Genomic DNA, 112812 nt, shown 5'->3' with positions numbered 1-112812 from the left:
GCTCCTCCCCCTTAGAAGTTGCACATGATGGAATCAGAGCGCACAACTTCTAGAATAGCAACTAAGGGCAATTGCACAAATGCTAATTGGTGCCAATTTGTGCCAATTAACACCAATTCATGCCACTAATTGGCTAATTCCAATTAATTATTTAATCAAGTTACATGCGCAACGGCCCTTATCCTATAACTTGTGCATGCAAATTTGTGCACTAGACATAAATTTGGGTGTGGAAATTTCTAGAATCTAGGGGCTTGTACACTTTTGGAAGTGTTATGCACACATGCTGTTTTTTGCACGCTGATCCAGCCTCCTCACAGTGTGCATGCTTCCATCCGGCTGTTTTCAGAAAAAACAGTCTGCACTGGTTAATACTTTAACATGGCTGGATCGCTTTCCAGACTGCCCTCTCCAGTGTATTCCCCCTGCTCCTATGAAAGTATTAAACAGCCACAGAGTAAACCACATGGGCTCCCTGCATCCATAGGAGCCAACTCTGTAGGTGCTGTAGGTGCTCGAGGACCCCCAATATTGAGAAAATTCCTTGTATGTGTCCAGGGAGCAGTTATTTCCATTGGGCTTAGCACCCCTAATAATTTTGAAAAGTTGGCTCCTATGCCTGTATCCAGGCTCGATAGTTTTGTGCTAGCACCAGCCTTCTCTCTGTTGGAGCTTACTGGGAGATCCTACACAGAAACAGCGGATTGTCCAATGCCTGCATTTCAGTGAGCCCTAAATTCCTCTCTTTGTCTATCTTGGGGGGGGGGGGGGGGGGGAGGCAGGCCTTAACAAAATTTGCTCCATTTCTGGCTGGATTGCCTCTGGCTGCTTCATTGCTACTGGTCCTCTGTTTGAATTTACTGGCCATCGAATCAAACTATCAACCTGACAGCTATTAGAAATGAATAGTCTTAGAGACGCAGGACTTCCACAATGTGATACTAGCCTTTGTGTATATACACAGATACAGTGCATGTATGCTTACAGATAGGTACAGATGATTATATATACAGACATTCTCACATACATCAGTACTAGAATAACCAGATTTTATAAGAACACACATACACTGCATCTCAGTCTTTGTTAGGCAAGGAGCCAGTTCAGTCCCAAGATCCCTTGGAGAGGCACCTACAGTGGGTCAGTTCTTTTTTTAACTTTTTTGTTATATAAGGCAAGCTCTTCTGTGATGCTTTAAAAGGGAATTGATACAAAGGGGGCCCCTGTTGACTATCACTCTATTAAATTACACTAGATTAAAAGAAAAAAAAAAGATTTAAATCATTTTTAATCTCTGGCATGCCTGTGAAACCAGGGATAGCTGGAGAAGGGGGATGAAATCAGGGCAATTGCTCTGGCCCCCATGAAGCTGAAGGAGGTATACAACCTGCTGCTAGGCTTTGGGGTCCTCGCACACATTTCTGCCCTGAGCCCCAGCATGTTTCTGTGTAACGTGCCCTCCCCCCCCCCCCCCCCAATTGCTCATATGTTAAAGGGAGAAATAGAGCTACCTGGAAGTGTATCTGTGTGAGCAGCCATCATCGTCCACAAAGCTCTGGTTCGTGTAACACTCAGTGCACATGGCAGTGGCCGTCGCTCCCGCCAGTGTGTCTTGCCCAGCCGTGGATTTATAGATCCCCTGGAGGCTCCTGTCGTCGGCTGAAAATGGCATCTGAAAAACGTTGAGAACCCCCTTGGTGAAAGAAAAGGCGCTAATCCTGGCGAAAGCATGAAGCCTTCCCCCGTTGCCCTGTAGTCCCAGCTTTTTAATTTCTATTTCCAAAAAATTGGCTTCTGTAAAGTCAGCTCCATGACAGACATTCAGGCTTCCCTGGGGGAAGGAGGTGGAGAAAGATTTGACCTCAAGCAAAAGGATCTGTTCTGTTGAAGCTGCACTGACAGACCACCTGAAACAAAGTTGCAGATGCTCTAGGATTAGTCAATTAAAAAAAAAATAATGCTAAAATCCACTGATCATTTTTTTAGTGGCAATTTGGATCTTGGTTTGGCCTTCTCATGCTGAACAGAGGTTGGAAAAGTTGGACAGAATGAAATAAAGAGGCAATTCCCTTCTGCAGGCAGCCAGGGAAATATTTTAAGTAAAAACCGATGTCCCTGTGTCAGCTTCAGAAGTCAGGCATCATATAGACAGGGAGCAAGTTTGTAGAGCGGTTCTTTTATTCAACCTAGGCTTCATCCAGTCTAAGGCGAAAACAGCAAGCTTACTGGTCTTTTCACGAAACGCACGCATTTTTTGGTCCAAAATTGATTTTTTTTTTTCCGTGGTTCCCAATTGCTTTCCTGATTTTCGGAACATATCTGTGTAGTGGCGCCATCTTCTGGGCACGAGTGAGACATGCAGCTTTAAAAGGTGCAGCCAAGTTTTGGCATCCCTCAGGTCTCCTGGGACCAGCTCTGGTCAGGTTTTTCAGGAGATCCACAGTGAACATGAATGTGACTTGTTAATGTCGGGGGAGATTCACTGTATTGCAAATGCAAACATACTTCATGCACTGTGACGGGCTGCAGGATTTTCAGAATTTGTTTGTAATCAATAGAAATAAAATAAATCATAGAATAAAAATAAGATAATAAGATATAGAAATAAATAAAAAGAAGGTATCATCTTATTTTCTTTTCTTTTATTTCTATTGATTACCTTTAAAAGGTGACTAACATGGCTACCACATCTCTCTATTCAGAATGTTTGGAAATCACCGTTCTATCTATAATTTCACGCCAAATAAATATATATGATATTCCTAGGAAGGGCTTTCAGGCTTATAAAGCTACTGGTATGACCGAACGTAACCCAGTTTCAAAGTGAGAACCCCCCTCTGTTTGAGGGGTCTGGGCCCTTTAAGGCAGCCATTGGTATTCAAAGGCACAGGGAGCAGCATGGAGGGGCAGGCTAGCTCTGTATCTACTCTAAGGTAAAGGATCTGGAGGTTACAGAAATTATAACGGTAGAAGCCCACGGTTTTCCCTTCCCTCTTCTGTTGTAAGTAGAGGCTTTGACTCTAAACCAACAATTTCCACCGCACTCAGTCAGAGAAAAAAAAAAAAACCTGCAGATAAGGACAGGAAACAGTTCAGAGCCGCTGCTGGCAAAACTCAGCAAGGTGCAGGGGGTTGGCACACTTCCTACCAACACTAATTTTTCTTGGGGCTTTCAAACCTAAGCGTGTTTGCAAGTTGCTGCAGTTACAAGGAGCCCTAATAAAGTTCCCCAACAGATGGAGACAGGCAGAACATGTGAAGAAGTGCCGCCGTAAGCAATACGCCGTTGAACAAGAGCAGGTGTCAGCACTCCTACAGAGCTTCCAAATTAACCAGTTCCAGGAAGGAAGGAAATTTGAGGCCCGTCCTGGATTTCGGTCAACCTTAACCCGATGCCTTATTGGACCGGCAGTGCTGATTTTGATGTATAAAATCGGGGACAACAAATACCACACTGCTCTGGGAAATAAGGTCTGGCTGATTCTCCCTCCTGGAACTGGGTAACTTGGTAGCTCTGCTCCTGTCTTTCGGAAATGTTTGGCTTCTCATCCAGTTTAGCCAGGCCCAGGAGGGGGAAAGGAGAGCAGAGAAACAACCAGTTCGCCTCTCTTTCATTTGTGTCAACCACTGCCTGGTGGGGGGAGGGGGGAATGCTTACCCATGGCTAGGCCTCTGATCCAGCATTTTGCCAAAGTCCACAGATAACACTGCAGATATCATCCTTTGTTTTGACTTTCCATTGATCGGCTTTCTCCCCCAGTTTATGCTAAATATAAAAAGTCTTTTGAACTGGAAAGAAATGACTCACCCAGTTGTTCACTTGTACATGTCTCTGCATTTCCTTGGGTGTTTGCATGGCGTTGGGCATACTTGGTATACCAGATGTAAAGTGTGATTCTATACATTTCAAAGTAGTGCTCTTGTTCTTTTCTGCTCAGCTCCAGGTGCAGCACAGTGCCAGACCTCCATGGGCAGTGTGTTGACGAAGATCAGAGGTGCCAATTAAAGGAGCAGCACCAGGCTCTGACCAAACCTTGGACTCGTTTCCGTAAGCAGAACATGGTGAAAGAGAGGGACAGGAGGTGAGCCATGAGTGCCACAGTTCTGTATCTGTAGGTTATAGGGGTGGCATTTTACCCCCCTTTTTTTTTTTTTGCTTCCCCTGTGCCAGCTGGAAACAGCGCCAGGAAGAAATTAAAAATGCACATTTGGAGAAAGTGAATGTGCTGGAGCTAGCTGGGAATTATTTGTAATATTTATGCCTACAGGGGAGAGAATAGTCCATTTTGACAGTCTACCAACAGGAGGGTGAGTGGATGCTGCCGGACTGTGGGAAGATTTTTTTTTTTTTTTTTTGTGGGCATAAAGGTAACTAGGGTTAGAGAAAATTATGGAGCTAATGTGAAATAACGTAGTGCATGATGGAAAATTAGAAACACATGGTATTCAGCACTGCCTTCAGCATTCCTCTTCCCTACTAAGGACTGAGCTGTAACCTGTGCTATAAAAGGGGGCCCACACTCCCAGACAAAGCAGATAGTATTTTAAAAGAAAGCTGTACCCGCAGTCCATGGTCCCCTATGGCAAAAGAATCCCTTGTAAGTAGCAGTTAGAAATCTTACTGTATCGCTATTGTAGAGTTTTAAGTGGCTAGTCCAGCCCCTTGAGAGCAGCATCACCTGTAGTCTTGCTTGAGAAAACTGATTGGTCTGGAGTCTGTGATGTCACAAATGACATCACTTGCACAGTCACCACAGCTTATGAAAACAGGTTTGTATGAAGTTTGTGATTATCACAAATGACATCACGTGCACAGTAAAACACAGACAACATTTTTGCATTATCAGTCATTTACTCCTAAGTGTTCAGAGAGGTTCAGCATGTATTAATCCTGGATGGGTGTTACTGCTTGACAAATGAGCTTATAAATGAATGTCCAGTACAGAGGACCAGTTTTTCTGAGATTCAGGGTTAACGTGCTCCAGTCTGATGTAACCGTTGGACCTTTCAGACGACGGATCACAGTCAGCTGTGAGCAGCTGCGGGAGCTACTGCCAGCCTTTGATGGGCGCCGGAGTGACATGGCTTCTATACTGGAGATGACAGTGAAGTACCTGGAACTTGTCAGAAAGCTGTTGCCAGCACAGCAAGAATCTGCCGTGAGTCAGGCAGCAGGTTTTCAGTTTGTTTTCTGTTTGTCTTCTGTAATTCACAAAATCCTGTTCATAAGCACTTTAGAATTGTTAGGGATTAAAGGGCACAAGTCTGTGTCTACTTATCAATAATAAAAAAATAAAAAAAAAACACCTGAACTAGGTAATAATTTTCATTTCTGGGCAATCACTAAAATCCCAGTGTCATCTGAAAGAGGGACTATCCTCCCCATCCCCTTTCCTTACTTCCTTTTCCTTGACTACCCTTCATGCCACACCTCAGGGTGCAGTGACCCATGTTCCCTCTAATTTTTGACAGGCTGTGTGTGCAAAATTTTCTTTGTGCAACTTTTTATTCACTGAGTTTAGATTTGTGCACTATGAGCCAAGTGAATACCTCAGCAAGTATAATGCAGATCATATTGGGATTTCAAAAGTAAGTCATTTTTTAAATGAAAGTTGTTCTACATTAAGTTATATGAGCATATCATTTAATTTAAATAATTCGAAAACATTAGCTGCTAAGATCAGGCGGGTGAGAATAGTTTGGTTCCCCAGTGCTGTTTTATAACAATTAAAATTTGTCACAGTATTACATTTTATTGTTTGCGCTGTGTTTTACCATAGTGCACTGGGTTCACGATCTGTATGTGAACGCACACACACGTACCTTAGAGCAGTGGTTCTCAACCCAGTCCTTGAGACACACTGAGCCAATCAGGTTTTCAGGGTACTTCCAAAGAATATGCATGAGATAAGATCGGCATAAAATGGAGGCAGAGCATGCAAATTTATCTCATACATATTCATTGAAGATATCCTGAAAACCAGACTAGCTGTGTTTGTTGAAAACTCCTGGCTTAGAGGAAACATTGGCACTGACCCAGGTCTGGCATACCCAGTTTCTGAGTGTGCCTGCCCGTGCTGGTATATAATGGGAGCATAGGGCACAACATGTTAAAAATGTGGCTTTTGTCATCATGGTGATGTCACCAGCAGGGAGGTGCCATGATGTCCCATGTATCAGTCCATGGGACTTTCATGTCTAGCAGTTTTCTGCTGACCTGCCTTTTAGCGTATGTAACTGCCAGATTAATGGTTCAATTTATTAAAAGACATTACTGTGATAATGCCCATTAATGTGTGTTACTGTTTGCCAAAGGTCCTATATTATGCAGGGAGACTAATTATTAATAACATGTTTGTTTATTTACAAAATGTAGACCCCACCCTACCAGTTTCACAAGTCAGCAGGCTGGCTTAGAGCCTTAAAACCAATATCACAATTACGCAAACATAATATAAAACTCATAAAAATCAAAATAAACCCCCCACCCCTTAACAGTCCCAGGCAACCTACAGCTGCTCACAGCCAGTAAGCTTAAACTGCACCCCCACTGTAAACAGCTAGTATTGGCTGACTGAAATGAGTACTAATCTGGGTGTATTTTTATTGCCCCAGGTACTGGCTCCATCCAAGGAGATGACCCAAGTTACAGAAGGTACCAAAATGGATAGGAACCAAATTTCAAGGGAAGATTCAAGAGAGACCACTCTAGATCAGCATGGGTGAGTGTTCTTTAGCACCGGTAAACATGTTTAATATCCAGAGCTCTGTGACAGTGGGATATGACTCCCCTGGGAGAGAATCCAGTATATCAGAGGAGGTTGCTTGAATTGGTGTGGTACTCATGGGATGAAAACTGTTGCACTGACCATACGGGTCTTGTCTTGCAGTACAAATCCATATTTGGATATGCACCACTCAGATTCCTCCTTGTGAATAATGCCATCCATGTTTCCATTTGTTTATAGCAGTATTTTCCAAATCCGGTCCTGGAATACCCCTTGCCAGTCAGGTTTTCAGGATATCCACAATGAATAAGCATGAAGAGATTTGCATATAATGGAGGCAGTGTACACAAATCAAGCTCGTGCATATTCATTGTGGATATCCTGAAAACCCGACTGGCAAGGGGTACTCCAGGATAGACTTGGGAAACACTGGTTTACAGCATCACATTTCATAATATAGAGTTACAGGTTTGCCAAAAAGCTTTTCAACTTGTACTAGTCAGAGCAGTTCTTTTGTAAATGGTAGAAGTCTTCTTCAACAATGGATATTTTTATTGCTCCTAATTCATTTCCTCCCTATCCTCTCAGCCCTGGGGAAAAATCATAGGGGTTGATATTCAGTGTTATCCCCAGGACATTTTGAATGAGCATGCCACTGATCACCCAGCTAACTTTACAAAAAAAAATTATAACACCACACAATATTTCCCTGCCCCCCATAGCTACTCCTTCATGCCACCCAGCTGGTAAAAAGTTGTGGGGAGAGCACTGATTCAGCAGTATAATGATTTCATCTGGGCCTGTCTGCACAGTGTCACTGAATATCCATACAGACAAACATGGCATTATCCAGATAGTGCCGGGTGGTCACAGGGTAGAGCTGGAGCAGTGATATTCAGTCCATTAATTGGTTAACTTTCTGGAAGAAGTTAGGACACCAATAAAGCTGTCCTAAGTTTATCCAAGTGATTATCCGGATGGCATTCTGAATATCTGGATTTAATTCAGCTGCGGCAGCCAGCTGAATATTGATCCAATAGTGTTGAGTTTTAATGTAAAGGACCAGGAACCTTGAGAGCACAAGCATGCTGATCTGTCAACAACGGACGCTTTAGAGAGCACCATTGATCTTCTGCTGGAACTGTTTTACTGATCTTCTTGTATTCAGGGCAAAGAAAGCAAAAATGATGAATGCTTCTGGCACCGGAGCATGCAGCCCATCCTGGAAATGTCAGGCCTCCATGTCCAGGGCATCTGCAGGAACAAAGGGTGAGGTTCCATCCAGGGTACACGCCCGGCTCATGGTATGAAACTAGATGATAGTACACTTGGGAATAAAGCAATGTTAAAGAGGTGGGCTTTCAGTCTAGATTTAAAGGTGGCCAAGGATGGGGCAAGACGTAGGGGCTCAGGAAGTTTATTCCAGGCGTAGGGTGCAGCGAGACAGAAGGCGTGAAGTCTGGAGTTGGCAGTAGTGGAGAAGGGAACAGATAAAAAGGATTTATCCATGGAGCGGAGTGCACGGGAAAGGGTGTAGGGAAGGATGAGTGTGGAGAGATACTGGGGAGCAGCAGTGTGAGTACATTTATAGGTTAGTAGAAGAAGTTTGAACAGGATGCGAAAACAGATAGGGAGCCAGTGAAGGGTCTTGAGGAGAGGGGTAGTATGAGTAAAGCGACCCTGGCGGAAGACGAGACGGGCAGCAGAGTTTTGAACCGACTGGAGGGGGGAGAGGTGACTAAGTGGGAGGCCAGCAAGAAGCAGATTGCAGTAGTCTAAACGAGAGGTGACAAGGGTGTGGATGAGGGTTTTGGTAGAGTGCTCGGAAAGAAAGGGGCGGATTTTACGGATGTTGTAAAGAAAGAAACGACAGGTCTTGGCAATCTGCTGGATATGAGCAGAGAAGAGTCAAAGATGACCCCAAGGTTTCGAGCTGAGGAGACAGGGAGAATGAGAGAGCCATCAACAGAAATAGAAAACGGGGGGAGCGGGGAGGTGGGTTTGGGGGGGAAAATGAGAAGCTCGGTTTTGGTCATATTTAATTTCAGGTGGCGTTGAGACATCCAGACAGCAATGTCAGACAAGCACGCTGAAACTTTGGTTTGGATGCAAGGTGAGATATCAGGGGTAGAAAGGTAGATTTGGGAGTCATCAGCATAGAGATGGTAGGAAAAGCCATGGGATGAGATTAATGAACCAAGGGAAGAAGTGTAGATAAAAAAAAAGAAGAGGGGACCAAGAACAGAACCCTGAGGTACGCCAACAGGCAGAGGGATAGAAGTAGAAGAGGATCCACCAGAGTGAACACTAAAGGTGCGGAGGGAGAGGTAGGAAGAGAACCAGGAAAGGACAGAGCCCTGGAATCCAAGTGAGGACAGGGTATCGAGAAGTATGCTCTGATCGACAGTGTCAAAAGCAGCGGAAAGATCAAGAAGAATGAGGATGGAATATTGACCTCTGGATTTAGCCAGTAATAGGTCATTGGAGACTTTAGTAAGCGCAGTTTCGGTTGAGTGGAGAGGGCGAAAACCAGATTGTAGTGGGTCAAGAATAGCATGTGAGGAGAGAAAATCAAGGCAGCGGCGGTGAACAGCACGCTCAAGTAATTTGGAGAGAAAAGGAAGGAGGGAGATGGGTCGGTAATTAGAGGGACAAGTAGGGTCAAGTGAAGGCTTCTTAAGGAAAGGTGTGACCACAGCATGTTTAAAGGCAGCAGGGACAGTCGCAGTGGAAAGTGAGAGGTTGAGAATGTGACAGATAAAAGGAATAAGAGCAGGAGAGGTGGCTTTAAGAAGATGGGTGGGAATGGGATCAGAGGAACAGGTGGTACATTTTGAGGAAGAAAAGAGAAGTGTAGTTTCCTCAATAGTAACTTCAGGAAAGGAGGAAAGGGAATGAGGGGAAGGAGAGAGAGGGGAACGGACTAGTGGAGGGAGAGGTGGTGAGGTAGAGAAAGCAAGGTTTATCTTTTGAACCTTGTTGAGAAAGAATTCAGCAAGGGTCTAAGGAGATAATGAAGGGGGGGAGGGGGCACCTTGAGGAGAGCATTCAATGTGGTGAAGAGAAGTCGAGGATTAGAGCCAAGAGAGTTGGTCAGTTGGATATAATAATCCTGTTTGGCACGTAAAAGAGCAGATTGGAAGGAGGTCAGCATGAACTTAAAGTGTAAGAAATCAGCAAGGGCCCGAGATTTCCGCCAGAGGCGTTCGGCGGAGCGGGTACAGGAACGTAGGTAGCGGATATTAGAAGTCAGCCAAGGTTGGGGTTTTGTATGCCTTACAGGGCGGGTCATCAAAGGTGCAAGAGTGTCTAAGGCAGAGGATAGAGTATTGTTGTAAGAAGAAACAGCCTCGTTGACAGTCGTGGATGGTGCCACAGTAGAGAGGAGGTTTGAAACATGGGAGGATAGAGATGAAGGGTCAATATCGTGAAGATTCCTAGATAAATTAGATAAGATAGGATGGGACTGGGAGGGAGGAGATTTAAGTGTGAAAGTTATAAGATGGTGATCAGAGGAGGGAAGATCAGAGGCAAGGAAACTAGAGGGTGAACAGTTGGAGGAGAAGATGAGATCAAGACAGTGACCATTTTGATGAGTGGGGGAGGTGGAGCATAGTTGGAGATTAAAGGAGGACGTTAAAGTGAGTAACTTGGAAATATAAGAGTTGGAAGGATCATTAGCAGGAATATTAAAGTTACCAAGGATGAGAGAGGGGGAGGAAGGATCATGGAAGAAGGCAAGCCAGGCGTCAAAGTCACTGAGAAAGGATGAAAGGGACTTATCAGGGGGCGATAAATGACCGTTATTCGAAGAGGCAGAGGAGAGAAAAGGCAGATAGAGTGGACTTCAAAGGAGGAAAAACAGTGAGATTGAGGTGGAAGAAGGGGTTGAAATCTGGAGGAGGGAGAGAGAAGTAGTCCAACACCGCCCCCACGGCCAGCAGGGCGAGGAGTATGTGAAAATAGATAACCGCCATGGCACAGGGCTGCGACTTAAGCAGAGTCATCAGGGCAGAGCCAGGTTTCTGTTATGGTGAGCAGATGGAGGTGACGCGAGATAAAGAGGTCCTGGATATAGGCGAGTTTGTTACAGATAGAGCGGGCATTCCATAGGGCGCAAGAGAAGGGCAGAGAAGAGGAGGGGAGTAGAGAAATAGAGATGAGGTTAGAGAGGTCGCGGTGAGATCTGTGGAGTTGGGATAATAGTTGGTGAGGGGGGCCAGGATTGGGATTGATGTCACCGGCTGAGAGTAAGAGAAGGAGTAAGAGAGTGGAGGAGAGTAGGAGAGGTGTGGCCACGAAGGCGTCAAAGGCGAGAGGTATTTAGGTGGAATGGGGAAGGCAAAATGGACGGAAGAAAGAGGCGGAGATTAAAAGCCAAGAGGGAGGAAGAGGGTAGGAGAGAAGGTGAGGTGATGAAGTCGATGGATGGGCAGTGAGTTCCTGTAGCGGAGAGAGGTAGGGGGTGAGGGAAAAGATTAGGAAGGGACAGGGCTAGGAAGAGAATGTGAATAGGGGCCATAAATGACTGAGGTACTTTAGCAACTGGGAAGAAGATTAGATGTAAAGAGAAAAATGCCCCGGCGCGCGGCACCTAGAGCGGAGGCCCTGAGTGGATCGGAGTGGACCTGGGTGTCACCCCGGAGAAGGCTGTAAGGATATGCAGATGAGCTGCAAGTCCTCCACAGCACCTGAAAGGCAGCCGGTGGTAGAGCTGGGCACCTCTCAGCTGAGGAAAGGCTTACCAGGGGTTAGGCCGAAGCTAGCATTCCTCCCCCTGAGGGTCGCCTGATCCTAGCCAAAAAGCACCTAGAAACTCTGTGCACTTGGAGCGAGGGCCCTGGGAAGATCAGGGTGGAACTGGAGTCACCCCGGATACAGCTGTGAGGAAATGCAGAAGGGCTGCAAGTCCTCCACAGCACCTGGTGGGAGCGCTGGGCACCTAGAGCGGAGGCCCTGAGTGGATCAGAGTGGACCTGGGTGTCACCCCAGAGAAGGCTGTAAGGATATGCAGATGAGCTGCAAGTCCTCCACAGCACCTGAAAGGCAGCCGGTGGTAGAGCTGGGCACCTCTCAGCTGAGGAAAGGCTTACCAGGGGTTAGGCCGAAGCCAGCATTCCTCCCCCTGAGGGTCGCCTGATGCATTTTAATAGAATATGTGCATACTTTGACTACCCATGCTCTACCCAAACTCCTCCCCAAACACACCTACACTTGGGTCATGTAAATGTAGGTAAGAACATTCTTTGAACACACAACCCCAAAGCAATTTCATGCAAGCCCTTTTCTGTGCGTAAAACAGGGTTTACCAGTGAAACAAAGTTTATCAGATGACCCCCATACCATTCAGAGTATCTGCATGTTAAGCATTTCCTGGTGGCATGTAAGTCCCATCTAATGTGGAAATCAACCAGTGTATTTTACATGCTGTGTTGCAGGACTCTCTTTGTGTATGGGGCCATATTTGTATTTTAGATAGGAGAGGTAACAAAATGAGGCAGTTAGCAAAGGTTAGAACCTCCCGTGCAGGACACGTTTTTTGCATGTCCTATATACAAAGATATATTTCACACTGGAGAGGTGAATAGGTGACAGGCCTTTTTTGTATCCTTGGTGCTGCAGCATCTTACCCAGGGAGATTTGGATTGAGTATCTAAATCCTGGGAACTCCATCATTTTAGCTTTTCCTTCCTCACCCTTGTATATATCTTATTTTTGTTTTCAGTATGAAGCCTAACACTGAAATGATAGGTGCGATTCCCCTTCCTCCTCTACCGTGTGCCACCGCCGAGCAGTGGATGGATGAACAAGGTAGAGTTTTCTGAGTCTAAAGTTGAGAGATAAGTGAGGCACATTTCTACAGCTGGTTATTGGTTGATGTTGACTTAATAAAGCCTTGGTCTACACTCTAGTCCTCAAGGGTTACCAACAATCAGCTTTTTAGAATATTCCTATTGAATGTGCATGAGAGAGATATGAATGCCTACCACCTCTGTTGTTTACAAACCTCTCATGCATATTCATTAGCAGTATCCTGAAAACCTAGCTTTTCTTGTAGGTTGATTGGCTTGATGTAAAAATTAAGGTCTTTGTAGTCTAACTCCTTTATCAACTTCTCCTTCTGTCAAATCTTTTTTGACTCTATTAAGGTTTTCAGCATTGTAGGTCCAACCTTTGAAATAACCTTCCCCTTCACCTTTGGTTAGAACCATCTCACTCAACCTCTCATTTTGCTCTCAACAGTTTCCTTTTTCAAGATGCCTTTGGATCCTAGATCATGTATTACTTTATGCCGTTGGGATTACTGAGCGCTATCTGGAAAATTACCTGCATCGTTCCTTTATTTCTACTATTTTTAACTATTGTACTATTGATAATGGAGTTCCTCTTTCATTTTTCTTTCTCCCTTTGCTTAATATATGATATGATAGTGCTTATATACCACTAAATCTCAAACCAAATGGTGGTTCAAAGCGGGTTACAGAGTAATCCCATATTAAGCCAGAAGAAGAAGAAACGTAATTAATTCTATAGAATTCAGGTGTAATATTTCCTAAATTATTATGATTTTAAATCCTTACGAAAAGCAGTGTAAGAGGTAACAGAATGCAGGTCCTCAGGTAATGAGAGCCAGATTTGAACAGCTCGATAACCAAAAGATTTGTTTCTAGAATTTTCTTATACTTAATGCCAATAAACGAAGCAAAGAGTAAAAGAAAAGGACATCTTGTTCTTGAAGATCTCTTAAAAGGAAAGACCACCAAGTTTAACGGATATTATAGACTGATTCCATTAAACATTTTAAATACTGAACAATCTAGTTTAAATGAGATGTGGGCTTGTACAGGTAACCAGTGTGGGGAAATCAGGGCTGAAGTGATAGTATCATGTGTCTTAAAACAATATAATTCTGGCAGTCTAGTTTATAATTTAACAATAATAGACAGATACAGTAATGTAAGTGGGATAGAGCGAGAGCCTGAACTAATACAGTAAAATGTTTTCTGTCAAAATAATGACAAACATTACTAACTTTAATCAAACACTTTTTTTTAAATCTTTTTTTTTTTTAATGACTATAAACCGCCCTGAAAGTTCTGTCTCTAGGGCAGTATATCAAAGTTTTAATAAACCTGAAACCTGAATTACCTTGTACGGGAGCTTTGGAAGGCCTGTTGATACCTTTTCCAGCTGAGATCACAGTACTCAAAAAGTCTGAGGGGAAAGTATCAGAACAATTTCTTTTTTATTATTATCATTTTTTGAAATATTACATTTTAAAAAGGAAACGTGTTATTTGACAGTTAATTAACAATATTTCATAAATCAGGAATCAATCAAAAATACAATAAAATAATCTAGCCCACATACAGAATAAGAGAGTAAGAAAAGAAATCTCAAATACATAGTTTATGCATCATAAACCTAAAATTTATGGTGGTAAATCTTGACAAAACCCTATATATTTCTCCAGATACCATCTCTATGATGACAAACTTTCCAACTGAGAAGGCTCAAAAAAGCATATTGATTACCATTCAAAGAAATTAAACATTTTCATGGAAATCTTAACTAAAAAGTTCCACTTTTTGCGAGAACTTTATCTCCTAAGCTCAAGAACAATTTTCCCCTTGCTTGGCTGGCCCGTGCCACATCAGGAAAAATGTGTATTTTTTTTACCCACAAAACAAGACATCCTTAAACTTAAAGAACAATTTTAATCCCATCATTTTGTCACCCTCTTTGGAAAATGTAATGAATAGGGTCTGTCTTGAGGAAATCTCATCAGTGGAGGACTCCAAAAAATTAGTTAAATCTAAGGAGCCCCAAGTTAAAGTATCAATTCCACCCTCAGCAGGATTCTCCAAATGAGTTCTACAAGGTATATAATAGAAATTGTTTAATGAAAAAGCTTCAGGCTTAGAAATCTTTAGCACCTCCTTAAAATATTTATGCAGCAGTGTCTCTAGTGATATCAGTCTAGTTATAGGAAAAGTCAGAACACAGTTTTTCACTCCACATTTGAAACGTTTCCATGCCCCTAGCCATGGGGAAGGTGAATTGGTATGTAATGTTCTCTCATTGCCTTTTGGGGAGTTTACTTTGTACCCTTACCTTCTTCGTGTGGAGATTCTCAAAGATACCTTTGCTGTGGTCCTTGCTGATTAATTATCTTGCGAAAGAAACGAGTGGTTACAGTGTCATCTTGTCCCAGATTTCCTTGAACTAATGAAAGCAACTCTGTAAACCGTTGTGTTTCTTTTATGATTGCAGAGTTGCTAGGTACCTTGGAGAGGCGGAAGGGACACCTAACTTCTTTAAGGCCCAGATGCACTAACCCTTAACGACCCTTTAACGAAGAAATTTTCAACCGTAGCATGCATTAAAGGCCATTTTCCGACGATGCTAGCAGCTAACGAAAACGGAATGCAAACGAGTAACTACCATTGAAATGTGGACAATTCGGGATGCACTAACCATACCGACGATTGCACCGAATCATTTAACGTGATAAATTTAACGTGAAGTCAGAGCTGTCGTTAAGGCCTGAGCTGTCATCGCCCCGCTTCCCCGTGCAGTATAAAAATCCAAGCTGGCATGTTTAAAAACAAAAGTGAGATAAACAACACAAACACGTGGCTCCCCGCTTCCCTCTGCATAAAATAGAAAATGAAAACAAAATCAAAAAAGGATCGGGAGGGAGCAAAGGCACTCGTCAGGAGCATCCTGTATGGACGGCCTTGCCCCCCCCCCCCCCCCCCCCCGGCTGCTCCACGCTTCCCCCTGCACGAAAACTCCAAATTTTAGCAGCCCCGGCCCCCCTCGCTTCCTGTTCCTTTCTCTCTATTCTCCCACAGCTCCGCCTCCCGCCATCCTCCGCCCCCCCTCCGCATTACCGGGCCCGCACAGCGCCTCTCACCTCTGTATGAAGGCGCTGCACGGGCAAGTAGACCATCTGATTGCTGCAGTCTTCAGGACGTCTCTCTCCTTCCCTGAACTGGGCCCGCCCCCGTCTGACGTACAAAACCTACGTCAGACGGGGGCGGGCCCAGGTCAGGAAAGGAGAGAGACGTCCTGAAGATTGCAGCGATCAGATGGTCTTGCCCGTGCAGCGCCTTCATACAGAGGTGAGAGGCACTGCGCGGGCCCAGTAATGTGGAGGGGGGGCCGGTGGAGGGGGGAGCTGGGGCGACGACCTCAGGGGGCGGGGCACGGGGCGGAGGATGGCGGGAGGCGGAGCTGTGGGAGAGTAGAGAGAAAGGAACAGGAAGAGAGGGGGGCCGGGGCTGCTAAAATTTGGAGTTTTCGTGCAAAGGGAAGCGGGGAGCAGCGGGGGGGGGGGGGGGGACGAGCGCCTTTGCCCCCTCCCGATCCTTTTTTGATTTATGTTTTTAGTTTTCTGTTTAATGCAGGGGGAAGCGGGGAGCCATGTGTTTGTGTTTTTTTTGTTGTTGTTGTTTTGATGTTTGTGGCATGCGCAGAGCAGCCAGCAAAACGCTTGGCTGCTCTGCACATGCTTTAGTGGCCGATTACCGACGGGGATTACACCACTTTAATGAATGTTTAATACATTGTACTTTTCAAAACCGCACCAAACATGTGCAACTTGTTTTTTCGGTGCAATCTTCGTTTTTTCAAATTCGTTAAGGACTTTTACGTTTTAGATTTTTTTACGTTTGGTTGATGCATCTGGGCCTAAGTCAGCATGCATACAGTGTTCTTTTGTCTTCCAGAGCAAACACACTTCAAGCCCTCGGCCCATGAGCTCAGCATTTGTGGTGATCCTTGTTCCCTTCCCTCTGCAGATTGGAAAGAATCTGCTCCAGGGACAAAGGACCAGATGTTGATCCTTGGAGAGCTGGACCCCACCCTCCTGCCAACTCTGGAGAAGCCTGGCAATATGTTGGAAGTTTGGGAGCCATCAGCCTCCAATCCTGACCTGGGTTACCATGAAGAGATAGAGACAACTTTTACTGACATTTTCTCGTTTGAACTCTAACTCTGTAGGTTCTAAACTGCCCTATGTTGAAGTTACTGTTGAATTTTTCTCTAGAAGAGGTCTAGATTTTCCTTTCCTAATTCCAGTGCATTTAGAGGTGTTTTACTAAGGAGCACTAGCATTTTTAGCTCATGCTAAAAATCAGCTGGCGCTAAATGCTAAGACACCCATTGTATTCCTATGGGCGTCTCAGTGTTTAGCGCAAGCTAAAAATGCTAGCACACCTTAGTTTTAAAAAAAAAAACCTAAGTTCAGAAAGAGAAGGATGGGCAACACTGGTCTTTGAAAGCTGGTGATCAGTATGTGCCCAATGAGAATGCAGTTAATGTGCTTTGCTTTAGGTTTGGGGGCCAACTGAGTTGAAGACCAGCTCTGCCTGTCCACAACCCAGTGGATAGGGCAGCCATTCCCAAACCAGTCCTCAGGGCACTCAGGAGGTTTTCAGGATATCTACAGTGAATATGTATGAGAGAGATTTGCAAGCATGGGACTAGGTGTGCTCTGAGGACTGGGATGGAAATAGCTGGGATAGAAGGTTACAAGATGACTCCATGTCACTTAGGACAAGCTGAACCAGGCCTGGTTTTTACCCCCGTTTGAATGGAGACTGGCAAAGCTTGTCTTAGGTGGTTAGAGCTTTGGTCTGCCCATCTGACAGTTTGAAAAGTTCTCTCTCTGCATGGACTCTGGGTTTGGCTTTGGGGAACAAGCATGAGCTCTTTGGCCTCGTGTGCGTCCTGTTGCAGTCAGAGATGTAACATAGATGCCAGAAGTGTGCTACCCAGTCAGTCATCTACCCAGAAGTGGCTATGTTCATGGGATAGTGCTATAAAAATCTATTATCTTATTGCTTTAAGTATGTGAAGAAAAAAAAACATAAACCCAAGGTGAAGAAAACTGAGCCTGTCTCTTTTTAAACTAGTTGGGTCTTGGTTACGGACCGTTCTTTATTTGCACGGTGTTGGGGGAGGAGATTCCTACATTTAGTTTATGTTGTCACTGTTATAAATTTCAGCAGTTTTGTGTGTTTCAAGGTAGTTAGCACTTTATTGAATGCTTTTTGAAGGAAGAGGGAATGAAGGCCCCCATGGTTTTCCGTTTTTCTGGCTACATTTGGTAATGCATTACAGCAGCTCCCTCAAACACAGCTTTACCTTGGCATGAGTGGTGTCACCTGCTGGCTTGGTACTCTGAGCAGAGAGAGCAGGGTTCTAATCACACCTCATTGGTTGACCTGTAACCTCCAACAAGGTGAAGTTTCTGTGTGTGACCTTAGGGGATCTTTTACAAAGCCACTGTAATTTACCGCTCACTAATCCGAAACTACCACCGACAATAGTTCCTGCGCCATTTCAGCCGCTTCATAAATTTTTTTTCTGTAGCGTGGCGCTAAACCGGCTGTAATCAGGTATCGCTGCATGCTGATCGGTTACTGGCTGGTTACCCCACCTCGGTGGGTGCCGGTAAGTTCTCCCCGCCGCATGGACACGCAGTAATGGTTATCTTACCATGTGGCCATTTCATTTTTGGGGGGCATTTTACTTGCTGCGGTAAAAAGGGACCTGGCGCACAGATTAAATCCCCCCCCCCCCCACTACTACTGCAGGACCCTTTTTTCCGCAGCTTAGTAAAAGACCCCCATAATTTGTGAGCCCCTTCATTTGAACGTCATAAATAGGTCAACAGCACGCCTCTCTGCTGCTCAGACAGCTCTGATCCAAAATCCGAAAGGCCCTAGGAGCTTGGTATTAAATTACACAGTACATGATTTTGTCTTTGTGAAGATGTGTTGAGGGAATGTTCATTATGTCCTTTCTACCTCTGTCACTCAAGGGACAGAAGTCAGCAGAGCAGAGTAACAGCCATGGCTGCTCATTGTTTACTTCAGGTAGTCTCTCTGCATGTGTGATGGCGATAGGAGCTAGCTGCTGCCCAGTGTAGCTTTCAAAACATAGCGAGGGTGGGGTTGTGTTTTCTCTAAATTAGTCCTGCAGGGTGGAGGGCAGCCTTGTTCTGTTAGGCAGATTATTATTAGTATTCCTCATTAAATTTGGGAGGGAGGGTGGGTGATAGGCATGCATAGGAAGAGATTTACTAGTGAGAAAGCTTGCACATCAGTTGTTTTCTGTTATACTAGCCCAAGCCTTGTGTGACATTACTGTATTAGGGCTGAAAATATATTGTGATACTTATCTGACAGGCCACTCACCGCATCTGGGGAAAGATAACAGAGCTGCCGCAGCATAGCCAGTGAGAGATGTTCTTTTTTGTGCTTCATCAGTAGACCTTCCACATCTAGCCCAGAGAGGTTACTGATTTTAGTCCCACTTAAGTGTCTAATTCTTTTTAGTCCCTCTTAAGTGTCTAATTCTATCAGTCAGGACATCCTCTGCTCTACAGATCTGGAAAGTTGGGGGGGGGGGGAGGGGAGTGTCTAAAAGGGCAGCTATTAAAAAAAAAACAACCAATAGTCCAGGGGGAAAGTATTTTTTTCTTCCATTTTTACAAAAATCCTGTAGTGACTCCTGAATTAGAAGAGTAAGGAACATGCTGAAAGCAGTTCCCAGTTTGTTGGCAAGGATGCATCCCAGTGGCTGAGCAGGGGAGGTACTTTCTCTATATCTCACATACACACATCCTAGAATCATATCTGTATGTGTAATACTGCTGACTGGACATAATAAAAGTGAAGTACATTTTGTTTTAAATAAATACACCTTTATATAATATATTTTTGTCTAGAAAGTCTGTTCTAGCTGCTACTGCCTGTGTCAGTGGTATAGCCAGATGGGTAGGCCTAGGGGCAAAATGAATGGGCATGAAATTTTTACCCCCCCCCCCCTCCCCCCCAACTCAGCTTACAATATAAATACCTTAACTAGCAGAGATCCCAAGCCCTGCTGTTGAAGATCTCTTCCAAAGGTGTCCAGAATTGGCAGCAGTGTTCCTGAGCCATAAACACTGGCACTTCATGTATGCTTAGTTCTCTCATATGAACTGAGCGTGTGTGAAAACTGAGCAGGCATGGGGTGCTAGCGTTGATAGGTCAAGAAAGCTGCTGCAGTCTGCTGAGCTTGGCAGAAGGGAGTTCTGGGTGCCTTCAGAGAAGGTCTTCAGCTGGCAGGGCTTGAGGATCACCACCAGCTATGGATGTACCTCTGGTGAGAAGGCCTGAGCTCAAAGTGGATGGGCCCCTGCCCACCTATGGCTACACAACTGTAAGCAGGCTCCTCCCTTACAGTTTCTACCATATTCCTCGTGTGTCACACACTCATCCTGCTCACTTACTGTTCATATTGGGCAAGACTAGTCTGTGGCTGTGAAATGTAGCTAAAGTCAAAAACCTCATACTGGGTAGTCCCATTGCTCAGTTGGAGGCTTCAGATTTGTAGAGCTCCTTCCCCTGCAGAAATACACCTGAGCTTGGTTCACCACACACAATATTTATTTTACTCGGTTGCATTTCATGCCCTTAAACTAATATACCATTTTTTAGTTGCAAAGTGGTCTACAGCCACTAGGGCTTCTGTTCTTCATTGTATGTAAACTGTAAATGTAAGTGTTTATTCTGAAAGTACTAAAACCAGTGCTATTGATGGGTTCCTTTGCCAGTGGAATCAAAGATGTATGTTGCACTTAGGAATCACCAGTGCAGAAAGGCGCAGAAACTGTGGTGCACTTAAAGCGAGTTTGGGGACAGATGAGAGAATACTGGGGGAGATGGTACTTTTCCAGGGTTTATCCAATAAACCTTGATTTAAATTTGTCTTTTATCAGGGGATATTTATTGGTTAAAACCTAAAATCAGAAGCCCCCTACATTGTAAACAGCAGAAAAATAGAAGTGACCCATTGAGGCGGTCCGGTTTTTCCTGCTCAGACTGCGGAGGCTAGGTCCCAGCTTCTAGTTGTAGAATTTGATCTCTTGTAAGACATCACTCATGGATCCAGGAAGTTTTCTCATCTTCCTGTGCTCACTTCACCCTCTTGGATAATCTTAGGATTTGTCAAAGTTTAGATATGTTAAGTAGATGGTTCTCAAGCATTGATTCTTGATTACCTTTTTTGTGAAATATACCCAGATAGTATGAAAGATGCCATTACAGAAATCTTGCCACAAGCTTGGCAACAGTGGACATACAGATGTGCATCAGGGTTAGAAAAATCTTTCCAAAAGCTGGAGTTTCTGCAGGTGGAGGGCCAGGAAAGAGTGGCATGGCATTGGGAGCATCAAGAACTTTAAACTGAATAACCACACTGCTGAGGCTTTTTCATTTATTTTATTTTATTTTTTTAGTTCGTGCTGTTGTAATTTTGAGGAGGAGGAGAGGGAACGGGAGGTGTACGCATGTGTGTGTTTACAAACAGGTTACATCATCACAATACAGATGTATTCCATCCACCCAGACAAAAGGATAGAAAGTGGTGCATCCTCTCCAGGACGAGCCACAGAAAATCTTTGGAATTGTGCGGGGCAGATGTTGAGAAAAAATTGCCTAGTGTAATGTGCCTTTCTGAGTTGTCTGCATTCACCAGATGGTGTGTGAATTCCCTCCAGCAAGGGGCGAGAGAGCTCCTGTAGCCTTTCAGGCCCTGATGCTCAAAAGTAAACACCGGCGCTAGAGGTCATTTGGCGCTGTACTAGCACCTGCATTTACCAGCACAGAATGTTCAGAGGAGTCTAACAAGGGAAACAACGAATGCACCAGGCACTAGCGCGGATAGCATGCAAATGTAGTCAAGCTCATGTTAATAAGGTTATTTTCTATTCCTCCTTAATGCCTGAAACAAAACTGACTTACTGCTGCAAAAAATAATGTCAGGTCGGAGCAGGCGTTAGGCTGCTGGAAGAGAGGATTCTCTCATGAATCTTTCTGCAAAATCTTCCGGATTTGATTGCTTTTGGCAGCAGAAAGAAGCCCATGCAAGCCCTTAAATGCTGGTCATGAAAAACAGACCCAAGCGAAAACACACTTTGGCATTTGTTTCCTGCATCTAAATATAAGCATCCAAGCTAAAAAAAAAAAAAGAAGCAGCTTATAGTTAGGCCACAGAAATTAGACACCAGTGTGTGCTTCACATTTGAGTTTTGCTAGGAGTATGCACACAGGAGCCAAGCTTACCGTGGAACTCTTCCGCACATGCGCAAAAGCACAATCCTTTAGCCAAACTTCCTATTGCTTAATGCTATGAGTGTGTCTATATTTGCGTTAAGCATTAGGATGTTCTTCTGCATTGTTCCTGCTGTATTTTTAAGGCGCTATTCGGAATAGCGCCGGAGTTTTGAGCATTGGGGCCTCAGGATCATCACTCATAGACTTCCATTCTCACAACACCAACTCCACCTCCTGGATGCCGCTGCTGCATGGTGGTGAAGAGTCTAAGAAAGAAAATAGAAAGAGAACAAGTTTTCCTTCAGGCCAGAGCTGTTCTTGAGAATTTTACCTCCTTTTATCTTACTTATCAGTCAGTAATACTTCCAGCTTAGAACCCAGACTGGGATCCTAGCAGCATAAATGTTTAATTGTAAACCGAGGGGGCGGGGAGGAGAGGAGTTCCCAAATATTATACTGTGGAACCATGCAGGGGCGTACCTGAGGTTCGGCGGTAGGGGGGGCAGGGGCTAGAGTGAGGGGGCACATTATAGCCCCCCCCTACCGCCGTCAGCAGCCCCCCCCCCCCCCCCCCCCTGCCAGCTGAAGCAATATTTTAAAAAGCCGGAGGAAGTGGACCTCGGGGTAGGTGACGGCGGTAGGCGGGGGAGGGAGGGTTAACGGCGGTAGGGGGGTCCGGGGCAAAATCTGCGGGGGGCCCAGGCCCCTGTGGCCCCACGCAGATACGCCCCTGGAACCATGGGACTCTGTGTTTGGACTAAACTCCACAGAACATAAACTGTCTCCATTTCTCTCTTCAGCACTCCATGCAGGCTTGGAGTGCTATGCAAAGGAATAATTACAGTAACAGTAATTTCTGAAATGCTTTAAGAAATGAATATGCTGCTCCCAGAATAACTACCCCCAATCACTTTTTAGAAAAGGTTTTCAATAGAAATCAAACAAAATAAAACATGGAAAAGAAAATAAGATTATACCTTTTTTATTGGACATAACTTAATACATTTCTTGATTAGCTTTCAAAGGTTGCCCTTCTTCGTCAGATCGGAAATAAGCAAATGTGGTAGCAGATAGTTTATATAAGAGAAACATCAAAGCATTACTTTGACAGTCTGACAGAGTGGGAGGGTGGGGGTATGCATGGGGACATCAAAGCATTTCAATGATATTCTAACAGGATGGGTGTTGGTAGGTGAGAGGAGGGTGATAAACAGAGAAATACAACTTCATGGTTTATAATGGGCTAGAAAACCCAGATCCTTATTAAGTCCTGTCTGTCGGGTGTCAAAATATTCAATCATTCTTACTTCAAAGGTCTTACGTTCCTGTATTGTTTAAAATTACCTTTCAGTATTCTTACTGTGAAATCACTGGTGCAGTGTTCTGATCTTGTAAAGTGTTGGCCCACAGGGGTGGGGGCTTGACTAGCACCAGCTATTTTCATGTGATGTCTGTGCAGATTGAATCTTGTCTTAAGCATCTGGCCTGTTTCTCCAGTATAGCATCCTTCGTTACATTTTTTACACTGAATGATATATACCACATTGGAAGCAGTGGCGTAGCTACGTGGGGCCTGAGGGGGCCTGGGCCCCCCTCCTGGCGAACCCGCCCCCACCGCCGCCTACCTTCACTTTTGCTGGCGGGGTACCCCACTCCCCGCCAGCCGACGTCCTCTCCATCCTGCTCCTGCTGTTGCATGCATTGCTGACGTCCTGCAGGACGTCAGCAATGAATGCAACAAGAGCAGGAGCAGGACGGAGAGGACGTTGGCTGGCGGGGAGTGGGGTCCCCCGCCTGGAAAAGTGAAGGTAGGCGGCGGCGGCGGGAGGGGGTCGGAAAAGACGTGGGGGGGGGCGGCAATGGCAGCAGGGGGGCGGCGCCGGGGGGAGGGCTAAAATGTGCCCCCTCCCCTCGGGCTTTGGACCCCCCCCCTCCCACGGAAGTCTGGCTACGCCCCTGATTGGAAGATGAGCATGTAAAAGATTCCTTTATGTTGAATATTTTTCCCTTGTGAATGACTGTGGGGTCCTGTGAAATGTTTTGGCATAGCTTGCAGCTGGATACATTACAGGGAAACATGCCCTTTTCTTTTTCAGTCTATGTTGGGAGTTTACTTCTGATCAGCTTGTGTTTTAAGTTTGGTGGCTGTCGGAAGGCCAGTACTGGTGGGGATGGGAATATCTCTTTCAGTAATTCATCTTTCTGGAGTAGGGGCTGTAGGTCTCTTATGATTTTCCTCAGTTTCTCCAGCTCTGGGTTGTATGTCACTACAAGGGGAATTCTGTCTGTGGTTTTTTTTTTTCTTTGTACTGTAGCAGATTTTCCCTGGGTGTTTTGAGGGAGGAGGCAATATTCTTGGAGATTATTTTGGGGTTGTAGCCTTTCTGTTTGAAGGATGCAGTCAGGGTTTCAAGGTGTCTGTCTCTATCCTCTGGGTCCGAGCAGATACGGTGGTATCTTGTGGCTTGGCTGTAAATAATGGATCTTTTTGTATGTGAAGGGTGGAAGCTGGAGTTGTGGAGGTAGCTGCATCTGTCTGTGGGTTTCTTGTATATAGATGTTTGTATACAGCCATCAGTTATTTCACCCCACAGGAGGGACAAAACTACAAGCTGGATAATTACATAGAAAGTTTCAGACATAGGGTTAAATCACAACTTTCCAACAAACAAAAGAGAATTCTGTACAATCTTACCCCACCAGAAAGAGCGGCCATAAGAACTCTACAAACTAACGAATGCATTATCATCAAACCCGCGGACAAAGGAGGCGCAGTGGTAATTATGGACACACAAAAATACATTGAAGAGGGGCACAGACAGCTCTCAGACAATAAATACTACAGGAAACTAAGTGAAGACCCCACAAAGGATTATACAAAACAGCTAAAATACCTTATCAAAACATTCCCTACACAAACGCAGTCTCATCTGAAGAAACTCATACCAAACCAGCCTTCTGCGGGCACATTCTACATGCTACCCAAAATCCATAAACTTGGAAACCCTGGCAGACCAATCATATCAGGTATTGGCACACTCACGGAGGAAATATCTGGATTCATAGAGGGAATTCTGAAACCTCTCGTACACAAAACTAACAGCTTCATACAAGACACCACAGACTTTCTGAATAAATTGAAAAATATCAAGCAATTCCCACCAAACACCCTTCTGGTCACGATAGATGTAGAATCACTATGTTCGCTGTTTTTGGCAATTGTTTTTCTGCGAAGACTGGTTTCTTCTGTGTTGTGGACAGAATCACTATACAGCAACATTCCACATGCGGATGGCATAGCTGCATGTGGGAGACTCCTAAAAAGATCCACACTGGACCATCAATACTCACCAGAAACTGTTACAAAATTAATCAAATTTATTTTAACTCACAACTACTTCCGCTTTAACAATGATATCTATCTACAAATAATGGGCATTGCAATGGGTACAAGGACAGCACCCCAATATGCCAACCTTTTTATGGCTGAGCTGGAAGAGACATTTCTGAATACATACCAGACCAAACCTCTAAAATACTACCGGTACATCAATGACATTTTTATGATTTGGACGGAGGGGGAAGAAACTCTGAAACAATTTTACTATTCCTTCAATACATACCATCCTACAATCAGATTCAAAATTGACTACTCCCCAGAAAAAGTCAATTTTTTGGACACCACAGTCTCAATCAGTGATGGCTGTATACAAACATCTATATACAAGAAACCCACAGACAGATGCAGCTACCTCCACAACTCCAGCTTCCACCCTTCACATACAAAAAGATCCATTATTTACAGCCAAGCCACAAGATACCACCGTATCTGCTCGGACCCAGAGGATAGAGACAGACACCTTGAAACCCTGACTGCATCCTTCAAACAGAAAGGCTACAACCCCAAAATAATCTCCAAGAATATTGCCTCCTCCCTCAAAACACCCAGGGGAAAATCTGCTACAGTACAAAGAAAAAAAAAAGCCACAGACAGAATTCCCCTTGTAGTAACATACAACCCAGAGCTGGAGAAACTGAGGAAAATCATAAGAGACCTACAGCCCCTACTCCAGGAAGATGAATTACTGAAAGAGATATTCCCATCCCCACCAGTGCTGGCCTTCCGACAGCCACCAAACTTAAAACACAAGCTGATCAGAAGTAAACTCCCAACATAGACTGAAAAAGAAAAGGGCATGTTTCCCTGTAACATATCCAGCTGCAAGCTATGCCAAAACATTTCAGAGGACCCCACTGTCATTCACAAGGGAAAAATATTCAACATAAAGGAATCTTTTACATGCTCATCTTCCAATGTGGTATATATCATTCAGTGTAAAAAATTTAACGAAGGATGCTATATTGGAGAAACAGGCCAGATGCTTAAGACAAGATTCAATCTGCACAGACAACACATGAAAATAGCCAGCGCCAGTCAAGCCCCCACCCCTGTGGGCCAACACTTTACAAGACCAGAACACTGCACCAGTGATTTCACAGTAAGAATACTGAAAGGTAATTTTAAAACAATACAGGAACGTAAGACCTTTGAAGTAAGAATGATTGAATATTTTGACACCCAACAGACAGGACTTAATAAGGATCTGGGTTTTCTAGCCCATTATAAACCATGAAGTTGTATTTCTCTGTTTATTTCTCTGTTTATCACCCTCCTCTCACCTACCAACACCCATCCTGTTAGAATATCATTGAAATGCTTTGATGTCCCCATGCATACCCCCACCCTCCCACTCTGTCAGACTGTCAAAGTAATGCTTTGATGTTTCTCTTATATATACTATCTGCTACCACATTTGCTTATTTCCAAACTGACAAAGAAGGGCAACCTTCGAAAGCTAATCAAGAAATGTATTAAGTTATGTCCAATAAAAAAAGGTATCATCTTATTTTCTTTTCCATGTTTTATTTTGTTTGATTTCTATTGATAACCTTTAAGAGTGGACTAACACAAAGAAAAGGTTTGAACTCAGGGGGATATGATTGACCCTATTGATTTGAAAAAAAAAATGTGTCATGAATGATAACACAAGAGGGTGTACAATGGCATCTTTAAATATGGAAGCATTAGTACTGGGCTAGGTCTCCGTTCTGATTCAGAGCAAGACTTTCTTTTTAACACCCATCACAGGGCATTCTGGAACCTGTGGTCTTGCATTTCCCATTTAAAAAGCAAGACAATATATTCTAATATCAAGTAAGGCAGGGGTTCTCAGCCCAGTCTTCAGGACATGCCCAGCCAGTGAGGTTTTCAGGATGGCCATAATGAATATGCATGAAAGAGATTTGCCTACAATGGAGACTCTGCATGCTAATTTGTCTCATACATATTCACTGTAGATACCTTGAAAACCAGGCTGGATTGGTGTGTCTCGAGGACTCGGTTGAGAACACCTGAATTAAGATAAATATTATAAAAAATCTTACAAATGACCTAGGTCAGGCGTCTTCAAATCCAGTCCTTGAACTCCACAATCCAGCCTGGTTTTCAGGGTTTCCATAATAAATATGTGTGAGATCTATTTGCATGCAATGGAAGCAGTGAATGCAAATACATCTCATACATATTCATTGTGGAAATCCTGAACAACAGACTGTGGACCTTGAGGAATGGATTTGAGGACCCCGACACAGGAATTTATTATTGGTGTTTAATATCCAATTGTCCAAAATGGGATGCGTGGAGGGGCATAATCGAACGTGAACGCCCATCTCCATGGGCGTCTATCTCCGAGAACGGGTATGTGAAGGGGCGGGAAAAACCGTATTTTCGAAAAAAAATGGGCATCCATCTTTTTTCTGATAATACGGTTTGTGCTAGCCAAATGCATCGGATTTGTGCGGATTTGAGCTGGGCGGTATTGTTTTTCAACGATAATGGAAACCAAAGGCGCCCAGCTCAAAAACGACCAGATCCAAGGCATTGGGTTATGGGAGGGGCCAGGATTCGTAGTGCACTGGTCCCCCTTACATGCCAGGACACCAACCGGGCACCCTAGGGGGCACTTGTAACAATTAAAAAAACAAAGCAAACTACCTCTGAAGTCCATAGCTCCCTTCCCTTGGGTGCTGAGCCCCCCAAAACCCACTCCCCACAACTCTACACCATTACCATAGCACTTATGGCTGAAGGGGGGCACCTAGATGTGGGTACAGTGGGTTTTGATTTACCACCACAAGTGTAACAGGTAGGGGGTGATGGGCCTGGGTCCACCTGCCTGAAGTCCACTGCACCCACTAACAACTGCTCCAGGGACCTGCATACTGCTGTGATGGAGCTGGGTATGGCATTTAAGGCTGGCATACAGGCTGGAAAAAAAAGTATTAAAAGTTTTTTTTTTGGGTGGGAGGGGGTTAGTGACCACTGGGGGAGTCAGGGGTGGTCATCCCCGATTCCCTCCAGTGGTCATCTGGCCATTTAGGGCACTTTTTTGGGACTTGTTTGTGAAAAAAAGGGTCCAAAAAAAGTGACCCAAATTCACGCTAAAAATGCTTTTCTTTTTTCGATTATCGGCCGAGGACGCCCATCTCTCCTCGGCCGATGAACACGCCCCAGTCCCGCCTTCACCACGCCTCCGACACGCCTCCAACTTTGGCCGCTTCCGCGACAGATTGCAGTTGAAGACGCCCAAAATCGGCTTTCAATTATACCGATTTGGGCGCCCACGGGAGAAAGACGCCCATCTCCCAATTTGGGTCGAAATATGGGTGTCTTTCTCTTTCGAAAATAAGCTGGATAGTGCCCTGACTGCATAAAACACAAGAAACCAAAAGTGGGTTTATTGATAGCAACTTTTAAAAAAAGGTGTTAGTTAAAAGGATAACGTCTTATTGAATAGCACCTGGAAGCTGAGCAGGAGAAAATATATTCACCTCCATGTGTTGGTTTCTGGATCAAACTTTTCCACTGTATTCAAATGGATCGTACCATCAAAGCCGCCCACTGCCAGTAAATAGCCATTGGCAACAGCCAGACATACCTATACAAAAAAGAAAGGTAATGCTAGGGCTCAATACGATAGCCTCTATCTACCCTTATAATGCTACTTTTCCATTTTCTCTCACTGCTCTGGCATCTGTGTCCCTTACTACTACTTACTACTACTTATCATTTCTAAAGGGCTACTAGACGTACACAGCGCTGCACACCTGAACATGAAGAGACAGTCCCTGCTCGACAGAGATTACAATCTAATTAGGACAGACAAACAGGACAAACAAGAGATAAGGGAATATTCAAGTGAGGATGATAAAATAAGGGTTCTGAACAAGTGAATAAGGGTTAAGAGTTAAAAGCTGCATCAAAAAGGTGGGCTTTTAGCTTAGATTTGAAGACGGCCAGAGATGGAGCTCGTAGAGCACTAAAAGAGATTTAGGATTTCATTACTCAGCTTTCAAAATTCAAGCTCAAGCTGAGTTACATTCAGGTTCAATAGGTATTTCCCTGCCCATGAGGACATTAGCTCATGCCTTTATTTTCAGTTTGTTACATGCATGTTTCAGGCATGTTACATGCAGGTACTGCAGGATTTACAGTCAAAATTTGTACCTTCCCTGTTTCTCGGCCTATTGCTTAAGCCGTTCAGTGGCTACTCCTGCAATTTAAGGGCTAAATCTACTAATGTGCTTATGAGCGATCACTATACAACTTTGTATTTGTTATCCACCGACTGGGCAAACACCTTTGACAGTACTATAAAAGCCACATTGAGCCTGCAAATAGGTGGGAAAATGTGGGGTACAAATGCAACAAATCAATAAATAAATGAGATCTTTTTACAAAGGCACACATTGTTTAGCTCACGCTAATGATTAGCATGCACTAAATGCTAGAGGCGCCCATAGAAATAAATGGGCATCTCTAGCATTTAGCACATGCATATTTAACGCATGCGCTAAAAGCGTGCCTTTTTAAAAGGGCCCCTTAGTTCGCAAAGAGGCCCTGCTGTCAATAATGAGGCTTGCCTTAACACAAGATAGTAAATGTAGCTTTAAGTTTGTAGTTGAGACAATGGCGGATTAAGAGGCTTCTCTAAGGTCACAAGGAGCAGTAGTGGGAGAAGCAGGATTTTGACCTTGGCTTCACTGGTTCTCAGCCCTCTGCTCTAGCCACTAGGACAAGGGAAGTTTCTGAGACTTCGAACACTCTTTGTGACAGCCAGGGGAGACCTCTTAAGAAAAAAATAACTTAGCACAGTTGCCCTTATTGCAAATTTTGACTTGCATTAGGAAGTTAGAAATGTTATGTTCTTCACGTGGTTTTAAACTCAATAAGGATAAAACCAAGTTGCTCTGGTTAGATCAAGTGGGCAAGAATATACCTTCAGATTTAACATTCCCTGATAGCTCCATATTAAAAGTTGGCAGGATGTCAAAGATATTAGGTGTATATTTAGATACATCATTATCTTTAAAGCCTCATGTTGATGCAGTTGTAAAATCTACTTTTTATCATTTGTAATATTTAAGAAAAATCCATTCTTGCTTTGTGATGAAACAGTTTGATTCTGGTTCAAGCAGTAATCCTCTCTAAATTAAATTATTGTAATGGCCCATATTGTGTTCTTTCAACCAACTTGACTGCTAGACTCCAAGTATTGCAAAACACTGTAGCTAAGATGATCATGGGGCAAAAGAGATTGGATCATGTTACACCTCCATTGATTAGTTTCTATTGGCTACCTATTAAAGCTCAAATTATTTAAGATTGCATGTAGGGTATATAAGATTTCTATGGTATATGCTCAGAATACTTATTTTCTTTATTTTCATTTCCATTATCTCCTATTTCATCATGTGCTATAGATTCAAGCCTTCTTTATTTTCCTTCATTTGTAAAAGTAAGATTTAAGAAATATCTATCAACATCATTTCCATATGATGCAGTTGCTAAGTGGTGTTCACTCCCAGTTGATATTAGAAAGATTAATTCTTTCCTACTATGTTGAAAACAATTGAAAGCTTTAAAAAAAATTCTGCTTTAGTGATAACAATCTTTTCTGGTATTTTCTTTCTTTTCATTATTGTATAATAGTTAAATCTTGTGTTATCTGCTTTGAATCTTTGACTGGGAGTTGGCGCACTACAAGCACTGTTACCATTACCATTACAAATGGACAGAAACTGCTTGAAGAAGAGTTAACAGAAGACAGGAAAGCAGAAAAGAGAAACTGGAACCAACATGCTGCAAAAATAAAATGTCCAGACAACAAAGGTAGAAAAGAATCATTTTATTTTGAATGTATTAAATGGAATATGTTAGCATTGGGAAATGTGCATAGTAAATGTCTTTGTATTATGTTCAGTAGTAAAGGAAATGCATTTCTGTTTTTATTTCCCTAGTGTTGCAGTACATGCCAAGTTTAACTTCTTGAGGTTCCCAGTTCAATTTTTGTGATCTCTTGTTCTGTATTTGGTGAGGTCTGTCGGTATGATAGTAATGGCAACTGGGAGATTGGAGGGGAGGCAGGGAAAAGAGGGGATCAGGAGGGCCCTCTCTTTTTATTTTCTGACCCTGGGTCCCAGCATGTTTAACACCAGCCCTGACCCTTGCTGTAACTGGTGGGGATCTCCAAGCATTGACATTCCCTTCTGCCAAGTTCTGCAGTGTGCAGTACCATCCTTGAGTCACCGACAACTACACATGCATGGGGTGTAGATATCGGTGACTCAGGGACATTGTTGCTGCCTGCTAAACTTGGTAAAAAGGAGTTCTGGCCACCTTTAGAGGAAGTTTTCAGTTGACAGAGCTTGGGGATCCTTATTAGCTAAAGTATTTGTATTTTGAGATGTGAGGTGCCAGGTGTCAGACTTGTGAGTTCTTGTACCAAGTAGAGCGCTGCTGAGCCCGGTACTCGGACCAGGTTCTGCTTGGTGGCCGGACAACCCTGGGTTGCACCTGCGCTGACCGCCGTTCCCCAAAAGTTGAGCCCCTAGGTGCAGGCAGCCTGCAGGGCAGGAGCAGGAAGCAGGGTGGTGAATGTAACGGCCAGACAGGCAGCAGGTAAGGAAGTAATCCAGAAACAGGCAATGTTAACAGGCAGGCAGCAGGCAGGGGAGTAATCCAGGTATAGGCAATGTCAATAGGCAAACAACAGGCAAGAGAGTAATCCAGGCACAGGTAAAGTCAATAGACAGGCAGCAGGTCAAGAGATTAATCCAGGTACGGGCAAAGTCAGTAGGCAGGCAGCAGGTCAAGAGATTAATCCAGGTACGGGCAAAGTCAGTAGGCAGGCAGCAGGTCAAGAGATTAATCCAGGTACGGGCAAAGTCAGTAGGTAGGCAGCAGGTCAAGAGAGTAATCCAGGCACAGGCAAAGTCAGCAATGAGGGACAAAGTAGAGAAGCAGCACACTACTGAGCAAGTAACACCTACCAAAGTAGAAGCCGAAGCATGGAGTCCAGGAAGAGCTCAGCTGATAAAGTGCTGGCATCTGACATCAGCAGGGACCAGCAGGGAGAAGGAGCACAGCCAAAGGACAAGAGCAGGGGAAGGAGGAACCAGAAGACCAATAGGAAAGAAGCAAGGGAAGCCAGGCAGAGAGAGAGCAGACTCAGGTGCGTGGAAGCAAAGCAATCAAGGAGCCTGGAAGCCAGGCAGAGAGAGAGCAGAACCAGGTGCATGGAAGCAAAGCAATCAAGAAGCCTGCAGCCAGAGAAGAACTGCACACACGTGGCTCAGGGCTGTGCCAGCCAAGTGTGCGTGTCGACAGGACCCCGCGCAGCCCGAGGACGCCGCTTGCATTGAGGTAGGGGACATGACACCAGGCGAGAGGTGAAGAGTGGGAGTAGGGCAGGGAAAATATTGTGCCCATGCAATTTGGGCTCAGGCCCACCCAAATTGGCTGTCTGGCTACACCACTGATTGAGAGAGGAAGGTATATTGGTATGAAGGAAAAGACAAGGGAATAGATACTTAGGTAAGAAGAGAAAGGATATGAGGTTGTGGGTGAACAGAGACAGACTCAGGTGGAGACTCTAGAATTGTGTGGAAGTTTACAGACTAAGAGTGGCCAGTTATTGGGAGTATAAGTGGGTACTCAGAGCTTGGGTGGGATTTATTCAAAACAGGTATAGCCCATTCAGTCTACCATTCTCAGTGGGGATTGTGAATGAGGACTCAGGGACTAGGAAGGATTGAAGAATGGGGATTTAGGGATTATATGTAGGAATGATGGGGACTAAGAAACTGAGCCGAAATAGGAAGGGCAATGAGGACCAGATAATTGAGGGCTGCGTGACTGAGTGCAGATAAATGGGGAAGGGAGACAATTTGAAGGATCTTGAGGGGTTGGAAAGCAGTTGAAAGGGACAAAGAGCTATGAAGAAGGTGAGACACAAAGAGGGGCATTTTCGAAAGGGACATCCAAGTTTTGATGAGGACGTCCTCGCAAAACGTCCCGATCCAGGGGCGGGAAAACCCGTATTTTCGAAACAAGATGGACGTCCATCTTTCATTTCGATAATACAGTCAGGGACGTCCAAATCCTGAAATTTGGTCGTCGCTAGACTTGGTCGTCTCTGATTTTCGGCAATAATGGAAACCAAGGACGTCCATCTCAGAAAAGACCAAATGCAAGACATTTGGTCATGGGAGGAGCCAGCATTTGTAGTGCACTGGTCCCCCTGACATGCCAGGACACCAACCGGGCACCCTAGGGGGCACTGCAGTGGACTTCATAAATTGCTCCCAGGTACATAGCTCCCTTACCTTGTGTGCTGAGCCCCCCAAACTCCCCCCAAATCTCACTACCCACAACTGTACATCACTACCATAGCCCGTGCGGGTGAAGGGGGCAACTAGATGTGGGTACAGTGGGTTTGTGGTGGGTTTTGGAGGGCTTGCTGTTTCCTCCACAAATGTAACAGGTAGGGGGGTGGGCCTGGGTCCGCCTGCCTGAAGTGCACTGCACCCACTAAAACTGCTCCAGGGACCTGCATACTGCTGTGTTGGAGCTGAGTATGACATCTGAGGCTGGCACAAAATATTTTGAAAGATATTTTTTGAGGGTGGGAGGGGGTTAGTGAACACTGGGGGAGTAAGGGAAGGTCATCCTTGATTCTCTCCTGTGGTCATCTGGTCATTTCGGGCACCTTTTTGTACCTTGGTCGTAAGAAAAACATGACCAGGTAAAGTCGTCCAAGTGTTCGTCAGGGACATCCTTGTTTCTTTTGATTATGGGTCGAGGACGTCCAAGTGTTAGGCATGCTGAAGTCCCGCGTTCGCTATGCCTCCGATATGCCCCCTTGAACTTTGGCTGTCCCTGCGACAGAAAGTAGTTGGGGATGTCCAAAATCGGCTTTCGATTATACCGATTTGGATGACCCTGTGAGAAGGACGTCCATCTTCTGATTTATGTCGAAAGATGGGCGTCCTTCTCTTTCGAAAATGAGCCCAAAAGGGGACAGATGTTTGAAGAAGGTGAGAGAGAGAGAGAAATGGGAAGAGATTAAAGGTGGAATGGGAGCCATAGTGGAGAGGGCATGAGAGTCAGGGAAGGAGCTGTGGCTGGTACATGGAGGAGATGCAGACAAAAGGTAGATGAAGCTGAGGCAGGAATGCACACAGTGGATGGAAAAGTGGGACTAGAAACTGGGAGAAAGATGGGGGAATAGGAGGCTAATCGAGGAATGAGATAGAGGTGGGGAATAGGAGAACTAGGGAAGTAGGTAAAAGGTGAAAAGTGTGACTGCACACTGGAGGTGGGAGAAGATGGGAAGAAATCTATCTCTTTTTTTTTTTTAAGCAGACCAGAAAAATAGAGAAAAAAAGATGAAGCAGAAAGATCAACAGCAGAGAAAGAGATATAGGGGAGAAAGGGAAGAAGAGAGAAAGTGAGGAAATAAAAAATGGAAATGAGAATCTGGACGTGGACTTAGGAGAAAACCAACAAGAAAAAGTGGAAAAGAGTGACCAGGACCAACCCAAATGAAAAAATAAAATGACCGTACGTTGGGCCATTCACACAGTATGAACCCTGACATACCTCAAGACTGGCTCCAAGATGGGGCACAAAAATTAAAACTTGGATCGGTGTGCCACACCTTCTTGAGGAAAGGCTAAAGTGACTAGGGCTCTTCAGCTTGGAGAAGAGATGGCTGAAGGGAGATATGATAGAGGTCTATAAGGGGCACACAGTAAAGCTACTAAGTAGTAAATGTAAGACAAACCAGAGAAAATATTTCTTCACTAAACATGTAATTAAACTTTGGAATTCATTGCCAGAGAATTTGGTAAAAGCAGTTTTGTGGATAATTTCCTAAAAGAAAAGTCCATAAGCCATTATTAAGATGGACTTGGGAAAATCCACTGCTTATTTCTAGGATAAGGCAGCATAAAATCAGTTTTACTGTTCTGGGATCTTGCCAGGTACTTGTGACCTGAATTGGCCACTGATGGAAACAGGATACTAGGTTTGATGGATCTTCAGTCTGCCCCAGTATGGCAGCGCTTATGTTCTTGTCAGCTGGCCCTGGTTACCACAGCACCTACACTCTGCAGGAAAAGGATTTGCATTACTTAAAACAAATAGAAGTTTTATGTCTTTCTAATCTGACTGTCATATTGGTGTTTTTAACATTTTGAGCCAGATTTTGGGAATCTTCAATGCCAGCTATGTGCTGGAAGATGGAGAGAGATTGCCATCTGTGCATCCCTAGGACGTGTAGTGGTGACAGAGTTCATTCCGTGCCTGGTGTAGATCCGATGGCAATTTTCCAAAAATCCTGCCTGTGGATACAGTTAATTATAAAGTTGATCAAATTCTCCCATGGATACGAATTAACTTATGGCAATGATTGAACCGAGCAGGAAGGGCAGCGGCACAAACACAAAGCTTTCGCTTCCAGGAAGCTGTGTTTTGCTAAAGCAACATTTAAGCTGGATGATGGGGTTTGACAAAGAGCCTCCCCCTCAAACCTGATTTCCAAAGGAACTTATAGACCTTATATGGTCGGTGCTATTCACTTTCCTAAGGTTTTGCCCCAGGAGATGGCACATGGGAGAACATGTAACTATGAAAAAAAGCTAATAATGTTTTAATAATAGCCTATATATTTTTAGTAAGGCAAAGCTATTAAGTCTCTGTGCTTAACAATTACAAGATGGATGGGGGAGTTTTCCTCGTGTTATGTGCAAGCTGCTATCAGCAGGAGGAGAAGCAGTGCACACAGGGAGTTGTTAATGAAAGGGCTAAAGCAAAAGAAATAATGTTTTCAAGGCGATTAATTTTTGTCCCCAGATACTTTAGCAATGCTCTTCATGCTCAAGAAATCACTTTTAAAACTTTGCTATTTGAACTATGACTATTTATTTGTTTTGTTTGAGTTAGCAATTCACATCTACAACTATAAACGAAAGGAAACATTCAACCACCATAAAAGCAATGTTACCATCGGGGCGTAGCCAGACAGCAGATTTTGGGTGGGCCTAGGCAAGAAGTGGGTGGGCACCAGTAGCTACGCCACTGGTTAACAGCAAAATCTTAAAAGTCAAGAAGGCCTTACAAAGTTATTCATTCAAATACTTACTAAAAAGATACATTTTCAATCCTTTATGAAATTGTAAGTTATTAGAAAGCATACGAACTTGTGATGTGGATGTGGTGACATCTTCATCTTCTTTGAACATGTGAACAGTGAAGCCTCCTTTACCACAGAACCTTTGTGCGCATGTCCGGCAGGCTTTCCCTGATTAGCGCACAAGTTCTGCGCACTTTCAATTTGCATCTCAATAGGTTACCACGTAACCCTGGAATACTTTCTCATTAATCTCATTGTAGAAGCTACACACGCCATCAAGCACAGCTCGACCTCGTGATTTTCAGCACTGGCCCCTCAAACCCCTGAAAGCTGGAATAAATCTTGCTACAGTTCAGTCTCGATGATCCGACCTTTGCTGATCTGACCATCTGGCATATCTGACAGACCCCCGGTGACGGCACGCGGGTTTCTCTTTCTATTTCCGAACCCGGGACCCTACTTTTACCACCATTGTGAGCGGGGACCCTGCTTTTACTGCCTTTGTTCCTGCATTGTTTGAGGTGGTTCCATTGTTCTATGTATTATCCGACAACAGGTCCGGCCCGTGTAGGTCGGATAAATTGAGACTTTACTGTAGAATTTTCACATTGATTGTAAGTTCCTCTAGATCTGTTCAGGACTCCAGTATTATTTACTTGAAGGGCATTGGGTGGGGCACTTGGAATTAACATCTCTGCCCTGCCCTTGGTTTTTGTTGTTTTGAATTAAACATCCAGGTTAAAATGTTGGTATTAACATCAATCTCTCGGATTGGTCTTAACATCCCATGCACTAGTGAACCACAAGGAATAATCAAAAATATCAGCTGCGGAAGTACTTTGAATGTATCTCTGGGTATCTGAGGCAGGTAAGATAAGAAAGAGAGGTGGCACCTCAGTTAGGGTTACCATATTTGCCCTAAGAAAAAAGAGGACACATACCCCGCCCCCTGCCACACCCCTTCCCCGCCCCAACCCCGCCCCACCCCGCCCCGCCCCCCTATGCAAGACTTCAATGGAAGCCTCGCAGCAATTTTGAAGCGGCACAGGGAGCAAGACAGTCTGTAGGTGTGCCAGGCAGGAAAGAGGGGCCTCTTTTCTGCCCTGAAGTGGTCACTTGACCACCAGGGCACCACAGTAAGGTAAAGGAGAGGAGGGGAGGATAGGACACCGCCCAGCTGTCTGCCCTCCAGCCTGCCCGTTCATCCGCAAATCTGGCAAACGGGCAGGCTGGCAAAACCCAGCCGGATGCCTGGCTGTGTTCTCAAAAAGTGGACATGTCCAGGTAAAACTGGACATATGGCTGCTCATTTTCAAAGCACATAGACTTACAAAGTTCCATAATAACATACGTAACCTTGTAAGTCTATGTGCTTTGAAAATGAGCCTCATGGTAACCCTACCAGGGAGAGCCACGATTTTATGTCAGTTTTCAAGTTTTTGAACAACTGTTTGCCCCCATTTGCATGGACAAAAAAAACCCACAAGAAAATGGAGGTAGACCAATAACGTTGAAACACAAGGGTTCGGCTTTAATTGACATCTAAAAGCACAACAAACAGTAATGTTTAACGCAGGATTGAATGAGTCCAAACAAAAATAACAATTGTGGCACCATTTAACCAACCATGGAATGGTGACTTTAAAAGAATGCAGCAGTATATCAACTGCACAGGAACAAATGAAGTGTAAAACAGAGACCTGCATGGGAACGGGATTCCAGCGGGGATGGAAGCAGTTCTGCGGGGATCCCGTGAGGACAGAAGCAGTTCCTGTGGGGTTCCCGTGGATAAAGAGGCTAGGGCTCTTCACCTTGGAAAAGAGACAGCTGAGGGGAGGTATGATAGAGGTCTATGAAATAATGAGTGGAGAGGAATGAGTAGATATGAATTGCTTGTTTACTATTTCCAAAAATACAAGGCCTAGGGGATCATATGCAATGAGTAGTAAATTTAAAACAAACTGGAGAAAATATTTCTTCACTCAACGTGTAATTAAATTCTGGAATTTGTTGCCAGAGAGTGTGTGGTAAAACAGTTAGCTTGCAGGGTTTTAAAAGGTTTCAATAATTTCCTAAAAGAAAAGCCCAACTGTGCCCAGAGTTAATGGAATACCCGTCCCACGGGTGTTCCGTGTCCAGAATATGAATCATGTGTGTAAGATCTAGAAAACAATGAAAAAAATGGGTTTAAAAAACTCCTGTCATCACTGCTTTAGAAATATACAGAGCTCAAGGTGGGGCACACGACAGAAAGAGCAGACTACAGCACACAACTGTCAGCCCACCCTGACACACATACCTTTTTCCTCTTCAGCCAGAAGCAAACACACACCAAAGGGATAGAAGGACAGTGATTGCTTCTTGCTGGTGTATTCTATTTATCCCACTCACAGACATAAGCTACATCCACTGTGCAGCTAAGAGACAGAAGAACTAGGGTGAGGAAAGCATGAGTGCTGAGTTGGTACTGCCTGGCAGGTGAAAGCCATTCTTAACATGGATTGGACTTACTTGGGAAAATCCACTTCTTATTTCTAGGCTAATGCAGCATTGGGGGTGCTGAATTTTTTTTTTTTTACAGGTGATGCAGCATTCCCCTCCCTCCCCTCCCAGTTCCAGTCCCCGTCCTTCCCAGTTCTAGGCCCACCCTCCCTCCCTCTGAGTTCCACAGCCCCCCCTCTCCCCCTCTCCAAGTTCCAGGCCCCTCCTGCCCCCTCTCTCCCTCCCTTCTTCAAGTTCCAGGGTCTCTCCCGCCCCCTGCCCCTCCCCCCTCCAAATTATACTACCGGTACTACTACAACAAATCATTTCTACAGGGTCTCTCCCTCCCCCTCCCTCCAAATTAGTACTACTACTACTACAACAAATCATTTCTATAGCGCTAAAGCCAGGTCATCATTGTCGATCTAGTTATTATCTTACCTCCTTGGCTCACTAGCTCAGGTTGCGGCAGCTAAAGAACAGCAAGGCAGGGCCAGGGCACACACAGACAGACCTCACCAGACCGTCCAGACGCTGCAGCCTGCTGCCTGCCTGGCTCGTCCGTCGTCGACTCAGTCAGTTATGGCGGCAGCTGCAGGCGGAGAAGGCGGCAAACTGCAGTAGCAGCGGCGTGCGTGCAGGATCATCACGTCATCAGCTGATGCTGATCAGCAGGCAGGCGCTGGCTGGCCAGCATGCACACGGTGCCGCCGCGCATGCATCAGAGAAGTCAGGTCACGGTGGGTGACGGGGGGTCGGACTCGGAGATGATGGGGAGATTAGACGACAGGTCATGTGATGACCCCGGCGACGGGAAACCTGGACAAATCTAGGAACTACTGAAATCCGCCCGGACTCCCGACGGCACCCTCAAAAGAGGACATGTCCGGGGAAATCCAGACGAATGGTAACCCTGACCTCAGTTGTTAGGGCCTGTATGTTATCAGGCTTGGGTTTTGGGGAGGGGGAGGGGAGGTGTTAGACCTTTTGAGCCGAGGCTTTTGGTGGGTGGTGACAATGGGATCGGTGCTATATGGTGGGAGTTGCATCTCTTCACGCTGCAGTTGGGATTGTAGAAAGGGGTGGGGGTGAGAGAAGTGTCTGTGACAGGAAAGGCCAAATGAAGGGTGACTTTCGCCTTTATTAAACTAGAAGGAAGGGAGGGAGGAAACCCAGCGGGGTCAGCAGTCTGCAGAACAGTTACTCTGTGACTTTTTTGTTGTTGTTGGCGTGCAACCCTCTTTCGCACGCTGCAGTTGGGATTGTAGAAAGGGGTGGGGGTGAGAGAAGTGTCTGTGACAGGAAAGGCCAAATGAAGGGTGACTTTCGCCTTTATTAAACTAGAAGGAAGGGAGGGAGGAAACCCAGCGGGGTCAGCAGTCTGCAGAACAGTTACTCTGTGACTTTTTTGTTGTTGTTGGCGTGCAACCCTCTTTCGGTACCACGAGCAGGATTCAGGCCCTGCTGATCAGGAATGTAAAGCAGAGGTGTGCACACCCGTGAAGCTCCTTTGCTCCGGAGTGCACAAAGAATCGCTCTGGGTTCCTGTCACATGGTAAATCCCATCTCACAATCTGCCTTTGTGCCGCTTGCGTTCCACAAGTTGCAATTTGTTTCCTCCAATGAGGGATTTAAAAATACAGAAAGTAAGCCCTCAGTTGAAGAAGCCTTAGGTGATGCATTGGGGAGGTTTCAGCCAAACGCTTGGAATCTATTGAAGATTGAAGCCGTCACGTTTGGTGCTGTGTCAGTATTTCCAAAGTGTCAGGCTTGTGCTAAACATCTCCTTTGTGCAGAGGCTGCCACGTGCCCAATATTTATTTATTTACGTATAGTATCTGATATCAGCGGATGCAATTTTTTTTCACTCTGGATTTCCATTATCCCTTCTCTTTTGTATTGATTGTTCTGTTCCTTTTTACTTAATCTTGCGTTTCTGTAAAATGCAGTGCCGGGAGCTGTAGTGTTGCAACGGCGAGCGTAAAAGCAACAAGCAGCAAGGCTCGACTCCGTCCTTCGCTTCCTGCCCTCTCTCTGCGTCCCGCCTTCCTCTGATGTCATTTCCTTTCGGGCAGGCGGGATGCTGAGAGGGCAGGAAGCGAAGGACGGAGTCGAGCCTTGCTGCTTGTTGCTTTTACGCGCGCCCGCTCGCCGCTGCGGGCAAGAAGACTAAGTCGTCATCGTCATGGAACGTCGCAAAAGACTGGGTGGGCCTAGGCCCACCCAGGCCCACCCGTAGCTAAGCCCCTGGTTACCATATTAATTAACCCAGCTCTTCACTGCCCCATTAGCTCTCTACCAATAAACCTGGCTCCAAAGTCATGCCTTTTGCCAGCTTGAAACCACTGGAGGTCATCTTTCTTCCTGATGCGCCCCATGATGGAAAAGGCTCTTTATCTTAAAAATTGTGACCAGCCTTCTTTAACTCTAGGTACAATCAGGAGATTGTCCTGAGCAGAGCATAAATTGAGACCCGGAGTATATATATAACACAACAAATACTGAGGGGTCCAATCCCATTCTAAAATTTAAACAAGGAGGTCAAAAACTTAAAGCCACCTCTCTGTTCAACTGGAAACCACTGTGGTTTTTCCCAGCACTGCAGTCCCAAACTCCTAATAGAATGTATTTCTCCTATCCGGAACTGGTAAACACCACTTACGGAACTATGTAAGCCACATTGAGCCTGCAAATAGGTGGGAAAATGTGGGATACAAATGTGATAATAAATAAATAGAAGAGCAGCAGTATTTTGGAGTAACTGTAGTGTATTCTCATAATCCACTACCATCAAGATAATGCTTGCACTGCACTACTTAACCTCTCTGGTGTAAGGAATGTCTTCAGTTGCTTATTCAAATGCAGTTGGTAGAATACTCCCTGAACTAACCTGGAGATCGGACTGTCAGCATGGCATTGTTCTGTTCTGGGCCTAACCTGGACGTTAAGACTCAGTATAGCTATTCTTATGTTCTTAACTTCCAAGAACATAAGAATAGCCATACTGAGTCAGACTAATGGTCCATCTAGCCCAGTATCCTGCTACCAACAGTGGACAATCCAAGTCACAAGTACCTGGCAAAAACCCAATTAGGAGCAACATTCTATGCTACCAATCCTGGGGCAAGCAGCAGCTTCCCCATGTCCTTTCCCATCTCAATAACAAACTATAGACTTTTCCTCCAGGAATTTATCCAAACCTTTTTTAAACTTAGATATGTTAACCACTGTTACTACATCCTCTGGCAGTGAGTTCCACTCGTTCCAATAGTTTAACTATTCTTTGAGAGAAAAAAATATTTCCTCTTACTTGTTTTAAAAGTATTTCAATGTAATTTCATTGAGTTTTCCCTGGTCTTTGTACTTTGTACCCAGAGAGTTCGCTTCACTAGTCATCAAATGTTACCCCAAGATCGAACTATACCCCTAAATTTCTGACAGAAACCTTGATTGGCATTTGGTCGCCAGTGCAACAAACCCTTCAGTTTACAGACATTCAACTTCAACTTATTTTTCTGCAACCAAAAAGTGTCAGCTTCCAATTGCTTGTTAATCTTCTTAGGATCCCTACCCTTACTAATAAATAGGTATATGTTGTCTCACTTTTGTATTACATCCTATATAATAATTTGCACCTTCAATGGCAATAGTTTGCAAATATGGCAAGCCAGATCTGTTCATTACTATGACCTGCAACCCAAGATGGGAAGAAATTACTCAAAATCTAAAAAAAAAGGTCAGGCACCAGAGTTTCGACCTGACTTATTGGCAAGGGTGTTTCATTTAAAACTAAAAGAGTTACTACACGATATATGCAAAAAACACATACTTGGTATGGCTCTTGCAAAAATTAATGTCATTGAATTTCAAAAGCGTGGTTTACCTCATGCTCATATATTAATTATCATGAAAGAGGAACACAAGCCGACAAGAAAGGAAATAATTGACAAAATCGTATGTGCTGAAATTCCTGAAATAAACAACTTTCCACGTCTCCGTGCAACAGTTGCTAAACATATGATACATGGTCCATGCAGTGACCATAACTTCAATTTTCCCTGCATGCTTAATGGGAAGTGCTCTAAACAGTTTCCAAAACCATTCCAAAATGGAACTATTGAGAACTGTGACAGATATCCTAAATACCGCAGAAGGGATAATGGCATCGGTACACTCTTAAATAGAAAATTCATTAATAACAATTGGGTAGTCCCTTATAACCCTTACTTACTTTTAAAGTACAATTCCCATATAAACGTAGAAGTATGCGCTTCTATTAAATGTGTCAAGTACATCTATTAAAAGTGTCAAGTACCTCTTTAAATATGTCTATAAAGGACACGATTGTGCCAATGTGGTTACTACAGAGCACCAAACTTTAGAACATGATGAAATTAAAACGTTTACTGACTCTAGATATGTTAGTGCTCCCGAAGCTGCATGGCGATTAAATGGTTTTGAAATGCATCACCAATCACATACTATCCAGAGATTGGAAGTACACTTACCAGATCAACAAAGCATTGTTTTTCACCCTAACAAAGTTGAGGCTGCAGTACAAAGAGCCAGAACCAGGGACACCACTTTAACAGTGTGGTTTAAACTTAATGCAGAAAACAATCCTCCAAGACCATTTTGTATGTAGATATTCCTATGTACTAGACTTTCGACAAAAGAGAACGAAAGTGGAAATGTAGAAAAGCAGGATGTGACAAAACAATTGGGAGCATGTATGCAGTTCATTTTTCAGCAGACCCTGAGCATTACTGTTTAAGGCTAATTTTACTACACAAACCAGGGGCTAAGTCCTTTGAAGACTTAAAAACAGTTGCATATGTTCTTTATAATACATTTCAAGATGCAGCCAAGAAAATGGGGCTAATTGACGATGAAGCTCTGTGGGAGAACACCTTAGACGATGCACTCACATGCAGCATGCTACGGCAAATCAGACACCTTTTTGCATACATTTGTGTTTTTACCGTTCCATCAAATGCTTTCCAAATTTTCCAAAAATACAAACTTAATATGACACAAGATTTTCAACACATCCATGGTTGCAAAGGTGATTGCTCGATTTGTGAACAATTGTGCCTTCAGAAAATCCAAGATGTTCTGACTACACATGGCAAAAAACTCTTTGGTTTACCAACAGTCATCCACAGAATAGAAGATCCTAAACTTCCCTTCAATGTTGGAGATGAAAAGCAGAAAGCTGAACAAATGGTAGAAAAACTAAATAATGAGCAAAGGGAAGCATTTCATACTATACTTTCTGCCGGCAATACAAAAAACATAACCCACACATGCTTCTTCCTAGATGGTCCTGCTGGAAGTGGAAGAACGTATACGTATAATACTATATCCTGAGCTCCATCCGAGGAGATGGAGGAATTGTACTACCTGTTGCTTCTACAGGAATTGCTGCAAATCTCATTCCAGGAGAACAAACTTATCATTCACAGTTTAAGTTACCTGTTCCTCTACTGGAAACGTCAACATCAAGTATCAGATTAACATCAAATGATGCTTCCATCATTAGAGATGCTAAAATCCTTATTTGGGATGAATCAACTATGGCACCCAGTATGGCACTTACTGCTGTAGATAGAATCCTCAAAGACATCATGAACAATCAGAAACCATTTGGCGCCCCCTCCAAAGGGACACCACCTTGTAAGTGGTGGAGGGACTTCCGTGTTTCAGTGACTCAGAGGGCTATGCTGAAGGGTTACCCATATCAGACAGGCCTCTGAGGAGAAACCAGACAAAGAGTGTCCCAAACTGGAGGATCCAAGATGGCATCGAGGGAGGATGTACGTTAGTTGAGTTCCCGTTTTACACCAGAATACCTGAAGAAGTAGGCGCACTCCCCAGAGAATGGGGAAGAAGAAAGGCAAAGCCGTGGTGTTGCCCTCCTCAAACACGGCTGGGGTTCCCACCACTTCTCAGTCTACTTTGGAGAGATTCGGGGTCATAACGTCGGGGATATTGGTTCCTGCTTCGGGGAACAGCAAGGCTTTATTGCCGAATCTCAGTGGAGAGGGAGTGACTTTGAGTCCCCCTGTTGGCATGACCTCTCCAAGACCTGGAAACAGTAATGCTTCGCTATGGATGTCGACAGTGGAAACGCCCGAAGTGGGTTAGGATTTTCACGCGATCCGAGGAGGTCCTGGAGCAGCATTGAGTCTGGATAATAAACCAACTGGAGGATTGGAGAGTGAGCTCTTCCCCTCGAAGATATCTGGAGCAGTTTCTATGGAGAAATTGGACCTGGTGAAGCCACACAATGGACGCACTATGGGAAGTGCTGCAGAGTGTGAATAACTCTCTTCTTCAGATGTCAAAAATTTTTTAGGAATAAATATGTGATTATATCAATACTTATCTAACAAAGTGGAAGTCCAAGATAAAAAATAAAGACTTTGATTTCAGAAATGGTTTCTCTATGAAAATCAGTTAATCTGGTAATGAAGGACCATTTATGTTTCTTGTAAAAAATTGGAACTTCTGGAGAACCAATTAAGGAAAAATAACTTGAGAAAGATAAATTTTCCTAAAATACCCTGTATATAGAGTTATATTATTAGTGACTTTTGCCTTTGATTTAGATAGGAACAATGTTTTGAAATTGTATTTCCGACATATGGCTGATAGTTTTTTTGGGTTCAAAAATAAATATATTTCCTGACATATCAAGGGAATCGCAGACTAGGAGATGTGAACTCTTGGCTTTTAAGCCAAGAATCATTGCCCCAGGTGGGACCTTCCTAGAGCGATTCCCTAGTAAGTGTTTTATTTCCTGATTACTTATTTGTTGAACCCAGGAAATTACAAGAGTTTGTGGAGTTAAAAGAACAGATGAAGAACCCTCTGCAGCAACTTCCTTTAAGTTACCACTGTACCGGCTGCAATTACCGATTAACCTTCCTCCCTCAGAAAATATGAATTGTAAGATTAACCATTCCGTGTTTTTCTTATTTTCTTTGAGATTGTTTTCCTGATCTTGGATCTCCCAATTGTGGACAATAATGTGGACTAACAAAGATGATATTTTTCCTTAATGTTTGTTTTAATTGATATTTTCTCTTTTCTTTTCCATTTATGTATTGGACATAAATGTAATATAAAATGAATAAAAAAAAAAAGAAACCATTTGGCGGGAAAGTTCTTCTCCTTGATGGAGATTTTTGACAAACTCTACCAGTGGTACCACATGGTGATTGAGCTCACATTATTGAAGCCAGTATTAAGTTAAATAAACTATGGAAAAAATTTGAAATACTAAAATTAAACAACAATGTCCACTCTGTAGACCCAGATTACAACAACTGGCTTATTGCTTTAGCAGATGGAAATCTTCCATGTCCAGACGGTTTCAAAGATATTATCGAAATCCCACAGAAGCACATTTGCGATGGCGATATAGTTAATGCCATTTTTGGAGAAAAAATTACCGCAGATACTGTTTACAACTTTGCTAAAAAGGCTATTCTTTGCCCAAAAAATGCACATGTTGACAAGATAAATGAGGCTGTTCTAAATATTTTAGAAGGTGAGACAATTACTTATTTAAGTTCAGACTCCATTCATGACTCCAATGATGAGGAACATCAGTTATATCCAGGGGCGTATCTGGACTCTGGCAGTAGGGGGGCCAGGGCCAGAGGGAGGGGGCACATTTAGCCCCCCCCCCCCGGCCCCACGACCCCCCCCCCCGCCATTGCCAGAGCCCCCCCCCGCCACCAACGACTCTCTCCACCTCCTCTCCCGCCGCCAACCCTCTCCCGCTGACGTTGTTTACCTTTGCTGGCGGGGACCCCAACCCCCGCTAGCCGAGGTCCGCTTCCGCCTGCTTTTAAAAATAATTCTTCAGCTGGCGGGGGACCCCAACCCCCGCCAGCCGCCGAGGTCTTCAAAGTTCTTGTTCGTCGTCCTCCTCCGTGGCCATGCTGTATGCTGCTGATTCGGAGTCTGTCTGACGTCGCACCACGTTGTAACGGAACTCGCTTAATAGTGAAAGACTTGAAAACTAACCTCATTATTTGTCAAGTAATCACTGGGTCAACTGCAGGGAGTACTGTTTTTATCCCATGTATTGAAGTAACACCATCTAACACTGACCTCCCATTTACATTACGTAGAAAACAATTTCCTGTGAAATTGGCTTTTGCAATGACAATTAACAAGTCACAAGGACAAACATTTGAAAAAGTTGGTATTTTCCTCCCAGAACCAGTGTTTACACATGGGCAATTGTATGTAGCATTTTCAAGAGTTCGAAACTCTTCTGATTCAATTATAAAAGTCATAGATGGTCCTGAACAAGGAAAGCATTTCCCTCAATGTAACAAAGTTTTCTCTAAAAATATTGTTTATAAAGAAATCTTGCAAATGTAAACAAGCATTTTATTTTTAATAAAATTTTTTAAATTTCTGCATACTCTTTAGCTTTTTGGAAATATACTATAAATAAAAATTAAAACAAAACACAAAGATTAAAAAAAGAAAACAATCCACATGTCATACCCCTGGACCATATTACTTCCCAATTATTCTTTATCATCACTGCACATTCTTCCTAACAGTTCCCTTAAAAACATAATCGCCATTAGATGATAATCTTGCTAGCACCCGTTTCATTAGTTTGAGAAACGAGCCTTTTTTACTAGTTTCCTAATAATAGCTACATGAAGCTTATAATTATGAATGGGGAGAAGGAGGAATACTTTATCTCATGACACAATAGTGCTGATCAGCTCTTAGTAAGAGGAAGGGCATCTGTGCATAATCTGGGTTGCCCCTGTGGCCAAAGGGTGGCACTGCAGCCTAAGAGGAGATTTCTGTTCTAGCTCTTTGCCAAAAGGAGTTCTGAATTCCCGGGCAGATGCCAGAAGGAGAAAATGAAAATGAAAAACACGTGAAGCTGTGCTTATTTTCTTGTATTTACCTTGTTCCGTTTTGATTTCATTGGCACCACAGGTGACCATTGATTTCTTAGAGGATCAAAGCACTCAGCACTGCAGTGTTCCACGATGCTGTCTCGTCCTCCAACAACGTAAATTTTCCCTTGGAACACAGCACAGCCAAAGTTCTCCCTGCAGGTTCCAAGAGCAGGACACAGGGACCAGGAATTCTCCTCAGGGCTGTAGCGTTCCACTGGAAAGACAACATGGCTTAGCTTATGTTGCTTCCAGACATCAAATTTCTAGTGCATTAAAAGCTTGATATACCACTTATAAGTAAAACTTTCTAAGCAGTTTACAATACACTAAAATTAAAAAACAAAGTGAAGAGAACTTTATCTATATAAATAATTCCCACCTCTGAAGCCCACTCCGTGCCAGACTGAAGCACCCCTGAAGCCCCCCCCCATAGTATTCGTAAGGTGCCCCGCCCTTAGCCCCGCCCACCCCCGACATAATTAGCAACTCCAACATTCTGAAGCTCACTCCATGGCTTCAGTGCAGGGACCAGGGTTCGTGGGTTCGTCATGGTGTAGACTTCCGTCTCTGGCCATCTGTCTCTGCCCCGCCCTCGCGCCAAAGCGTTATGATGTCGAGGGCGGGTTATCACACGACACAACACCTCCTCCAATGTTCGGAAGCTGACTGTGGCTTCACTGAACTTCACACGGCATCTTTCAACACTCAGACATTAAAAAAAAAAACCTTTCAAAAAAGAACTCCGTTTCAAAGGTAACTTTTGCTGCTACACCACGCTGGCTCTCAGCGCCCGACAGAGGGAGGGAAGGATGCCCTAGAACTGGCAGGGAGAGGAGAAGGGGGAGGGGGACCCTGGAACTGGGTGGGTGGGAGGAAGGGAGGGGGGCCGACCCTGGAACTGGGAGGGGGGCCGGAACTGGGAGGGGGGATGGGGAGGGCCACCCTGGAACTGGGAGGGAGGGGGGAGGGGCTCCCTGGAACTTGGAGGGAGTGAGGTACGGAGGGCCACCCTGGAACTGGGAGGTATGGAGGGAGGGGGGCCGACTCTAGAACTGGGAGGCAGGGAGGGAGGAAGGGGGGCCACCCTGGAACTGGGAGACAGGGAGGGAGGGAGGGGGAAGCAGGGGGGCCACCCTGGAACTGGAAGGGGGGCTACCCTGGAACTGGGGGACAGGGAGGGGGGGACAGCCACCCTAGAACTGGGAGGGGGGACGGCCAACCTGGAACTGACAGGGACGGGGGGGAGAAAAACCCTGGGACTGGGAGGGGGGCCCCCTGGAACTGGAAGGGAGGGGGGAGGGAAGGGGCCCCTGGCACACACTCTCATTCCTACACACACACACTCTCTCTCACACAGACACACTCGCACCCAGTCTCACTGTTTGTCACACACACACACTCACACATTCACTCTCTCTCTATCACACATTCACTCTCGCACACACTCTGTAAAACATACACACTCCGAGGAAAACCTTGCTAGCGCCCGTTTCATTTGTGTCTGAAACGGGCCTTTTTTCCTAGTTATAAATAAGAAAAAGATAGTAAAAACAATGCAAAGATTAAAGACATGTCAAAAACCAGTATCTTCATCATCAAAGTCTCCTTTCTGAGTTCCTAATCAACCTGTCCTGTATTTCATAAGGGATAGACTTATCTTTCTGGTTACAATGTGGTGGTTAACCATTATCTTTTCTGCAAAACAAACTCTTCTAGTGTAATGAGTTTCAAGGGCATTCTAAGATAAGTCCCTTGTTTCCACCACAGAAAACACACCTGTTGCACACCAGCTGCAGGAAACTCTTTAATCTTTCACAGCATCAAAGAAATAATTGCGCTGAAGCTTTTTTTTACCAAACACAGGCCCCTGGTCTCACATTTAGATGCACTCTCCATTCTTGGGCAAGGACCACTGGGAAATTATAATCAAGAAAATTGCACTTCTCATGATTTTTATGCTGCTACTGTAATGTTGAGGCATCTGTGTATTTCTAAGTAATTTTCTCCATGTTCATATTTCATTTTCATTTCATGTAATATTTATATTGTGTTTCTTGTAAGACAACTAGGTGAATTACAAAATAACATTCATAAAATTGAAGTCACTATTAAATTCCTAACGTGAGCTTTGCTGAGCAAGATATTCTAGGGAACTTTGATGGACTTTTTAATAGATATAGATATAGTAAAATAAAACAGAAGGGAAAATAAGGGGTCCTTTTACAAAGGCGAGCTAGCGTTTTTAGCGCGTACTAAAAATAAGTGTGTGCTAAATGCTAGAGATGCCCATATATTCCTATGTCTATGTTGGCAAACGGCATATATAATTTCATCTAAGAAGTGAGCTAATCCATCATATTGTCAAAGTTAACTTCACATCAAAATAACACTCAATATTCAATACAGGTCTACATAGGTCTTTTTCTTATATATATATGGGGTCATCAGATAGCGTGTGTGCTTCCGTATTGGCTAACTGAGCCATGCAGATTTCAAGGGGCACCTTCAATCCTCATAGATCCTCATAGTATTCTTTTTTTATTTTTTATATATATCATTTCTTTTCAGACTCTCAAGATTTAAATAAGTTTTACTAAAGTACTTAGCTTTCAAAGTAACAGCTAGTCAAACTGGAGACGCTATTCCACGACATAGATCTACGTTTTGCTATCAGCTGTGTCAAGGTGGTCTCCTGTGTCCTCATTGCGGCGTTTTAAAATGGCCGCTATCATCTTCAATGAATCCTATTTAACAGAATACACTGCCAAAGCGTCAATCACCCTTCCGGAAGGGTGATTGATGCTTCAGCAGTGTATTCTGTTAAATAGGATTCATTGAAGATGATAGCGGCCATTTTAAAACGCCGCAATGAGGACACAGGAGACCACCTTGACACAGCTGATAGCAAAACGTAGATCTATGTCGGTGGAATAGCGTCTCCAGTTTGACTAGCTGTTACTTTGAAAGCTAAGTACTTTAGTAAAACTTATTTAAATCTTGAGAGTCTGAAAAGAAATGATATATATAAAAAATAAAAAAAGAATACTATGAGGATCTATGAGGATTGAAGGTGCCCCTTGAAATCTGCATGGCTCAGTTAGCCAATACGGAAGCACACACGCTATCTGATGACCCCATATATATATAAGAAAAAGACCTATGTAGACCTGTATTGAATATTGAGTGTTATTTTGATGTGAAGTTGAGCAATAGCTTTGACGATTTGATCATATATTCCTATGGGCATTTCTAGCATTTACATAGAAACATAGAAACATGACAGCAGATAGGGACCAAATGGCCCATCCAATCTGCCCTTCCTCAGTACCCACTAACTCCTCCTTTTCCTAAGGCATCCCACGTGCCTGTCCCACGCTCTCTGAAATTCCAACACAGTCTTAAATCTCCACGACCTCCACTGGGAGGCCATTCCACACATCCACCACCCTTTCTGTGAAAGAGTATTTTCTTAGATTCCTCCTAAGCCTATTTCCTCTTAACTTCATCCTATGCCCTCTCATTCCAGAGTTTTCCTTCATTTGAAAAAGGCTCGCCTCCTGTACATTAATGCCACTGAGGTATTTAAACATCTCTATCATATCTCCTCTCTCCTGCTTCTCTTCCAGCGTATAGTGCATGCTAATCATTAATGTGCACTGAAACGCTACTGTGCCTTAGTAAAAGACCCCCTAAATGAGGAAAATATGCAAATATATCTTACAAAAATTTTCTTTAATCAAAGCTAGTCTACTTTTCTTGGACTAAGCATCTGATGAACTTACCCAACATTGCTTTCCCTTATTTCCAGAGCCAGCCCTACCATTGAGCAACCTTGTTTTTCACACATTGCTTTGTTTTTCTGTAGTGCTTTTTAGCCCCTCCTGATTTATTCAAATGAGGCTCCCCAATGAGTCTCTGAATATAGCCCCACAAGCTTCTTTCCCTTATAGACTTAGCTTAAGAACAGTCTGTCACGGCATAACAGTCCTGACGTGTTACTGTCATCCCTACACTTTCATCAGTTTTCACCCCCCTTAGGTTCCGTCCACTTCTCACAATGTCCGAGTGGTTAAAGGGAAGTAATAAGAAAAGAACAAGTCACTTGGGTTCCAAGTGAATATGTCTTTCATAAACTGAATACCTATTGTTGGTATCGGTGCCCCAGATTAATGCTCTTCACAGATTTGTCTTGGAGTAGTTGTGACATCTGATTATGTCTTTTCCACTACTAGGGATGTGCACCCAGAAAGTTTTCATGTTTTCAATTGTAATTTTTTTTATGTCCAATGAAAATCATTAATAAGGTGTTCTCTTCTTAAAGCACTGTCCCCCTGATATTCAGCGCTATTTAACTGGCCAGAACAGCTGCTGACCAGTTAAGTAGCATTTAACCGTTTATCCACCGATATTCAGCAGGGGATAACCGGCTATGCCCCGCTGAATATCTCCGGGTAGCGGTTAGCAAATAGCCGGTTATATCGCCTGATATAACCAGCTATCTGCTGATTTTTAAAGCCAGTTTAGCGGCCATATTTGGCTGTGTGAAAATGTGGGATATCTTTGGCTGGTTGAAAGGTACTTATCCGGTGATCTTTGAACCAGCCAAAAATAAAATGCATATTCAGTGCTGGTCACTGGAAACATCCCAGCACTGAATATCCGGGCTCAGTGCCGATCACAGGAGTTAGCTGGTCTAACTCTCACAGTCTGAATATCATCCCCTGTGTGCACATAGTGCATCTTTTTGTACATAGGGGGGAGTTTATTAATGATTCTCAAAATACAGGACCTGAAAAAAATTGGCACTAAGTACGATTCTGTAAAGAGTGTGCACCCTTTATAGAATCATGCTTAGAGGGGCATTTTCAATCGGGGACGCCCATTTCTAAGGGCGCCCATCTTCGAGGACGGCGCCACGAAGGGGCGGGGCCAACCGTATTTCGAAACGAGATGGGCGTCCATCTTTCCTTTCGATAATACGGTTGGGGGCGCCCAAATCTCAACCTAAATGCTGAGATCACCGGATTTAGACTACTACTACTACTTGACATTTCTAAAGCGCTACTAGGGTTACGCAGCGCTGTACAATTTAACATAGAAGGACAGTCCCTGCTCAAGGAGCTTACAATCTAAAGGACAAATGTACAGTCAGTCAAATAGGGGCAGTCAAATTGGGGCAGTCTAGAATCCTGAAAGGTATAAAGGTTAGGTGCCGAAAGCAACATTGAAGAGGTGGGCTTTGAGCAAAGATTTGAAGATGGGTAGGGAGGGGGCTTGGCGTAGGGGCTCAGGAAGTTTATTCCAAGCATAGTGTGAGGTGAGGCAGAATGAGCGGAGCCTGGAGTTGGCGGTGGTGGAGAAGGGTACTGAGAGGAGGGATTTGTCCTGTGAGCGGAGGTTTACGTGCGGGAACGTAAGGGGAAATGAGGGTAGAGAGGTAATGAGGGGCTGCAGACTGAGTGCATTTGTAGTTAAGAAGGAGAAGCTTGAACTGTATGCGGTATCTGATTGGAAGCCAGTGAAGTGACCTGAGGAGAGGGGTGATATGAGTATATCGGTTCAGGCGGAATATAAGACGTGCAGCAGAGTTCTGAACGGATTGAAGGGGGGATAGATGGCTAAGTGGGAGGCCAGTGAGGAGTAGGTTGCAGTAGTCAAGGCGAGAGGTAATGAGAGTGTGGGCGAGAGTACGGGTGGTGTGCTCATAGAGGAAAGGGCGAATTTTGTTGATGTTAAAGAGAAAGAAGCGACAGGTCTTGGCTATCTGCTGGATATGCGCAGAGAAGGAGAGGGAGGAGTCGATGGGCGCACTCGGTTTTCTTCCATAATGGAAACCGATGGCGCCCATCTCAAAAACGAATAAATCCAAGGCATTTGGTCATGGGATTCGTAGTGCACTGGTCCCCCTCACATGCCAGGACACCAACCGGGCACCCTAGGGGGCACTACAGTGGACTTTGCAAATTGCTCCCAGGTACATAGCTCCCTTACCTTGGGTGCAAGCCCCCTGAACCCCCCCCCCAAAAAAACTCACTCCCCAGAACTACACACCACTACCATAGCCCAAAGGGGTGAAGGGGAGCACCTATATGTGGGTACAGTGGGTTTCGGGTGGGTTTTGGAAGGCTCCCATTTTCCACCACAAGTGGAACAGGTAGGGGGATGGGCCTGGGTCCGCCTGCCTGAAGTCCACTGCACCCACTAAAACTGCTCCAGGGACCTGTATACTGCTGTCATGGACCGAGTATGACATTTGAGGCTGGCATAGAGGCTGGCAAAAAAAGTTTTGAAAGTTGTTTTTTGAGGGTGGGAGGGGGTTAGTGACCACTGGGGGAGTCAGGGGAGGTGATCCACGATTCCCTCCGGTGGTCATCTGGTCAGTTCGGGCACTTTTTTGGGACTTGGACCTGAAAAAAGGGACCAAATAAAGTGGACCAAATTCTCGCCACGGACACCCTTCTTTTGTCCATTATCGGCCGAGGGCGCCTATCTCTTAAGCACACCCCTGTCCCACTTTCGTTACCCTTCCGACACGCCTCCGGGAACTTCAGCCATCTCGGCGACAGAAAGCAGTTGAGAACGCCCAAAATCGGCTTTCAATTATGCCGATTCTGGCGCCCCTGAGAGAAGGGTGCCCATCTCCTGATTTGTGTCGAAAGATGGGCGCCCTTCTCTTTCGAAAATGAGCTAGTTAGTGGCCATTTTATTACAGTGCCTAACGTACTCCTGCTGAAATCTGGTGTAAATGCCATCACACAAGTTAGGCGCACCAAGGCAGTATTCTGTAATAGCGTGTGTAACTTTATGGAATGCCCCCTGCCATGCCCATGCCCCTCCCATGGCCACACCCCTTTTGAATGACACACTATCAGAGTTAAGTGCTATGCCTGATAGAATAGTGCATAACCAGATGCATGCGCAAATCCAAATTGGTGCCAATTAGCATCAATAATTGATTGTAGATGCCCAATTATTGCTGTTAATTGGCTCATTAACCAATTAAGTTGTGCACGCATCTCGGAATCATGCCCAGATTTTGGAGTGCAAATTTGGGCAATCTTTATAGAATCCAGGAGACAGTGAGCATGCTTCTCCAATGTGCAGTGCAGTGGCTTGCACGTGTGTGATAGCTTGTGTATGTGCCCTTGGGGGAAAAGAGTGCACATGCAGAGAGGACGCACCATGCACATATAATGTAACTTTTAAAGAAGAGGATGCACTATTACCAGTGGATGATATTCGATTCAAAAGACAGCCCATCCCTAGCCATTACCTGAATTCAATTGTGATTTTCCATCTGAACCTCCAATGGCATAAAGATATCCATTTACTACTGCCACTCCCAATGTTGTGCGTCGAATGTTCATAGGAGCCACTTTAGACCACTCGTTCTTGCTAGGGTCATACCTGAAAATAGCAAAAACATCAGCAGATACAAGCAGGGATCAGTTCTCCCTAGACAAGGAAATTCAGGGTGAAAAAGGTTCAGCTGAAATATGAAAATGCTTCTTAATTTAGAGGGTAGCAGACACCAAGAATAGCCATCAGCAGAGGTAGTAGCAACCAGAATTCTGGAAGAATTTAAACATGCTTGGGAGAGACACAGAGTGCAGTGGTAAGGACAGCTGAGAGGTAACAGGTGAAGAAATGAGGGAGGGGCCTTAAGTGTTGTCTAGTCATGAGGACCAAAGACTAGAGAAACCAGTGAGCAAAAAGTGGCAGTACAGCTGCATCAGCCTTCCATGAAGGTCGGGATGACTGATGAAGCATGGACATAAGCAAATTTCTATCAATAATGAGCATAGGGTAAGGGGCTGAATGTTTTAAACAATGACTACATTTGGATTATTGCAAAGCTTGGGGATAAGATCTGGAAGGGGGCCTAGGTTTTGGATTAAGTGTGAGTCTTATAAGAACCAAAAAGGATGAGGAGGAGGACCAGAATAGAGGTGCAGAGGTGGTGGTGGAAGACAGCAGCATAACAGGATTTATACATGCCTTGGAATGGATACAGAGGGTAGTGAAAGGAGCAGGAACTGATAGGGAACCAATGAGAAAGACAACTGGGAAGACTGAATGGGTCGATTGGTCTATTTGCCATAACCTACTATGCTATGATAAAGTCTGGATGACTATGTAATAGGGAACTTCCTGTTGGCCTACACACATGTGAGATTACTTCTTCTTCTTTTTTTTTTTTTTTTTTAATAAAGGCACGCTTTAAAAGGAAAAAAAAGTTCTGAGAGTGCCTGATGAAAAGCAGTAAGCCTATGGTACCTCTGGATTCCTCTCTCACATGGTCAGCACAGGGCTAAGTATACACTCCCTGGGTCCCTGGAGAAGAGAGAATTAACATGGGCTGGGGAACCCCTTACCTGAGCCCCAGAAGGTGAAAGAGAGGAGGAAGAAACCAGGAATGTAATTTCCTACATCCTTAGAGCAGAGAGAAACAGAGAGAAGGTCTGTAAGAGAGATCCTCCCCCCAGCCCCCAAGTGTGACTGCAGGGCCAGGGAGACCATCAGCAAACTCCAGGAGAAGTGACAGAGTGAGTGTGAGTCACTGGTGATTTGGGATTTTAACCAAGGAAAACTTTGTTCCAGTGGGTAGACAATAGCCTTATCGCTAAGATGTCATTTCTAAAGAGGCTCCTGTGCCTGTCAGAAGTGATTTTATACAAGGATGACTTACTATACCTTTCCACGGTATTGAGGCACGTGATCCCATCATGGCCGCCTACACAGTACAGGAAACCTCCCAGCTCTGCTACACCCATGTCTCGTTTTCCTTCATTCAGCGGTGCCGTGTCCCTTTTCCACTCATTTGTCCTGGCATCGTACCTTTGACAGGAAGAAACAAGTGTAAGTGAGTATTTAACAGCCAGAAGTGATGGCTGATGAATTATAGCCAGCCAGCACACAATGCTTTCCAAAGCTGTAATCCATCAATTCTCTGCAAACGTTGTTCTCTGTAAAGCAAAGAGGAACATGATGGATTTTCTGCCATAAGCAGAGCCAGTGAGATGAGTAAACACATTTCTCACACCCTCACACTCCATTAGTTATGTTTATATTTAGCACTAAATTTCAGCCAAGACCTACAAGATGACCCAGCCCCAGGCAACTGACTTCATTAGATGCTTGACCAGGAGATAGCAGCAGTGGCAAATAGCTGCTGTCTAACTGTAATAGAATACAACAAAAATTCTTTGTAGCTTTATTCCAAAAGAAATAGTGTGTTATGATTGTGTGAATGATCTGTTAGTCCCTTTGATCTATCTGTACTTTTTTCTGTTCTGAAATTCTGGGACAAAGTATTTGAAAATAAGACCTCTAAAGTTCACAAACATGTGCCCTCAAGACTTTGTCAGGTGTGGAGCATTAACCTTTGAGGACAGTCAGCCATCTTGTGACTTCACATGGTGAAATGAATTACTTTAATTAGTATACAAATTACCACTTCAGCATAACATACTGTAAGAAAAACCATGATAAGTCAGATCAAGGTCCACTGAGTCCAGCATCTTGTTTTTGATAGTGGTTGGTCCAGGTCACAAGTACCTGCCAAATTCCAAAATTAGGTCTGTTTCCCATAGTTCACCAGTAGCTCTCCCTAATCTACCCTGGAAATAATTGTTTACTTTATGTTCTTTTCTTCCAGGAACTTATCAAACCCTCTCTTGCCTGGGAGAGCCTGTGCTTGTTATATTCCAAAAGCTAAGCAGACTTGTAGCTGGATGATAGACCACTCAACAGTCAAGTGAAAGCCTCTCACCCCCACCCTGAGCTTCTTCTGTGAGATTTTGCTAGCATTATTTATTTATTTAGAGTTTGCTCGCACCTTTTTCAGTAGTAGCTCAAGGTGAGTTACATTCAGGTACACTGGATATTTCTCTGTCCCAGGAGGGCTCACAATCTAAGTTTGTACCTGAGGCAATGGAGGGTTAAGTGACTTGCCCAATATCACAAGGAGCAGCAACGGGATTTGAACTAGCCACCTCTGGATTGCAAGACCGGTGCTCTAACCACTAGGCCACTCCTCCACTCCTTGATGCCTGAAATTAGGTGCTGATTGTGCACCTAAGATACAGAATACTAGCATGCACAAACATGCATATAGGAGTAAATTCAAGACAGGTCACCTAAAGTTAGACACCAAACATTTGAGTGTAAAGCGTCAATTCTATAATGACAGTTTCACACAGAACTGCCACTACAGAATACTAGAAAAAGTCTGCGTTTATGTGCCTGAATTTAGGCGTAACCATTTAAGCCAACTCAAAGCTGCTGTACGTACTCAATGTAGGCAGTTAGTTATTTCTGTGGAAGATTTATTTTTCTCTTCTAAAGAAGTTAGGCTGTGCAGGCTGAGTTCACATTGGGCTCCCGCAATTTAGAATGAATAATATACTTTATGTACATTTACAACTCAAATTCACAAACTTCTGTTCAGTCTGTGATGAGGCAATAGTCCTCAGTTTCACTTCTAGTATCTTTCATTTGTTTTGCTTCCCTGTGTATTACAGGCAGCTGTACTCATGTCCTGTGATCTGAGCTGGGTTTATATTGTAAGCAGGTACCTCTAGGTGCAGCCAAGGATAGAACAATCTCCTCCAGCCACAGGCTCCTGGTACAGTCAAGAAATAAATGTCCACCCGCAATTTCAATCTTAAGGCTTTTATTCCATGCAGGTTTCTAGTAGACCTGATACACAGTTCCAACAGCAGCGTTCACCTTCAATCTTAAGCACATGTAAGCCACCTGAAAGTGTGTGGCAAATAGTCCCCTTTAAGCAGTAGGCTATCAGCACATATCAGGATTCAATACAGGCTCACAGTCAGCTCCAGTCTGGGCTCTTTATCCAGTGCACAATAAACAGTAGTTCAATTCCAAATAGAAGTAGTTCTTTCAATTCATCATCACAGTTAAATCACAAAGCAGCAGTTTCTACCTTCTACTCTCTTTACCTTCCGGAGAGTTCAATACTTTAGGGACTCCTCATACCCAAGGGATTTCACCCTGCATCAGCTTCACTGGTAAATTCAATACTTTAGGGACCTCCCTTACCCAAGGATTTTCAGCCTGCAAATCCTTTTGGGACTTCTTCACCCCCAAGGGATTTCAGCCTGCTTCAGTACTTTAGGGACCTCTCTTACCCAAGGGTTTTCAGCCTGCAACTGCTTCTCTTCTCCTTCTCTGGGACTCTTTCCCACCTGCCTAATCCATCCCTGGCTTCTGCTGTCACAACCAATCATTCTCCTTCCATTAGCTTCCCCCACATCCATACTAGCTGAGTTGAGCATTAGACTAATGATGAGCTCCTGCACACAGGGTTTCCTAACTCTCTTTCCCCCTAGTGGCAGCCAATCTACACGTCCTGCCAGCTTACACCCATGTCTTCCCCTATTGCAGCTAGGAGTCCAGTCCGGGTTCCTCATCTCACCCCCTGGCTCCTTGCCTGCAATGCCTTCTGGGACTTGTATTTCAAACTGACACTGCCTTAACCCAACTATCCTGGATGTGACTTTATCACAATATCTGTATTTAACCATCCTCCTGGACAACAACAACAACAACAAAAAGGCCTATGGCGACCTGCATCAACTGGACTATCCAAGGATATCAGAACCAGAAACTGAAAAATGAATAACTACAATCTGGGGAGTTGAAATTTTATTTTGAACTACAGAGCTATTTTTAAGAATCAGATTTTTTTTTTACTAAAATTCCTGAACCCCCACTGCATTAAAGCTCCAAAAAAATTCACACAGAAGTGTGAATTACAGTCATTTGATTTCTATTACTGGAAGTCTTTGATCTCCCAGGCCTAGTCTGAATTTACTACTTTAAAAGGTCTTTTTTCTGTCAGACCCACAGTGCAAAGCAAAGCAGCAAATGGAGGAAAAGATAGCTAATATGTGTCCCCCGTCTTCCCTCCCCCATGCGACATCTTTACCCCATCATCCCCCCCCCCCCCCCCCGTGCAGCTGCAGCATCTCACCCTCCTTGCAGGCCCGCCCAGCAGCAGTGTTCCTGACAGCGATTCTACTTGCAGGCTCTGCTCGCAGTTGCAGCGATTCCCACACGCTGCCTGCCGGCTGCCGCTCAACAATCTCCTTGCACTACTAAGCGCTAACCCGGAATGTTAGCGCTTAGTAGCGCAAGGAGATTGAGTGGCAGCCGGCACTGGCAGGCAGCATGTGGGAATTGCTGCGACTGCGAGCGGAGCCTGCGACTGGAATCGCCGTCAGGAACTTTGCTGCTGGGCGGGCCTGACGCAAAATTGGGTGGCCCCTGGTGTCTGATGACCTTAAAGCTTCCAAACAGATAGAAAAAGTGACAGTCAAAGCCAGAAGGATGCTTGGGTCCATAAAGAGAGGCATGACCAGCAGGAAAAAGGAGGTGATAGTGCCATTGTATAAGTCTCTGGTGAGGCCCCATTTGGAGTACTGCATGCAGTTCTGGAGACCGCACCTACGGAAAGATATAAACAGGATGGAGTCGGTCCAGAGGGCGACTACAAAATTAGTAAGCGGTCTTGAACGCAAAAATTATAGGGACAGGCTTATGAACCTCAACATGTATACTCTAATGAAGCGGTTAAAGGTATTTGTTACATAATTTTGAAATTACAATATGTTGTAACATGTATGTATTGAAGTGTAATTTTTGATGTTGTTTGACTAAGGTCTCCTGAAGAAGTAAAATGAAACACGGCCTGTGTAGAGACCCGATTGATGATTGAATGTGACTGAGACGTGTGATAAAGACCCGGACAAGTCTCCTTGTGAACATAAGTTTTGTGAAGATTTCACATCTATTGGCGTTTGAAGATCAAGATTACAGCAAAGACTGTTTGTGGCTCAAATACTGAGTTATCGCCATGTGGATTAAGGAGAGCTGTCATTGGATTATCTACTTTGGAAACATTGAGGTGTTGTCAGTGTTTGAATATAAGAAGGAGATGCGACCTATTGGGTTGTACCATGTAAGACTATTGTGGACGGCACAATATGTGGGACATCTTTATATTATCCAGATTATTGTTATTTGAGGAGACATGTTTGGGGGAATGTGAGGTTTATGTGTTGAAAAAATGTATGGATATGTTCAGAATAAATAACAATGAAGGATTGTATATTGTTATCTGTTGAAAAATAGTTAAAAAATAACAAAATTAGTCAAATTATTGGGGATATAACATATATGACTATTTGAAAGTGAGCATAACCCTTGTAGTGATAGAAAGAGTGCATATTCATTAAGGATATCCTGAAAACCCAACTGACCTGTGGACCACTAGGATAAGTTCGAGTACCCCTGTACTAGGGGAATCTTTCAACATTACAGAGATTTCACTGACGTACTGCTAGAACACAAGATATTAGGAAACGGCCGTGATATCAAGAAATTCAGGGCAGATCACTGTAAGAGTCCAATTTGTATTGCCTCTCATTCTTTATATGTGTGTTTGTTAATTCAGAAGTCTGGTTTACTGGTAAATAGAGGCTTACAGAGCTCAGGCCAGGATCGACAGGTGTCCGAGGATGCCATGAGCAGGGCAGGCCCTCCCATTGAGTTATCCTGCTTATTTTTTAACGAGAAGGCCGGCCATCTTCCAACACAAATCGGGAGATGGCCGGCAATCTCCTGAAGCTGGCCAAATCGGTATAATCGAAAGGCGATTTTGGCCGGCTTCAACTGCTTTCCTTTGCAGGGTCGGCCAAAGTTCAAGGGGGCGTTTCGGCAGGGTATGGAAGGCGGGACGGGGGCGTGGTTACGAGATGGCCGGCTTCAGTCGATAATAGAAAAAAGAAGGCCAGCTCTGACGCGCACTTGGCCGGCTTCACTTGGTTCATTTATTTTTAGGACCAAGCCTCCAAAAAGTGCCCCAACTGACCAGATGACCACCGGAGGGAATCGGGGATGACCTCCCCTTACTCCCCCAGTGGTCACTGAAGAGTTATGCTAGCCCTTGCTCTCAGTAAAATACAGGCCAATGGCTCATAATAAGAGCTAGGCTTCTTAAAATCAGAATCATCTCTGATACAAAAGAGAGCTAGCTTGTAAAAATCAGAGATCACCTTTGACACAGTTACATTTCACTGTGGCAAGTGCTGAACTGGCAAGGGTGGGGGCAATCTACTCTATAAACAATCCTGAGATTGGCACCTGCAAGACGTCATGAGCAAGAGTTGCTATGGTTACGTAGAGATAGTGCTGGGTCAGCTGCACCCCAGATGGGACCATCCAAAGGGGGGGCTACAGGAAGGTTTGGGAATATGTGAAGTCATTCTGATCAACTGATAAGGACTAGGAGCCCAGTTGAGACAGCTGGGGTCCATTGAAATGAATAGGGCCAAAATTGTATATAAGCAGCAGTTTGAGGAGTATTAGTTAAGACAAGATGAGACGAGACGAGACGAGACGAGAAGAAGAAGGGGATGAGAGGAGAAGACGAACAGAGAAGGGAGACTCCAGAAGGCTAGAGAGAGATGAGACGGGCCACTGCTTCTGCTGCTTGATTAGCAAAGGCAGATTCGGAGAAAATAAACATCACCAACCCCCTCCCACCCAAAAAACAAAAAACATTAAAATTCATTTTTTTGCCAGCCTCTATGCCAGCCTGAAATGTCATACCCAGCTCCATGACAGCAGTATGCAGGTCCCTGGAGCAGTTTTTAGTGGGTGCAGTGCACTTCAGGCAGGTGGACCCAGGCCCATCCCCCCCTACCTGTTACACTTGTGGTGGTAAATAGGAGCCCTCCAACCCCCCCCCAAACCCACAGTACCACATGTAGGTGCCCCCCTTCACCCCTAAGGGCTATGGTAGTGGTGAACAGTTGTGGGGAGTGGGATTTGGGGGGGATTTGGGGGGCTCAGCACACAAGGTAAGGGAGGTATGCACCTGGAAGCTATTTTTGAAGTCCACTGCAGTGCCCCCTAGGGTGTCCAGTTGGTGTCCTGGCATGTGAGGGGGACCAGTGCACTACAAATGCTGGCTCCTCCCATGACCAAATGCCTTGGATTTGGACGGGTTTGAGATGGCCGCCATTAGTTTCCATTATCGCTGAAAACCAATGCCGGCCATCTCTAAAGCCGGCCCAAATGTTGAGATTTGGCCAGCTCCGACAGTATTATCGAAACGAAAGATGGCCGGCCACCTTGTTTCGATAATACGGTCGGGACGCCGCTTTACAGGGCCGGCCTTGAAGATGGCCGGCCCCGTTCAATTATTCCTCTCCAGGTTGTTTTCCCATGGTCCTACTTTTCTGTCCTACTTTTCAGCCCCTCCTGACTTGTGCAAATGAGACTCCACAGTGAGTCTCTACACATGGCCTCACATCCCTCCATATCCTCCATGGGCTATACCTCATTGCTAGGTTTCAATTTGCTATTTCCAAATTTACCTCATTGATTGTATTTATGGTTATATTTGGTCATTTTGCTAATGTTAGACTGTTAACAAAATTGTAAGTTTTATGTCAATCTATGCCTGCTGTACACCCTCGTAGATGAATCTGTTCATAAAGGTGACTAATAAATCCCAACAGAAATAAAGAAAGATGAGAGAACAAAGACAGCCTGTCCATTCACTGTCCCAAAACATCAGAGACAAGGCAACTGGAATTACTAAAGGGTACAAGCAAGTCCTGGATGTCACAGCTGAACTCCAAAAAATTAATTAAAATATCCCCAAATTACCTCTGGTAAAATGTTCCAAAACACCAATCATACAAACCAGGGTATGATATACTGGAAATACTATCAGTGAAGGAATTGATCCAGAAGTACACCAGATCAGCGAAATGCCTTTATAATTAAATTAAATTTAATATAAGGAGAGACCTCAGAGTAAAAACTCACCCAAATGAGACTACACAAAGTGTTTTATGTCTCTAAGGGTGGACAAACATCTCAATCACTGATCTACTCCTTGATATATTTTTTTTATATAATTTTCATGCTTGCTAATGCACCCATGTGCTATAATTCAAATCAAACCTTCCTACAGCATACTTCTTCTACCAATATAGGCTACTAATAGGCAGGGCTTTTTTGAGGGGGTACTTGGGGTACTGAGTACCGGCACCTTTTCTATTGTCTGCTAAAATTGACCCAAGTTTTAATGAAAGAGCTCAGGCTCTACAAACCAATTCTGCCTTGTCATAGATTATGTGACTGGTTACAGGGGACCTGGCTATTGTGGGGAGGGTCCCTCAGTGATCACCTCACTCCTGAAGGGTGGTCTAGCATTTGAGTACCGGCACCTTTTTGCTAGTAAAAACGTACTACTAACAGGTCAATTCCGTCACTGGTTTCCAATGACCTCATTTGCACAAAACGTCTTCAAGTGCATAAATACTATATCATTTACTTTTAACTATTTCCTAAATAAATAGAATAAAGGCACTTAGCGTTATGTAGTCAGAAGGACCTTCAATCAGACTGGCGAACTCCGAATTGATGGAAAAAATTTTTTGTGCTTATATCAATGCTGTAAATCTGCTAGACCAGCTATTTCACCACATTAGTTCAATTCTATTCATCTCCACAAAACATAAGGCATAATCCTCTTTGATGGTATAGTTCCAACCAAATTTGTGAAGTATCCAATGCTCATAACAAACAGCCATCTTCAAAGCCGGATAAGCTCGCCTTAGGTCCTGCTCTGCTCAAACTCAATTTCCAAAAAGTAGAAACAACGAGAGTCCGACTCTGCAGAGTTTCGAAAACTTCTTCAGGAACTCATCGCATAATAAATTACTACTTATAAAATGTTCACTGCCTGGAGAAACGGTAAGTGCTCCACCTCTCTCAATGCCAGGCCATGTACGGGCTCTGGCATTGAATATACGGGGATAGGGATCCAGCAAAAAAAATAGCCAGTTAAGCGCAATATACAGAACTTAACCGGCTTTGCAGATTATCACTTATAGACAGGAATGTGTTTTTTTTTTAAATTTTTATAAACACAGTACAACAGTGTTCGCACACAAGTATCCAAAACTTCCAGTTGTATAAGTACACTGAATCAAAGAAACCACAATTTGAGCCTTTATGGCTATCTGATCAAGAACCACCTATATAGCTCACACTACATACTACATTTTCCATTTTTATCCCCCTCCCCAACCCATCCCCCTCACCCATACTCCAATCTCACCACTTTGACCCATGCCATAACTCAGCATCCACACCCCATTCACCACCCTCCTACCCTTCCTTACCCCTCCCCCCCTCATCCCCCTATAAAGGCAACACTTTAAACAACCTGTCCACAGGCTATGATATTGCTTGCTAGCAAGCTTTGCTGAAGTAGAATAGATACGACATTCATTCTCACCAAGTGCTCTCATCTTGGTATACCACACCTCAACCGGGATACTCTCCGGGGATATCCAGAATTGTAGAATGGACTTCTTTATCAGTAAGAGGGAAGTATATATGAATCTCCTATATGGCTTAGTAAGGCCCTGGGCTATTAGAAGTGTTTGATCCCCCAAAAGTAAAGTTGCATAATCCCACTCTATCTGCCTATTTGTGACTTCATTGATCACCTGGAATGCCCGGTTCCACAGAGAGAGAGAGAGACGAGCAGTCCTATTTATGCAGTTAGTTATCTTAACCGGTTAACTGTCAAATATTGGCACATAACCGGCTAAGTGCCGATTGTGCCCCGGGAACACCCCTAAAATAACTGGTTTTGGCTGAGCACTAACAGGGCATTTTCACGACACTCTACTACTACTACTACTACTTAACATTTCTAGAGCGCTACTAGGGTTACGCAGCGCTGTACAAAATACACAAAGAAGGACGGTCCCTGCTCAAATGAGCTTACAATCTAAAGAACGAAATGTCAAGTTGGGCAGTCTAGATTTCCTGGGTAGAGGTGTAGAGGTTAGGTGCCGAAGGCGACATTGAAGAGGTGGGCTTTAAGCAGAGATTTGAAGATGGGGAGGGAGGGGGCCTGACGTATGGGCTCGGGGAGTTTGTTCCATGAGTGGGGTGAGGCGAGGCATAAAGGGCGGAGCCTGGAGTTGGCGGTGGTGGAGAAGGGTACTGAAAGGAGGGATTTGTCTTGAGAGCGGAGGTTACGGGTAGGAACGTAAGGGGGGAGATGAGGGTTGAGAGGTAAGGAGGGGCTGCAGATCGAGTACATTTGTAGGTTAGTAGCAGAAGCTTGAATTGAATGCGGTACCTGATCGGAAGCCAATGAAGTGACTTGAGGAGAGGGGTGATGTGAGTGTATCAGTTCAGGCGGAAGATAAGACGTGCAGCAGAGTTCTGAACGGACTGAAGGGGGGATAGGTGGCTAAGTGGGAGACCAGTGAGGAGTAGGTTGCAGTAGTCAAGGCGAGAGGTAACGAGAGAGTGGATGAGAGTTCGGGTGGTGTGCTCAGAGAGGAAAGGGCGGATTTTGCTAATGTTATAGAGGAAGAAGCGACAGGTCTTGGCTATCTGCTGGATGTACGCAGAGAAGGAGAGGGAGGAGTCGAAGATGACACCGAGGTTGCGGGCAGATGAGACGGGGACGATGAGGGTGTTATCAACTGAGATAGAGAGTGGAGGTAGAGGAGAAGTGGGTTTGGGTGGGAAGACAAGAAGTTCGGTCTTGGCCATGTTCAGTTTCAGGTGGCGGTTGGACATCCAGGCAGCAATTTCGGATAAGCAGGCCGATACTTTAGCTTGGGTTTCCACAGTGATGTCAGGTGTGGAGAGATAAAGCTGGGTTTCGTCAGCATAAAGATGATACTGGAAGCCATGAGACGAGATCAGGGAGCCCAGGGAAGAGGTGTAGATAGAGAAAAGAAGGGGTCCAAGGACAGAACCCTGAGGGACTCCAACAGAGAGCGGGATAGGGGTGGAGGAAGAGCCATGAGAGTGTACTCTGAAGGTACGATGGGAGAGAGAAGAGGAGAACCAGGAGAGGACAGAGCCCTGGAACCCAAAAGAGGACAGTGTGTCAAGAAGTACGTTGTGATTGACAGTGTCAAAAGCGGCGGATAGGTCGAGGAGAATGAGGATGGAGTAATGACCTTTGGATTTGGCGAGGAACAGGTCATTACAGACTTTGGATAATGCCGTTTCTGTCGAGTGAAGTGGGCGAAAGCCAGATTGAAGCGGATCGAGGATGGTATGAGAGGCGAGAAAATCAATGCAACGGCTGTGAACGGCGCGTTCAAGTATTTTGGAGAGGAAGGGTAGGAGGGAGATGGGGCGATAGTTGGAGGGACAGGTAGGGTCAAGTGAAGGTTTTTTGAGGAGGGGTGTGACAACAGCATGCTTGAAGGTGTCAGGGACAGTCGCGGTGGAGAGAGAGAGGTTGAGGAGGCCGGGGCGGAGCTAAGATGGCGGCACGCACTTCACTTGCCTGAGAGCCTCTCTTCTCAACCTGGAAGTATAGCCTTTGCTTCTTTGACCATGCCGCATACTAAACGAAAAGGCTTGGTTAAAACCAGAGCCTCAATGGTTAGAACCTCGTCGCCTTCTCAGATGAGTATTGAAAGGTTCGCGGTGAAGACGCCCAGCGCTAAAACCGGGAGTGACCCCGCTGACTTAGGAGGAGGAGAATCCTTCGTCCAGGGGCTAGATGTTACTCTTTCTCCCCCGGAAATCAATCCGCCGCCTCCACCCGCAGCTTCCCCGTCGCAGTTGAGGTTTTCGAATCCCGAAGCTGGAGTAGAATGGCCTCAGGTAAGAGGCGCTGTTGGGGGAATTGCATGCGGAGGCCTGGGTCAACAGGCCATTATTAGAACTAATCCATCTAAGGAGCCGGTTACTTTGGAGCGAATATGGCAAGTTCTCCAAAGTTTAGATACTAAACTATCCAATTCAATGCAAGAAATATCTGTTCTAGTTGCAACGGTTGATTCACTAACAAAATCGCTAGAATCATTTAAAACTGAATCTTCAACTCAGATGTCGATAATAAAAGATGATGTTAAGAAACTCCAAGAGTTCTCTGTAGCGACTATAAAAGATAAAACTATTCTTCATAGAAAACTGGAGCAAATAGAAAATTACAATCGCAGATTGAACTTGCGAATTTTAAATTTTCCTAAATGCCTGGGATATGCTCCTTTTGATATCTTCAAAAAATATTTAGTGGAAACTTTGCACTATTCTTCAGAACACATTCCTCCTATAAACCGGATATATTATGTGCCTCCTAAAAAGAATCAGGATGGAGAAACTGTGGAAAGGTCTTCTACACAAAAAGATTTAAATGAAAATGCTTTGAATATAACAGAGATCTTGGAATCCACAATAACAGAAGACACTGAACGGCAAACTTTGGTTATTTCATTTGTCTTTGAACAAGATATGGATGCTGTTAAGAGATTGTTCTTTAAAAATTCACAATCCCTATTTTATGGTAAAAAAGTATAGTTATATCCCGATGTAACTAGACAAACACAAGAAAGAAGGAAAGCTTTCTTAGCACTGAGAAAAGACACTTTAGAGTTGGGTGCTTTTTTTTACCTGAACTATCCGTGCAAATGTGTGGTAAAATATTTAGATTTGAAATATGTCTTTTTTCAACCAGAACAACTGAAAGCTTTCATTAATCATAAAAAAGTGTTAAAGTAGTTGGTAGTTTACTGTCTATTGATAAAAGGATTGTATAATAATATTATGCTGAGCGTTGTGCTATGCTAAATTGATCTCTTTTTTTTCCTTTTCTTATTTTAATTGATTTCCTCTCCTGGAATATGGTCTCTTCCCCCTGCTAACGAATCCAATTTTGTGGTCTAAAGAGGGAAATATGTACTTAAATTTAATAATTTGCCTTATTATTTTTTTTCTTATTCCTGTATTGCAAATTTCAAGTGTATGCTTGGTAAAAAGGTAAACTAATAAATATAATAATAAAAAAAAAAGAGAGAGAGAGGTTGAGGATATGACAGATGGGAGGGGTGATAGTAGGAGAGATGGTGATAAGTTGGTGGGGATGGGGGTCTGAGGAACAGGTGGTGCATTTCGAGGAGGAGAGAAGATGGGCGGTTTCCTCTTCGGTGATATCAGGAAAAGTGGAGAAGGAGGCCTGGGTTGATCGGTTGAGGGAGTGGGTGATAGGATGAAGAGGAGGAGAAGGTTTAGTGGTGAATTCGAGGTTGATCTTCTGGACCTTGTTGCGGAAGTAGTCAGCCAGTGATTGAGGAGAGAGTGAGGAGGGGGTTGGGAGCGGAGGGCACTTTGAGGAGGGAGTTGAGGGTGGCGAAGAGACAATGAGGGTTAGAGCTGAGGGCGTTAGTCAAGTGAGAGTAGTAGTCCTGTTTGGCGAGGAATAGGGAGGACTGGAAGGAGGATAGCATGAATTTGTAGTGAATGAAGTCATTATGAGTGCGAGATTTCCTCCTTAAGCGTTCAGCCGATCGGGAGCAGGAGCGAAGGTAACGGGTGCAAGGGTTAAGCCAGGGCTGGGGATTAGTGCGCCTTGTGGGACGGGAAACAGACGGTGCAAGGGTGTCTAGGGCGGAGGAGAGAGTGGCATTGTATTTGGAAACAGCCTTGTCGACGGACTCGGAGGACGTGATGGACGGGAGGAGATCGGAGATACTAGTGGATAAGGTGGGGGGGGGGGGGTCAACAGCCTGGAGATTCCTGGAGGTAGTGGTTAGTGTTGGGCGGGACTGAGGGGGAGGGTGATGAAGTGTGATTGTGATCAGGTGATGGTCAGAAATGGGAAGAGCAGAGACGCAGAGATTAGAGGGCGAGCAGGTAGAAGAGAGGACGAGATCAAGACAGTGACCAGATTTGTGAGTAGGGGTGGTGGAGCTCAGTTGGAGGTTGAAGGAGGAAGTTAGGGTGAGGAATTGAGAAGCGTATGAGTCGGATGGGTTATCAGTGTGTATGTTGAAGTCACCAAGAATGAGGGATGGGGATGAGGGCTCAAGAAAAATGGAGAGCCAGGCATCGAAATCAGTAAGGAAGGAAGGGAGGGACTTATCAGGGGGGCGGTAGATGACTGCAACTCGGAGTGGCAGCGGGTAGAATAGACGGATGGAATGGACTTCAAAGGATGAGAAGCAGTGGTAGGAGGAGGGGTTGAAAACTGCAGGAGGGCGAAAGTAGTAGGCCAACGCCGCCACCGCGGCTAGCTGTGTGGGGCGAATGGGAGAAAAGGTAGCCTCCATGGCAAAGGGCTGCGACTGAGGCAGAGTCGTTGGGGGTGAGCCAGGTTTCGGTTAGGGCGAGGAGATGGAGGGAATGGGAGATGAAGAGATCATGGGTGAAGGTAAGTTTGTTGCAGATTGAGTGGGCATTCCACAGGGCACACGAGAAGGGGAGGGAGGAAGGGGGGAGGAGGGGAATGGAGATGAGATTGGAGATATCGCAGGAACGTTTGCATAGATGAGACGAGGACGAGGACGAGGACATGTGTGGTGGACCTGGGTTGGGATTGATGTCTCCCGCGGATAGCAGGAGAAGGAGCAAGAGAGAGTGGAGAAGGGTGGGGGGAGGTAGGGCGACGAAGGCCGCCGAAGGCGGGATGCGCAGAGGAGGAATGGGGAAGGGTTCATGGCAGGATGGAGGTATTGGAGGTTGAGAGCTAGGAAGGAGGAGGAGGACAGTAGGGATGGTGAGGTGGAGGGGGATAGGGGCAGGTAGGGTATTGCAGTAGTGGGCAGGATGGGGGGGATGGGTAGTGAGTTCGTTTGGTAGACAGCGGAGGGAGGGGGAAGAGATTGGGGAGGGATAGGGCGAGGAATAAAATGTGAAAGGGGGCCATAGGTAGTGAGAGAGGTAGGGAGTGAGTGAGCAGGCAAGTTGGACAAGCTGGTGGGGTGGAGCAAGCTGATGCAGATGGACTGGACGCTGGATCAGGCGGGCTGGAGCAAGCTAGTGCAGATGGACTGGATCGAGCAGGGGAAGCTGGATCAGGCTGACTGGAGCAAGCAGGATTAGGCGGAACAGCAGGAGCAGAAGGCTGGAGAGCTGGATCAGGCTGACTGGAGCAAGCAGGATTAGGCGGAACAGCAGGAGCAGAAGGCTGAAGAGCTGGATCCAGGCTGACTGGAGCAAGCTGGATTAGGTGGGCTGGAACGGCAGGAGCAGGTGGCTGGAACGGCAGGAGCAGGTGGCTGGAATAAGCAGGAAGAGCTGGTTCCGGCGGAGGTTGGAGCAGATGGACTGGGACGAGCAGGAAGAGCTGGATCAGGCGGGCTGGAGCAAGCTGGATTAGGTGGGCTGGAACAGCTGGAGAGGCTGGGACGAGCAGGGAGAAGCTGGATCAGGCGGACTGGAGCAAGCTGGATTAAGTGGGCTGGAACAGCAGGAGCAGGTGGCTGGAACAAGCAGGAAGAGCTGGATCCGACGGAGGCTGGAGCAGATGGACTGGGACGAGCAGGAAGAGCTGGATCCGACGGAGGCTGGAGCAGGTGGACTGGGACGAGCAGGTGGAGCTGGATCAGGCGGACTGAAGCAAGCTGGATTAGGCGGGCTGGAACAGCTGGAGCAGGTGGCTGGAACAAGCAGGAAGAAGCTGGATCCAACGGACTGGAACAGGGTGCCGATGGACTGGAACGAGCAGGGAGAAGTTGGATCAGATGGAGTGGATCAAGCTGGACGAGCTGGATCAGGCGGGCTGGACCAAGCTGGAGCAAGCAGGAAGAAGCTGGATCCGACGGACTGGAACAGGGTGGTGGAGATGGACTTTTAAGAGTGGCTGGAAAGTTGAAATCTCCTGTAGATTGATGACCTCGGGGTCTGTGCTCACATTTCGAAGGGTCTGGGTTCCCTGGGCCACAACAACTATGTCATCCATTTGGGCTCGCTGTTTGCTGGAGAAGGGGAAGCTCCTAGGGCTTCTCTGGGAATCCGGAGCAGAGGAGTGGCCTAGTGGTTAGAGTGGTGGACTTTGGTCCTGGGGACTTTGGTCCTGGGGAGCTGAGGAACTGAGTTCGATTCCCACCTCAGGCACAGGCAGCTCCTTGTGACTCTGGGCAAGTCACTTAACCTTCCATTGCCCGATGTAAGCCACATTGAGCCTGCCATGAGTGGGAAAGCGTGGGGTACAAATGTAACAAAAATAAAATAAATAAATAAAATCCAAGAAGAGGACAGGGAAAAAGTACAGACGAGAGAGAAGGAAGAAAGGAAGAAGGGAGAATTTGTCTGGTTCTACTGGAAGAAGGGTAGCTGGCAAGCAGACCAGCGAGACCTGAAGTGGTCCACAACCTTGTGACCTGACCATATGAAGAAAGTACCTGTTGGTTCAGCTGTACCGGCCAGAGGGACTGTAATCCTGCATGCTGCAAGGAGCCTGTGCTGTTTCCTAAGGCGGGGACTCGCTGTGGAAGACAGCTGGAGTCTAAAAGGTAAACCAGTGTCCACTTCATCTGAGCGACCACCCAGGGTCAGCTAGGTGAGGATTACAGAGGTTTATTTCCTAATAGTCGGGGATTAGCTAGTAGGTTCTTGCCTCAGCAAAGGCGGGTTAGTCAGAACTGTGATCAGGAAGATGTGCTGCTAACTGTATTACTTCATGACCTAGTCAGTATTGCTAATCAGGATTGTGTAATAACCTAGTAACCAGTGATATCAGTGTTTTAGTTAGACAATACATTCTATAGTTTGCTTATCAGCATAAGGGAGCTACATTTGTACAGCTAAGCCTTAGTGTAGGGTGTATTATTTATATTTTCTTACCTATATAATAAATTAATATATTTCAGCAGTGACTTTGTTTTATTCCAGTTCTCTCTAACAGAAGAAAAGTTCTGGTGTAGGCCCAGAACAGCCAGGTTCCTTTATAATATATAACCCCTGGACAGAGCTAGGAAGTTGGTTTAGCCAGACTCCTGTAAACGGAACCTGGGAATTATTCATTGGGTAGCTTTGCCCAGAAGAGTTATTCACCTATAAATGCTTAACTCCCCAGTTAAGTGCTGCTGAAAATGCTGCGTTAGCCCCAGACAGGTGATCTAGGGGTCCTTTTACTAAGGTGCACTGAAAATGGCCTGCGCTAGTGTAGGCACGTGTTTTGGATGTGCGCAGATCCATTTTTCAGCCCAATTGTGAAAAATGCCCTTTTTGAGGGGGCCAAAAATGAATGTGCAGCATTCTGGGTCTGAGACCTTACCGCCACCCATTCACTTAAGTGGTAAGGTCTCATGCGTTAACCAGGCGGTACTGGTTTACATGTGTGCAATGCCTTTTACTGCCTGGTTAGCGCTGCCAGCGTGCGTAGTGGAAGTGTGTAAAAAATGAAATTACCGCCTGTGCCACACGGTAGCCAGGTGGTAATTCCAAATTGATACACATTGGGCGCGCATAGGCGCCTACGCAGCTTAGTAAAAGGGCCCCTTAAACTGCCAGGAGCGTCTCCTGGTCATTTAAATCATTTTGAATATCGGGACCTAAACAACTAAATAAAACAAACAAAAAAAAAGGATCAAATCTGCAGGCTGTGTAGGGTCATTTCTTCTCCTCTTTAGTTTTGTGACTAATTAGGTAAAGAACAGAAATAAAACAAAAGAAAAAAGAAAATAAGATCATTGGACTAACTTAATAGTGGACTAACACAGCTACCACACCATTTTATCTTGACTGATTAGGTAAACACACGGAGGAATGTGACAGATTCTCACTGCCACATTCCAGTCAAGGGGCTGAAAGCTAAATTTAATTCTGCACTGACAGGGCAACATGTCTGCCACTCCCCACCCCAGTGCACTGGGAGTAAAGTTTCATGTCAGAGCTCTAGGAAGCTAGATTTCAATAGCTGTCCCCAAAACCATTAAGGGAAGTAAACCTAGGGACATCAATGCATAGCCTCTGAATTAACCATATCCAGTGGCGTAGCTAGGTGGGGCCATGGGGGCCTGGGCCTCCCCAAATTTGCTCTGGGCCCCTGGTTGGCTGGCAGGGGTCCCCAATTGAAGACTTCATCCAGCGCTGGTGTGAGGTGCCACCGTCACATTGCCTGCTCTGTTCTCTCTTCCCCTCACGTCTGGCATGCTCCTTTTAGTGAAATTGAACAAGGCAGGCAATGTGGCGGTGCCAGAAACCAGCGCTGGACAAAGTCTTCAGCTGGTGGGGGTTGGGGATCCCTGCCAGCCAAGATATTTGTGGCAGCGGTGCTTCAGCTGGCGGGGGATTGGGGACCCCTGTCAGCCAAGATGTACAGCCGCAGCAGTGGGAAGTGGAGGGGGGTGGGGTGGTGACTAAAATGTACCCCCACACACACACTTTGGGCTCTGGCCCCCTCCCACCTCGAGGTCTGGCTACGCCCCTGAATCCCAGGATCAGTCTTCTCTCATTTCACTTTAATTTTCACTTTAATTTTCAATTACTAAACCAGGCTCTCAAACAGGAAATTTGTCTTAATATGCCTTGCTGGACAATGGGATTTTTCCTCTCTTTAATATGTTCAATTAGTTTGGGCTTATTTGCTTTTTTTTTTTTATTAAGCATTTTAAATTTTACAAGCTGTAAATGAAACAAAACTTGTTTGCAATACAGAGATCATATCTTAACAAGAAATATTTCAATCAAATAATGCATTCTCTTCCTTAGACCACTACTCCTTGGGGGGAATGGTACATGATAAGGAGATCTTTCAATGAAAAAAGAAAAAATTATTAAACAAAAGAACTGACATATACCTACTCTCTTAATTATACTTATTCATTATTCCCCAACAGTCCATTGGTTAGTCTTTTCGAATCTAAGAAAGTACGTAACTGATTCGGTTCATAAAATACATATTTGTTTCCCAAAAAACGTATTAAGCATTTACAAGGATATGCTAGCTGAAACTTAGCTCCCATAGCCCTGGTTTCTTCTCTTAACACCAAAAACTGTTTCCTTCTTTCTTGTGTTGCCTTTGTCACATCTGGGTAAATCCATATTCTTTGACCGCAAAAGGGTAGTATGGCATTCTTGAAGTAAAGTCTCATCACTGAGTTCATATCTTGCTCAAATACAAAAAAAGCTATGTGTCCCTCTAGTAGATATTTCAGTTAATGAGTCTCCAAATGCTGATAAATCATGAAGATCTATATCATTTCTCACTTGGGGTAACTTCCCAGCTTTATCAGGCACATCTCCTTTCTCTAATATCGTTAAGTAGTAAATTTTATTACATGGGGGAATACCTTGAGAGGAAAGTTTTAAATTTTCCATTAAATATTTTTTTAAGACATCTGTAGGAGTTATATACCTGGGACTCTAGGAAAATTTATTAGTCTCAGTGTCAAGCATCTATTATAGTTTTCCATTTGTTCAATTTTCCTATGAAGAAAAGGTTTATAGCTTATTTGCTTTTATTGGGTGGAAAAAGTTTGACTCATTCTGTGTGAAGGAATGGCTTAATAGACCAATGAGCTTGGAAGCAGGGAAATCAGGGTTCAAATCCCATATCTCTCACTAATACTCCTTGTGACATTGGGCAAGTCACTTTATCTCCTGGAATCTCAGGTACCTACTTGGATTGTAAGCTCTTTAGAAGCAGCAACGTTTGGTACTTGACTACTTGTCACCATGGAACTCATAAGTGATATTAAAATCTACGCTGCAGTTTGCCCTGGATGGTGCCTTTATTTATTATTTTTAAAGGAATATGCTCTAAAAGAAAAAAAAAGTTCTGAGAGGACCTGATGAAAAAAATGGCTGACCTACTGTGCACTTGGATTCCTCTCTCACATGGTCAGGACAACTCCTCTCCAGCCCCAGAGATCGTCTTTAATGGGAAAAATTGCAACAGTGTTACCTTTATGACAAATGTGTCTATTTTTGCACTGGGTACAGTAGTTGCCGTAGGCCATCCTACCTTGCCACGCTACTCAGGTGCAGGATTCCATCAAAGCCACCAACCAAATAAATGAAGTTATTCAGAGACGTCACTCCGAGTCCACAGCATTTCGTGGGCACAGGGCTGATTACCTTCCATTCATGGAGAAGGGGGTTATAACACTCCATACAGCTGAAATCATCTCTTGAGCTCCATCCCCCCACTAGCAGAAGAAAAAAAGAATGAGACCATCAAACACTCTACGCACACCAGCTTCTTATACGCATTAATTTCTCATCTTTTCTTTCACTGTCTGAAGCTTGGAGGTGCTACGATGTTGTTTCCATGTTGTGTCTGTGATAAGTCCCACCATGGACAGCTTTCCTTGCTTCTGCCAGCTGATTGAAGAGTTTCCATATTTCAAAATGCTGTTAGTTTTTATTTATTTGATATATTGCCATTTGAAACCTAAGTTAGCGTAAGGGCAGTTTATAATCCTAGGTAAATATTGTATATGAAAAACAGCAGTAAACATAGACCAATGATTAAGCAGATCGCCTATAGAATGCTAAGAAATTTCTGTGCTGCAGCACTCAGCATCGTGGGCTTCTGAGGTCTTTTCCTCCTCAAAAAAATTTTTTTCAAAAAAAATTGTATTAATATAGATACACTACACGAGTTTACAGATTGATGAGAACAGTTTGGAGTTTGAACATAGGAAATAAGACAGTATACAAAAAAAAAAGGAAAGGCAAATGACAAAACACGACAAAAACTTAAACATGGGAGGGATTGAATAGCACAATATGAGTACCAAAAACAACACATATACAGGAAACAAAAAGGAGTAAAAAAACACCAGAGTGACCATGACTTCAGGGACACACTGCTCTATTCCTGGTTTTACCCACTGGATCTCTAACCTTGTAACTGCTGTTCCTGTCAGAAAAGTAGTAGTACACACTGAAAGAGGCCTGCCTTGTCATTTTATAAATAAAAACATGTCTTAAAATACATCCCATCATTATAGTCTCCATCTTCTTGAGGAAAAAAAAACCTCTCAAATCTAAATTCAGCCATTTTGGATAAAATTCTATAAATGGTGCCAAAAAATCAGTGCTGAAAAAAATGAACGCTAAGCACAATTCTATAAACGGCACTCCAGGTTGGGTGCCATTTATAGAATAGTACCTAGATACCAGGATCCATATCAAACTTTTAGCTGTAAGGATTTACACCAACTGGTGCAAATCTCTGTGTCTAAATTAGGCGCAGATCAGGCGTATTCTGTAATAGTGCACTCAGATTCTTGGAACACCCATGACCCTCCCATGCTCCTCCCATGGCCACACCCCTTTCCAGATGCATGCACTAGAATTTACGTGTGCATTTTTATAGAATACGCCTAGCAAGATGTGCACATACATTCTAATTGTTGCCAATTAGAGCCGATAATTTAGCACCTAATTGTCAGTGCTAATTGATTCATTATTCAATTAAATGCGTGCAGAATTTGGGCACACACATAGATTGAGTTAGTCCACTGCATCAGAAACCTGGAAGAGTAGGGACACTGTGGACTGATCCAATCTTTATGCTTGTTGTCTTCTGGTAACGTCACCACCTTATCTGGAGCAGAATTCAGAGGCCTGCTGTCTGTCTCATTCAGTTGGTTACTGGCTCCTAGTCTTGCCATGCTTATCTATCCATATCATTTAAAACATATGTGCAGAAACATAAATTACATGAGTACGTTTCTGTACATGTACAGATAATTGGCACAGACAGATGGCCAATCGTATGAGATGTTCCACTGGCATATATACAGCGTAAAGAGAACACCTCATAAAGATATTTAAGGAAGGCTGAATGAGTTACCTCTTTATAGTGCACCAGTTATCTTTAGTACTATTACCAGTGGGGACTAGGGGTATCCACTGCTGCTTCAGGAAATTGGAGGCAAAGAAATGTCTTTCCCTCATCTCTTCTTATTTGGTCAGTAATAAAACATTTCTCCAACAGTCATCCATCTTCATCTCTGGCCGTAGTAGAAGCAGCTCTAGGCGCTGCCCTACTGAGCAGTCAGCCCTCACATGTATTTGCTGATGGGCCTCACTCATTGAATTTCTTTGAAAGGGATCTACGGCTAATTTCATAAATGGTTACTCCTCACTAGAAACTGTATGCAATTCACTGGATCCAATCAGAAAAGCTCCCCAACGGGGCAGGAAGAGTTACAATGATATATTAGATGCATGCGTGTCATTCTTAAGCTGATTTTTTTAGGGGACAGGAGAGAGGGGTATTTTCATCTGATTGATTTATTCTATAGTCTTAATCAAGGCTTCCCATCTGTCCTGATGACCCCTCAGCTTTTAGAATATCCATCATGAATATGCATGAGAGAAATCTGCATATTCTGGATCATCAATGTATTCAAATTTCTCTCATGCATATTAATTGTGGATATTCTGAAAACCCAACCGGTTGTGGGATTGCCAGGGCAGATTTGGAATGCTCCATATGTAATGCTTAAACACTGCATTACATGTGACTACAAAGTGAATGTGTCAATTGGTATTTATCTGCTATTCTTTACCCCAGTTCATTGATACTAGAATGATCAAAAGTCTGTCAAAAAGCATAAGGGGGTGGATTAAAGATCTCAATAGGTATAATTTGGAAGAAAGGCAAGAGAGCAGAACTATGGAAGATACATTTAAATACCTCTGAGGTATAAATGCAGAGGAGTCAGGCCTCTTTCAACTGAAAGAAAGCTCTGGAATGAGGGGGCATAGGATGGAGGTGAAAAGGGATAGACTTAGGAGTAATGAAAGGGGGGGGGGGAATAGACCACAAGCCATGCGCATACTTTTTTATGGAAAGAGTTACACAGAATCGCTTCCCAGAGGACATGATGGAAGCAAGGACAGTAACTGAAATTATTGAGGTTCTCTAAGGGAGAGGAACGAATTGTAGAAGTGAGCAGTTGGTGTTGATGGGCAGAGTGGATAGGCCAAATCTGCTGTTATGTTCTCTGTTTCAGTGTATTAAACAAATCATAAGACCAATATGGGGATAATTTATGTGTTTTCACATATTTCATATAGCTACAGTGATTTCCCATAAGATACTTATTCATAGAAATAGGACTATAGAGACTCAAAAACATAGAACCACATAATCACACAGCTCAAACACAAGGACCAAATCTTTTGTGAAAGACACTTCATTATAGCCTCATCCCTTAAGTAATTTTTGTTTCAGTATGTGTAAATAGAAAGCTTCAAGTATCTTTCAACAGGGAATGTTGACTTATCTGAACATATTGTCCAAAAGTGGAAATTTTTCCAACAGGCTTTCAAAGTTCGTCAGAGCACCGAGGTATTCCATATGAACTGCTCCATAATATGGACTCTTCATCTATTGCATAACAAGCTTTGGTGTCCTTTTACTAAAGTGCGCTGAAAAATGACCTGCGGTAGTGTAGGCGCCGGTTTTGGGTGCGTGCAGAATCATTCTTCAGCGCACCTGTAAAAAAGGCCTTTTTTAAATTTTTGCTGAAAATGGACATGCGGCAAAATCAAAACTGCCACAGGCCTATTTTGGGTCTGAGACCTCACTGCCAGCCATTGTCCTAGCGGTAAAGTCTCACGCGGTAACCGGGCAGTAATGAACAATACTCACAGCAGAAAATAAAAAAAGTTTTCGGCCACGCATATCGGGCACACGCCAAAAATTAAATTACTATGCGGTAACTCCATTTTGGCACGCATTGGGCATGTGTAGATGCTTACGCAGCTTAGTAAAAGGGCCCCTTTGTTTCTATGTGACAGTGAAGCATTGTTTGTAGTATGAGAATAGATAATGCTGTTTTCAGAACAACTTCTGGAAATCAGTTTGCTAGTGAGAAGGATGGGTAGAAATTAAGCATCCAGTTCTAAATATTTTTGTGGACTGTACCTTAAGAGTTTGAGAACACATCCATATTCATATTAAAAGTAAAAAGCAAAAGTACATAAGTATTGCCACACTGGGACAGACCAAAGGTCCATCAAACCCAGCATCCTGTTTCCAACAGTGGCCAATCCAGGTCACAAATACATTGCATGATCCCGAAAAAGTTCAATACAGTTTATGCTGCTTATCCCAGAAATAAGCAGTGGATTTTCCCCAAGTCAATTTAATAATGGTCTATGGACTTTTTCTTTAGGAAGCCATCCAAACCTTTTTTTAAACCCTGCTAAGCTAACCGCCTTTACCACATTCTCTGGCAGCGAATTCCAGAGTTTAATTACACGTTGAGTGAAGAAAACTTTTCTCCGATTTGTTTTAAATTTACTACTTTGTAGCTTCATCGCATGCCCTCTAGTCCTAGTATTTTTGGAAAGAGTAAACAAACGATTCACGTCTACCCATTCCATTCCACTCATTATTTTAGAGACCTCTATCATATCCCCTCAGCCATCTTTTCTCCAAGCTGAAAGCCCTAGCCGCTTCAGCCTTTCTTCACATTAAAATCAAGTTATTTAGGAAGGCTTTTAATAATGTTGATTAGCTGATTTGCTGGGAATTTACTGGAAGGCAAATAAAACCGAGTGCTGAATTTGTTTGCCCTGATTATTTGTTTCTTTATGTAAAGATTATGTTTATATACATGGAATATGATACCCTATGTTTATTTAGAAAAGTGACAGATAAATTAAATAAAATGGAAACAAATGAAAATAAATATAAATGAGTCAATGAAAATAAAAATAAATGAGGGAGACAGTCACCAAATTTAAAAAGGTTTCCTATAAGGCATGAAGATGGAGTAGAAATATAGAGCATTTCCACTCACAGTTAAGACTTAAATATCTTTCACACTGAAAGAGACATATGGGCAGATGATCGAAAGCCCCGCGCTGTTCCAAACAACGCTCTATAATTAGCACTGGAACAGAGCAGGGCTTTACCGCCTTTATGATCAGAGATAATAGCATGCAAATTTATGCATGCTATTATCTCTGATCATAGGATAAAGTGCGGGAGGACTGTCCTCCCACACTTGTTTGATAGGTGCCGCAGTCCCCTCCACCCTCCACCCTCCACCCTCTGTCCACCACTGGGCCAGGCCCCCCTGAATTCAAATCATAGCGCCTCACCTCGACCTCACTCCATGTGAAAGAAGTGCAGCAGTGGCAGTCTGCAGATCGCCTTCCTTTGGGCCTTCCCTCCCTGTGTCCCACCCTTGTCTGACTTAACTTGCGTGAGGGTGGGACAAAGGGAGGGAAGGAAATGGAGCGAGGTCGAGGTGAGGCGCTATGATTTGAATTCAGGGGGCCCGGCCCGGTGGTGGACAGAGAAGGGCGGGTGGAGGGGGGATGGTGACGACGACGACCTCAGGTGGTGGCGGCAGGGGCGGGACCCCGGGCCTGGCCCAGTCTCTCGGTGGCCCTAGCTGGGGGGGGGGTCAGGTTGGGGGTTCCTGCGGGGGGGGGGGGGGTTGCTGCATTGTGAGGAATGGGGACCTGCTAGCATGCAAATGCATGCTGGACAGGGCTTGCCATTCCTCCCCAATGGTCTGCAAACCGTAGCGCCAGCTCCGAACTGGCATAGGGTTTGCCATGGCCAGTGAGCCAATATTTGGGGTGCTGGTCGCTGATCATTGGGGATGAATAGGTTTAGCATGCATTTGCATGCTACTTGTGCTAACAGCCCTGTTTTGCACGCATTTGCATGATAATTGCATTCAGAGCCTGAGAGCACATTGTTTCACACGTTTGGGGGCTCTGATCATGGGGCGGTAGCAAACGCAGGTGCTAGTATGGCGCTAACAGCCTCTAGTGCCTGCGTTTGCTTCTGATCATCGGCCCAATAGTAGGGTAGACAGTACTGGGTGTCAGTTACAACCCTAAGAATAAAGGAGAGGAGGGGTTAACCCTGTGGCGTTCCTAGGGCGGCTGACACCCGTGGCGGATCGCTGATGTGCCCCCCCCCCCCAGCAAAACGACACCTCTCCCTCCCCTGGAGAAATGACACCTCTCCCCGCCGAAATGACACCCCCCCCCCCCCCCCCCGAGTGCATTTTTACCTGCTGGGGGGGGGGTGCCGCGCGCCTGTTGGCTTCACTCGTTCCATGCTCCCTCTGCCCCGGAACAGGAAGTAACCTGTTCTGGGGCAGAGGGAGCACGGAACGAGCGAAGCCGACAGGCACGTGGCACCCCCCCCCCCCCCCAGCAGTGTGCACCCACCGCCCCCCTCTAGGAACGCCACTGGGTTAACCTGCATGGAGTCACAGGTACAACTCTGGCCACATTTCTGGGCAGAACAATACTGGTCTTTACTTGCCTTCATTCACTATCTTACGATGTATGTTAGGAAGTAGTTTCAAATCCCCCAACTGTGTCCCAGCATAAAGCTTTATCTTCCTCTATCTCAGATCTACTCCCAGCTCAGCCACTGACTGTGGCCTTAAGACATCTTCTCTCTCACTGTTCTTTTTGCCTAGTCATTATTGTGACCACTTGAAGTTGTGATTTAAATCTGAAAGAGAGCTTTCCAAGACAGAGGAGACTGCATAAAGGGCTTAATAAATTATAGAAAACTCTAATACTCTGCAGGATCTTGTTCACATGACACATGCCACACATCATCTCCTGACCTAGAGCTTTTCTAGACAGGCAATTCAGAAATCTACGAAATAAGCAAGAATTCAAAAGTACTAATGTTGATCATTTCACCTACCAGCAAACAACAGATCCACATTTCGCACATTCCTGGTCTCTGCAGGTCCTCTTAGTGGAGTCCTGATAGGAGGCTTCTTCTCCAAAGCCAGCTGCTCCCTGCATAAGTACAGATTTTCACATCTCCAGCACTCAAAGCACACAAGCCTTATCCAGCTTTATCTCAAGACAATTGTTGATGAGATCTTGTTAAATTTTGCAAGAAGTTTTACTACAATTAGAAATCCAGTCCAAATTAAAACCAGAACCACAGTAACTAGAATTTTTAATCTGGTTTTGTATTGCAAGTTTTCATATGTCATTGGTAATTTAAATTAAATTAATACATTTTAAATTTTAAAAAATGGGGTGGGAGAATTCTGCTTTCTAGGGATTTCTACTTTAAGGGATTGTACTTTAAAAAAAAAAATCTTTCCAACATTCTTTTCAGAGTTGAGTATTGACATAACAGTGTGACATCAGAGACCCAACTTCATTGACACCCCATGTGCAGCAAACATCACAAAAAGGAAAGAAAAAAAAAGAAAATAAATAAAAAGTGATTTCATAGCAAGGAGACCTGTATCCAGTGATGATTCTTCCAGTACCATCTTCCAAAGGCCATCACCACTCTCAAGGTCCTGAAAACAGACAACTCCAACCTTTCTTTATGCATCACACTGATTTGGAATGAGAATTGAGAATTTTCAGTCCACTTTTGGATGGCTATGACCTCCTATCCTTACAGCAACTTTTGACCAGCTCAAATCATATTCTCTTCTACAAGAAATTTTTACTCTGAATAAGGAGGAAATGTTGTGTCATTCCAATGAAATGGAACATTCCTTTCTGGACCATTTTAAAGTGGATTCCATGGCAAAGAAGAACACACATCTAATATAGCACTTACCCCCGTTCATCCTGCACACCCATGCTGGGAGATGAGGAAGATCCTGTGTTACAGAGGACAACTTGGATTCTGACTACATCTGTGTCAGGCAAGAGGCTTCAGGCTAATATGTCACAGCTCTGCAGAAGCCTAAAATAGGACTCCTTGCCCCACTTTGCTATGGAGATAGATGTGATGCTTGCATTCCTAGGATAAGGAATGCACATCTCTGCTGCTGCACTGTCTCCACAGACTCATTCACAGTGAGTCAAGATGTCAGACTGAGAAAGAAGTGAAACTGGATGAATAGAAAAGTCTAAGGAGCTGAAACAAAAAAAGAATTTTAAAAAAGTGGGGAAAGCATGCGCAGCATGGCTCATGGAATTCTTTCCAGCTCTTGTGTGTGTGTGTGTGTATGTGGTGTGCAGGTACATATGTTGTCTCTGACCTGGACGGAAGAGGGGAAAGGCAGATTAGTACCCGAACATAAAATGGGCAGGCAGCTCCTTGGCACTCTCCTTTCATTCAAACCATGCATTACATATATTCATGCTTGACAAGCTATCCAAGAAGAAGAATGGAATGTATTATGGCTTCAGCATTCTACAGCTTACATATGCAAAGGCACTCACATTACATACATGAACACAGTTTACAGAAGCAAGCAATTAAATACCTGACTTGACCTATCTAGAGCACTTTATGGCAAGGGGTCTAAGCCTTTTGAGTCACACAGCTCCCTCTACTTCAGTCTTTTTCTCACAAAGCAGATTCTTAGCTCTGCCTGGGCATATACCATAGATATACTAGATGCTAAACTCACAGCCTTGATCAGGGGATTGCCATCAAAGCATCTTCCCCCTTCCTAACTGTTGACTCCTTCTTGAAGCCTTCAGCCTCCCCATTCTGTCAAAATCTGAGGTAGGCACCACCGATCATCTGTTACTCTGGCGCTAGGTCTCCTCTGTACAAGAGGAGGGACTGTTCCTGGTCTTAGACATCGTCCATGCCACCGCTAGTATGGGACAACCACCTCACATTTGATGTTTCTTTGGTGTAATGCATAATGCTGTGTACTCTATCAGGCTAGGACCCACCACCTTCCGAATGCTGCAACAAGACCCTATCTTCTCTAACCTGGGGATGGGTGAGCCATTGGAGCAGCATGCAATATGGTGATTCCACCTTGACAAACACTACACCTAATGCTCTAATGCCATTCCCTCTCCCTGCCTCTAAGATTTCCCTTCATGTCACCTGACCCTACCCCATGCCTCTCCCTCCTTCCTTCCTACCTCCCCTCCCCTTGCTATCCCTGATATAACTTGCATCTACCCTTGCATCAATCCCTTCCCTTGTCCAACTCCACTTCCCCCCAATCCCTCTCCAGAACACACTTTTGGCTGTGCCAGGCCGCTGTCCATTTGTGCATATGACTGCCTATATGTCTGGGTCATTGTTCTCAAACTGGGCAGGCAGCACCTTGGCACTCTTCTTACATTGAAACCACTCACTTCATATATCCACGCTTGACAAGCTATCCGTGAAGAATGGAATTTATTATGGCTGCAACATTCTACAGCTTGCACATGCAAAGGCATTCACAGTAGTGATCAATTACATACAGTAGATGAATACAGGTTACAGTAACAAGCAACTAAATACCTGACTCAACCTTCTATCCGGAGCACTTTATGGCAAAGTGTCTAGCCCTTTGAGACACACAGCTCCCTCTACTTCTGCCTTTATTCAGAAAGCAGATTCTCAGCTCTGCCTGTGATGATCATGATTGTTGAGTTTGGTTTTCAAAATCTTGGTGGGGCTGCAGGCTAGGGCCACGGAAGTTAACTAACAGGGTTGTAAGGCTGAAGATTCACCTAGGATACCCAATACCCTTGCACCAGTTCAGTCACCTGGTTTCAGAGTTGACTTTACAACAAATAAAATGTTATATACATCTGATTCGATAGCAGCCAACTAAGCAAGGACAGAGGTTTGGCAGCCAGGGTCAGCCCAACCATTAGGCAAGACTAGGTAGTCGCCCAAGGTGACAGCTTCTTAGATACAGCAAAGAGCAACTGCAGTCAAAACAAAATAATAGATCCTGACAGGCACACAATCTCAAAGAAATATCAGCTCCTATTTTAGCTTTCATTTTTATAGGATTGGTATGCGAGATCATGATTTTTGAGTTTAGCTATCAAAATCTTGGAGGGGCTACAGGCTAGGGGTCTGGAAGTTAAATGAAGGGGGTGTAAGGCTGAATATTAGCCTAGGGCACATATTACCCTTGCACAGCTCTGGTGGTAGAACTGGGGGGGGGGGGGGGGGGGAGAAGGGCCAGGGGGAAAGGTATGCAGGGCATGCCCTATGGAGTGTGTGTGTTGGCTCTGCGTCTCTCTGTGATCAGGACAGTAGAGAAGAGGGAGAAGGGGATACTTTGATACACTTTATAAAATTATTTCCACAGCCTCTTTTTCTATTGACCCTTCAGTTTGGACCTGTGAGAAGAAAGCTTGTTTTAAATGCTGAGGCCTCATCATTGTCCAGCGATATATGGACCTATTATTATAATATGCTTCATCTCACTTATATTTTTAAAACTTAATTTTCTTTATATCCATTTTAATCTCATTCTAGGTCTTGCTAATTTCATCTATAAACGTATTGCCATCTAAAAATTCATTTTTCAATATTTTGATCTTTTGTTCATTTTCTTTTTTGACTTTCACACTTCCTTTTTCTGAGGTATCTATCAATAAAATCAATAAGGGGTGCTTTTACTTAGCTGCGTAAGAAAGCGTCCTTAGCATTCCTTTACGTGGGTGTTTCCCACGCGCTAAGGCCATTTTTACCATAGTAGTAAAACGGCTAATTTTCAATTTTTAAAAAATGAATGGCCATTAGCACATGGCCATAACAAAAAGTTAGTGTGTAAGCCCTTACCAATATCTAATCAGTTAGCATGAGGTAATGAAGCTGCACTAACTGATCAGAACAGAAACACTCACTCTCTACTCCTGACACACCCCCTCCATGGAAAAAAATTTAAATATTTTTTTAGCCCATGATTTGCACGTGTAAATCTCAAACTTACTACAAGAGGCCTGAGCATGACCCAAGGTAAGCTATTTTAAGCTAGGGTATGCGTACGTTAGCGCTTACTGCAGCTCAGTAAAAGAACCCCTAAATCAAGTGAACATTTATGCGAAATTGCATTCCAATCATTTAAGAAATCTTTATTATTGAAAAACATCCTAGAGTCATTAACTATTAATGGTTAGCATACACTACTGGCCTTAGCATACGCTATCTGCCGCAGGGATTATTGTATTCATAAGGACTCTGTTGTAGACAGTGCACACTAGCCATTAGTAGATAACCCCCTGAATGTGGACCGGCCCTTAAGGAATACATCACTTTGTTAATCACTTATGGTTAATAGCACATTGTAAATATTTCTATGAGAAAAAACAGGGAGTGAACTTGAATTTGTAACGTGTGTGTTTGCCATGGCATGCATGGTGGAGCTTAAGCAATTACATAAGTGCATAAGCATCACCATTCTGGGACAGACTGAAACATACCAAGCCTAACATCCTGTTTCAATCAGTGGCCAGCCCAGGCTACAAGTAACTGGCAGAGTAAAACAGATTTTATGTTTTTATCCCAGGAATAAGCAGTGGATTTCCCCCAAGTCCTTCTTAATAACAATTTATGGACTTTTCTTCCATTAATTTCCTTTTTAAACCCTGCTATGCTAACAGCTTTTACCATTTGTATTAATGGACAGACTGATAAGCCATAAGGGGGTAAATTCTATAAATGGTGCCTAAAAAATTGGTGCCCTAAACTCCCCACTTAAGCAATATTCTATAAGCTGCACCTAAACTTCAGCATGGTTTATAGAAAACACACTTAGGTGAAAAGTCAAAAATAAATTTAAGTACGGCCATTTGCACCAACGAATGTCCGCACCTAAATTTATACGCAGAGCACCATTATTCTTTAATTACATGTGTAATTCAAAGCCATGCCCCCATTCCACCCCGAAACACCCATGACCCTCCCATTTCCAATCACTCTTTTGTGGAACACATTTAAATTTTAGGGGCAGATCACGCACCTAAATTTATACGTGTTGGTCCCCATTAAATCTAATTAGTGCCAATTATTGGCACTAATTGCCTTGTTATTCAATTAAATTGTGCACGCAAATTGGGAACGCAGCTAAATTTTGGCAAGCAATTTTTGGCAACCTTTACAGAATCAGGTCTTTATCTGCCATCATTTTCTCTGTTTCATATTGCAACCATGTGGCTACTTCTCCCCTTCTTCTCATCCCCTACTCAGAGCTCTGAATTATTTCACAGCCCTGAGCAGCTGCATCTGAGGCTGTGATCTTGTTATTTAAGACTGTGACTAGTTCTGGCAGGTCCCTGTGTCTCTTTAATGGGTTACTAAGTGCTTAGAACTTCTCTGAATTGTGTAAGAAACTGATCTAGGTGCTAATCAAATGATACGCAGATGAAGCAGAGCAGCTGTAGCAAGAATGTATCTCAGCCCTGCCAGACTCAGCAATGCTTATGATCCATCAAGTATTCACCAGTCTGACTCTACTAGTTCCACTTGAGATTACAGTGTATTGCTGGCTTTCTTTAAAAACCTGCGACATTGCTCTAATAAATCAGGATAATCAATACACATTGTCAAGAATCTGCTGTGTCCTAGGTAATGAAAGTGAATCTTCCTGAAAACATTATCCATTTGAACATGCTAAATCCATTTTGATTTTACTTTCCATAATGGCAGCAGAGAGAAGACAGAGAAAGACAGGAAAAACATTACATGGGTTAGAAAAGATAACGTCAAAGCTGACTTTATCAAAAGGTACAAGTATTACTCTGTAGATTTAGTAGAGGAAAGCCAAGATGAAGGATATTTTGTGTCATTTTGTTAAGTCCTGTCGACTTTTCCAGCACCGATTTATCCTAAATTTTAGAAACATTGAAACAGAATACTGTTTCCCCCACTCTGCTACAGTCTCTCTTCTAATCTTCATTTTCCATAGGAAAGTAAAACAACAGGGCTAGAAGCAAATGATGGACTGGTCTATCATCTCTAACATATTTGGCCTTAAAGTCATTCAATGCTTTGTAGCAGCAGTTGTTATCTTCTGTAGGAATGACTGCAGGGTAGGTCATAATATTCACATGTCATGAAAGACTTGTCACAGCAGTATGTACAGAAAAAATTATCATCAACACTAGAAAAGAGACAATCAACAATATAATATTTCTCCATGTGCACTGTAGAGGTGATTCCTATGTCATTTACAGGATTTTTTTTTTCCAGTTTTCATTTGGGAGCAATATGGTTACTAGTGCACACTCTTCTGAAAGAGTGCACACTGTTGTGAAAACTATGCACTATTTTCTGCTTCTGCACACTCTTCTGAAAGAGTGCACACTGTTGTGCACTATTTTCTGTTGCTACACAATCTTCTGAATGAGTGCACACTATCTGTTAAGACTGTGCACTATTTTCTGTTGGTGCACCCTCATATGTGTATTTTCTCTCTCTCTCTCTCTCTCTTATATATGTGTGTGTGTGTGTGTGTGTGTGTGTGTGTGTGTGTGTGTGTGTCATTTATTGTTTATTAGGTTTGATATACCGCTTAAGTTGCAGTGCAAAACAAAGCAGTTTACAATATAAACATGCACATAATCAATATAAAATAAAAAAAGAACTCCAGGGTCCCTTTACCAAGCTGCAGGAAAAAGGGCCCTGTGCTAGCAGCGGGAGCCATGTTTCCTGTGCGCCAGGGTCCTTTTTACCACAGCGGATAAAAGACCCCAAGCACACACGGCCATGCGGTAAGAGAACTCTTACCACATGGCCATGCGACAGGGAACCCTTACTGCCACCCATTGAGATGGCAAGGGCTTCCATGCTAATCCAGCGGTAACCAGGCAGCGTGCAGTGATGCCCGATTACCGCCGGGTACCGCCACTCAAGCCATTTCTGGGGGATTTCTTTTTCCCCCAGAAATGGTGTGTGCTCAGGGCAGAACTACCATCGGTGGCCATGTTGGGCCGGCGGTAGTCCCAGAAGAGCGAGCGGTAAGCCCGCTTTCGGCTTACTGCTCGCTCTGTAAAAGGGCCCCTCCATTAATTAATAGGAAAGAGACACCCAATCTCACAAGAAACACCCACAAAAACATTCAAACTTTTCTTGCTCCAATCTGTAGTCACCCTTCTCCCATAGGTCAAACAGGAATTATGGATAACATAGTAACATAGTAAATGACGGCAGATAAAGACCTGTACGGTCCATCCAGTCTGCCCAACAAGATAAACTCATTTTACATGGTATGTGATATTTTATATGTATACCCGAGTTTGATTTGTCCTTGCCTTTCTCAGGGCACAGACCATAGAAGTCTGCCCAGTACTGTTCTTGTACTAAGTTCTGAAGCTAACATCGAAGCCCCTTAAAATTTACATTCCAGCCCATCCCTATCTATTCAGTCACGATCAGGGCGTAGACCGTAGAAATCTGCCCAGCTCCCATTTTGTTTCCATTTACCGGCGTCGCCACCCAATCTCCGCTAAGATTCCATGGAACCATTCCTTCTAAATAGAATTCCTTTGTGTTTATCCCACGCATGTTTGAATTCCATTACCATTTTCATCTCCACTACCTCCCGCGGGAGGGCATTCCTCATATCCACCACCCTCTCCGTGAAAAAACACTTCCTGACATTAGTCCTGAGTCTGCCCCCTTTCAACCTCAATTCATGTCCTTTAGTTCTATCGCCTTCCCGTCTCCGGAAAAGGTTTGTTTGCAGATTAATACCTTTCAAATATTTGAACGTCTGTATCATATCACCCTTGTTTCTCCTTTCCTCCAAGGTATACATGTTCAGGTCAGCAAGTCTCTCCTCGTACGGTTTGCAACGCAAATCCCATACCATTTTCATAGCTTATCTTTGCACTGCTTCCAGTCTTTTTACATCTTTAAAAAGATAGTTGAAAGTTCCTTGGAAAAAAATAAGATTTAAGTAAAGAATGAAATGTGATGTAAGACTTTTCAAGTCTGATGTAATGTGGTAAAGAATTCTGGAGCCTGAAAGTAGAATGCACGTTTCACTTAGGGATTGGAGCATTTGTGCTGGAGTATAAGGAATGATAAGTGTGTAAAGGTATGGAAGCATTCCTCTATATAGAGCCTAAGCCAATATCTTAAAGTGGATTCTATAATCAATCAGGAGCCAGCGTAACCATTTCAAAAGTGGGGTAACATGGTCTCAGTACTCTAGCAGCAGTGATCTGTAATGTCTTTAATCTCTTCAAATTCATGTGCATATGAATAAGCGCTGATACCAAGTGTTTAGATTGATAAAGCTAATGGGCTAACAAAGAGATTGAAAAGCAAAGGAGAAAGAATTGATACCTGGGGTACACCACACTCAGTAGATTAAATTGAGGATACAGAAGATGACTGAACTACCAGGAAGGTATGATTATGACGAAAAGAAGAGAACCAGTTCCAAACTGTGCCTTGAATAACAAGAGATGTCAACCTACAAAGTAGAAGCATCTGATTAAATCAAAGTCCGCAGAAATATCTAATGAAACTGCCAGCGCAATATATCCATCATCAAGTTTCCTGTGAAGTTCGCTCAGTAAGATGGCGAGAACAGTTTCTGTACTACAACCAGTTCTAAAACCTTATTGCCGAGGATGAAGCGCATTGATAGATTCACCAGGAGTCTGAAGCTGAGCAAAAACTACTGATTCTAGAATTTAAGACAAAAAAAGACAAGTTATCGTTTATCGTTTATTTATCATTTATTTATTTACTATACCGTTACTTCTTACACAGCAAATCAGAACGGTTTATATCTTTAAAATACAAATAACATACAACAATATTCTAACATAAAAGAAATCCATTTGTAATAGGACAGCTCTAACAAAACCTTCCATACCAAAGAAAGCAAACCAATTACATATATCACTCATACATATCACATCAAATAATGCTGCTACCTTAAAATAGTATATATTCCCTGTTCAAATAAACCATATTTCATTTCCTGAGTGGTTTTCTCTAATAAATGACACTGAATTTCTCTTTATAAACAGCACTAGATATCAAAAGCTTCTTTTGAAAGAAAGAGCATAAATGATTCTTCTACCCTAATATATTTTGGGAGAGAATTCCACAATGATGGTGATAAAAAAAAAGAATGCTGAAGCTCGCGTTGATTCCCACCTTGCTTTTGAAGGCGGTGGGATTACCAACCTATTATCAGTAAGAGACTGGATGATAACTTGAAGGAAACAAAGGATCCAAATAGCTCTTTTTCAGAGTAGATTGTACTCTTGCTGCCTATGAGGGAGTGAATAGTATAATGAAGAGTACTCCCTCATGGATGATGCAGTTCAGTCTCCTTGCAGCAGGGGGCCCTAGTCTGCGGAGGCAGAGGCTGAGGCTGTTGCTACTAAGTCAGAGGGTTGGGGGCTCAGATCAGGATGGAGCTAAAAGCCCTGATGCTGAATAAGTAAGGAGGCCTCAATACAAAGGTTTCCAGGAGGGAGCTCCAGGAGACCAGAGGGCTTCACTGCAAGGTGAGCTGTAGTACCTGATCGGACAACCAGGGAAGTGGTGTGGCTCAGGCTTCATTGGTATCAGAGTTGTGTGGGAAGACTGGCAAGGTAGGAGACACCTTGAGTTATGTTTAGGAAGTACTTTTGATGGAGTGGCCTAGTGGTTAGAGCACCGGTTTTGCAATCCAGAGGTGGCTGGTTCAAATCCCACTGTTGTTCCTTGTGATCTTGGGCAAGTCACTTAACCCTCCATTGCCTCAGGTACAAACTTAGATTGTGAGCCCTCCTGGGACAGAGAAATATCCAGTATACCTGATCACCTTGAGCTACTACTGAAAAAGGTGTGAGCAAATATAAATAAATGTGTTGGACTAGACTTGTGCTGGATGAAAGCCTGTGAAGTAATAGAGGGCACATGGTGTCCAATAATAAAATAATTCCCTTTTCCTTGCAAACCCTGTGTGTGTCTGACTGAGTTTATTCCCGATCCAAGCCACACCCTTGACCATATTACCAGACCGCCTTAAAAGTAGAAGGAACCTGCCCAGATACATATATATATATATATATGTATATATATATAAATATATACAGTGGTGGAAATAAGTATTTGATCCCTTGCTGATTTTGTAAGTTTGCCCACTGACAAAGACATGAGCAGCCCATAATTGAAGGGTAGGTTATTGGTAACAGTGAGAGATAGCACATCACAAATTAAATCCGGAAAATCACATTGTGGAAAGTATATGAATTTATTTGCATTCTGCAGAGGGAAATAAGTATTTAATCCCTCTGGCAAACAAGACCTAATACTTGGTGGCAAAACCCTTGTTGGCAAGCACAGCGGTCAGACGTCTTCTGTAGTTGATGATGAGGTTTGCACACATGTCAGGAGGAATTTTGGTCCACTCCTCTTTGCAGATCATCTCTAAATCATTAAGAGTTCTGGGCTGTCGCTTGGCAACTCGCAGCTTCAGCTCCCTCCATAAGTTTTCAATGGGATTAAGGTCTGGTGACTGGCTAGGCCACTCCATGACCCTAATGTGCTTCTTCCTGAGCCACTCCTTTGTTGCCTTGGCTGTATGTTTTGGGTCATTGTCGTGCTGGAAGACCCAGCCACGACCCATTTTTAAGGCCCTGGCGGAGGGAAGGAGGTTGTCACTCAGAATTGTACGGTACATGGCCCCATCCATTCTCCCATTGATGCGGTGAAGTAGTCCTGTGCCCTTAGCAGAGAAACACCCCCAAAACATAACATTTCCACCTCCATGCTTGACAGTGGGGACGGTGTTCTTTGGGTCATAGGCAGCTTTTCTCTTCCTCCAAACACGGCGAGTTGAGTTCATGCTAAAGAGCTCAATTTTTGTCTCATCTGACCACAGCACCTTCTCCCAATCACTCTCGGCATCATCCAGGTGTTCACTGGCAAACTTCAGACGGGCCGTCACATGTGCCTTCCGGAGCAGGGGGACCTTGCGGGCACTGCAGGATTGCAATCCGTTATGTCGTAATGTGTTACCAATGGTTTTCGTGGTGACAGTGGTCCCAGCTGCCTTGAGATCATTGACAAGTTCCCCCCTTGTAGTTGTAGGCTGATTTCTAACCTTCCTCATGATCAAGGATACCCCACGAGGTGAGATTTTGCGTGGAGCCCCAGATCTTTGTCGATTGACAGTCATTTTGTACTTCTTCCATTTTCTTACTATGGCACCAACAGTTGTCTCCTTCTCGCCCAGCGTCTTACTGATGGTTTTGTAGCCCATTCCAGCCTTGTGCAGGTGTATGATCTTGTCCCTGACATCCTTAGACAGCTCCTTGCTCTTGGCCATTTTGTAGAGGTTAGAGTCTGACTGATTCACTTAGTCTGTAGACAGGTGTCTTTCATACAGGTGACCATTGCCGACAGCTGTCTGTCATGCAGGTAACGAGTTGATTTGGAGCATCTACCTGGTCTGTAGGGGCCAGATCTCTTACTGGTTGGTGGGGGATCAAATACTTATTTCCCTCTGCAGAATGCAAATAAATTCATACACTTTCCACAATGTGATTTTCCGGATTTAATTTGTGATGTGCTATCTCTCACTGTTACCAATAACCTACCCTTCAATTATGGGCTGCTCATGTCTTTGTCAGTGGGCAAACTTACAAAATCAGCAAGGGATCAAATACTTATTTCCACCACTGTATATATATATATATATATGTGTGTGTGTGTGTGTGCATATCTCTCTCTCTCTATAGATAGATAGATAGATAGATAGATAGATAGATAGATAGATAGATAGATAGATAGATAGATAGATAGATAGATAGTGACAAGCAAGCTGGGTCAAAACCCCTTGGAGTGATAACGTGGGGAAACCCTCTATTACCATGGAACTTAGTAATATATACTTACCTGTTTGCTTCTTTGTCTATATCCAAGGAACTCCCTATAATCAGGCAAAGCAGAATGCATGGGGGAGGGGTAGTAACAGGAAACCACATGCAGGAGGTACCTCCAGCAGCCAGCGGGGTTCAGAGAGCAGAGCCTTTTGGGACAGATAGTCCAGGAGCTAGTCTCTCCACAGCTGGGACAAATAGCTCATTAGCTGCCTGGGCCAGTGGCATAGCTACAGGGGGCCTGGGCCCCCTCAAATTAGCTCTGGCCCCTGGTTTGACTGGCAGGGGTCCCCAACCCCCACCAGCTGAAGCCTTCATCCAGTGCTGGTCTCCGGCACCCCCGCATTTCCTGCCCTACTCTCTCTTTCCCTCACGATCCTGCGCGCTCATTTTAGTGAAACTGAGCATGCGCGCATGCTCAATTTCATTAGAACGAGCATGCCGGACGTTTTGGTCATAATCTATGAAGACTGGTGTCAAATCGGACACAGTTGCTGAATTTCACTGAACGCGTCTTCAGGGGTTGAACTGTCACGAGCAAAGCAACAACATGAAGGAAGCCGTATACTCTCTCTATGCACATGCCTTTTACTTAATCTCAAAAGTGCAGTTTTTAGATATAGATATTCAATTTCAAGAGGGAGGATTTAAGACCACAGCATTTAGGAAGCCCACTAATAGGAATACCCTCCTCCTTTATAATAGCCATCATCCGTATGCATTGAAAGACAGTATTCCAGAAGGCCAGTTTCTGTGTATACGTAGACGGAGTTTATGGCACAAGATAATAAAACGTAATTTTATCAAAGAGGGTAGCCGAAATGAGTGATTCATAGGACTTACAAACAGGTATATCTCTCATAGATCATGGTTGACAAAGTCTACAGAAAAGAATGAAAAACATGAAAAGAATGAATATAATGAAAAAAGAACAGAATAAAGGATAGGATGACTTGTGTCTTACCATATGGTCCTCACTCTAACAAAGTAAGAAGTATTATTTGCAAACACTGGCCTACGTTAGGCATACATAAAGGATTTGATGATGTTCCATGATTTGCTTACATTATGATGCTGTAGGGTTTCATACAAAATGTTCGGGATGCACATATTGTCAGTATGCATTAGAAACGAATTGGATCGATGTTCCAAACCAGAAGAACAATAAAAGATTTTATCTTACTACTAAAACAGATTGTAATTCTGCCATGGTCGTTTATGCAATATCTTGCCCATGTGGGTTGTGGTACATCGGTCAGACCATTAAAAAGATCAAGTATAGATTGGCACAACATTTAAGTAATATAAAATTACAGAAAATGGAGGCTCAATTAGTGGAGCATTGGGTCCCATTTAAGCATGAAATAACAGATTTGAGATTTGTGGTATTGACACAGTTTGATAGTAGAAGTGGTGGGAATATTATGCAAAAAAATGTTCTCCAAAGAACAAAGATCAATTTTTGTTTGGAAAATCGTGAGCCCGTATGGGTTAAACAAAGAAGTGGAATGGCTGGGAGTAAACACATGACATATTCAACTAGTATAAAGGGAGTGATAGGATAGTCAATGCGCATGCTCCGGCGTTGCAGGGAGCGGGGCGCCATTGTTCCTGGTACTGTGTCGGCTCTGGTTATGGAGCCAATAATGGTTTGAAACATGTATTAAGGTAAGTGTCTGATTCTATTTTGAGATTTAAGTAGAAGGCATGTGCATAGTGAGAGTATAAGGCTTCCTTCTTGTTGTTGCTTTGATCGTAACTGAAGACATGTTCAGTGAAACACAGCGACTGTGTCGGGTTTGACGCCAGTCTTCATAGATTGTGACCAAGATCGAAACTGATCAGAAGCAAGAGCTAATTCAAGTGGAGTTGGGATTTGCAGAGATTTGCTCAAAGACCAGAAATTGTGTTAACCACGGAGTTATGGACATGCACACTGATTTATATACCACTTCAAAATGCTAAGACTTTGCAATGATAAGACTTGAAAAGGAGAGCGGATTTTCCACATGAACAAATGACACTCTGGTGAATGAAAAGTGCATTCTTAGCAGGAATAATGTATTTGTGAAATATTTCAGCATTATAGTTATTTCATTTGTCAGGTCAGAGAGAGTGTAAAGTCATTTTAAAATGGGGCAATGTACGTACATTTTTAAGATGGTTGTGTGATTTGGTAAAAGTTTTGAGGGATGATGGTGTGAGTAATACAATGACGGGAGGCGATTCATTTGTTACGTGATATTAAAGTTTTATGTAAAGATGTATTTCAATAAAGTTATAAAGGAATCAGATGGTAGTTAGATGAGCATTTATATTTGTAACTAGATTGGGAATTATTTGTACTCAAGTATAATATTTTATAAAGAGACATAGGTACCCAGTGGCATACCAAGAGCGGGGTTGTGGGTGCAGTCTGCCCCGGGTACTGGGGGTAAGGGGATGTATCAAGCAGTCACGGAACTGCAGTCTACATGTGCACAGCTGTTGGTTCTGCTGGTCCCCTTCCCCCTCTGATGTCAACTTCTTGTTGGGGCAGGGACTAGCAGAGCTGAGAGCTGTGTGCACATGTAGACACTGGATCCGTGACTGCTCGATTTACCCCCTTACTGCCTGAAGAAGGGGGGTGATGCACTCGTGTGTTTGTGTGTATTGGAAATATGATGTCCAATTATACATTTTCACAGGATTGTTCTTGAGGGGGTGGTGTTGGGATGCTCGTGACCATTGAGTCTATCAAAATCCAGGGGCCTATAAGTGTGGGGGGAGGGAGTGTCCAAGGGTAAAAGTTTATTTAGGTTGCTCAGTGCCCTTACACAGACCATGACTGAAACAACAGTCAGCGTTGTTACTGCCACACTCAGAATCTACTATAATAAAACGCATCTCCAACGTTCTGAAGCTGACTCCGTGGCTTCAGGGTTCGTAATTCTATAAGGGTGTCACATCTCTCTATGCCCCGCCCTTGCGTCAAAACGTGGTGACGTCAAGGGCGGGTAACAACGCAGGAGGACTGAGGGAACAAACTTACTCACCTCGCTCCGTTCAGAAGCTGACTCCGTGGACGACCAGGGCTTACAATAATGCCGCCACTTCGACTGGGTGGCTGGAGGGGAGGCAGGGGACAGAGGAGAATCGCAGGGTGACTGCAGGGGGGGGCAGGGCAGAGAGCACAATCGCTGGGTGGCTGGAGGGGGGCAGGGGCGACAGCATAATCGCTGGGTGGCTGGAGGGGGCGGCAGGGGGGAGAGAGGAGAATCGCTGCATGGCTCGAGGGGGGGCAGGGGATACAGGACAATCGCTGGCTGGATGGAGGGCTGGCAGGGGAGAGGAGAATAGCTGGGTGGCTGGAGGGGGGCAGTGCAGACAGCACAATCGCTGGGTGGCTGAAGGGGGGGCAGGGGAGAGAGGAGAATCGCTGCATGGCTGGAGGGGGGGGGCAGGGGATACAGGAGAATCGCTGGGTGGCTGGAGGGGGGGACAGACAGGAGAATAGCTGGGTGGCTGGAGGGGGGCAGGGGAGAGAGGAGAATCGCTGGGTGGCTGGAGGGGGGGCAGGGACAGAGGACAATCACACACACTCTGTCTCTCAGACACACTCGCACCCAGTCTCATTCTCTCTCTGTCACACACACACACACACTCACACGGTGCTGCCAACCACGCAGATGGGGGAGAGGCAAGGAGTCCTCACACAACAGGGGAGGGGAACACAAAGGGGGGGAGGGGGTCCTCAGACCTGAGAGGGGGAGGGGATCCTGAGACCAGAGGGTGGGGAGGAGGGGGTGCTGAGACCACAGAGGGAGGGGGAGGTATCTCTGTTACACACACACACACTCTCTCACAGTCACTGTCTTTCTCTCTCTCACTCTCATACAGTCTCTCACACTATGTCTCACACTGTATCACATTCACTCTCTATCTGTCACACAGTCACTCTCACACACTCTCGGTCTCACACATTCGGTCTCATACACTCGGTCTCACAGACAGTCTGTGTATCGCACACATATAAGACAATTTTCAAAGCACTTAGCCTTCCAAAGTTCCATAGAAAGCTATGGAACTTTGGAAGGCTAAGTGCTTTGAAAGTCTCTCACACTCTGTCACACATACTCTCTCTCTCTCACACAGTGCATCTGTGTGAAACACACTCTCTCACAGTCACTGTGTCTCACATACGCACTCGCACACACTCTCATTCTCACATACACACTCTCATTCTCACACACTCTCTCATTCTCACACACTCTCACCCAGACTCACTCTCTCTCTGTCACACACACACACACTCACACATTCACTCTCTCTCTCTCTCTCTCTCTCACAGTCACTCTCACACACACTCTCTCAAACATACACACTCCGAGGAAAACCTTGCTAGCGCCCGTTTCATTTGTGTCAGAAACGAGCCTTATTTACTAGTATTCCCATAAATACTCAATACCCTGTGGCTTCAGATACCATAAAGTAGGATAGGTTTATATTTGATAACATAGCATGGTAGCCATGTTAATACACTTTGAAGCTTATTAAATAAATATTGTTTTATTTTTATTTATTAATGTTTATGTCTGAGGCACTCTGCCCCTACTGGACAAATTCATACTCTTCCTTCAGGATTCTTGCAAAGAATGAATCTAAGATTTAAACATTCTTGAGATACTAGTTGTATTTATTCTCTCTCTCTCTCTCTCTCTCTCTCTCTCTCTCTCTATCTCTCTCTCTCTCTCTCTCATGTGTCATTGCTTGGAGACCTTTAATCTGTAGCTACTAATTCCCTGGAAAATATGTGTGTAAGGAGAAATTGAGCAGTTAGATCAGTGACTTCAGAGCCAGCAGACCTGGACTTGTATCCCACTGCTCTCACTAACACTTCTTATGCATTTGGACAAATCATTTTCTCTCTCATTTCTTCAGCTACTTACATGCTTAAAGTTTAAGCACTCCTAGGATGAAACTCAATATACCTGCTTGTAATTTGTTCTAAACTACCGTCCTTTACAGTATATAAATTATAATTATCTGACACTATGTAAGAATGGTATCTTGTCAGCCGAATGGAATAAGGACACAGGAAAACCCAGGTGCATATTTTTCCTTGCACAGACTTTGGTGAATTTTTAAAGTAAAATATGCAGGTACTTCAGCTTCCCAAATGACCACAGAAAATGTGTACGCTTACAAGTCCACCAACTCTTTACCACACACAAAGTTGCTCGACACACAGCTGAATTTTCTAAAGTGAGTGTATCGGCATAACCCTTTCCCCAGCTGGGCCCTGGTAATGCCTCTGAGTAAACCTACCTATGGACAGGCTGTACACGTGTAACTGTGCACTGTCACCAGGGAGAGCGCTCCCGGTACAATCAAGAAACAAATGTCCACCAGAAACTTCAATCTTAAGGCTTTTATTCCATGCAGGTTTCTAGTAGACCTGATACACGGTTCCAACAGCAGCATTCACCTTCAATCTTAAACACATGTAAGCCACCTGAAAGTATATGGCAAATAGTCCCCTTTAAGCAGTAGGCTGCCAGCACCTACCAGGATTCAATACAGGGTCACAGTCAGCTTCAGTCTGGGCTCTTTATCCAGTGCACAATAAACAGTAGTTCAATTCCCAAGACAAACAGTTCAATCAGTTCATCGTTCTAGTTAAATCACAAAGCAGCCTTTACTTTCAGGAGGTTTCAATACTTTAGAGACTTCCTCACACCCAAGGGATTTCAGCCTGCTTCAGTACTTTAGGGACCTCTCTTGCCCAAGGGTTTTCAGCCTGCAACTGCTTCTCTCCTCCTGAACTGAACTCTCCTGGGACTCCTTCCCACCTGCCTAATCAATCCCTGGCTTCTGTTCTCACAACCAATCATTCTCCTTCTACTAACTTCTCCCACACCCATACCAGCTGAGTTAAGCATTAGACTAATGAGGAGCTCCTGCACACAGGATTTCCTATCTCTCTTTCCCCCTAGTGGCCGCCACTCTACACATCCTGTCAGCTTACACCCATGTCTTCCCCGATTGCAGCTAGGAGTCCAGTCCAGGTTCTTCATCTCACCCCCTTGCTCCTTGCCTGCAATGCCTTCTGGAACTTGTATTTCAAACTGAAACTGCCTTAACCCAACTATCCTGGATGTGACTATCACAGCACACATACTAGGCATGTAGTTTTATAAAAACCAACTGTCACCAGATGGGCAGACATGCTTTTGAAAACACTGGCCCTATACTATGACAAACTAAATAGCTTGGAACTGTGATATTTAGAGCTGTGTTTACTCAAGTTTAGCATCTGCTACATGCCATGAAGCCCATAGAATACTGTACAATGAGCCACATGGTACTTAGCATAGACCAATGTCCATTAGTGCAACACGAAGGCCTAGTAAATATGGCCCAGAGGCTCCAAGTGGAAGAGTGTATGATAAGATTTCTTAAATGTTATATATTATGTTAAAGGACGCATAGCCTGCTTTATCCCTCTTTAGAGCTTCAAAGCAGAAAGATACCAATACAATAATCAGGACTGTAGCATATAAAATACAATTATCTTATAACAAATATTTTGAAAACAGATATGACTTCAGTATCCTATGAAAATGAAAATAACATAAACACCAATGAAACTCCCACAGTAGATCATTCCAAAAGTTCACAGATTTGATACATAAAATAATTTGTTTAAAAAAATCTTAAATTTAACATTTTTAACAGACGGAAAATCTAAGTTTAGGTAATTACAAACTGATCAGAGTAGATAATTCTTCAGGAAATATGACCTTCTAAGATGTTCTAAATCAAGCATCCCATCTTGATAACATATGGGCCCTTACTGGCAACCAACGGAAGTCAACAAACAATGGAGAATTTTGTTTTACAACAAACCCACATTTCCGATGTGTTTTGAATTAGTTGGATCCTAATTACCAGTTTTAGAGTAATACTCAGATAAAGAGAATTGCAGTAGTCGATTTGTGATAAAACTAGGAACTGAACAAGAACTCTAAAATGTTCAGGAAGGAAAAAAGGAACCAAGAGTAGCCTCTCACGCCTAAAAAAAAGATTTCCAAACTATTTACTTAACCTAGGGTTCCATGGTAAGTGCGGAATTGAGGATCATACCCAGTACTCTAGAAGTCTGAACTCTGAAGGAAAAAGGACCTTTATACCCCAGCTAGCTTAGCACCAGAGCTAAAAGAGCTGAACACAAACACCAGGATTCTTTCTGCTGTCACATCAGGTACACCACAGCCTGTTGAGGTTTCAAGGATATCCACTGTAAGATAAATCTGCATGCCTCTAGCAACACTCCTGAAGCTAATGTGGCTCTTACATATTGTGGCTCTTACTGTCCTGTTTCTGTTATAGGTGAGCCCTTATGTTCCCTGAGGCCCCGCAAGACCTCAGAGGACAGCCGCGCACCAAGGGTTGAGCTCCCAGCTGCAGGCGGCCAGCAGGACTGCTGGAACCGCGGGGTGACGGCCGGCCTGGCTGGTAGTCAGCAACTCAGTCTCTGAAGGGCAGCTAGCAAGGACGGCTAGCACTGAATAGGAACACAGTCTCTGAAGGTGGCTAGCAAGGACGGCTAGCACTGAAGATGAACCCAGTCTCTGAAGGTGGCTAGCAAGGACGGCTAGCACTGAAGATGGACCCAGTCTCTGAAGGTGGCTAGCAAGAACGGCTAGCACGGAATAGGAACACAGTCTCTGAAGGTGGCTAGCAAGGACGGCTAGCACGGAATAGGAACACAGTCTCTGAAGGTGGCTAGCAAGGACGGCTAGCACTGAAGATGGACCCAGTCTCTGAAGGTGGCTAGCAAGGACGGCTAGCATTGAAGATGGACCCAGTCTCTGGAAGTGGAGAGCAAGGACGGCTAGCACTGAAGATGGACCCCGTCTCTGAAGGTGGCTAGCAAGGACGGCTAGCACTGAAGATGGACCCCGTCTCTGGAGGTGGCTAGCAAGGACGGCTAGCACGGAAGAGGGACCCAGTCTCTGGAGGTGGCTAGCAAGGACGGCTAGCGCTGCAAAGGAACACAGTCTCTAAAGAGCAACACTCCGAGATCCACTGTGTCGGCTTCTGACATCTGAAACGGAAGCACTGGACCCTTCCCGTTCCGTTGTTTAAATTTCCCGCCAGTCCATCCCCTCCCTGGAAGAGGAGCCAATCCCCCTGGCCCTGGCAGGCAAGGAACGCCTGGATTGGCCAGCCTGCCTATCAGGCGGAGTCTCCACTTCAATGCGCCAATCCGGCGCGAGTAGGCGGGGCTTGCTCGCTGGTCCGCTCCGGCCCAGGGAGACGATGACGCCAGCGCTGCCATCTTGGCCGGCATGTTCCCTTCTCCGAGGCCGGCGTCCGCTCCAGCGGGTCGCCGGCCTCGGGCCGACCCGCGGCAATGCCGGCCCCGTCGGCGGCTCGTTTCTGCCGCCCTGGACCCCGCGAGCCCCGCCGACCATTGCTCCCCCCCGCTGGAGCACAGGTAAGGGCCCGGAACGGGATACTTACATACTGTTCATAGCCTGAAGTCTGTGGGCAGACATGTTTGGGAAATCCTGTTTTTACATGTAATGCGGATTCTTTTCAATGAAATGCATGTAATGTAATGCATTTACAAGGACACAGGTTGTTCACAAAAAATCATCCTGAATCGGTATCAGATGCTCTTAGCAGACTTAAAGTTCCAGTTTTTCTCTGCATAAAACATGAACCCTGTGGCATTTGGCTTTTGTCTTCATAGTAACAGTAATAGCTTAGAAAGCACTACATGACTACATAAATCTCCTGGTGTCAATAGTCTTGACTCAAAAGATTTTTTTTTGTCCTGTGTAGTATGAATTTTGGTGTCACATCTACAGTTCTAATTCTGCATCTTACCTCTCTGCTACCTGATCTGGTTCAAGTCTCATATTTCCTTGCTGTGGTCAGGTGAGCTGGGGTAGGCATATCAAAATGACTTGGAAAGAAACATCATCCCTAAAGATCCATGATTGCTACACCACCTCTTGAATTTTAAATGCAGCCACCTGGTTTATGCTGTAAAATAAGTGGATACAAATTAGTGAACTGAGTCCTGAAATCCTGAATATAATTCTGTTTTACCATGCAGGTAAGTGCTTGTTCCATCATTTCTCATTTTAAGCTATTCCACAGACCAGAAATACTACTTTGGGCTTTGGGTGAACAATGTGTGGTTAAGTGCAGGTAGCATACGCATGCCATTTTTCACAGTGATGCTGTCCTACAGAGAAAAACTGGCCCATTTTCAAATATTTCTGTGGGTCTCAATAATCCCCTTGAAAGATAGGGATATTGAAAAAAACATGTGTTGTTGAAATAATTAAGATCATGCTTTAACTAGAAAGCGGAATTGCAATTCTCAAGGTATCCTCACCATTTTGGCTGGATGTGCTTTCCTTTATTTATATTGTGCTAATGGGAACATTTTTGTGTGGTTAAAATATTGCTGTTGTATTTCCCAAACTTACACTTTCAAATAAGAAAATAATCTATGCTGTTCCCAGACCTTTGCTTGTAAACATTTTCTCCACTGCTAAAATAACATAATATCTGAACCCTGCTGGCTTTGTACTTCATTACCACCCTGCCTTGTACACCCTTACCCACATACATCCAGCTGCAGTGCGCTCAGGTCACAATTAAATGCCATTAATGAGTTTGCAAGCTGTGGATGCATGCCAAGGACAAAAGAAATACACAGAGGACCCATCCAGAATACAAGAGCTCGGGCAGGAAATATTTTCTAAAGCAGGGATTCTTTTTGGTTCGCTTCATTGTAAGAGCCTGTTTTATTTTTAGGTAAAAGTAGGGTAAAAAAAGAAAAAACCAAGAGAACCAGATATCAGCCTGCAAGCATGATTCTGAAATAAAACCAATTTTGTCTAGTGATTTCATTTTGCTGAAAACACACACATGTGAGGAAAATATAAACAAGAAAGAGCCCACCTTCCAGCCCCCCCCCCCCCCCAAATCACTAGAGTCACTTGTACAACTAATTGCAGGACAGTCTTGTCAGAATCATATATTTTACAGTTTTGGGGCAAAATTCCCCTAATGCTATTCACAATAACTTTGTGTACACAATTCAGTCTTAAAATTTTACAAGCAAACTGGCTTATAGAGAAGCAGTAACCTGAAAACTGTTATAATGATCCATCACTTATAACACTCGATAAATTCAAAAATAAAAACCAGAGCTGAATCACAAAGCTGCAACATTTCTTTTGTTATTTGTATTTAAATATAATTGTATTACAATAATAATACAAAAAATATCATTAAAAAAAATACAATAATATGTTGTGTTGACATTGTAATGTAGCATACTATCCCATACTTTGTACTGTTTGAATATTTTTACTGCTGTAATTGTCTTTTGCTTATGTTGGACCTATTCTTGCTGTACACCGCCTTCAAAAAGGTGGTAAATAAATTCTAATAAATAAATAAATATGTCGGCATTACCGCACAGGCAGCTGCTAGCGTGGCTTTGTAAACAGGGGGCTGAACATTTACATGGAAACTTAAGAAAAAAGGTAGCTATTTTGCAACATTTCAATGAAATAAATACATTTACACACAATTTGAGTAGATTTTTAATGGGCTTCTGGCATCAACTGCCCCTCCCATGGCCACACCCCCACACAAACACTTACGTGCGAGTCAATAAATGGGCGTGTAAGTGTGTTTTTGTCCCTTTTCAGCACCTTGCATCTACTAGAACACTTTTCCTTCCTTGCTGAAAATTTGGTGCAGAAGTAGTTGGCAAGGATAAATCAAGGTCAGGTATACTAACTTACAAAACGATAATAGCAGGAGATTTCGGCATTAACAATACATTATCACCACATATAATTAAACTACTACGTATATTGATCCAAGTGGCTATAAAATTGATATGTCAAAACTGGAAAGATTTTACAAAGTTAACCTACGAAATGTGGTGGAACTCAGTATGTCTAACAGCTAAATACGAAAAAGTAGCAGCAGAGAAATGTGGTTCTTTTATGGCATATAATAAAATTTGGTCTCCGGTGATTAAATATTCATCCAGCTAAGTAATTAATGTACAGGTACTTTTCAAACATTGGCATTAATACTATAACATCTGATATGCATGCATACTTCATACGAATATACATATACTGTATATAGTCAGAGTACATTGACCTTTCTGTTAACTGTTATTGTCATTGGTACTAAATTTACAATATGTTATAAAATCAATAAAAAACTGATTGAACTAAAAAAAAAAAAGTAGCACATATGAGTTTATCTTGTTGGGCAGACTGGATGGACCGTACAGGTCTTTATCTGCCATCATCTACATATATGTTACTGTTTGGCACCATATATAGAATTCCCCTGTTATTGTACCGTGTTGTATTATGTTCCATATTTGCTAAAATGATATCCTTAGGGATACTTTGAAAGCATCTTTCACACTTCATGAAGAATTTATTCAGTAACACTGAACTGCAGTTACCACCAGGCTCCAAAGTTTCTAACGCAGACTGATCCAGCCTAGGTTTTGTTTTGTTTTTAGCATGATCTTCTGGTTCTGCTTTTCTTCTTGGAAATCAATCTACATCTCCATGCGTGCAGAGTGATTAAAAGCAGGACTGGATCAATTTGTCTTAATAGTTAAGCCAGTCAGTAGATCTATACTCACCCTCTTCCACCTGCCACAGCTGCTGCTCAGTGGCTGTGCAGACCAGTTTACGCTCAGACAACTGGCATCAGAGTCTCAGATGTGTCACAGAGCCAAAATCATAGCAGGTAATGTGGCTCTGTAACAGAAGACTGCAGACTTGCCTGGTGCTCACTGATAGGCAAGCACCAGTTGCTTTGGTGGTAGATACTAGATTGTTGCTGGGACACAGGAGCATAAGTACATAAGCACATAAGCACTGCCACGCTGGGAAAAGACCAAAGGTCCATCAAGCCCAGCACTCCATCTCCATCAGTGGCCAATCCAGGCCCCAAGAACCTGGCAAAACCCCAAAATTTAATAACGATCAATGGACTTTTCCTTCAGGAATCTGTCCAGACCCCCTTTAAACTCAGCAAGGCCAGTACCTCCTGCAAAAGAACATAAGAATAGCTATACTGGGGCAGACAAATGGTCCATTTAGCCCGGTATCCTGCTTCCAACAATGGCCAATCCAGACCACAACTCTAGTAGTACTATAGCAATGATAAGTAGTAGTAGTAGTAAGTAACTGGCAGAATCCCAGATAGTAGCAAGACTCCATGCTACAGTTCCCAAGGACAGCAGTGGCTTCCCCGTGTCTATCTCTACAGCAGATTATGGACTTTTCATTCAGGAACTTGTCTAAACCCAGATGCACTAACTGTTGTTACCACATCCTCTGGCAACGAGTTCCAGACCTTAACTATTTGTTGAGTGAAAATATATTTCCTCATTCATTTAAAAAATATTTCCGTGTAATTTCAATGAGTGTCTCCTAGTCTTAGCACTTTTGAAAAAGTAAACAATTGTTTGTCTGTTCTATATAATTCAGGATTTTGTAGACCTCTATCATATCTTCCCTCAGCTGTCTCTTCTCCAAGCTGAAGAGTTCTAACCTCTTAAGCTTTTCCTCATATGAAGGAGTTCCATCCCCTTAAGTGTTTTGGTTGCCCTTCTTTGAACCTTTTCTAATTCGGCTACAGACTTTGTACTATGTACTGTGCATATGTACAGACTTATTTGACCTGTATTACGGTCATTCCATGTCAAGTGGTCTGGTGGTCCCTGCGCAAAGGCTGCAGTATGGGGTCAAACAGATTACTATATCTCAGCAAGTATTGCATCGGCGAACGTAAAACTTTACCAATGTTCATTGGGGACGTGTATGAATGTTCACAGAAAATTTCATCAAAATCCGTGATGGTCGCACAGGGACCACCTGACATGGAATGACCATTTGTAAGCTGTATAGTATTTGTATTAATGGAAGCAGAAGGATCTCAGGCCTTGGACATCTACAAAAGGAAAATATTTTAAGAGTTAAATGAACAGATTATTGGTACTGCTTTATTTACTTTTGTCTTCTAGGAACAAACTATTAACCAGAAAAGTCAGATGTTTAACCCCAACTAAAACTTTTGAGAATGATAAAGAGAGCGCAGGGAGCCTAATGGATGGATGCACTCAAATTTTTTGATGGAGGATAGTCTTGCTATCTTCAATCATTTTATCACAATCATTGTTGTCTATTAAAGATTTCATTATTACCTAGAACTGGTTTGATAGGAATTACATGACCTGCTAAAAAAAATGCTGTAGTCTCTCTTTTTTTTTTTTATTTATCTGGTCAACCCAATGTGCACTTGTTCAGATAAAAATGAGGGTCCCCAAGTTACTGCTTCAAGCCAGTATTACCCACTCTGATCTAAAAAGCTGGTGCATGGGAGGGGCACAAAGACACCATCTACAGCTCCACGAATATTATGAACACAATGAAATTTTAGGGGGAACTCATACTCGTATCTCCTAGAGAATCATTGTCTAAATACCTTGGAATATTGCATGATGAACAACAAATTTAAAGACTCAAACTAGGAAGTACCTCACTTTAAAGAAGACTTCTTCCCTGTGCCGTCAATATCAATTTTTTGAGTGCAGCAGCAGAGCAGTGGTGTTAGCATGTGCTCTGCCCTGTTCAACCATAGGAAATAGGAAATAATGCAGATATCACAGCCTGCTGTACTCTGGTAGAGAATGGATTTTCAGCCTCTTGAAATCTCTGGTATTTTTTGCGTCCTTTTGCAATTTATTGGAAGTTTCCAGCATTTTCAGTATCTGAGGGACCATTCAATGTTATCTGAATATTCACCAAAAGCAGTAGATCCCCTGCAAAATTGTTGAAATTCCCCATCATAGTTCTGAAGGCCCTATGAGAAGGTACGGTGTGTTGGAGGTCTTTGGTCCCCAGCTGATCTTTAATCTCATACAACACCAACTTGCAAGTAGTTGTGCGCTGTTCAATGTTCTTATTTCTTCGTTTGTCTGTTACAGGTGGCACTCTGCAGGCTCCGCACTCACCAATGGTGTTTTATTCTCTTCAACATTATGCTCTTCCATGCCTTGCTGTTTGGAGCAGACTTTGTGGAGGAATACCTCTTGCAGTCATTACCAGTTGCCTACACAGATGTAAAAGTTCTTGAAATCAGGGAGCAAGCCAGGAAACTAGACATGGAGTCTCGAAAAGACAACATCTCCAAGTCTTATCTTATCAGTGGAGTGGATGCATGCTCTGGTCAAGATGTCTTCCTCCTGTCAGTTATCTTCAGCAATCCAGCAAACAGAATGAGGAGGGATCTTATCAGACAAACGTGGGCTAATGTAACACATGTGAAAGAGTATACCATCCTAACCATGTTTGCTTTAGGAAAGCCCAACTCGGAAACCACCCAGTTAGAAATACTCAAGGAATCTGAAAGCCATGGAGACATCATTGAAGGAAGCTTCCTAGAGTCTTCGCAGAATCAGACCCTGAAGACAATAATGGTGATACAGTGGATTGTGACATTCTGCCCCAGTGCGAGATTTGTCCTTAAAACCAATGAAGACATGTTTGTGAATATCCTCAGCCTAGTAGATTATTTGTTAAGCTTGAGAATACACCCTGAGGATATTTACATGGGTAGAGTTATCCATCAGGCATTGCCTATTAGAGATCCTCAAAGCTACACCTTTTTTATTCCGAAGCAATATGAAGAGAAATTCTACCCAGACTACTGCAGTGGGACAGCCTATGTTATATCACAGGATGTGGCTCGGAAGGTGTATGTGGTTTCCAACCAAGTACCCATGTCACTGCCTTCTGATGTATTTGTTGGCATCTGTGCTCACCACGCTGGCATTGCACCCATTCACAGCTCAAGGTTTTCTGGGCATAGGCATATAATATACAACCGCTGTTGTTACAAGTTTATTTTCACATCTGCAGGAACACAAGATGAGGAACTGATTGTAGAATGGCGAGAAATCAGTGATGGAAAAAAGTGTTCAGTACTTCAGACTTATTATGGCCTGGTGTCATGCAAGGTCTGGACATACCTGGACAAACTGAAATATTTAAAAAATGAGGCTCTGTCGTTTTCTGATTAATACTTAAATTTGTTTGGGGAAAAGTTATCCTTCTGTGCTTTATTTAAAACCAGTACTTAACTGCTGTACTGAACATTAGTCCTTGTTTTGTTTTCTTTACCTTGTCATGTGGCTCCATGATGTCAGGCAAAATAATTTAATGTATGGAGTTCACATGTGTTTTCTTTCAGAAACACTAAATTCTCTTGACACAATCTATTATTATACAGAATGTGTAACATCCTGAAAATCTTGATTTAACACTAGCCCAGAGCCTGTTATGTAAATGAACCAAGTCCTTCTGAATAGTTAAGCAGTTACCAGTACCAGGCCAGCCCTTGGTTCCAAATTATGTTTGGAAGAGTAAGAAAAGAAAAAGTAAGGTTTTTGTCATAAGCATGGGAAAGGGACAATTGGCTACTATAGATATACACTGTGTTAAAAAAAAACCTAAATAAAGCTTGTTTTCTCCATAGCTCTCTCAAAATTTAGCCAATTTCAATAAAATGTGGGCTAGATCATCCTAAATAAATTTGCAATAAGCCTAAACTCACACCGTTCACCTCGCCTAAATGACATCACTTCACTACCTGTTTCTTCAACTGTCATGATGTTTTCATCGGTGCGAACTGATCACACCCTGCTATTTCTTGACTAGCAATGAGTTGAACCCGTATTTTGCAATTTCTTCAAAATATATTCTACGCTTACCCTCTTCCACCTCTTTTCTGAAAACTCTTGCACCAGTCTATTTGAACCATAACCTCTTTCTGGATACAAATTTTTCATAAGGATCAGATCCTCCTGACTGAAAACCATGGTAACTGTTTATGTTTAAAACAAAATGGCGTCTGTACATATGATGATGATAATATGCAGGTGATACCAATGTCATTTAGGTGAGGTGGCAGTGTGAGTGTAGGCTTGTTGCAAATTTATTCAGGATGATATATCCCAAATTTTATTAAAATTGGTCAAGTTTTGACAGTTATGCAGAAAATAATTTCTGTATAGCTTTAAAAAAAACACATTCCCCACCCCCGATATTCAGCCAGCAGCAGGCAGTGTTATTGCTGTCTGCCGCCAGTGGTAACCCTGGATATTCAATACCAGGGCCATATCCAGCTACCAGCACTGAATATATATATATATTTTAAAGCAGTCTAGTGTACGCCCAATTACCTTGATATACATAGAGGGGCATAATCGAACGCAAACGCCTATCTCCATGGGCGTTTATCTCCGAGAATGGGTCCGTGAAGGGGCGGGCCGAACCGTATTTTCGAAAAAATGTACGTTTTTGAGCTGGGCGTTTGTTTTTTTTAGCGATAATGGAAACTAAAAACGCCCAGCTCAAAAACGTCCTAATCCGAGCCATTTGGTCGTGGGAGGGGCCAGGATTGGTAGTACACTGGCCCCCCTGATATGCCAGGACACCAACTGGGCACCCTAGATCAGTGCGGTGGACTTCAGAAAAAGCTCCCACATGCATAGCTCCCTTACCACGGGTGCTGAGCTCCCAACCCCCCTCCCCCAAAACCCACTACCCACAAATGTACAACACTACCATAGCTCTTAGGGGTGAAGGGGGCACCTACATGTGGGTACAGTGGGTTTTGGAGGCCTCCCATTTACCAGCAAAAGTGTTACAGGTGGGGGGGATGGGCCTGGGGCCACCTGGCTGAAGTGCACTGCGGTACCCACTAAAAGTGCTCCAGGGACCTGCATACACGCAGGCCTCTAGGACTTGTTGCTGCTGTATAACATTGGCACACCAGTTGACACCTGAAGACTAATCTCTCCGAAAACGTCCTTTATTGGAATAACCGCGTTTACTCACAGTTAACTGCAGGTCAGAGGTTGTGCCCCACTGGCAACAAGTCTCCCTGGTACTGAGATTAGCAGTAGGTCAGAGCTGGCAGAATGCTGTACAATGTCCTCTTTCAGTCACATTCAAGGTAAGAACTAAGTTCTCTAACGTGGCTAACACAGGAAAGGGAACTAAAACTGGCTTACAAAAATGGCCACTACCGCATGGACTACAACAGGAAACACAACAGGGCACACTCTGACCCAGTAGGCAGGGGGGAAAGCACCATGGGAGAAGAGCCTACCAACTACCAACATCGTGAAACTGTAACACAAGCTAATGAAATCACGGAGCCCAATACCCTACACCCACCACAATGCAATGCTGATGTGACCCTGTACTGCACCCGAGAGCCACATCTGACCCAGGGAAAGGCTGTGACAGGATCAAACACATTCTGCTGTCATGGAGGTGGGTAAGGCATTTGAGGCTGGCATACAGGCTGGAAAAAAAGTTTTTAAAGTGGGGTTTTTTTTGGTGGGAAGGGTTTTTTTTGGTGGGAGGGGGTTAGTGACCACTGGGAGAGTCCGTGGACGTCATCCCCAATTCCCTCCAGTGGTCATCTGGGCAGTTGGGGCACTTTTTTGGGACTTGTTCGTGAGAAAAAAGGGACCAAAAAAAGTGACCCAAAATCACGGTCAAAACGCCTTTTTTTTTTTTTTTCGATTATCAGCTAAAGACGCCCATCTCTCCTCAGCTGATAACCACGCCCCAGTCCCGCCTCCACCACACCTCCGACACGCCCCATCAACTTTATTCTTTTCCACGACGGAGTGCAGTTGGAAACGCCCAAAATCGGCTTTCGATTATACCGATTTGGGCGCCTCTGTGAGAAAAACGCCCATCTCCCGATTTGGGTCGAAATATAGGCGTTTTTCTTTTTCGATTATAAGCTGGATAGCTAACCAGCCATGCATCAGCACTTAATGATAACACAGCTATTTTTGTAGTCTTATTTGTGCGCTAACACTGTCCGGTTAGCTCTGAAAATCAGGAGCTAACCGAATTCTGCCCCTGAAAAGCCCTCACCATAGCCGGCTTGCACTTCAGCACTAACCAGTCCTTTTCAGCAAAAATAGCCAGTTAAGTGTCACTGAAGATGACCGGTTAGCTGCCAACAAGCAAGTTAACCAGTCGGTGGCTGTTCCAGGCCGATTAACTTGCACTGAATATCTGCTGGAATATAGATATATAGATATAAATACATAAAACTAGTCAGGGCCGGTGTTAGGGAGGTGCAAACAGGGGAACTGCCATGTGTCCCCATACCACAGAAGAAAGTGTAGCCTGCCAGCTGCCTTTGGGCCCCTCCCAAATTTCTGCCCTGGGCCCCAGCATGTCTAACACCAGTCCTGTAACTAAGTCTGTTGCCTCCCTCTTTTGGAAAGAAATCTAGAATTGTTTACTTTCTCTGGAAAAGGGAATATTAAAATCAGTGTTCACATTCTAAAAGCAATGTAACCCATGTACTAAAAGTGAAAGTTTGCAATTAGTACATCAGGTCAGTGGCGTAGCCAGAAGTCAATTTTTGGGTGGGCCAACAGGATGGATGGGTGGGCACTAGACAGTGGTTTGCTGGTAAATGTTTAACAGCAGGCTCTCTCCCCAGTCCACCTCTGCGCCCCCCCCCCCCCCCACCCGTCCACCTCCCCTCAAAATTGCAGAGCTGGCTATAGCCGGGGAGA

At 44.0% G+C, this 112812-nt stretch overlaps 3 protein-coding genes across 5 annotated transcripts; 2 read left to right on the top strand and 1 right to left on the bottom strand.

Moving 5' to 3' along the window:
* The first annotated feature begins 2845 nt into the window (after positions 1-2845).
* On the top strand, positions 2846-16867 carry SOHLH1 (spermatogenesis and oogenesis specific basic helix-loop-helix 1). Of its 3 annotated transcripts, none has more exons than XM_030207215.1 (6): positions 2846-2933; positions 3939-4082; positions 5012-5159; positions 6616-6722; positions 12454-12539; positions 16535-16867. In XM_030207215.1, exons 1-6 carry the CDS (start codon positions 2899-2901, stop codon positions 16726-16728), a joined length of 714 nt encoding a protein of 237 aa, XP_030063075.1. In that variant the 5' UTR covers positions 2846-2898; the 3' UTR covers positions 16729-16867. The 3 variants fall into 3 exon arrangements, with proteins under 3 accessions (XP_030063075.1, XP_030063073.1, XP_030063074.1); XM_030207213.1 differs by having other exon boundaries at positions 16463-16867; XM_030207214.1 differs by lacking the exon at positions 2846-2933 and adding an exon at positions 3221-3271 and having other exon boundaries at positions 16463-16867.
* Positions 16868-21542: 4675 nt separating this feature from the next.
* Positions 21543-83232, bottom strand: LOC115472745 (kelch-like protein 20). The gene is made up of 8 exons (XM_030207128.1): positions 83164-83232; positions 82276-82373; positions 75586-75769; positions 56499-56642; positions 55078-55211; positions 47810-48018; positions 28733-28839; positions 21543-22107 (listed from the first exon to the last, which is right to left on the bottom strand). The coding sequence occupies exons 1-8, from the start codon at positions 83184-83186 to the stop codon at positions 22035-22037; spliced, it is 972 nt and encodes a 323-aa protein (XP_030062988.1). The 5' UTR covers positions 83187-83232; the 3' UTR covers positions 21543-22034.
* A 20010-nt stretch (positions 83233-103242) lies between these two features.
* On the top strand, positions 103243-109278 carry LOC115472535 (putative UDP-GlcNAc:betaGal beta-1,3-N-acetylglucosaminyltransferase LOC100288842). The gene is made up of 2 exons (XM_030206829.1): positions 103243-103248; positions 108184-109278. The coding sequence occupies exons 1-2, from the start codon at positions 103243-103245 to the stop codon at positions 109276-109278; spliced, it is 1101 nt and encodes a 366-aa protein (XP_030062689.1).
* The last annotated feature ends 3534 nt before the right edge of the window (positions 109279-112812 follow it).

The sequence above is a fragment of the Microcaecilia unicolor genome, chromosome 6 (assembly GCF_901765095.1).
Source record: "Microcaecilia unicolor chromosome 6, aMicUni1.1, whole genome shotgun sequence".
In the NCBI taxonomy this organism is placed as follows: Eukaryota; Metazoa; Chordata; class Amphibia; order Gymnophiona; family Siphonopidae; genus Microcaecilia; species Microcaecilia unicolor.
The sequence above is the reverse complement of the archived record's forward strand: the minus strand, read 5'-3'. Positions and strand labels throughout refer to the sequence as shown.

What these genes read in the sequence shown, in the direction of transcription:
- SOHLH1 (XM_030207213.1), top strand. Translation starts at nt 2,899, where the DNA reads ATGGAGGGGCAGGCTAGCTCTGTATCTACTCTAAG. An exon ending in GTGAAAGAGAGGGACAGGAG is followed by an intron (nt 4,083 to 5,011) that starts GTGAGCCATGAG and finishes TGGACCTTTCAG; the next exon opens with ACGACGGATCACAGTCAGCT. An exon ending in ACCACTCTAGATCAGCATGG is followed by an intron (nt 6,723 to 12,453) that starts GTGAGTGTTCTT and finishes TTTTGTTTTCAG; the next exon opens with TATGAAGCCTAACACTGAAA.
- LOC115472745 (XM_030207128.1), bottom strand. Translation starts at nt 83,186, where the DNA reads ATGGGTGTGCAGGATGAACGGGG. An exon ending in TGTGGATCTGTTGTTTGCTG is followed by an intron (nt 75,770 to 82,275) that starts GTAGGTGAAATG and finishes TTCTTCTGCTAG; the next exon opens with TGGGGGGATGGAGCTCAAGA. An exon ending in CACCTGAGTAGCGTGGCAAG is followed by an intron (nt 56,643 to 75,585) that starts GTAGGATGGCCT and finishes TTCCTGTCAAAG; the next exon opens with GTACGATGCCAGGACAAATG.